The sequence below is a fragment of the Mesoplodon bidens genome (assembly GCF_964165515.1).
Source record: "Mesoplodon bidens genome assembly, chromosome: 3".
Taxonomy (NCBI): Eukaryota; Metazoa; Chordata; class Mammalia; order Artiodactyla; family Ziphiidae; genus Mesoplodon; species Mesoplodon bidens.
Window position 1 is genome coordinate 160,768,309 of NC_138178.1, and position 144,179 is coordinate 160,912,487.

Genomic DNA, 144,179 nt, shown 5'->3' on the forward strand with positions numbered 1-144,179 from the left:
AATATTATGGGATTCATATAAATGATTTGACTTATCCTGAGAAAGGAAACCCTCCTACTGTTCTTAATGGCGATGTGACTAGGACAAGCCATGTTTGTACTGTTTGAATACATATCCCCTTACTCCTGCCTGGTGGGATTCACAGTCACCCACTAGGCAGGGTTAACTAATGACTGAAACGAAATCCAGTCATTTGAGGAAATCTCAAAGGCTTCCTGGAGTTAGGTTGGAAAGATGTCACTAATGAAGGGCTGTGCTTTATACTTTTGCAATGTTTACAGAACCTATAACACAATGGAGCATGATTAATGAGGCTCTCCAAACTCCAGGCCAAGCATAAGACTTTGTACTTGTCACATCTAAAGATCAGCCCTTTATCCCCTTTATAACATAAAAAACGTAAGCCAGAAACTGACCATTTCCTAGAGGATTTACCCTGGCTTTCATCCTCAAGCAAACTAAGGGGGTAAAGAGGAAACATTCTCATTTTTAACAAGAATGACACCTTTGCTTAGGGAAAAGCTTTTCTCTTAGATACTCTTACATTTATCATTTGATTCTATGCTTACAAAATGATGTAAAGCAAGTTTGCCAAAAATTATTATCACCTATGAGATGAGACATCTGGGGCCTATGAAAACAGAGTGGCTTTCCTAAATACTCAGCTAGTTGGGAACTTATTTGATACCAGAACTCAGCCTGATTCTATTCCAAATAGACTGCAACCTGCTCTTATACTGAAACACCTCCTATAATGCATTGGCAAAGAACTTAGGCAATTAAGAAATTTTCTCAATACCTTCAAAACCTAGTCTTTTCCTAAAGCCTGAGAGTACCTAGTGTGAAAAATGAAAAAAAAATGTGATTTATATCTATGATTAAATCTTTTAAATATTTTTAATTGCATCAATTCAAGAAGTTGATCTCAAAACCTTCAGACTTGTGTTCTTCTGTCCCTTTAGAGCTCACACCTCATTAACCGTGATCATCCTCATCTCTCTTCCATCTGGGATACTGTTGTGAATAGGTGATGGATGACCTACACATCCTGCAAATCTAGTCACAGTTCTAACCTCCTTCACTCTATCAACAGTTATCCAAGGCCTGAAAAACAAGGTCTTCCTGGCTGTAAAAAGGCCATTAGAGAGCACACAAACTCGATTTCACCACATCTAGTGGACAAACTCCTGTCTGAGAAAAATGAATGTGGGATACCATTCAGGACCCATTTTAAACTGAGAGCCACTATGTCAGTTGTCCTGAAGCTCCTCATGTGAAGATTATAAATCTATTCTTTAGATCATTTTATATTATCGAGGATAGATTATTCTTCCTGAACACATTCATCAGCAGTACCCAGAAAAGCATGATGACAATTTATCCCAGTGTAACAGACATGCCGTGCCCTTAATCAATTTTCTTCTTTTTTCTTTGTGTGCTACAGCTAATTTTTTTTTCAGGTAATCCTCCTAGTAATATGACATGTTTATCTATTCCAGACATTTCAGTGGAAACCATGGAGAAACACCTTCAGTAGTTTTGCTTATTTATTTTCTTGTTGCTCACAGGTCTGGAGCTGTTATCATTTGAGAAAAGAAAGACTCTTGATCTGAGGTACTTAATGGACAAGATGCTGTCTTTATGTTTTTTTTTTTTTTCCTTTGGCAACTGATACTGTGTCTGACTTTCTTCTTAACCCATCTGTCTTATGCTTTCTTGTTTTGCCAGAAAAAAGAAAAAAATTGACATCCTCACAAAATGTTATTTATATTGCCATAACTGGACAGAGAGAAAGAAGGTTCCTGATTGATGAATATCTGAAGGAAGTAAACTGTTAAAGGGATATGTTATGATAATTGGTAATTCTACTATGAAAGATAGATTTTTATTACTAAAGCATCCTGTTTCCTTGAGCCATAGTAAACAAGTGTACTATAGGTTGTAAAAACAGAATAACCTTTTGACAGAGGAGTCAGGTAAGCAGAGAACTTAACACAAAAGTAGAAAATTTGTTTTCCCTTAGTGATTCATAGACATTTTTTTTTTTTTTAGTTTATTTATTTATTTTTGGCTGCATTGGATGTTCATTGCTGTGTACGGGCTTTCTCTAGTTGTGGCGAGGAGGGGCTACTCTTTATTGCGGTGTGCAGTTTTCTCATTGTCATGGCTTCTCTTGTTGTGGAGCACGGGCTTTAGGCACGCAGGCTTCAGTAGTTGCAGCACACGGGCTCAGTAGTTGTGGCTCGTGACCTCTAGAGCACAGGCTCAGTAATTTTGGCACACGGGCTTAGTAGCTCCATGCAATGTGGGATCTTCCTGAACCAGGGATGGAACCCATGTGCCCTGCATTAGCAGGCGGATTCTTAACCACTGTGCCACCAGGGAATTCCTACAGACATTTTTAAAATGTTACTTTTTTTTTTTTCAGAGAAGGAAGTGGAAAGGGTATATCACTCTGTATTTTGTTTATTTTACTTCTGAATTTTATGGATCACATTGGGTGGATTTACTCAGATTGCAAATGACTTGCTGTTTTGAAGAAGTAGGGAGAAAGAACTGTTGAAACTTGTATACTTGTTTACTATTTCTAATACTCTCATGTTCTTTATTTATCACTCGAGATAATTCAAGTCCTATTTATTGGTGATATATGAGGATCTAACAAGAATATTTACAAGATTAAATATTCATTGATGTTGACATCAACCCTCGTAGCTTTTAAAAAATAATTTTATTGAAACATATTTGCATACCACATAATTCACTCTTTTCAAGTGTATGATTCAATGATTATTTTTAGTAAATTTATCAAGTTATGTATCCTTTCACCATGAATCAGTTTTAGAACATTTTCATCATTACATTATGATATCTCATGTATATTTACTGTCAATCCCAATTTCTTCTTCTTTGTTTAAAAAATCTTAATTTAATTTAATTTACTTATTGGTCATGTTGTGTGGCATATGGGGTCTTAGTTCCCCAACCAGGGATTGAAACAATGCCCCCTGCAGTGGAAGTACAGAGTCTTAACCACTGGACCACCAGAGAAGTCCCCCATTTCTTCTTCCGTCCTCTAGTTCTTCGTCATCCTGGCAGCCACTAATCTGCTCTCTGTCTTCATAAACGTTTCCTTTTCTTCATATTTCTATAAATTAAATCATAGAATAAGAGGTATCTTGAGTCTGATTTATTTCACTGAGCAAAATGTTTTTGAGGTTCATCCAGGCCTTAGCAGGTATCCCTACTTTGTTCCTTTTTATTGTCAAATTGTGTTCCATTGCATGAATATGCCACAATTTTCCTATCCATTCACCAGTTGATAGACATTTAGGTTGTTTCCAATTTGGAGTTATTACAAATAATGCTGCTAAGGTCATTCATGTGAAAGTGTTTTGTGAATATATGTTTATATTTCTCTTAGGTAGATATAACTAAGAGTAGAATTTCTAGGTCATATGGTAAATTTATGTTTAGTTTTTAAGAAAAGTTCACACCAAACTGTTCTTCAAAGTGGTTGTTCTATTCTACATTCCCATCAGCAATGCATGAAGCTTCCAAATTATCTACTTTCTCACCAATGCTGGTTATTGTGGGGCTTTGAGGGGGGTTTTTGCTTTTTTTTGCCATTATAGTGGGAGTGAAGAGGTATCTCACTGTGGTTTTAATTTACATTTCCCTAATGATCTTGAGGCTTCTTTAGCTTTTATAAGCTTACTTCTGCAATTTTTAAGCCTGTCTGCTTCAGACAGACATGTGAGGAATACACTGTGTCTTTAAAGGAATCTTTACTTTTTAAAAAAATACTTTTAATTCATAGGCATTTAGGAAAAAAATTAAGTAAACTTTGGTTTTATCCAAAGTGACAAGAAAAAAATTCCCTGCTGATGAGAGAATAAAATGTACAGCGGGGCTGTGGGCTAAACTCTGTACAGTCTTCTCAAGACCTGACATGCAGTACTAGCTGCTTCACTGGTTCTGTGACCTGGGACATGTGTGTGAAGGCGGCAGCTCTCAGATAAAATAATTAGTTTAGAAATGCTGTGAGAGATAAAGGCTCAAGAAATGAAGGTATTCTTTATGTTGACTGCTTGACTTTCTACCAGTGTTGATCTATAATCCATATTCTTGTATCGGCTGCACTTAGTAATCTAATACTATACGATTTATAAAGCATTAAAGTGAAAAGGAGAGGAAACCCCACTATATAAACATGGAAATATAGCAGAATCCTTAAAAATAAAAATTAATACATAATCCAAGAACAGAACAATTTACTTCTTTCTGTGGTTTGACATTGTGTTTGGGATTCACTAGACATGTCTTTAAAATGCCAAGAAATGGGAAGACCTTTCAAACTCAAGGTCTTAATGACTTCTTTAGAGAAACGAGCCCCATTGCCATTGTTAATCTACAAAACAGACTGGTGAGCCGCAATGGCTCTTCAGTTTTTAGGAAGCAGAATTTAACTTCTGCCCCTGTATTATTGGTAAAGAGTGAAAACCAAATGCTAATTTCATGGCATATGATTTTTTTTAGCCTTATCTGTGAGGTAAAATTGTTAATTTTACCTTTCAAAAATGTTTCAAGTGGGAAAGGGGAAACATGAAATCTAAGTTGTTCCAGCTGAGTAAGCAAATGAGACGACTAAATCCAGATAACTCAAGCACTGAAATAACCCAACCGTAAGATGAATAAACAAAATAAAACAAAACGAAAAACAAACAAAAAAAACTAAACAAATAAAAGAATCAGTTGAAAAACTTTAGTTCACCTCTATTAGCTAAGTGGAGGAACTTTGGAAGAAAATTGGCCAACAGAATTTTATAGGAATTTTTTAATGATACAGTGAGAAGATAAACTAAGAACTCCCTAGGCTGAGAACATTTATTTCTTGAGTAGTTCAAAGCTTAGTAGCAAACAGTGGTACCAGAAAATATTGTTCAGAGACACTGCAGAAACTTAGCAGCTCTGTACATTGAAGCTCTGAGACAAGGTTACCAGAAAAGCAAAACCTACAACACAGGTAAAGCCCATGGCATAATGTTATACAGAGCAAAATATATCTCACATTAAATTAAATTATGTCCTAGAAAACACTATAATTATATAAATAATGAGAAGTTATTCTTACTGTGGAGCTTTGAAATAACTCACCTCATTTATTTTTTATATATCTACTCTGGAAGATAGTTTTGGTTATACTTATTTGATAGAAGAGAAACTGAGGTTTCATGCAGTTAAGTGATTTCCCTAATAACGTGGCAGTGGCTTAAAGTATAATATCATTTTCCAACTCCAAGTTCACTGCTCTTGAAACTACACACAACTTAACTGACAGTATATTTGTTCTCATAAAGAGAGTCAGTCTAGAAAACTGTCTCTGACCTTTTAAAGAATGCAATTTTATTTTTCTAATATATTAATAGACAGTGGGAAGTATACATATATGTGTGCGTGTATATGTATATATATATAGTGTATTGAGAAGTTATATACATATATATAAATGTAAATGTATACAAATATATATTCCAATTCAGAATCTTATAAACTCATTCAATTGACTTTGTTTTATCAGATTAAAATAGTACCTCTGTCTTCATCAGTACTACAGTCAGATATGGAAGGCTCAGAAACATTTTCTACAATGGTTTTGACCAGGTTTGAATAAATCTCTGGGTAGATCTTTCATCTCTTCTTAAAAAGGCTTAGATCTTTACATCACTCCTATACCCTTATTAAAAAGGTGTTTCCCTCACTTATTCTTTCCCAGTGCTGTTGGAGAGTGTTTGCTTCAGGTTTTTTACCAGCTTCCTTTTGGAACAGACAGCGACTGCTTAACAAATGGCAGGTTTATGTAAGGGGAAATCTCCATGGTTTAACATGCTTTTGTTTCCTGTCAGTATGTACCTTCTGTTTTTGTTCATGCATAATCATCTTGTAACTTTCATGGGAAGTCAAAGAAACCAAGGCTTGTAGAAATGGATATTCAAGAAATTACTTCCACACTGATTTCCCAATTCTGGGCCCAAAGAGCTTCCCATGAGATGGGGGACTCTAGCTGGTACATGGGGTTGCCACATGCACATGGCTGGATATAAAATAAAGCTGCAAAGTCCCCTCTAAAATCAATACCTTGTCAAAAGAGCCTCCTCATCACTTGGGTGAGGTCTTCCCTCTAGAGGGAATCTTTTTCAGGGCACTGAAGTATTTTTCATACACCTAAATTGTTATATTTACCTAATGAGTATATAATTATTTGTCTGTGTGTCTCCACTAGACTGAGAGTTTTGACAGGATTGGAACTGAGTCTGTTCAGCATATGCCTGCTACTTGTTTTGTGTTTTCTACAAATGTCTGTTGGATGAATGGATGAACCACATACTGTAGAATGGTGTTTCAAAATCAGAAGTGCGTTCATTTCAATGTCACCGAATCCCATGAACCAAGCTTCACTCACAAAAAGGGTGTCACACATTAGGAGTATTTTATACTCATGAGAAAAATGAAAAGCCACTTCTCCCCAGTATGTTAATCATGGATTTCCTTAGGATGGTTCTCATCGTAGGAGAAAGAATGCATTTCTCTCTACCTGCTGGAGGAGCTAACTCATGAAGTCAACACATGTATTTTGAGTATTACCAGCAGAGCAGAAAAGTAAGACCAACTCAATTCTTTGAGACACTTAGATCTAGTCAAAGACAAATATGAAGATAGCTACTGTGGCTTTGAGGGAGAATGAAATTAAAACCATACTATCAGAAAACCATGAAAAAAAGAGAGGAGTAAGAAGTCATGAATGTCATCTTTCCATGTGGAAGTTGGAATTCTGAATCAACCACATGTGGCATTGGTTTGGATTGGAAAGGAAAGGGACGTTAGAAAAAAGCAGGATTTGCAGAATGACTAGGTTTGGGGACAGTAAAGCATGGAGTAATTAAATATGGGTTAAAAATACATACCCAAGGGCTTCCCTGGTGGCGCAGTGGTTGAGAGTCCGCCTGCCGATGCAGGGGATACGGGTTCGTGCCCCTGTCCGGGAGGATCCCACGTGCCGCGGAGCGGCTGGGCCCGTGAGCCATGGCCGCTGAGCCTGTGCGTCCGGAGCCTGTGCTCCGCAACGGGAGAGGCCACAGCGGTGAAAGGCCCGCGTATCGCAAAAAAACAAAAAAACAAAAAAACAAAAAAAAAACATACCCAAGAGGAGACCGTTGAACACTTTTCTAAGGACATATAATACAGGAGGAATTTCCTGGGAGATTATTCCTGGATGAATTTGATATTTCGGGTGTTTATGAGCTACCCTAAAAACTTATCTTGCTCTTTTAAAAATTCTAAATTCATGAGTGTGGGCAGGAACTAGTAACTCATTTCCAAACAATAGAGTATGGAAATGGGCAAATACTTCTACTGTGGAGAAACCTTGCACACAATACCCTGAGTGATGACTTTTTCATAAGTGATGTCATGCTGATATCTTGTACCACCTGATATGATGTGATGAGAATGACATTCCACCTCCATGGTATTCTTTCCCAAACCCATAATTAAGAGTCTAATCTGGGGTCTAGTCATGAGAAAACATCAAACAAATCCAAACTGAGAGAAAAATACATGACCATTACTCATTCAAAACCCTCAGGGTCATGAAAAACAGCGAAAGACTCAGAAACTGTCACAGAGCACAGGAGATACGATGGCTAAGGGCAATGTGGTACCCTAGATGAGATCCTGAAACAGAAAAAGGACATTAATGGAAAAACTGACGAAATAGGAATGAAGTCTGGAGTTTAGTTAGCAGCAATATAACAGTGTTGGCTTCTTCCTTTTGATAAATGTGTCAAGGTAATGTAAGATGATAATGTTAGGGGAAACTATGTTTAGACTGATGTCATTTTCCTATGTTTTGAAGGCTGGGACTGTGTGATGTAATGATAATACTGTTAGCAGTAACAACAACTAAAATTTCTAAAGCACTTTCACACACACTGACTCACGATCTGACGGTATATAAGGCTGGTAGAACGAGTATTTTTATGTCCATTTCATATATGAGTAAACAGTGGCTTGAAGCTGACTTACTCGGGCTCAAAATTTTTAGTTCCTTGGGCTTAAACCATGATCTTGTGTATCCAAATCCTATGTTATTTTTACTTTCACCAAGTCAATGTTCATGTGCAAATGGGGAAGGGTACAAGACACATGAAGAGGGGGGCTAAGGGATTTGAGATGACAGTCAAAGTTCAATTGAAAACTCCACTGAAGATTGAAGTCCTAAGCATAACTAAGCTGACTTTCTGGTTTTTGAAGCTCACAGATTTGCTTTTTGTTTCTCTCCTTCTCTACCCTTATGCATTAGTGATAGTTTCCCTATAAAAATAAAGTAACCAAATTATCACAGTTTTGTGAGTCTGCAAAATTATTATATGCTGGAGCCCCTGAACCACATTCCTTTGCTTCCTCTGGCCCTGCCATCACACATTTCTAGAGCTGACTCCTGGGTCATATGCCTAAGAAATTTGTAATAGTGATTCTGTTCATACATTTGGTGTGATATTTTCCATACTTCATTTTCCTTGTCCTGATTAAATAACTGTACCAATCGTCTTTAATAGAGAATATATTCACATGACATTCTCTTCTTATACTTCAGAAACAACAATAATCTAACATATAAATTCTTTACATCTGCAGCCACCCCCTTTCCCTTTCTCAGTCCTATTCATTTTCCCGAAGCATAAATCAGAAAGCAAAAACTGAACAGTGTTCCGTTTGCCTTTAAACAAAAATGTATTCTTAAAGATGAAATAGTAATACCGTTATCTCACATCAAGGTTTCAAAGGAAGAACCTCATGTAGATACTTATGTACACTTACACACACGAAGTTGGATGTTTAAAAAGCAGGTAGATGAATATTTGTCCTAAAATGTGGTCACCCGTGTTGATTCTGCGGCTTGAGGAACTATCTCTATGCTTTGCTGCCACCTTGGCAAACTAGAAGGATTTACAACGGAATTCTGCACCCGGCTGGCTGGAAACAGCGTCCCCATTGACTGGGCGGGCTGGCCTGGTTCAGAGAGGCATTTGAAATGGCTATTATGTAGCAGAGAGAAATTAGAACATCCATCCGGTGGATTTTCTCTATTTAAACATTTCCCCTATTTAAAATAACTCAGTTTCTGCAAGATTCAAGTGTTACTCTCTGAATGATTTTTAAAGCCTCGGTCTTTCTTTAGTTCGAAACGCAGATGGAGAAAGAAGGAATCGGAAGACTTCTGAGTTTGCGCTCTGGGCGACGTTCTGGCTCTTTGGGATACGACGGTGACAGCAGGGGTGTTCTGCTGTCAGTTTTCTCTTGTCTAAGCTTCCATTCTGCATCCATGAGATGACTCGCCTCCAACTCCAGTTAACTTCTTGGGTGTCCAGAGCAAGTAGTCGAAGATGTTTACAAAATACAAAGCATCTGGGTGGCCAAGGCGGAGGCTCATATTCATATTTTCTCTCTCTTTCTCTCTCTCTCTCTCTCTCTCTCTCTCTCTCTCGCTCGCTCGCTCTTTCTCTCTCTCTCAGGAACTGGGGAAATAATGTTTATTAAAATCCAGGCTCTTAAAGTTAACCTGCTGCTTTCAAATTTGGGACTCAAGATATATTTTCTGCATCGTCATTCTTGTTTGTGTTTCCCGTTTTTTCCATTCGGAGGATTTCTCTCTCTCCCCCTTCCCCTAGCCCTCACCTATTTCCCCATTCACATCTCAAAAATCCCTCACCTCCCTCCCCCCCATCTTCCGGTCTCTTAATCTTATTTGAATATAAGGTTATTATATTTGGCTTTTGCAGACACTGGGTGGTGGGTGACTGGGAGGCAACTTTCCTTGCGGTTTCATTTAAATTTGGCGTGAGTGGGAGGGTGCCTTCAACAATTCGTCTCGCACACGCAAAACAGTTAAAAGCTAGAGTTAGAAGGAGCAGAGAGTCCCACAACTTCAAAAGCATCGTCTAGGAAAGGAAGTAATCCGGGGGTCCGGAGAGTGGTGGGGGGGAAGGAATAAAACCCAACTTCGCTGGCAACTCTAATAAATCTGGTAACTGTAGGCAAAAAATAGATTCCGAGGGCTGGGTCTGGTCCGGATGAAACGCTAGGGCTCCTTCCCATGCCGAAGTCTGGCGCTGGAAACCTGCCACTGGCGTCTTGCTACGCGAGTGCCCCCAGACAGCAACACACCCACTGGAATCGCACGTGAACAAAGCTCTCTCCCCGGGAACCGCCGCCTGCGGTTTCCTGGTCGATTACAGCTTCTCCGGGGAGTGTAGGGCGCACACAGGGTTAAGTTAGTTCCCTCCCTGGTAGGAGGGAGAAGCGGGGGAGGGGAAAAACAGCTTACAGTCTCAGGCTGGGTACCTTGTAGTTAGTTGTACGTTCGAAACCTGTGGCCGTCACTTGCGAGTTTGGCATCTTCCACTGTCACCGAAGAGGAACGGGGGCTCGGAGATAATACCAGTGGCCGCAGTTTGCGAGCCAGGCGCTGCGCGACTCCCGCCCTGGGTGCATCTCTGACCCTCGGTCCCGTGGATCAGGGAGCTGCGAGGCGGCAGCTCCGCGCCCGCCGCCGTGTCCACCCAGCCCGGGGAGCAGGTTGGCAGTTCTCAACGATGGGCAGGAGGGACCTTGGCGGCGACCCCTAAAAAAATACCATGCCCCGGGAGCCCCGCTGCTGCCGAGCCAGCTTCTTGCCTTTCCACCTCCCAGACCCTGTCGGATTCGGATGAGCCCACTGAGAGAAGCCGCGGCCTCCAGGTAAAGGGACAGAGGCGCCAGGTGGAGTTTCCAGTAACCAACCTGGCTGCCGCTAAGAGAGCACCACGAGGTTTCTTAAGGGGGATTATAAATCAGCTGGCGGTGGTCATTGGGGTGGAATGTTTTAGGCTTTATCTTTCATCCATAGAAAGAACAGACTGCCTAACTCGCCTCTGATTTTAGGGAAGGGAAGTCTAATTGCAGGTCGAATCTACCTCCTCTAAGGAGTTTCCTAACTGAGCTCTGGGTCAAAACGCAAATTAGCTAGCTAGCTGGAGCATGGATCCTAAATTGGGATTTCTAGATCCACTAAGCTTGCCTGAATCCAACCTCTCATTGCCCCCAGAATGAATGCTAACTTCCAAGAGTAACAATCCCCTAGTCCCCCACCCCTGCGCCCACTCCATCTGCTGTTAATGTCACCAGCGTTATTATCAAGCGGTTGCGTCTAAAACCACCAGCCCGCCCCCTGCCCGCAATCGGGGATCCATTAGTGGCTAAGAAGATGCGGAGGGTGCTGGTTCGTTTTCCTTCGAGTTGGGGAAGGGGTTACTTTTCCCCAAACAAAGTCTTTCTCCAGCCCTGCTGGTCTTCAGTGGCCTGGCACTGAGCTCCGGCCTGCGTGTCTTGCAGGCGCACCAGTGGTGACGGTGAAGGCGGGAGGAGCCCACCAGGCTGAACTGGGATTGCGTTCCCGGCTCCGCGTGCGTGGGACGCGGGGAGGGGGTGGATAACGCCTCCCAACCCTGGGTTTAGGGGCGAGGCGACAGCAAGGAGCGCGAGAGTGGAGCCCCGCCAGCTGCCACGGAGTACCAGGGAGGGGTGGGAGCCGCCTGGAAAGATCCCTCCGCCACGCAGACCAGTCCCGGGCTCGTCCTCGCGCTTTCAGCGCTGTCTCCGTCGCTTCTCATTTGTAATCAGGCCCAAGATCAAGGTTGCTAGTTGAGGTGCGGGCACTAACCAGGGGAAGGAAGTATCCGGAAAGAGGGTGACTGGGGCGGGCTGGACCCACACTTGATGCCCAGTAAACTCCTGGAGCGCTTGGGGCTCCGGAAGGCGTCAGCTGCTGGTGGAGGCAGAGGCCACCGCTGCTGTCGTCCCTGGAGCTTTACTCCTGGAACCTCCCAGCAAGATGGCACTCACTGTCAGTCCTGGTTCAATTAACTCCCTCAGCCTTTCCCCCCACCCGATATTTATTAGCCACATACTGAGTTTGGGGAGAAGAGCGGCTTTGCATCTGTAAGTCAAAGCATTTTCCTAGCCACCTTCTCAGGATGCAACAGGAGGAGCGACCCGCGGGCACGACCCGGGGGCGTGTGTGCGTGTGTGTGCGCGCGTGTGCCAGCGTGCGTCTTGGGCGTGCGTCTGGGTGGATCCGTGAGTGGTTTGTGTTTAAGAGGCAAATCAGGCGTTTCTCCAAGTCCGCTTAACATGATTTAGGCGCTCAAAAAACGTGGAGGCGGTAGTAGACACAACGGGGATGCGAAGGAAATAAAAACAATTAGGAAAGTGGTGCCAAGTGACTCAGACTTTGAACTGCGGACGGAGAACTCATCCCGAGCTGGTTGTGGCCACCGCCCCTGCCTAACACTTCTGCCGCGATAACCGAGAGGATCCCTAGGGAGTTGGTCCTAAGCCAGTTTCCAGCTCGCTGGTTGCTTCTCGCCTGGCCCCACCGACGGCGCGTCTCAGCGCAGTCCAGCGCTTGGCGCGAACTCGCTCTCCCTCTTCTGTTCAGATTTAGCCTCTCTCCAGACTTGTTAAAACATGACAGCAACTTACTGGAGGCAGGAGGAGCGGCAATGAAATGAGGGGAGAAAACCAGAAGCTTCTTTTTTTTTTTCTTTCCTTTTTCAAGAAAGAGACGTGCACTTGGTTCTCCTTACATTACTCTTTAACCTTTGCAAAAGATTGTGAAGTTGAGACGTAGCCTGTATGCAAATCAGGCGTTTTTTTTTTTTTTTTCGCTGTCAAACCTGTTTTCTAAATCTCTGAGGCTGAATTTGGTTGTTCGTTGTAATCTATGGGGCAAGTGAACAGCGCTCTTTCCAGGGGCTAGGGTGAAGGAAGAAAATGGGTGGCTTAAAATAATTATATGAAACTTCGAATTATTTTCCCTATTGAGTTATTTAAGAAGATCCGGGATCAGGGAACTAGTGATGGGGCGGGGGGCAAATCACCAAGGTTGCCTGCATTTGAAGTTACGCCATCTTGGTTGAGAGACTTGTTATATATTTTTACCCTCTAATGTCACGTTCCGATCATTTCTCGGTGTCTAAGTAATAGATCCTCTGGCTTAGAAGTACAACCCCGGGCGGGCAGGGGGAAATCAACTTTTGGCGCTCAGATGGTGGCACTATCCTTCAGAGCTGGGGGTGGGAGGGTGCAGGGTAGAGAGAGAGAGGGGAAGGCGTGCACGGTCTGGGTGGCATCCGCGTTGTTAGCCTCGGCGCTCGCGCTGCAACTCTTCAGGGAGGACAGGGTTAAAAGCCGAGGCTGACTTTGCCTCCTGGAAAGCTTTGAGTTGCAGCCGCGCCTCCCAAGCATTCTTTAAACCAGAAATGTGGGAGGGGCTCCGAGAGGGAGGGAGTAGGGGAGGGAGGGAGAGAAAGAGGACTCGAGGAGGGGAGCGCGCCAGAGCGCGAGGGACCGAGGCAGAGGAGGAGTGAGGGAGCGGCGGAGGCGATCCCGCGCCTTCATTACTGTAAACACCTCCCGGGGGTGTCAGACGGGGTGGGGGTGGGGGTGGGGGCCGCGGCGCCTACATTAGCCGGGCCGGGTTGGGTCGAGGCGGCAGTAAGGTCGGAGCAGCCTCCGCACCCACGCCGGGCCGGCGCAGCCCTCGGAGCGAGCCCCGCGGCCGCCCCCGCGCACCCCGCGCAGCGCCCCACGCCGGGCTCAGAGCGGTCGGCGCACAGGCGTCTGAGGCGCGCGCGCCCGCCCGGCTCTCCGGCTGCCCCCCGGGGTCCTCCGTGTCCGAGGAGCCCCGGTGCTGCGGGGCAGCTTTCCGCCGCCCTCCCGGCTCCCCCTCCTTCTTTCGGGACTCGTGGGCTCTGCCGAGGCAGAGGGTGGGGGGAGGCAGAGGAGAAGAGGAGGCGGGGGCCGCGGCGGCCGGAGCCGAGAGAAAGTGGCATGCTCGAGCCCTGGAGGCGGAGGTGTTGGAGGACGGGGGAAGACGATGCCGCGGCTCCGTAGGGGAGGAAGGCGAGAGCGAGAGAGGCGAGCGGGGCGCCCGGGCGCCGGCCGGCTGCGGGGAGGCGCGCGCCGCTCTGAGGCTCCGACCTCCGCATCCCGGCGCCCCGACGCTGCGGGCGACAGGGCCGGGCTCCGGCAGCCGCCTCCGTCGCCGCCGCCACCACCCGGAGGACCAAGCAAAAGTTTGGATCTGGGGGAGGACGCGACGCTGAGCGGGATTACTACCAGGGCTGGAAGGAGACCTCCAGAACCTTCGCAGGTAACGCACACCCCCAACCCTCTCCTTCCCTGCCTGCCCGCTGGGCTGCTGCTTCCTCCTAGCGCCTTTCCAGACGCTCGCCAGATCTGGCTGAAAGTAAGAGGGAGGCGAAGTTGAAGATCCCGGGAATGGGCAACTAGCACGGGGAGATCTACTGGAACGTTAGAGCGGGATCGAGGCGCTTCTCTGCGCAGAGTGGGCAGCTGTGCAGGGAGGCGAATCTCGCCCGGGAATGGATGGGAGCCCTCGGCCCCAGCTGGTGCCTCATCTTGTAGCTCGGAGGAAATTTAGAATGTTTATTCAGCGGCTTTTAGTATTCTTCAATCCAGAGAAATGATGCGTAGATTTCACTCACTCCACCTTCACCCTCCCACTCTCTCACTCTTATTTAGTATCTTTTTAAAAAATGATACGAACCCACTCTCATTAGCCTGCCCGGTTTAGCTGGTGCAGGAAAAAAAATGGAGGGGGGGTGTGGGAAAATTTCAAGCAAAGGGGAAAATTTATCCTTCCCCTTTTTAACATCCTAAGAACCCTCCCTCCCTCCTTCCATTCACCTCTGGCTTCATAAAATAGGAACTTTCGAAGTCACATTTTGATTGAAGGGTGAGACGAAACACGTTAACAATTGGTGGTGTGAATTTGCAGTGATCGTCAGCCTGTGTAACTGTGTTTAGGGGGTTAGTGGTGTTGCGGAGAGGCCGGTTTTCCTCGGTGGCCTGATGCACCGGGGCTTGGGGGGAGTGAGTGGTCGCGGAGGCAGCGGAGGGGGCAGCGGAGAGAAAACAGTCACGTTTCCTGGGCAGCAGCCTTTCTTTCGCTAATAAAATAGCTCCTGCGTTTCACTCCGAGAGCAAAAAGGTTTCAGCCTCAGCTCCCCGACGTCCCCTTTCCCCCAGCCGAGTTTGAGTTTCGAAGCAGCTCAACGTTTGCTGCTCTGTCTTCTTTATTATGATCATTATTTATTCACCTGGAAACTCATCGTGCCTTCTCTCGTAAATGGAAATCAGTTTCCAAGAGCTTTTGATTAATTTTAGTGGAGGAAATCTCTTGTAAAGCTTACAGTAAGCTAATCAAGTGCAAGGCACAAATCCGTGTAAATGCTCACGCAGGAGTGCAAGGTGCTGATTAGATTTCTTTACATGCTGCATTTGCTATGCAAAGCGTCTTCTAAATGGGAGCTATTGCTCCCCACTCAGCTGGGTGACTCTTTAATCACCCAGGGTCAGGGAGCTTTGGGGCATGTCCACTGGCTCACAGGCTTATTGCTAAATTTATTATGTCTAACTTCTCCCAGGCAAAAGGTAATATGAAGGCTACCTTCCATATCGAGACCGATATTGTCTATGGACTTAGCGGTATGACCTTATTACATCTCCAACGAAAGGATCCCCCAAATATTTTGAGGTAAATAGAATGCAGGTTGGCATTTGTCCAGGCATGCATTTGGTTGTTGCAGTATGAATCAGTATGAATGTAAAATTTTATGTCAGTATCTGAAGTGTTAGAACTGGACTTTTTTTTTTTTTTTTTTTTAATCACTGAGCAACATGCGCCAGATACATAAGATCGGCAGGCCACCATGTTAGATGAAAATCAGTCTCTGGGTAATCAATCTTTCACGCATAGCATGAAAAGTTGCTTATTTTCCCACAGTGTCACTAGTCCGCGAAATACAACTTTTCTTCCTCGCCTCGCCAGAAACCTCAAAACCATTTATGGATTTTTAATAATCACAGGTGACAGTGCAACACCATACTGTCATGTTGAGCTGCAAATATCTGTGACTGGAGGAGGCTGGAAGATGAAATTTCAAACATCAGTCCATGCCTCTGGCAGTAGGTACAAGAAATTGTAAAAAGACTTGAGCTAGCTGTACTGTAGCAGACCTATTACAAACCTAGCATGGAAGGAATGCTGGTTTAAAAAAAAAAAATACCAGTGTCTTAACACTTCAGTAGTTTCATTGCAGTTTTAGAAATTCCAGGGGATGCTTTTAACAGAAGAAGTAGATTCCCAAATGACACCATGCTGGGCTGCCTTGGGTTTCCCAAAGCAGGCATGGTTTTTCCTGTATGCTAGGTTTCAGATGATGTGCTCTTATCCGAGTTTGAGTTTGACTTCGACTGCCTGGATCTAATTTGAACTTCCTCTGATACCCGTTACATTTATATTCTGGCCTGCTGGAGAGCTTGATTTAGGATTTAGACATATCTCCCAAAAGCAATCCTATATGTTCCCAGTTTGAAGCTGTGGTTTCAAGAAAGGCTCAAGTATGTACAAGTGCAGAAGCCTTATTCTGTAGAGAACCAGTGTGAGCACCTGATCTGACTCTTCAGCTTTGTACTCTACAAGGAAGAATTGCCACTTCTGCAGTCCCTAGTGTCTGAAGGTAAAAAACAGCAAGGGTGCCGGGTGGCTCTCGGTTTTGCTCTACTTAGAAGATTCAAAAAAGGTCAAGGTGATGTAATTTTATTTCTATTCCGGTTAGACCTTTCTGGATAACCATCTTTTGGTATCTTTAATTTCAATTCAAGTTCATTTTTCACTAGATTACTTTACTAACCTTGTGGTTTCTGCCACAGTGATTCAAATTCAGGCCATTAGTGACCTCTGTCTGTGAGAAGTGAGCACTCATTGTTTTTCTTTCTTCTCATCAGAGTCGACAGATTATGGGTGTGTGTGCAGGGGAGAACCCAACAGCTCTGTAGTTCTTTCTGAGTATTTAGATTTTCGAACTTGATATTTCTAATACAGAGTTCAGAATGGATAATGATATTTAACAATGGTAATAAAAATGTTACAGGCTAATAGGCTACTAAATGGTTATTCCATACAACATTGACAATGTGATCAACATAAATAAAACACCAGTGCTGTCCACTGCCAATAAAAGGATAGTACAGACAGGTAGACTAATGTTTCGAGACTCACAATACTGCTGGATGTTAGTGAAATTTTATTGCCCTGAAGTGCTTATGTAACAAGGGAAACTTGAGACAAGCCCAGAACATACATGTGGGCTCTAGACTTCACAGTAGCAGTGCATGTATGTCTTTTTAAGTTCAGCTGTGCTTCTACTGTGAACTTATGGTCCAGATCAAGGGCGACGTGGGGTGTGAGAAGGGTGTCTATAAACAGCTGGTCTTTTAAGGAGATTTTTTAAAATCTGATTCCTAATCCAGCTTTGTCTTCTGAGTGTTTTCAAATCAAAATTTCCATTTGAGTTGATTATCCTAAATGGTAATTGAAGACAAAATTTACTGACTTTCTTAGGTGGGCGGATACCATTATCTGGCATTTTCCAGCTGGTTTTTGATCTCGTGGTATTTGGGAATATAGAATTTTTAGGAGACTTTCTCTTCCCTTGGGCAGGTTTTATGCCAGAGACATATAAAAAGACCAATTATTATTATTATTATTACTAAACTTAAGCAACTATTATAACACCCCAACTTTCTTACTTTTCTCTACCCTCCACAAATTGCTTTGCTTTTTTTTTAAGTTATATTTTTCTTCTAAAACTACAGGTTGGGACTAGGAGTAAGGCTATCGTATCTTTTTACTACTTTCAGCAATGTGACCTCCAATTACATATCTGTTTATAGTAAAACATACACAGGTAAACATCAAGGACCATTTTAGGACAGAGATTCTTTTCAAGGTTTGAAATATGTTTCTTTTTAAGGGACTATGACACAAATATTGTAATAAAAATATCCTGTGTTCCAATGAATACAGAGGCTTATTTCAGTCGCATGGAACAGTAAAACACTGTATTGGCAAAATAATCAGCAGTATTTTCAGTACATGGTCAAAATCTGTTAGAACCTTCATGGTTTTTTTTTTTCCCCCCTTGGTGAATTTCGCATCTACTGGTCTTTTTTGGTTTTCTTTGATTCTTTCTAATGTGGCTCTTTGAAGTGATTCAGAATTAAACAGTAGCTCCTTTTCTCGGGAAATTCATCATCTTATGTTCAGGATTCCAGAGGAGTTAATGATGCAGAAAAAGTCCTGTAAAACATCTTTCTAAAAGAAGTCCTTCTCTTGCAGGCTTCCCACTTACTGGCCTCCTGTACCATTTGCAGTGAATTGGAACTCTGTTATTTATTTATTTTTCAAATACCACCTCTAACTTAATTTAATGTGGGATGTGTTTCTGCAGAAGCGTACAGCACCATGTGCTGTCCGAACAAAGCAGTGTCATTTACAGATCTGTCATAGGGAAGGTCAAAGAAAATATCCTTGTATAATTTGGGAAGTCAAAAGGCCACATTCATGATTCTTAAATACCAATCAATTGTTCTGCGTATACTCAATAAGGGCACACATTTTTTCTGGCAGTTTAGTGGTTGAAGACCTCAGCCATTTTTGATGCATTCACAAAATAAATCTCAGATGCTCTTACCTGTTGAGCGCTCATTAGAACTGAGCAGTTTTTCTCACTTTCTTCCCAGGTTGCTTGTAAGGGAATGTGCAAGAAACTTGGCAAAAAGTCCTCTGTTCCCCTCAGTTCACAGGTCACGTGCTGTATTTCAGTTCCCTTTATTAGAGCTTTCAACACACAGATAAAAGAATCTTCCAGCTGAACCTTTTAAGAACCTAAGGGCTTTTGGATTTAAACCCATCGAAAAATATCAGGTCTCCAAGTTCATCGATACTATTAGGCCTCAGAACACTGAAACCTCCTTCCACAGGGAGTGAAAGAACAGTGGCTCCTAAAATTAGTTCACAAATATATGGTCCATTGAAGTCAACAGATGTCACAGGGCTGAATGGAAAACATTAGACTTATATCAGTCCCGAAATAGGCCCACGTGCTGGTGTCACTCTTAGCCCCAGCTGCCCGTGGGTGTCACTTTCATGAAAATCCAGTATCAGAATAACCTCTATGATAGTTTTCTCTCCCACTTTGCTCCAGAGCTTCGACTCGGATATTTTGAAGAAGGAAATCATGAAGGAACTTGTAATGTTCCTCATAGATATTAGATAAAGAGGTGCTAAAGGTTAAGGGAGTAGATTGGATAAACATTTGACATAGTGGTTCCAGAAAATTCTGTTTAGGCCCTGAGGGATGACATTGACTTTAAAACATATCCCTCTTGATCATTTACTCCCCTCCTCTGTTATGTTTTTCAGTTCTCACATACAGTATTCCATTTATTCCTCACAACTGCCTCTTCTGTGAGTTGGTCTGAGAAAGCCCCACTCTCCTGGCTTCTTATTGGGTTACAGGAGCCAGAAGGAAGTTGAAGGCTACCTAAGGCTGCATGCACAGAGCCCTCCTTTAAACCATTTGACTTTATACAAAATCATGAACATTACATTTAATTACATAGATGCTGAATTCTCTGATACAGTTCAGAAGTTTCCTTCTTTACGAACTCAACTAAAATGATCAGAGTTGGATTTCTTAAATTAAAACTGTAAAAAATCTTGCAATTTTGTACATATTTTGATTTAAAAATAACACTTCACTGTCTTTCCCTCATTATCCTAGAGGCATGTTTGCCTGTTAGGATGGGGGTAATTTTATGAGGTTGGCTTGGTGATTTGGGACTTTTATTGTGATGGGGAATGAGAAATAGGGAGGCTGTTTTGGAGGAAAGAGAAGATGTATTTATAGAAAGAAAACCTGCATTCTCATGTCAGCACACTCCTTTCTACACTGATGACCTTGGGCAAATTACTTCATCTTCTGGAGACTTAATTTCCTCTCTACAGAGTTCAACAGGGTTGTTATGGGGTCAGATAAGATTAATGTGTGTGAAAATACCTTGATAATAATTCAGTGTTATATTCCCATAAAGAGGCATTATTCAGATTGATGACATTTATCACTGTAGGACTGTCAGGTGCTAGGATAGTTCTAGGTTTTATGTAAATAGAAGGGTAACCAAGACAGAGTGCCCTGCTCTCCAGGAGCTTTTGTTTTTGTGAGTGTTCTGGACACCACCCAACCAGTAAAGTGTCTGGTGGTCCTCTACATCACTCCCTCCTTTCATTTAATGGTGCATGATCTTCTTCCGTGGTGAGTTGGGCACAAGGGTCAAACTTTCCTTCCTTGACAGCTTGGCTTGACATTGGAAACTGAATTTATCACAGATGGATTCCACTTGGGATCTTTTGGGAAGGAACTGTCAACATTCCCTGAAGTAAGGTTGTTTCTTTTTGGATGGCTTTATACTTTAGCTATCCAAATGAACCTTTTGCAAAAACACAGTCATTACTAGAATATATGATGATTTTTCAGACTTTTGTTTTGCAAAATAAGGCAGGCCAGTGCAAAAGACTGTCAGTAGTTTGGAAGCCTCCTGAGCCCATTACCAATAAATGGCCTCATTTATTAAGAAACAACACAGTCTCCAAAGCTTGGCCTTATTTTGACTTGTGAGTGTCACAAAACCCTTGTGGGACAGTTCTTCACAACTTATTTCTTCATATTTTGTTCAGTTGTACTTTTATAATTGTCAAATCGGAGACACTTTTAATTTTAAATGTTCCACGAGTTGAGCATGTTTATTTTACTTCCCTGATTTGTATACATGTAAGCCTTTGTAAAGGTTAAATTGTTTTAAAGTTACTTAATTGAAGCCTGCAGAAAACACACATATGCGAAGTGTGTACTTATAAAACGTATGATTAGGTCATGATTCTTGATCAGAAGATAATATTCCTATCAGTGATTTGAATGTATGACAGTCTGGATCTGTGTTCTGGATCTGGACAGTGTTCTTTTTAGTTCTGGATTTTCTATTTGCCAGAGTTCTGATGCTTGCTTTATTCTTTTTTAAGTTGATTAGCATTTTAGTAGTACCTTGTAAAGGACCTGGCCATGGAGCTATATTTTTACATGACAAATTATTTTCATAGTTTGAAAAAATTAGTCTGAATACCTTTTGTTCTGGCAGTGCCAAATGATATAATATTTGAAGAAAGAATGTTTGCTGCTACTCTGAAGAGTTCTGCTAACAACATGAGAAGAACTTGTGGGTACATATGGGGGAGGTAGTATATGTTTGTGTGCGTCTTTGAAATGCACAAACAAATCTAAGGCTTAGATACTATGGGATGGGGGTACAACTTTACCCTTATGCTAGGTGGTGTTAATTTAGCCCAGATGTCCGTAATATAATAGAACAATGAGATAACCCGACTTATTTTTGGTTGGAGATTTTCACTTCCAAATAGATCCTAGGGAAACTCTAAGTAGATAAACACACATGTAACAAGGGACTATACTTTTGTGTGAATGGTGTGGTACTTAGGAGGAGATATTATTCTTGTAGAGGCAGAAGGTATACATCCAACGATGAAGAAAGCTTTTTCATACATTCAGGAGATTATTTTTTCCACTTACCATGTACCAGGCATGGAGTAAGACTGGAGAGGCAAACACTGGTAATGCAGGATCCCTCCACAGGGGCAACCCAGGCTGGCGAGGAGAGAGGAAGACATAAAACCTATCTGCATGGCAGTTTCATCCATGATTGAAGACAGTGCCAGGAGCACAGAGTATTAATGAAAAGAGCTTTACATTTGGAGAGAGAGTCTTGGGTTCTAATGCTGCCTTTGTCCCTTGTTAATTATGTAAACTTAGGCACACCTTAAAAATATCTTTTAGTCTTTGTCTCCTCAAGTGGAAAAATGGAAGGAAATTCTTTCTAGTCACAGAGCTGTTCTTCTGAGGATTGAGATAATTATGTAAAATGTCTGCCAGTCTGGCACACAGTAGAGGCTTAATAAATGCTGACTGCAGATCCTTCTCTCTCTGAAATGATAATGATTCCAATATGTTACTCTTCCCCTCTACACATACCTCTGCATTCCCCTGGAATCCTGAAGAAGGCTTTTGACCCTTTGAACCTGTTCATTAACAAGATACAGCTTCTGCAAAAGACAATTTCGTTATTTATGCACATAACAGAGCATGAGGGGACAGCAAAGGAAAGCGGTCTCCACATAGTGGCAGAATGGGCTCATGGCTAGTGGGATACAGTGTGGGCTGATGGTGTGAGAGGACACAGAGGGAAGGGACGGAGGGCAGAAAAGAGGCCTCAGTTTGGGGAATCAGAAGGTGGTGTCAGCTGAGTCCTGCCTGACTTGCAATGTTTTTGGTCATTGAAAGCATAGCCTTTGGGACCCCGCCCCCCATTCACCCCCATGCGCCCTTCCAGGGTGACAGTACCTGCAGCTTCAACAAGCCCCATGTCTAGACTGTGACCCGGACACAGTGAGCCGAGGTTATGATGCCTCTGCCAGTCTACGGAGAATTTTTTTTATCAGAATGCATTTTAAACACTTGCTTCACACAATCCATCTCACACATGGCTCTTGGCAGAGTCAAGAAGATATTTCATTGTAGAAGATTAACATGTAAATCATTGCTCTGTTTATATAATGCTTATTCTGTGCTTACAGAATGATTATACCTTGCTTGTGTAATGGTAGATGTTCATATCAGAATGATGCTCTTGGGTTATCATTTCCATGTGGAAGGATTTCTTTCAGAAAGCCATTTTTAATTAATTTAAGTAAAGGAGCTTCTGACTGCTTCTGTGTGAGACACTCCTGAACAGCACTCAAAGGCACTGGTCAAATACACGATGCTGGGGTTATTTTCCATTTCATTATGATTACATGTATATATAGTATAATTTTTTTTTGCATTTTACTGAGCAGTTGAGACTTGGTTACTTTTTCTTAGCACTATGAATCTGTAAATTGTTGTGGGAAAGTTATATTTAAGAAGATGTTAGGAACCCCTAGCTTCCAGGTTTGGAAACACAGAAGGTTTTCCTGTTAAAATCACATCATATGTATGCAACACATATACATACAATCAATCACATTGGAGAAGAGAAGCAGGCACTAGAGTGTATTCTGCAAGCTCTTCACTTCTTAGTAAGTAGCTTTAGAACCAACATTCCACCCAACATAAAACAATAAGACCTTGTTTTGCTTCTTTAGAACATGTAAGAGAGATTAAAATTCTTTGGGAAATGGTTTAAAATATTTTTTTTTACCCAAATAGGTAAGGAACCAGTCAAATAGTGCTGACAGCAATGGAATTTAAAGCTCAATTCTCATAATCTCTGAGTCCCAAAGGAATGCAAGGCAGACATCCATTCAAGTCACAAGCTTGTAACTGGGGATTTGACAAAGGTTGATTTTTTACCACGTGCCAGGCACCATGCTAAGTTTTGTTCTGAGCATTTGGGATACTCTTTCAAAGAAGACCTCGTCCCTCCTCCCCAGGAAATCTAATGGATTGACCTAGAGTTGCCCTTTTCCAAATTAGACTCATCCAACTGAATGAACTGGTTAATAAACTGGAGGAGCTGGTTAAAAATCCATGTTTCTGGGCCTGAGTCCTGGAGACCCTGATATTTTAAGTCTGTGATGAAGCCTGGGAATGTGGATGTTCAGAAGTTCCTGGGATTGGAGATCACTCACTGATAATTTTTAGAATTTTTTCCAACCCAGAGACTCAGTGGTTTTATAGTTGTCTGGTTTAGAGTAACTTGTGAATTTCTGAAAGTATTTTCCCATATATTTTGCCACATAGGAAATATTGCTCCATTTAACCCAACTCTTCTAGGGGAACCTTCTGCGGGACCAGATGTCAGGGCTGTTTTCACTCTTGGTAGCCACAGTCTCCTGTGTGGTTTCTCTACCATCTGTCTGTACCAGTTTTGGTGTCCCCAGAGTTAATCCCCTAAGAAAGCAAATCACATTGCATTACCAGTCCTATGACTTGGATTTCCTGTCCCCCTGGATAAAGCCCATCCAAACTTGTTATCATGACACATGAGATCCATGACAGTCTGGGTCCCAAGCATCGCTCAGACCTCATTCTCCAGCACCCATCCCCAGCACCCATGCTCCAAAGATGGTAAGGCCTCTTGAGAGTTAGCCTTCCCCATGCTGTTTACCCTTTACATAGAATATTACCTGCTCACTCTCCATTTTGCAAACTCTTTTCCTTTAAGACACACAGGAATGACATTCCCTCCCAGTCAAAATTAGTCATTACTTTCTCTGGGCTTCTAGAGCATTTTGTTTGTCACTTTGTTAGTTCCCTGTTGGTGCTGTATTGTAACATGTCTGTTCACGTGTCTGTCTCTCCCAGTAGACCCCAAAACCATGGCTCATTCATCCCATCTCCCTGGTACTAATAATAGTGCTCAATGCCCCAGGTTCTGCATAAATGTAATTGAATGAATAAGTATATAATTGTGCTGGATAATTCTGGAAAACAAGAAGATTCATAATCTAGTGATAGGGGCTGCTTCCTCAGAAGTGCTTTCCATGCCTATAGATTGGTGGCTCAGTGGGGAAAAAATACAACCACCACCATTCTGCCTTACTGTAAGAAGGTTTGTCAGGCAAAAGCCTTTTGGTTAACCCAACCCTGATTAGCATCAAGCTCTCCAAACCTCACATGAGGCAATTTCAAAGGCCACACTTGAAGATCTGTTTAAAGAAGGAATAATTTTGCTTGATGAAGTATGTCTTTTGGCACCGAGTAAAACCATCAGTTAAGTAGATGTTCACGCAGATGTGGTTTCCATAAAATGAGAAATTTAACTTATAGTGTTAACTTTGTGTCTCTTTCCTGACAGAATTAAAGAAAGTAAAGCAAAGAACTTGTGACAGTGTTGTGCATTTGCCCTCTTTTTCATGTTGTTGCTCTTTGTTTTTGTTTTGTTTTGTTTATTTTACCTTAGGCACATTATTTCCTGATGGCGATATCTGAGGAATGAGGGTCCTCCAAAGAGGAGAAAAGAAGACTAGGAATCATAGATCCTTAGTCACTCTGTCTCCACAAAGCAGGATCCACCCTAGTCCTCATGATTTGCACATTGAATGCAGCAAAGCACATGCAAAGGTTGCAATAGATTCTAAACTTGCATGGTTTAATGTGATCACGGTAGTGACAGAAGTTGGACTTCAAGTCCTTCTTGTTGGCCAAGTGACAATTCTAACACCTTGCTGCTTTTATGGTAGACTATCGATTGATGGACAGAGAGGACTTGTTTGCAAGTGGGGCTGGTGTATGCACATATAAACACACTCTGGTCCCTCCTCCCCCCTTTTAAGCAAAATTGTCAGTGGCTAAGAGTAGAAGATACTGGAGCACATTTTGATATGCTCACACCTTAACCCTTGGTCCCCTCTGGGCTGTCTATATACTGGCAACACTTTCCATGCCAATAGACCTGAGATGGATGACCTGAGATGACTTTTGATAAAGCACTCTGCTTGAGTTCTAGGGGCTAATCACAACCCCCCCCCGCCAAGGATCTTACAGGGTTAATTTATGGGGCTGTTTAGAAACAATATGCTTTCCTGATTTTTGAATCATGCTGGGTATCAGTAAGGCCACATTCTCATCTGGGGGATTAATAATAATAATAATAATAATAGTAATAATAAGTAACAACGGTAATTGTATTGATTATACAATTCATTTAGGATGCTGCTTATGCAATTCATGTATATTATCATGTTTAAATATTCACAAAAATCCTGTATAAGAGGTTCTGTTTAGAAATACTGCTAATAACCCCAGTTTACACACAGGGAAACTGAAGTAGAGGAAATTATGTCAGATTACTTATCTTATTTTGTAACTGAAGTTAATTAGTTTTATAGGATAAGTGAGCACTAGGTAATTTCCAAAATCCACTCTAAATTTATTTTTCCATGCCTTAAAATCAAATTCTTGGATGATTGCTCACTGTCCACTAGGCAGCATGTGGTCCAGATTTCCATATTTGACTTTTTAATAGGTAACTAAGAAGTAGTTATTTGCTCTTTGCCATTTTTGAATGAAAGCAGTTCTTGGGTCTGTCCATGCACTTCTATAAAATGGGAAGAGAGAAGAGTCATTAATTAGAAAATAAAGTGTGACAACTTCTAGCATGTTTTCAGTACTAATGAAAGTCTGTGGTAAGTACCTAGTGATTAAGGAGTCTGTTTTCGGAGAGCAGACTCTCCGTTTCTTGTATTTACCCTTTTATCAGCACTACTAATAAATAGTTAGATGGACTGATTTGAGATGCACCTCTTTTTCCCTGTGGAGGTGATAATGGACAATGGAATGTCCAAAGGGCAGATAATAACATAGAGCGAGAGGTTTTCTGAGAGAGCCTGGAAATGACTGAGAATTGACTGTGCTATAAATAGATCAGATTCTCTCCTTTTCTAAATCTATGTGATTGCTCAGGTGGTAGACCCTGTTGGGTGAAAAAATGACCCAGAGATGGTCTGGAAAAGGCTGTTGCATGTTGGTAATTTGAACATAAGCCCAGTGCTTACAAGTCATCACCCAGTTGAATTTGATTTTTGACCATCCCTCTTTTTTCACCCTTTCTGCTGATGCCCTCTGCATGTATTCTCGTTGCATTTTATGAATTTGCAATTATTTGTTCTTCCTAGTTCTGTATAAATATTCTTAATTCTGTCTAAATTAAGTGATCCATTGCTTAATTCTTTCATTTCCCTGGAGGCAGCTAGACCATGACTGCTGTTACTTCTATGTTCTTTTGTCACCACATGCCCATGATCTGTCATGAGACTTCTGTGGATGGGGTGGCATAAGATGATTTCTGAGTTGGGTCAGTTTGGATGGGCTCGTGGATGGGGTGGTGTATGAAAGCACGCTCTGCCCACGTGTGGTAGCAGTTTGATTAGCGGCTCCCCATCTCCAGGGCCACACGCAAACACCAGCTCTGTTGACCCTCTGGTGAATTCTGTGTTATTTCTGTCTATGGCAGAAATTTTACCTAATGCTTTGTGTCCACTATCTGTGAGCTCACTTAAGGTGAAGGCCTTGCCCAACAAATGTTTGAGGAGCTAAATTGAACCAAAGCATTTGCTCTCTGCAGTTTGCAGCTGAGAAGTGATCAAGCCACATGGAAGAAACTGAAACATACCAGTGTCAGTCTTGCTGGAAATGGCTGCCTGGTCTCTTTGGACCATGCACAGACCTATAAGGGATCAGCCTGCGACCCAGAGTCACTCTTCCCTCTCCACTCGGAGTGGTGAACTCACTTGGATTTTGTTGGAATTCAATGTCGGTATGTCATTTTAAACAAAGTCTCACTCTGTTTAATTCATATGTCTTATTAAACAAGATCCACTGTCTAGAACCACTGCTTTGAGTCATCTTTGATTACTCCCTTTCACTCACTTTCAACTGTTCTGTCACTAGTTTTATGCATCTTTCAAAAATTCTATCCTTGCCCTTTCACTTTGGCTGCATTGCAGTTAAACCCAGGTATGTCTTTCCGCCCCTGACGTGCACACCACAGCTGCTCTTCCTCATTTTCAGGCGGATGCTACTGCTTTCCATTATTCACAGGGTCAAGGCTAAATTTTATTTTATTTTTTTTAATTATTATTATTATTTTTATTTGCGGTACGTGGGCCTCTCACTATTGTGGCCTCTCCCGTTGCGGAGCACAGGCTCCAGACGCACAGGTTCAGTGGCCATGGCTCACGGGCCCAGCCGCTCTGCGGCATGTGGGATCTTCCCGGACCGGGGCATGAACCCGCGTCCCCTGCATCGGCAGCATCAGCAAGTGGACTCTCAACCACTGCACCACCAGGGAAGCCCAAGTCTAAACTTTTAAGCTTGACACTTAAGGCCATTCTTTCCATGGCTTTCCTTTATCTTCCCAAAGAAAGTTAATCTTCTCTTCTGAACTAAATGTAGGGTGAGCCCTCATTTTTATCCTTATAGTAGTCTCATTGTGGTGTAAAATTTTACCTGGTGCTTTGTGTCCACTGTCTGTGAACTCCTTTAGGGAGAAGGCCATGCCCAGTAAATGTTTGAGGAGCTCCATTGAACTCAGGTATCTGACTCCAACCTACCTCTGAAACTTATAGCACAAGTCTCTATCTCCATCAACATATACTACTTCCCATCATTTTCAATACTGAGCAAATTAATATTAACAGAAGTTTGCAGAAATAACTCATGCATTTGAATTTCAAAGTTATCTAATAGAAGCTTCCCTTGTTCCCTCTGTGGAACACTTTGTCAAAGCAGTGCACTCTTGCTTGGAAAACAGGAAGGTAGAACATTCCAACAGCACCATGAACCCTGTTTATATTTGTAAACTCGATAGTCTTTCTAGACCTCTAAGCAAGAGCAAATAGAAATAATCAGAGGCATTAGACTTGATTATGTTGAGCTGGATTCTTATAACTGAGGCTGGACAGCCAAAATTGTGGTGTGATGGTTTATACTGAAAGAGATGCTTGCAGTATTGCAGAACCACAGACTGCAGCTCGCTGGAATCTTTGAAGACATCTGGATGTTTTGAAAAATGCAACAATCACATGCTTTTTATTATCTCCATAATTGTATTCTTTCAAAAAGGGAGCTGCCTAATGACAGAGGATGGGTGTAGTGGGAAGGCCATGGAGTTTGCATTCACATGGATGGCTTTGAATCTGGTTCTGCCACAACCAGCTAGGGTAACTTGAGCGTGTTTCTTCGTCTTGGGTCTACTTCCTCCATTTTTAAATGGAGGAAAAATAATATGCATCTCACAGGATCACTGTGACAAATAGATTAGGTGATGCCTGACACACATCAAGTACTAGTAAGCCTTAGCTCTCCTTCCTTTTGCACTCCAACTTGGAATAATATGAGTGCTGTTGTTTATAAATGGCTATTTTTTTCCTGCATAGATAAGGCAGTTCTGTAATACTACGTCACTGTTTCCCTAAAGGATCTCTCTGTGGGGCAACACTGCCTCTTGCCCAATTTCTCCATAACAGTATTTATGTCTGGGGTCCAGAAGAGGAAATGATATCTTAAGAAATAGTTATCACTCTGTCTCAATTAGGACACTCACTGTTGAAGAACTCTTAAAAACACTTTGCTTCTGGGAAAAAAAGAAATCTCTCCAGCAGTCTTATCGCCTCAAAAACAGTGGGTATCATGGATTATTAGAAAGGAGTTACTCAAAGAGAGTGCTCTTAAAAACAACTGCCCGCTGAGGAGTCTGGCTTATCAACAGGCAAAAAAGAATTTTTCTACGAAATTTTAGCTTGTCACTCTAAACATGAAAATGGCAATACTCATAATATATTCTGTGGGGACGATGCAGTGCGTGTTTCCACTAGGTGAAATTCTCTAGTAAGAGCTTCTAAAAATGAACATTAACTCTTCAAGAACACTAGGGAATGTCTATTAGGAAACAGGTAAACAGCAAAATGAAAGCTATTACAAAGAGAGAAGCAAAACAGGCAAATCTAGTAAATAATTTTATTGTGGACCACATTGTGGAAAATATGATGGGATGTGAGGCACGTTATATTTAGCATGAATGACCAATGTGATTATAGTTGAATATGTTTTCAATGAATATGTTTTCTTTTTCAGCATAATATTAGTGTCATCCAGAGTTATGGAGGTGTTTTTCATATCAAAACCCCACAGCCATGAGAAATTATATTCGTAGACTTATTTTCTGGTAAAAAGTCAATGTTGTTTCAACTTCACTTAGATTTCAGTTTAAAGGCTTGTCTGCAGTCTGAAAACACATGTTAGCAGATGAAGAAGGATCTATACAACATGACTTTTTTTTTTTTTTTACCCTTAAAAACCAATATTAGAGCTTATCCTTGATTGTATTTTTCTTTGTGTGGAAATCTTGATCTTCTTGTATAAAGTACTTTGGAAGTTTGGAAGGGATCTCATGGGAGAATTGTAGTAGTTCCTTCATTAGCGATTTTTTAGATAACATAAATAATTATCCTGATGGTTTAGCTTAAATTTGGTCTCTGATGACAGGTGTGCAAACAAGCTGGCTTGTCACTGCCCACTCTCGTTTCATGATTCTTTATTTCTAGATCATTAATGGGATTTCTATGAAAATATATAGCAAATAGATTCCTGAAGAAATGAGTATTCAGATGATTATTTGTCCTCAAGTGACAGAGACACTTGTAAATAATGGAGTGTCGAGAGAAATCTCTAATTTCATTTAATGGTAGCTTGGCGTGATTATGACTCCACCTTTTTACCAGAACTCCTAACAAGAAGATGAAAGGATTGAAACTTCAAGTCCCATATTTCTTTTGCTCTTCAAGATTTAGAGCACGTTGCTGATGGAGGAGTGCTAGTTGGTATCTGTGAAATGTGCTGAACAAGGACCATTAGGCCATAATTGAAGTGATATAAGGAATGGGATTGTTTGGAAAAATTAGGAAATGGAGGTAGACTGGAAGCTTAAGAGGAGCACGGACATGCCGCTGGTAGAGATAACCTTCTAGAATCTCCTTTTCTGCCTACAGTAGCTCTTAGCTTTCTCCAATGGAGAGTTATTGAGAATACATTAAAAAATGCAGTGTTTTTTTTTATATCAGTCTATGATTTAACTCTCTAGAGCCCAAGTGATAGCAATAGGTACTCCCATGTCACCTCTGCTTGTCCTGTTTAACAGGAGGGGTTGGGAGGGGTAGTACTTTGTGGTCATCGGCACATCCAAACATGACTCCAGGTAGAGGGAATGTCAAGGACAGCATCGTTGTTCGGTGTTAGAATTAGGTGGGCCTGAGTTTGAATACCAGCTCTATTACTACCTAACTGTGACACTTTGGGCAAATTATAAATTTTATCTCAACCTCTTGTATAAAATGAAGACATTAATATTTTATAGAGTTCTTATAAAGATTAAGTGAAATAAGATATGCAAAATATTATGCCTAGTAGGATCTTAGCATATTGTTAGTTTTTGGTGTGTTTGGCTAACTACCACTGTATCTTAAGTTCTTGAATGAATGGATGGATGCGTGCATGCATGGATGGATTTATATGTGTGTTCTGCCTTGAAATCCCTAAAAGATTCATTTTATTTAGGATTGCAGTGGACCCTAATGGAATAACTAAAGATTTAATTTAATTATTGCCAGAGAGAAAGCATGGCATGAAATGGAAACATGAAGATGGGAACTGTTTTCATAATCCTTTCCATTTTTGTAATTCCTATTTCTTTTATTTCTTAAAGCTTTCAGTTTGGTTATATCATTTTACTTTCCTATCTCCTGTAGTAGGTGGGGTGTGTACAATTATCAGTATCTCAAAGATTCCCAGAGAGGAAGATGAAATGGGGAAGGTCATGTCCATTTCTGTTTTGTATAGCTATGTACCAAATAGTCATCTTATCAACAATTGGTGCCATGAGCTGGACTGGACAAGCAGTGTGGGATCATGAAAAGATTGATAGGGTAGTGGGCAGATGTTCTGAATTCTAGTTTTTGTGCTGTCTCTAAAAAAAAAAAATCTTTGATTTCTGCCAAATTTCTCAACTGTCTTGAGCCTCAGTTTCTTCATTTGTTTAAGACTGGACAGTTCCAGTAATTCTTTAATACTCAGAATCTAGGGAGCCAGCATTAGTGGTTAAAAGCTAGGCTCTGGATCTTGTCTGCTTTGGCTTGCAGCTGCCTTCACTACTTCACAGCTCTGGCACCCTGGCAAGGTACTTAATCTCTATAAGCCTCACCTTTCTCATCTGTGCAGTGGGGACAGCAAAATTAAAACCTCCTTTAAAAAGTTGTCATGAGGATAAACAACACGGTCCTACTGTATAGCACAGGGAACAATATTCAATACCCCGTGATAAACCATAATGGAAAAGAATATGAAAAAGAATGTATGTATAACTGAATCACTTAGCTGCACAGCAGAAATTAACAGAACATTGTAAATCAACTATATTTCAATAAAATAAATTTTTAAAAAAGAAAAAAAAAACAAAACCCCAAAACCAAATATAAACCAAAGAAAAATCATGTTAATAAAAAAATGAAAATAAATACATAAGTAATCGAAATAAATGTGAGTAGATTTAATTCACACATTAGAGATTCTCAGATTTGATAAAGGAAATAAATGGGTGTTATGCTATTTATAAGAGACATCTCACCCCTATTAAAAAACTATACCTGAAGTTCTAAAATAAAAGAATGGAAGATTATACCACACAAAGCGAAATTAAACAAAGCAAACAAATAAACAACAAAAACTCCACCATCAACAACAACAGTAAACAGAAAGATGTCAAAAAAAAAAAAAGAAATTGATATAGCAGTGGCAACATCCAATAACTAGAAAACAAACTAAACACTTAAGAATTATAGAAAGGAAAATATAAATCATGTATAATGCCAAATACTGGTAATGATCATCACTATTATTATTTCCATATGTTTTTCCAAATTTGGAATTCTATTAAATACATTTTTATTTAAAAAAAAAAAAACAAGTTGCCATGAGGATTAAATGCATGCCGAGCATTTAGCATAGTATCTGGTGCAGTTATGTGCTCAATAAATATTAACAAGTCTTCTAACATGGCTTATTCAAAAAAAGGTAAGGCAAGCATCACTGACGTTTTGGAAAAGAAATAGACATTAATATGTCCCTGTATTACTGACCCAAAAACCCAAGTCATGTCCTTCGAAGCTACCAAGGGCAGATGATCACAGAAGAACATCCCACAGGTCTCTTCCGGGAGAGGTGTGGTCCCTCTCGTTCCCTCTAGGAGCTCAGCCAGTGTTTCATGAAGATACTCTTGATGATTCTGCCACAGCATGGAATTTCCTGGTGTAGACAGGTAAGACACGGAGACCTTTCAGTTTATGGAGTGATTTAGAAGGCTGATCGTGAAACCTTTGATGTGAAGAAATGATTCCAGAAATCCTTCCAAGAGACCTGCACTGCTGTAACTAATGAGTCTTGTTGCTCATGTATCTGATGCTTCTGCCACTGCATTAGTTCTCTGAAAATTTTACCAGCCTAACCTCTAGGTCTAGTTTTAGAAGACTGTGGAGGAATGGCATTTCTGGATGCAGTGCTCAGGCTAGGACTCTCACATTAAATTTTAACTAGGGGATTTTTTGTAAATTAAATACTTTCAGACACAATAGATAGTGAATAAGGCAGGGAACACTGAGAGAGCAGCCACCTTCCACCTGTTATCTCTTTTCTTTTGATTCAAGTAAGATTTTACAGGTATCGGCATTGGTCTTTTGTTCTAAAATGCACACCTGTTCTCCTTTGCAGCATTGAGACAGAGCAAAAGGATGCAGTGGATATTGCAGTGATAAAGGTTTATTGGCCACTAAACATAAAATCATGATGAGATGTGATGATACAATCTTCTTAAGGATGCAGACAGGGTATTTTGTAGTGGCCGACTTTTAAACACTTGCCCCAATGATCAACTTGCTTTCTCTTCCACTCCCTCAGTGGGCTCTGCCACTGGGACCATCTAAGGGTCCTTTCACCTTGTGGAACCCCTTGGGATGATGGCTGTCTGAATTACACTTTTATCCTCAGATTCCAGCACAGATCAGGGATATAGTAGGGTTTCAATGAATATTTGTGGTGGAAAGGAGTGAGAGAAGGGAGGGGGAAGGAAGGAAAGATTGAGGGAGAAGGTAAAAAGAAAGATGATTTCAAGACTTCCCTGGTGGTCCAGTGGTTAAGAATCCACATTCCAACAGAGGGGATGCAGGTTTGATCCCTGGTCCGGGAACTAAGGTCCCACATGCCGCGGGACAACTAAACCCGCATGCCACGACTACTGATCCCCTGCACTCTAGAGCCTGCGTGCCACAACTAGAGAGAAGCCCACGCCACAATGAAGAGCCCGTTCATCATAACAAAAGATCCCGCATGCCTCAACGAAGATCCCGCATGCTGCAACCAAGACCCGACGCATCCTAATTAATTAATTTAAAAAAAAGAAAGATGATCTCATGTTACCTCCGTAGATGAGTATAAGTTTTTTTCTTTTTTAAAGAAGATGTTGGGGGTAGTTCATTTATTTATTTATTTATTTTTTTTGCTGTGTTGGGTCTTCATTTCTGTGCGAGGGCTTTCTCTAGTTGTGGCAAGTGGGGGCCACTCTTTATCGCGGTGCGCGGGTCTTTCACTACTATCGCGGCCTCTCTTGTTGCGAAGCACAGGCTCCAGATGCGCAGGCTCAGTAGTTGTGGCTCACGGGCCTAGTTGCTCCATGGCATGTGGGATCCTCCCAGACCAGGGCTCGAACCCATGTCCCCTGCATTAGTAGGCGGATTCTCAACCACTGTGCCACCAGGGAAGCCCTGAGTATAAGTTTTGGTGTTGGTTCTGCATTTTAATTTTGGAAAAGGATAGAGCCTTTTTGTCCTACTGAAGACACGACATAACAGAGGACCTTTGGAGTGCATTAAAACACAGCTCTGCCTATGTGCTTGACACAGTTATCCAAAAAACAGCATAGATTCAGTTTTATATTCATCAGCTTATAAGGTAGGGCAGATATTTTCAAATGTGATTTTGAGTGTTTCAATTGAAAGGAAAATCTCATCAGTAACAGAAAGCCAAGCCTCCCTTCTTGTTTTCATTCTCATGTAGAAGAAAGGGGGAAACATTTTATTTTTTTCTTTTTCAAAGAGCTGAACTTATTAGAGGGCTTCATTACCCTCTGAAAGACACCACATATTTTTAGGTAAAAAAGGATTCATGATTGAGCCAGTGATTAACAATTAATTATTGAAGTCCCAAATACCAGAAAGTTCTAAGTGCTAGTTTAGTGTTCTTCCTGCAGGATTTAATAAACTGTCATCTTGCAAAAAAGACATTGTAGAAGATAAACATTTGTCAGTGAGCGACCACAGGGTGCAAACGCCTTTCCTGCAGAGTGGAAGTATTATGTGCTTCATTTCCTGATATATTAATGTACCTAAGAAATAGGAGGTACTACATTTTCATTTTTTTTCAAAGCTTGCCAGTGGCATACAGATGACTCTGAGGTTTTTTCAGACCATGTCTGTGTGGTTTGAATATCTATTTTGAATCCTCCAACCCTTTACCTTAACTGAATCGTGACGTTCTAGTTAGAGCTGACAATGAATTCAACTCACCTAATTGGGCCAAGACTCTTTCCCTCTTAAAATTGTGATATTTCTACTTGATCCATTATTTGTAAAATTTAATTCATTAACTTTGACCAAACAATTAGGATTGTGAATATGAGTGTGGTGTTTAACTTACCTGAGGAATGGTTATGTTTGCCATTCCTTTCTGAATTTAAAAATAGAGAGGTGCTGCTATGAATTTCAGTCGACTCGGCCCAGGTAAGAGAACAATTCTACATCACTACTGGATGGCTGCTAAGGTCTGATTCTGAGGTCCTTTTTCCCTGAAGGTGGTTTGCTGTCCTGCAGTCAGAGGTGGTGCTTGGTACCACATCAGCTTCCCATGCCCTCACCCACTGGGTATAGATCACACCTGCAGAACACACTGATGTGGATTAAAGACCTATAACATCATCTAATAATGCCTTTCTAATGGAGACAGGCATCATTCTGGTAATGCAATTGTGGACCTTAGAGACCACTTGGTATGCTAGTTTACTCTGTGTAAAAGCTATCATTATTGAAAGGGAAGGAGGGAAAATCTAAGAGTGACGAGGTACTGAAATCTTTTCACGTCAGATTTCACAGTAGATTCAGATCTTGAGCTAAGGGGCCAAAGGAGGTTAGCAGCTCTAATAATTTTGCTGTACCTTCAGAAATGAACTAGTTAGTATGTCAGAATATGCCTAAATTCCTGTGAGATGCTACATGTCAGCAACATAGCTATTTCTTCCCTATCTAAAATCTTAAAATGAATGTGGTAAGGAGAGAAGAAAATGGGAAGAACTCCAACTATTAAAAATTAGAAAAGTGATGACTAAAAACACTTTTAATAATTAGCAGGAGAAAGGGACTTCCCTAGTGGCGCAGTGGTTAAGAATCCACCTGCCAATGCAGGGAACATGGTTCAAGCCCTGGTCCAGGAAGATACCCATGCCACAGAGCAACTAAGCCCATGTGCCACAACTACTGAGCCTGTGCTCTAGAGCCCAATATCCACAACTACTGAGCCCATGTGCCGCAACTACTGAAACCTGTGCACCTAGAGCCTGTGCTCTGAAACAAAGAGAAGCCAGAGCAATGAGAAGACTGCACACCACAACGGAGAGTAGCCCCCTCTGGCCGCAACTAGAGAAAAGCCTGCATGCAGCAATGAAGACCAAACACGGCCAAAAATAAATGAATAAATAAATTAATTAATTAAAAAATAATTAGCAGAAGAAATAAGCATAAAGATGTATGCATGTTTCTATTTTCTAGCTGTGAGATGTTAATACAATATAGGTAGAAGGCATATAATAAGAAATTCACTATTAAGTTGATAAATTCAGTCTTGTGAATAGAGAAGATTTGTACTTTCGTAAGACTGTCTGGAATATACGGTGATTCTCTTAAAATTAAAGCAGTAATAAGCAGTGCTGTCTGGACGTTTATAATTTTTTTAAAGTTTCATATCCTAGAGACAACTATATGGATTTCATCTGCAGTATTCGCCATTCTAAAAGAATGCCCACTGGGTGGTTGAAAATTCGGTGTACATGGGTGTGTGCAGGGCACACTAATTTTATTGGTAAGAGCTTAATTTCAGATATTTAACTTACCTTTTGACAAGCTCTAGCCTACATCCCAAATACCCTGCGTTCTTTCCCTAAATTCACCTACAGGTAGTGCTCTGTTAATTTTTAAAAAGTTAGTGATAGGGCTTCCCTGGTGGTGCGGTGGTTGAGAGTCCACCTGCTGATGCAGGGGACACGGGTTTGTGCCCCGGTCCAGGAAGATCCCACATGCCGCAGAGCGGCTGGGCCCGTGAGCCATGGCCACTGAGTCTGTGCGTCTGGAGCCTGTGCTCCACAGCAGGAGAGGCCACACACAGTGAAGTTAGTGATAAAATTCTATTGATAAAAATATTGTAGCTTTAAAAATGGAATCATAGCCTGAGATTGGCCTGAGGACCACACATGTCCCTTGGAGAAAATCCATTTTCGACCTGGTAAGTTGCGTACGTTCTATACTGCAGGGGCGTGCCAAAGCTTAGAGGCAGTTGTAGGAAATGATTAAGCTAGCGCTGGAGGCGGGCTTTGTAGGGCTCAGATCCCTCCTCGTCATTGTACTTGGTTGCCTTAAGTAAGTTACTTGTCTCTCCGGGCCTTAGTTTTCTCAACTAGAGCATGGAGATAATGTCTACCATATAAAGGTGTTGGGAGGATTAAATGAATTAATACTGTGTGCTCGGAACAGTGCCTGGCACGTAGTACATGCATATTAAAGTAATAACTATGACTATTACTTATAAATAACTCCTTACTAGCACAATTTCTCTACCTTTTATAATTGATCTAGTAAAAGACTTTGTGAACTCTTCCTGTTTTCTAAGTGATAAACCCTTTCAAAAAACACAGACCCTCTTACTTGATGGGAGGCTTAAATTCATAACGAATTTAGAGTGTTCTTTTTTTTTTTTTTTTTTTTTTTTTTTTTTTTTTGCGGTAAGCGGGCCTCTCACTGTTGTGGCCTCTCCCGTTGCGGAGCACAGGCTCCGGATGCGCAGGCTCAGCAGCCATGGCTCATGGGCCCAGCCGCTCCGCGGCATATGGGATCCTCCCGGACCGGGGCACGAACCCGTGTCCCCTGCATCGGCAGGCGGACTCCCAACCACTGCGCCACCAGGGAGGCCCTAGAGTGTTCTTTTTTAAAGCATTTTTTTTTGTTTGTTTGTTTTTGTTTTTTTGTGGTACGCGGGCCTCTCACTGTTGTGGCCTCTCCCGCTGCGGAGCACAGCCTCCAGACGCGCAGGCTCAGCAGCCATGGCTCACGAGCCTAGCCGCTCCGCGGCATGTGGGATCTTCCCGGACCGGGGCACGAACCCGTGTCCCCTGCTTCGGCAGGCGGACTCTCAACCACTGCGCCACCAGGGAAGCCCTCTTTTTTAAAGCATTTTTATGAGGTAGCTCTGTTACTAGTTTGCTGATTCTTTGAGAGCAAGGTTCATATCATATTTATCTTGAAATACCTCCACAGCTCCTAACTGAGTATTGAATGAAGTGATGAATAAATTTGCTTAAATGATTTCTTCCTTAAGTTTACCGCATTATGACTATAAGGTATTATTAGTAGGGTACCTGGATTTTCAAAAAGGAGATGGGCTAGTTAACATCCCTACACAAACCCAGAAAGTATAAAAATAAAAGCAAAGCATAAAAGACACTTCTAGAGCTAACTTGTGTATAGCACAAGCTCATATTAGAAGGAAAATGATGATTATAGAAATAGTGAACCTGGAATCCTCCTTAGGAAATAAAGCACATGATGGAATTTTGTAGACAGTATCTCTTACTGTGTTCTAAGTACAGACCATACTAATGAAGCCTCCGTGTAGTCTGTTTTGCTCTTGGAACGTGTATGTCCTCTGCGCGTGTGTGTATATTTTCAACTGGGTTATGATTTTGTCATTTTGTAAGCAGAACAAGAGGCAAGGGGCTCTCCTTTGCCCCCAGAGTTATATTCAGATCTTTTAGGGAATTAGTGCGTTCGCCCTGAAACATATATCCTTGCTTCAAAACTTAATTTAAAAAATAAGTAAATGAGCACAAACAGAGAAAACAAGCTGGGTGGGTGGAGGGAGGGGATTGGAGTCATGGGAATGGGCAGGTGCTTAGCTGATTTAAAATGAGAAGTAAAGCAACGGCCGACGTTCCTGGATAAATGTCGATATGCATTATTAAATGAAACAGTAGTAAAATATAGACTGTCAGAAGCATTTGTCTTCTAGAGACATGGGGAGAATTGAAATGCACTTTGAAGGAGAAGTCTTTTTCAGTGCTTCTTCAATCATTTTCTGCTTGAAGCTTTAATTACAGTGCTTCTTGCTACCTAATGCTTTCAGTTTAAAATCACATCACAAAAGAGAGGGGAAGATGCAGTTGCTCAGATGAACAGCAGCTGTAGCATCAGTGACAAGGTATTTATTCACCGGGGAGTTCCCGCTACATGATTCCCTTCCAGATCAACATTTTGTTTTTCAAATCCTTTTGCATCATGCATATTGGATAGTGTTTCTTTAGAGTGATTGCGAGATGCTGTTATTGTCAGAAGAGTTAATAACCTTTAGGGAATAAGGTAATCTGAAGTAAAGGAACTAGTTATTCCCATCACTTTCTCTGGATCTGGTAATGTGGGTGGCTAGTGACTTCCTAACAGTTTAGTGTCCTCATCAAAGAAAACTGCGTTTAAAATATATTTATGAGGCCAGATAAATCCAAGTAAAAGCACATGCATACACATAGATATGTACACGTGAATATGCATCTGCATATATAGACATATATAACTGTCGCAGTTACTCCTGCTGAAGAATCTGTTATTCAGCTCAGCTGACATGTACTTTTTGAACACGTGCTCAGCCTAGCAGTACGGAGATGCAGGGACTCAGCCCCTGTCTCAAGCTGTTCATGGTCTGGTGGTAGATGGACAAGAGGGCAAGCTGGGGTGGGGGGATGTACACAGAGGTCTGGAGGCAGAGTAGAAGTGGGGCTCATTTCTCCTCTGGGAGTCTGGGAAGGCTCCACAAGGAAGTAACCTTTTAGCCGATCCTTGCTGAAGGAACAAGAATTAGCTAAGCAGATAAGCAGTGTGAGGTCTACCAGGCAAAGGAAGTAATCACTTTGGGGCTAAACTTACAGCAAAATGAATATGCGTTCTTTTGTTTCTAAATAGTTCAGCTGTCCTTTGAAAGGCACTACCTAGAAGAAAGGGAGCCCGGGAACTAAATCATAGTTGCATATGGTAAAGATTATATGCGCTATGTAATATATGTGTATACATACATGTATGTGTAATGTATGTACATATGAGTACATGTAATATAGATGTTGTTTATAAAGTCTTTTTACACTTTTTTTTTTTCTTTTTACCTCTTAGCAGCTCAACGAATTAGAGGAATAGGATCACTGTTTTTCAGGTAAGGAAAGGGAGCCTTACAGAAATGCTGTCACTTGCACAGGCTCATGTGGCTCGGTTTCCCTCCAGGGACGTTCTTGGGACTCACCACTCTTCCCCAGGTCTGTGCTGTCCATTACTATCCAGAGGTAAGATGTCAGGTTACCGGTTAGACTCCAGACCCTGGGCTTCCCCTGGCATCAGCAGCTTTTAGTGGCTTTCCTGTCTCCTTCACTCTTGCTTCATGTCGGATGGACAGGGCTTTTTATCTGTCTCAAGAAGCCCATAGGATTTGAGCAAAAATGTTTACTTTCTTTCATCTCTGCCAGAGTTGCTCCCTTCTCCCTGCAGAAATTTCAACAAATTTCTTCATGCTGCTTCCTCATTTCTGTTCTTCAAAGTGTTTCTGCCAGACAGACAGACCTTGTCTCTCCCAGCTCCAACTCTTCAGGGATGGGCAAGTTTATTTCTTTCTTTCTAAAGTTTTACTTGTCTACTGTATGTGGATCTGTACCCACCCGGGTGAAACAACTCTGTATTTCCTCATTTTTATAGGTGACACAGTGTGAACTTACAATTACTTGAAACTAAGTCCAGAATCAGGAAGCACGAAGGAGAAAAACATCTTAACCTATCAGATTTAGAAATGATATCACACACACCAGAAACTGACTCCTAATAAAGACAGTCTTCACACATAAAATCCATGTTATGTGACAAGTAATTTGTAACAGCTAAAAAAAAAGTGGTTCAAGGGAAGAAAATTGAAAGGTGCTAGGTGCAGTGTGATGAGCCTGCCTGCTCTTGGGTTCTGAAATAGATGCTTGTGAGAAATTTTAAAAAGTAAATGAAGAATGTTCTTTTCTCTCCTTCTTTTTTTATACAGTTAGATCTTTTTGACTACAAAAAAAAATGCAGAAGAGCAATTAGTCTGCTACTTTAATTACTCTCCTAATTATAACGATAACCTTGTCACATTATCGTAATTCCCAAAACAGAAAATGCAAGCTCCAAATTGCACCAATATTTGGTCATTTTACCCTGTTAATAGCTCAATGTCAGTGCGTGGAACACTAGATTTTTTTTCCTCATTACCTTTCTGTTGCACACTGGATATTTCTTTGCCTCCAAAGCTGATATTACATTCTAACATGCTTCTGCTCCACCACCCTAATTTCAGTGCAGCTGTTTAACATCTTCTCACTTGCAGAAGCCGTCTATTGAGCAGTGTGTCATTCTCCCCTGGCTGTTGGGTGGTATTGCGAGCTATATGTGTCTAGAGAGGGAAGCACACAGCCTGGGGTGAGAAAGTAGCTATTTATCAAGGTATCTCACAATCTCAGTTTATGTTGCTGTAAAACGTTACCGTGCATATGTTCTGCAAGATTATATCCACTAGAAATTTGTCAGCCATTGTCGACATACTGTAAGGAGTAAGGACCCGTTTTCTTCTAGTCAACGGAATTTTATTCTGCATTTCTTTGCCCTCATTTTCAAAGAGACTGACTTACCGGGGATACTTGCTTAATGGTGGTACATGATAGATTATGAATTGGGCAGAATGAGTGCTGGAAATACACTAGGACACTCACAGAACCCCGGCAGGTAGAAAACAAGGCATCCTAATACATGGCTTTTGCCTGCATGGAAATTCTCCTCCCAACAGCAGGTCATATTGTTGACACCAGTAAAATTGCAGAAAGGCTGCCTAGTATAAAGTGATAAAGTAGGAGTGAGATCACATAGAATCACGCCAGAAACCTGTCCAAATAGAATGGTAAATTTCCCTTATTTTAAAATGTATAATAACGGAGGCTTGAAAATCATTAATGTTTTTTTTTTTTTTTTTTTTGCGGTACACGGGCCTCTCACTGTTGTGGCCTCTCCCACTGCGGAGCACAGGCTCCGGACCCGCAGGCTCAGGGGCCATGGTTCACGGGCCCAGCCGCTCCGCGGCATGTGGGATCTTCCCGAACTGGGGCACGAACCCGTGTCCCCTGCATCGGCAGGCGGACTCAACCACTGCGCCACCAGGGAAGCCCGAAAATCATTAGTTCTTTAAGACAACCCCAAGCCTTGGGTAAAGGTACAAACTTGTTTCGGTTGTGGCTCTTGCTGTCTTTGTATTTTGTTTCTGTTGTTTGGCTTTAGTGCCCCTACCAGTTCCAGAGCTGCCCATCCTCCCTTCTGTGGGACACTTCTGTTACCCTGTTTCTTTTCTGTCCTCAAGCTCTCTTGCCAATACAACTGGTCTCAAGATAAGTTGGAACTCATTGCCACTACAGTGAATATGACTGACACCAATGCTCAATATTTGTTTTCTGAAAGTATTTACATTTTAAAACTATAAGTTAGGCCTTGGACTAAATGCAGATAGTTTCTGAAATGGAATGCTTAGAGCAGCTACTGAACAAATGGGGGAGAAAAGGCTTCATTTCCTTCTGAAAGTTACTGCGCACCTGGTCAGCTTCTCAAACCTGATTCAGGTTTCCAGAGGGACACTTCATTTCACGTAGACATGGATATTTCTGAAATTCAAACCCAAAGTAATCGGAATGTAATGTGAACAGTGTAAAGTTTTAATATTATTCCTGGATTCTCCATAGATGATGTATGGTGGTTGGCATCGAGAAGACCAAGTCTGAGTGCAGTCTCTACCCTTTTCTTGGCTGTGAGGCAGGTTATTTGACTTTCCGGAGATACAGTCTCCTCCTCTGTACACTGAGGTAATAATACCAACTCATGGCCTTGTTCTGAGAACCAAATGAGATGATATAAATATCAGAGAGGGGGAGAGAGTAGATGGGTATATAATGTCAGCTACTTGAGGCTAGTTACCAAGTCTCAACCCTACTCCACCTTTTTTTTTTCTTTAATCAAAATGCAAGATCTCTAATTTAACTCATAATTGTCTTAAAGATTGTGATGCTTATGGGTATCAATTATTTTCCTGTTCTTTAGGACATTCTTTAGGCAATGACAAATCAATCACAAGAAAGAATGCCATCACATGATTGCATCATGTTCTTCAAAATGAAATTATTGAAGGTTGAACAGTATAAACAACAAGGAACATAATCGGTCAGAGTGACCCAGGGGAAATGGTCCAATGAAATTAAACAAAGGAAATTTTATACTGTAAGGAAAAAATCAATGGTGTAACAGAACCTGGTAAGAAGAGACAAAGCTCTTGAGTCCCAGAGACCCAGAGGTGATTGAGAAGCTGTGTGAACTGGAACTTGGGCTTCTTGCTTTGCTTTTTGAAGGCTTTTTCCACTGTGTTAAATATAAAGATAAATAATAAGAAATGTATCTTTAACTTAGTTTCTTCTTAAGTAAAGTTAGATAGCTAGAAGCATCAATAGGACATCTAGTTCTTAAAAGAAACACATACCAGTTTTTGAGAATTATGGTCTTCTGGACACTGTTGCCTTACTCAGTGTAACCATTACAGAAGTCTTATGAAATAAGAATTATTTCATAATTAGAATTACACCCAAGTAATATCACAACAGTTACCTCTGTTACCAGGGCCACACAACCAGAAAATGATGAGATTGGAAAGGGACCAGCTCTATGTGACTCCAAAGTCTATGCTATTTAACAAATGCCAGATTCATTGGGTGCTTCCCAAGGGTACTTCTGTTGTGGCTGACGTCGTTCAGATTTTCTGTTACCTCCAAACCCCAGTACTTTATATGATCTTGGGAAAGATAAACAAAAACAGAGAGAGTTGGACTTCTCTCTCAAAAAAACAGGAAATATTACATACATTTCCTCCTGGGTAGAGGATGTGTCTGATATTTGTATATAACGTCATAGATGACGGTTTACTCTAAATCTCAATGAAGACATAGAGTGAAAAAGAAGACAGCGTTGACACAGGTAGAAGTCCAAGCATGAAAAGGCCCTTAAAAAAAAGTACTCCTACATTTGATGCTTGAATGGACAGCTGGACGCCAGGGCATTGATCCCTTTCCTTCAATTGATCATAAGATGATGTTATCAAGGGAGGTATAGGGCAGGCAGGGGGGTTCACACTTCAGTGCACTGTTTTCACTATTAACATGGTGGAAAACCAAAGTGACACTTGGCAACCTTTTCTTCTCTGCCTGTATATGGAGAATGTTATAGCCAAATAACCTTTTTTTCATGTCTCATGGATTGATTTGGCTGATGACTATGTATTGCTTGAGCTGGATGGATAGGTTTAGAAGATTTAGTGATTTTTTTTTTTTTTAACCCTTGGTGAGGACCAATTTGGGAGTGTTAAAAGGGACACTGGTTTCCCTCATTTTAGTATAAATTGATTATCTTAGAGGGATGCAGGATAATCAAAAATTCAACAAACAAAAACTAACAACTTAGTTAGGAATATATTTAGGTAATTAAGAGCCTAAATCATTACTTGTCCATTGTTCCAACCAAGACCATTCGAAATGTATTCATGGAAGATCTATGTGAAGACATTTTGACTTTGGCAAAAAGGGCTAGTTTTCTGAGTGTTCCATTAGACTCATAGATAGCATGAAAAAAATGTATTTGTATGTAAGGTCCTGAAATATGAACCATTTTCTATGTCTTTTGTAGGCATGGTTAACACTATTGCAGAAAAATAGTACTGTACCTATCGTGATTGAAACAAATGATATGTAATTTAATGTAATAGTTCTTAAACTGTGCAGCTCTGCAAAGCAACTTCTTCATCTATATGATGAGCATCATAATAGTGCTGATTTCAAAGGTTTTTGTGGTGATCAGTTGTGAGATCCTATCTAAAAATGATTTGCAAGTTGAAGACTATTATTCATGTGTAAGTCCTACTGGTGATTATTATTCTGATCTTATGGGGCAGTTCATACATTAAGACACACTTCATGTGGATTACCTTGTCCTGTCTTAAGATTGTACAGTAATACCCATTTAAATTTATCTCCTTTTGTATCACGAAATTGTTCTCCTCATATTTCCTGTATAGCCATGAATTAGTTCTCAGCTGCATCCCTGGTCTTACCAGAAAGCAAACAATTTAATTTTATGATTCAATCAAGTCTTTGGGATTTTAAAATATTGCTTCCTCAATATAAAAGAGAATTCAAACTCCTGAATTGTTGGGTTCCAATGAATTTATATGATATTGAAAGGGAAATTTTGAATGTACACTTGTTGTTTCATAGTAAGAAGGAGGTAGGATATTTATCATACGATCTCTGGTTTTATCTTGTTTCTTTCTCACCATTTCTATGACAGAAGGAAAAGAGTTGTAGACTTATGAACTATACCAGTCTTAGGAACAGAATTTATAAGATATATTATACAACGTTAAAGATGCAAAGCCACAGAAATCCTAAAGTCTTATTTTAAACTAGACCCATTTCTGTCATTTCCATTTCTTTCAGGGATCTTAAGAAAAAGGAAATGAAATACCCTACTTTTTTTTAATTAGTTTCTGCTTTATAACAAAGTGAATCAGTCATACATATACATGTGTTCCCACATCCCTTCCCTCTTGCGTCTCCCTCCCTCCCACCCTCCCTATCTCACCCCTCCAGGCGGTCACCAAGCACCGAGCTGATCTCCCTGTGCTATGCGGCTGCTTCCCACTATCTATCTACCTTATGTTTGGTACTGTATATATGTCCATGCCTCTCTCTCACTTTGTCACAGCTTACCCTTCCCCCTCCCCATATCCTCAAGTCCATTCTCAAGTAGGTCTGTGTTTTTATTCCTGTTTTACCCCTAGGTTCTTCATGACATTTTTTTTTCTTAAATTCCATATATATGTGTTAGCATACGGTATTTGTCTTTCTCTTTCTGACTTACTTCACTCTGTATGACAGACTCTAGGTCTATCCATCTCATTACAAATAGCTCAGTTTCATTTCTTTTTATGGCTGAGTAATATTCCATTGTATATATGTGCCACATCTTCTTTATCCATTCATCCGATGGTGGACACTTAGGTTGTTTCCATCTCCAGGCTATTGTGAATAGACTGCAATGAACATTTTGGTACATGTCTCTTATTGAATTATGGTTTTCTCAGGGTATATGCCTAGTAGTGGGATTACTGGGTCATATGGTAGTTCTATTTTTAGTTTTTTAAGGAACCTCCATACTGTTCTCCATAGTGGCTGTACCAATTCACATTCCCACCAGCAGTGCAAGAGTGTTCCCTTTTCTCCACACCCTCTCCAGCATTTATTGTTTGTAGATTTCTTGATGATGGCCACTCTGAAGGGTGTGAGATGATATCTCATTGTAGGTTTGATTTGCATTTCTCTAATGATTAATGATGTTGAGCATTCTTTCATGTGTTTGTTGGCAGTCTGTATATCTTCTTTGAGAAATGCCTATTGAAGTCTTCTGCCCATTTTTGGATTGGGTTGTTAGTTTTTTTGCTATTGAGCTGCATGAGCTGCTTATAAATTTTGGAGATTAATCCTTTGTTAGTTGCTTCATTTGCAAATATTTTCTCCCATTCTGAGGGTTGTCTTTTGGTCTTGTTTACGGTTTCCTTTGCTGTGCAAAAGCTTTGGAGTTTCATTAGGTCCCATTTGTTTATCTTTGTTTTTATTTCCATTTCTCTAGGAGGTGGGTCCAAAAGGATCTGGCTGTGATTTATGTCATAGAGTATTCTGTCTATGTTTTCCTCTAAGAGATTGAGAGTTTCTGGCTTTACATTTAGGTCTTTAATCCATTTTGAGCTTATTTTTGTGTATGGTGTTAGGGAATGATCTAATCTCATACTTTTACATGTCCCTGTCCAGTTTTCCCAGCACCACTTACTGAAGAGGCTGTCCTTTCTCCACTGCACATTCCTGCCTCCTTTATCAAAGATAAGTTGACCATATGTGTGTGGGTTTATCTCTGGGCTTTCTATCCTGTTCCATTGATGTATCTTTCTGATTGTGTGCCAGTACCACACTGTCTTGATTACTGTAGCTTTGTAGTATAGTCTGAAGTCAGGGAGCCTGATTCCTCCAGCTCCATTTTTCATTCTCAAGATTGCTTTGGCTATTCAGGGTCTTTTGTGTTTCCAAACAAATTTTGAAATTTTTTGTTCTAGTTCTGTGAAAAATGCCAGTGGTAGTTTGATAGAGATTGCATTGAAGCTGTAGATTGCTTTGGGTAGTAGAGTCATTTTCACAATGTTGATTCTTCCAATCCAGGAACACGGTATGTCTCTCCATCTATTTGTATCATCTTTAATTTCTTTCATCAGTGTCTTATAATTTTCTGTATACAGGTCTTTTGTCTCCTTAGGTAGGTTTATTCCTAGATATTTTATTCTTTTTGTTGCAATGGTAAATGAGAGTGTTTTCTTGATTTCACTTTCAGATATTTCATCATTAGTGCACAGGAATGCCAGAGATTTCTGTGCATTAATTTTGTATCCTGCTACTTTACCAAATTCATTGATTAGCTCTAGTAGTTTTCTGGCAGCATCTTTAAGATTCTCTATTTATAGTATCATGTCATCTGCAAACAGTGACAGCTTTACTTCTTCTTTTCCAATGTGGATTCCTTTTATTTCCTTTTCTTCTTTGATTGCTGTGGCTAAAACTTCCAAAACTAGGTTGAATAAGAGTGGTGAGAGTGGGCAGCCTTGTCTTGTTCCTGATCTTAGTGGAAATGGTTTCAGTTTTTCACCATTGAGGACGATGTTGGCTGTGAGTTTGTCATATATGGCCTTTATTATGTTGAGGAAAGTTCCCTCTATGCCTACTTTCTGCAGGGTTTTTATCATAAATGGGTGTTGAGTTTTCTCAAAAGCTTTCTCTGCATCTATTGAGATGATCATATGGTTTTTCTCCTTCAATTTGTTAATATGGTATACCACATGGATTGATTTGCATATATTGAAGAATCCTTGCATTCCTGGAATAAACCCCACGCAATCATGGTGTATGATCCTTTTAATGTGCTTTTGGATTCTGTTTGCTAGTATTTTGTTGAGGATTTTTGCATCTATCTTCATCAGAGATATTGGCCTGTTGTTTTCTTTCTTTGTGACATCCTTGCCTGGTTTTGGTATCAAGGTGATGGTGGCCTCGTAGAATGAGTTTGGGTGTGCTCCACCCTCTGCCATATTTTGGAAGAGTTTGAGAAGGATAGGTGTTAGCTCTTCTCTAAACGTTTGATAGAATTCGCCTGTGAAGCCATCTGGTCCTGGGCTTTTGTTTGATGGAAGATTTTTAATCACAGTTTCAATTTCAGTGCTTGTGATTGGTCTATTCATATTTTCTATTTCTTCCTGAGTCAGTCTTGGCAGGTTGTGCATTTCTAAGAATTTGTCCATTTCTTCCAGTTTGTCCATTTTATTGGCATAGAGTTGCTTGTAGTAATCTCTCATGATCTTTTGTATTTTTGCAGTGTTAGTTCTTACTTCTCCTTTTTCATTTTTAATTCTATTGATTTGAGTCTTCTCCCTTGTTTTCTTGATGAGTCTGGCTAATGGTTTATCAATTTTGTTTATCTTCTCAAAGAAGCAGCTTTTAGTTTTATTGATCTTTGCTATCGTTTCCTTCTTTTCTTTTTCATTCATTTCTGATCTGATCTTTTTGATTTCTTTCCTTCTGTTAACTTTGGGTTTTTTTTGTTCTTCTTTCTCTAATTGCTTTAGGTGCAGGGTCGGATTGTTTACTCGAGATGTTTCCTGTTTCTTTTTTTTTTTTTTTTTTTTTTTTTTTGCGCGATACCTAGGCCTCTCAGTGTGTGGCCTCTCCCATTGCGGAGCACAGGCTCCAGACGCGCAGGATGAGCAGCCATGGCTCATGAGCCCAGCTGCTCCGCGGCATGTGGGATCCTCCCGGACCAGGGCACGAACCCGTGTCCCCTGCATCGGCAGGCGGACTCTCCACCACTGCGCCACCAGGGAAGCCCCTCCTTTTTCTTAAGGTGGGATTGTATTGCTATAAACTTCCCTCTTAGAACTGCTTTTGCTGCGTCCCATAGGTTTTGGGTCGTCGTGTCTCCATTGTCATTTGTTTCTAGGTAATTTTTTATTTCCTCTTTGATTTCTTCAGTGATCACTTCGTTATTAAGTAGTGTATTGTTTAGCCTACATGTGTTTGTATTTTATACAGATCTTTTCCTGTAATTGATGTCTAGTCTCACAGCATTGTGGTCAGAAAAGATACTTGATACAATTTCAATTTTCTTAAATTTACCAAGGCTTGATTTGTGACCCAAGATATGATCTATCCTGGAGAATGTTCCATGAGCACTTGAGAAAAATGTGTATTCTGTTGTTTTTGGATGGAATGTCCTATAAATAACAATTAAGTCCATCTTGTTTAATGTATCATTTAAAGCTTGTGTTTCCTTATTTATTTTCATTTTGGAAGATCTGTCCATTGGTGAAAGTGGGGTGTTAAAGCCCCCTACTATGAGTGTGTTACTGTAGATTTCCCCTTTTATGGCTGTTAGTATTTCCTTATATATTGAGGTGCTCCTATGTTGGGTGCACAAATATTTACAATTGTTATATCTTCTTCTTGGATCGATCCCTTGATCATTATGTAGTGTCCTTCTTTGTTGCTTCTAATAGTTTTTATTTTAAAGTCTATTTTGTGTGATATGAGAATTGCTACTCCAGCTTTCTTTTGATTTCCATTTGCATGGAATATCTTTTTCCATCCCCTTACTTTCCATCTGTATGTGTCTCTAGGTCAGAAGTGGGTCTCTTGTAGACAGCACATATATGGGTCTTGTTTTTGTATCCATTCAGCCAATCTGTGTCTTTTGGTGGGAGCATTAATCCATTTACATTTAAGGTAATTATTGATATGTATATTCCTATTCCCATTTCCTTAATTGTTTTGGGTTTGTTGTTGTCGTTATTTTCCTTCTGTTGTGTTTCCTGCCTAGAGAAGTTCCTTTAGCATTTGTTGTAAAGCTGGCTTGGTGGTGCTGAACTCTCTCAGCTTTTGCTTGTCTGTAAATGTTTTAATTTCTCCATCAAATCTCAATGAGATCCTTGCTGGGTAGAGTAATCTTGGTTGCAGGTTTTTCTCCTTCATCACTTTAAATATGTCCTGCCAGTCCCTTCTAGCTTGTAGAGTTTCTGCTGAGATATCAGCTGTTAACCTGATGGGGATTCTCTTGTGTGTTATTTGTTGCTTTTCTCTTGCTGCTTTTAATATGATTTCTTTGTGTTTAATTTTTGACAGTTTGATTAATATGTGTCTTGGCGTATTTCTCCTTGGATTTATTCTGTATGGGACTCTCTGTGCCTCCTGGACTTGATTAACTATTTCCTTTCCCATATTAGGGAAGTTTTCAACTATAATCTCTTCAAATATTTTCTCAGTCCCTTTCTTTTTCTCTTCTTCTTCTGGAACCCCTATAATTCGAATGTTGGTGCGTTTAGTGTTGTCCCAGAGGTCTCTGAGACTGTCCTCTGTTCTTTTAATTCTTTTTTCTTTATTCTGCTCTGCAGCAGTTATTTCCACTATTTTATCTTCCATGTCACTTATCCGTTCTTCTTCCTCAGTTATTCTGCTATTGATCACATCTCGAGTATTTTTCATTTAATCTATCATGTTTCTAATCAATGTTTGATTCATCTTTAGTTCTTCTAGGTCCTTGTTAACTGTTTCTTGCATTTTGTCTATTCTATTTCCAAGATTTTGGATCTTGGAAATAGAATCTTGGATCCTCTTTACTATCATTATTCTGAATTCTTTTTCAGGTAGACTGCCTATTACCTCTTTATTTGTTAGGTCTGGTAGGTTTTTATCTTGCTCCTTCACCTGCTGTGTGTTTTTCTGTCTTCTCATTTTGCTTATCTTACTGTGTTTGGGGTCTCCTTTTTGCAGGCTGCATATTCGTAGTTCCCGTTGTTTTTCATGTCTGTCCTCAATGGCTAAGGTTGTTTCAGTTGGTTGTGTAGGCTTCCTGGTGGGGGGGGGGTGTAATGCCTGTGTTCTGGTGGTTGAGGCTCGATCTTGTCTTTCTGGTGGACAGGTCCACGTCTGATGGTGTGTTTTGGGGTTCCTGTGGCCTTATTATGTTTTTAGGCATCCTCTCTCCTAATGGGTGGGTTTGTGTTCCTGTCTTGCTAGTTGCTTGGCATAGGGTGACAAGCACTGTAGCTTGCTGGTCGTTAAGTGAAGCTGGGTGCTGGTGTTGAGATGGAGATCTTTGGGAGATTTTCACCATTTGATATTTTGTGGAGCTGGGAGGTCTCTTGTGGACCCATATCGTGAAGTTGGCTCTCCCACTTCAGAGGCACAGCACTGACTCCTGGCTGCAGCACCAAGATCCTTTCATCTACCCGGCTCAGAATAAAAGGGAGAAAAAGTAGAAAGAAAGAATTTGTAGAAGAAAGAAAGAAAAAGGAAAGGAAGGAAGGAAGGAAGGAAGGAAGGAAGGAAGGAAGGAAGAAAGAAAGAAAGAAAGAAAGAAAGAAAGAAAGGAGGGAGGAAGGAAGGAAGGAAAGAAAGAAAGAAACAAAAAAGAAAGAAACAAAGACAGGAGGGAGGGAGGGAGGAAAGAAAGAAAGAAAGAAAGAATAAAGACAGGAGGGAGGGAGGAAGGAGAGAAAGAAAAAAGAAAGAAAGAAAGGAGGGGCGGGGGGAGGGAGGGAGGAAAGGAAGGTAGGAAAAAAGTAAGAGAAGATAAAGTAAAACAGAATAAAGTATGATAAAATATAGTAGCATTATTAAAATTAAAAAAAGTAATTAATTAAAAAAAAACGGTCAGATAGAACCCTGGGACATATGGTGGAAGCAAAGCTATACAGAGAAAATCTCACACAGAAGCATACACATACACATCCACAGAAGGAGAACAGGGGAAAAATCTCAAATCTTGCTCTCAAAGTCCACCTCCTCAATTTGGGATAATTTGTTGTAAAAAGAGGAAAAGGGGAAAAAATCTTAAATCTTGTCCTCAAAGTCCACCTCCTCAATTTGGGATGATTCGTTGTCTATTCATGTATTCCACAGATGCAGGGTACATCAAATTGATTGTGGAGCTTTAATCCGCTGCTTCTGAGGCTGCACAGAGAGATTTCCCTCTCTCTTCTTTGTTCTCCCAGCTCCCGGGTCTCAGCTTTGGATTTGGCCCCGCCTCTGCGTGTGGGTCGCTGGAGGGTGTCTGTTCTTCCCTCAGACAGGACGGGTTTAAAGGAGCCGCTGATTCGGGGGCTCTGGCTCACTCAGGCCGGGCGGGGAGGGAGGGGCATGGAGTGCGGGGCGAGCCTGCGGTGGCAGCGGCCGGCGTGACGTTGCACCAGCCCGAGGCGCTCCGTGCGCTTTCCCGGGGAAGCTGTCCCTGGATCCCGGGACCCCGGCAGTGGCGAGCTGCACAGGCTCCCCGGAAGGGGGGCATGGACAGTGACTTGCGCTCGCATATAGGCCTCGTGGCGGTGGCAGCAGCAACGCCAGCGTCCCACGCCCGTCTCCGGGGTCCGCGCCTTTAGCCGCGGCTCGCTCCCGTCTCTGGAGCTCCTTTAAGCAGCGCTCTTAATCCCCTCTCCTGCGCTCGGACTGAAACAGGATACCCGAGCCGCAGCTCCCAGCTCCGCCCGCCCCGGCGGCCTAGCAGAGAAGCCTCTCGGGCTGGTGAGTGCCTAAGGGCACCTATCCTCTGTGCGGGAATCTCTCTCCTTTGCCCTCCGCACCCCTGTTGCTCCGCTCTCCTCCGCTACTCCGAAGCTTCCCCCCTCCGCCACCCGCAGTCTCCGCCCGCGAAGGGGCTTCCTAGTGTGTGGAAACCTTTCCACCTTCACGGCTCCCTCCCACTGGTGCAGGTCCCGTCCCTATCCTTTTGTCTCTGTTTATTCTTTTTTCTTTTGCCCTACCCAGGTATGTGGGGAGTTTCTTGCCTTTTGGGGGGTCTGAGGTCTTCTGTCAGCGTTCAGTAGGTATTCTGTAGGAGTTGTTCCACGTGTAGGTGAATTTCTGATGTATCTGTGGGGAGGAACGTGATCTCCGCGTCTTACTCTTCCGCCATCTTCCCCGGACTCTCGAAATACCCTACTTTAAAAACAGTTTTGTTTTTGTTTTTATCGGGACGAGGATAGCAAAATTCTTCCTGACCAAATTGGCATGCAGCCTGCAGTGTCATGTATTGTTTTTGCCTAAGAGAAGTGATATTAATATTACCGGGATGTATGGAGTCATAAAAATAGCTTTTGTCATAATGTCACTTGTGTGCTATTACTTTTCTCATAAGAAATCTGTCATATCCATTTTCAGTTAAAATGTGGATATGAGACAAGGGGATTTTGCAATTGGTTTAATGGGCTGGGTGTAAAAATAATGACTTTGCTGGAGCTATTCGGAGTGTTATTACAGCATCTGGAACCCCGATAGTTTCTTAATCTGATTAATAGGAATATCACCATTGCTCCAGTACATGCATGGCTAGTGACCAAATTTATTTACTTTTTAAATTTTCAAAAGATTTCAGAATACAGAGAATATATAAGATGTATATGCTTGAGGGTCCTTGTGCTCAGGTTATTGGTTTTAAAATACAGGTTGTTAGCTTTAAAAAAGGGTTTCTATTTTGGGTTGTCATGCTTAAAAGACACTTGGAAATAGCATAAAAAGACTCCTAGATTAAAAGAGCTGTTACAAGTCATGAGGGAAAATGTACTTGATGTGTAACACTGATGTACTCCTACCTATTGAATCCATGGGGTCTTGGGAAGGTTTAGAACCTGTAATGGAGTTTATTACAAAATGCCTACCGACAGGCTGTTATCTTAAGGGAGAAAAACCGTTGCTTTGTTAGTCCTCCAGACAGAGACTTCACTGCTTTCAATAGAGGCTGAATAAGCAAAACGAATCAACTTTTGTAAGATTCTCCCATACACCCAGTCATTACAATAAGAAAGATGGGTCTCTGCTTTCTGTCAGATCTAGGCCATGCTGACAGATAAACCAGTATAAGAAAATGACAAGTTTAGGGAAATTTGCAAATGCTACTGTGCCAGCAGTAGTTTTCTCAGGAATTATCCTGATGACTCATACAATGGAGATTAGATGACAAAGTTGGATGTACCTGGACAGAGATCCACTTTCCTGTTGGCACTTGCCCAATTCACTCTGGTTGAGGACCCTAAAGAGGGTACATGAGTCAACAAACAATAGTCTCTACATGTATTAAAGGGAAAAACATCAAAGTATTGTGGGCTTGAGTACGCTGATAAGCCACTCACTCATGGGTCAGGGAAGAAGGTATTCACTGAATTAATACCATACATTATTACTACATTCAAGACTGAAGTTGGGGCAGTTCTTCAAGAATGAAATGGCTTTGTAAAGGAATCCAGAGGATCATTTTGATTTTTCAACCCAGAAGATAACACTTGGTAAATTCTCAAGTCTAATCCTAAAAGAGCTATCCTCACCACTCCCATGATTGTGTGTGTATGTGTGTGTGTGTGTGTGTGTGTGTGTGTGCGTGTGTAAGATGAGGATTTCTGCTGCTATTTTGGTGAAAGCATTTGGGAAAATGCAATATTCTGTATTGTTCAGTAGCTGATCCAAATATGTGTGGTATACTCTTCAGGGTTTATATTCCTGGCCTAGTTGCAGGGAGAAAAAATGTCATCTGGTGGCTGAAAAACAGTTACAGTATTGCCTCCTATCAAATCTTTGGCATGACTGAAAAGGAACAGACCTCTTCAACGTATCAGCTTCCCAGAATGAAGCAAGCATAAATATTTTTCAGTTTGGTCGTTTGTGAATTAGTCATAATGAAAAAACAGTCCGTTTCTGCCAGATGAAGGGTAATACAGTGCAGAACTTTCAACAATATTAATATTTGTGGTGGGACTAGAAAGTAATGAAAATAGTTTCCACAGGTGACCAAAATTTCTCATGATTCAGCCAGTGTCGTTGAAAGTTAGAAGAAGGACACATCTATTGGAACCTATTTAAAATGAAAAACGTGTTGATGCCTGGCCCAGTGGTAATCTTTTTCAAAGAAGCTAGAGGAGGTGTGTGCAAACACATGCATCAGTTGGGAGCAGGATATTGGATTTGAGCTTTGCAGAAGTGCTCACAATCTGCCCAGGTCAGCCACCATGTTTGACACGTACCCTCAGACCCCCACGGACACCTGGGCAGTGTCTTGAACATCATGGTACTTCCATCATACCATGGTGCCTGCACATAATAGAAACTCCAAAAGTCATTTGGACCTCCTTCTACACACTTCCTCTGTTAGGCCAGAATGGAACTTTCTAGGAAGACATACACTGTGTATGTGTCATATGCATATTTGCCCTATTGCCATACTATATGGATTAAGAGCATGGATTCCAAAGCCAGACTCACCACCTGGGCTCATACCTTGGCTTTTTCTTATTTACCTAGGAGCTCAGACAAGGTCTTTATCACTCTGCCTCAGTATCTTTCTCTGTATAATGCAGACAATCACAGTACCTACTCACGGGGTTGTTGTGAGAATTGAATGACTTAATATCTGTAAAGAACTTAGAATGGGGTCTAGCATCGGGCAAAGGACTTATAAGTAAATTTTGTTTTCCTATAGAGATCAGGGGAACATCCAGCTCGGTTAAGTTCTACGACAGCATGGCTTACCCTCCTCCCAGCAGGTGGGTCGCCGAAGAATTGCACAGTTCGTCTGCAGAGCAAGGAGTATTACTACTTATTTGGAGATTAGCCATCTCTATCTTCCTCATGGTGGGTTCTTTGAGAATTTGCCCCTTATCCTGTTTCATCAGGGGACAAATAAAGACAAGGAAGTGAGAAGGCAGCAAACACTGTCTCTATTTGTAGAAACTCACTGACTTGGGGAAGGAGGGCGCTGGGGGAGGAACGTGGGTCTTTGAGGCAGAAAACATGGTTTTTGTTCCAAGTCTGCCCTAGGCTGGTCACTCAGGTTCCTGCTGAAAGTAAAGAGTTTCTTTGCCCTGCTTGGACAATGGAAAGGGTTATTGTAAGGAGGATGAGTGCTGAAATTAAAAGATGATTGGAAAACCTTAACAACCATGTGTGAGGGAGGCGTTAGGACCGAGACAGTGGTCATTGCTTGGTGTATTTCCAACTGAATTTAATTTTCCTTCTTTATATAAATATAGATGGGGATTTCCCTTAAAAATGTACTCATGTTCAGGAAGCTTGGAGCAACTCTGAATCAAATGGCACAAAAGATGGTGATTGAGTTTCACATTTCGTTTACCTGTCGTTTCTTTTGTCTTTTCTGTTTCCATGAACTTCCTCAGGGATCCAGTGTCCTGATCCTGCCCTCCCCTCCAATTAATGAGGACACTCACTGTGGAGCCCTACCTTGGATGTGCCCTCCTCCTATTCTTAGGCTCTTTACCTTTCTCCTCTTAGTTACTTGACCTTTTGAAATCCATTTTCATTGTCTGTAAAATGGAGAAGCCTAGAGGTTAATGGACATGGTATGTATGTCTAGCCCAGTGCCTGGTATATATTAACCATTTCTCTCTGCTTCTCATTCTTTCCACCCCCTCTCATCCCCTCTTATCCTAATGTCTTAAGGATTTGCAGGTCAGCCTTTATCTTAGAAATTCCAGCTCTGATACTAATTAATGAGTAACCCCTATCATGATAAGTAGTAACATTGTGACAGTAATTTCTTAGCAACCACAACCCTTCACAGAAAAAAAGGAATATATTCATGGTGGAACTTTTGGACATTGTGACAAACTACTGAGGGCTCTGTGGGACCAAAGGAAGGCACTTTAACCAGTAGAGGTGGTTATCATTTTGTTCTTGGGCACTGTTCTTGGTTTCCTCTAGAAAGAAAAGAGGAGCTGTGGCTACCCAAAGCAGCTCTATCATTACCCCACGTCCTTGACAGCTGATCAGCTGTTGTTAAGGAGACCTATGTCAATGCAGGTTTCTAGCCTAGGATGGAGAGAAGGGCAAAACTGAGCCCCTCTGGTTCCCTGAGCTGAACAGGAAATGGCACCAGGGGCAAGGAGGAGGGTGGAGCCTAGTCCTCTGTGCTGGGACTGTGGACCAGAGCAGTGCAAGAGCAGCAGGAGGAAGACATACATCATTTCCTACAGTGAACACTACCCTGGATGGGCACTTAACTTGGCCCTTAGAGATAAACCTTAGAAAAACGGAACCAGTAGGAACCAGGACAATTGTGAGTACACTACAGAGTTCTCATAAAACTCTGCAGGCAGTCACACTAAGGAGTATGTTTTAAGAATTTCAGATGAGGTTTATTTTGTCACTGGGCCCTTTGGTTACCAGTTTGTTATGTTTTTATCAGAGCTACTAAAAAATACATTTATCACACACCAGTGAGACAATGGCAGGATACCAATCCTGAAATAATGTTATTAAAGCTTTTTTTTTTTTTTTTTCTGTGCCTTTGGAAAGATTTTGCATTAGTGATAAAATCATCACAAGTGCTGCCATTACCAAGATGTTTTCTTACAAAAGTTTTGACCAGTTCAATTTTGGGATCATGCTAATTAAATGTGACAGAGAGTCAGTCTTAGTGGTATTGATAGGATGTTGGTATGTCCACTTCATCTTCTACCATATTCTTTAAACAGGCTTTCTCCAGATGGATATATCATTTTCAACCTTAGTAAAAAATCAGGAACAGAAAGTGACAAGCTTTCACACCACATAAGACTGTGTATCGCCACCATCACCATTCTCTAGCTTACAGTATTGACAGCCATCACCCAGGAGAGTAGAGTTGTCATTTTTGTCCCAAATTATACCTTGGCTCCTTCAAAGATGTTCTGTTGTTCCGATGCCAAGTTTGTGTTGAATATTGAAGATGAAAGCTCTTGGTTTTCATAGTTTGCAAATTCCAACTCCAGGTTAGAATCTACGTGAGGCTATTGTAAATAACTGAGTAGATACATACAAAATTGAATATGTAATAACTGAACTCTTTTGATTTTAGGCACTAGGATTCATAGTTGTACTTTTATTAGCTGAACCTGACCCACAGTATTGGAAGCAGCTAAATGAATTCACATTTAGAATGTTTTTGTTTTTGTTTTAAACATTGCATAGATGTGCTCTAATTTATACAGTTACTGAAAGAGCAAAGAGTGAAGTGCATGGTTTTAAGGAATTCTTTATGCTTGTGTTTTCCCTTAAATTTTCATTATTTCCTTGAAAACAGCTCTGGTGTCTTAATATGTTACATTATACTTATTTTCATAGTAGTCTGCCATGAATCAGGAGTTTAGATTTTAAAGCATTTGTTGCTTCAAGTGTTTGTAAGACTTCTCTCTTAAGAAAGTATCTGTTTGTGGTTCTCAGTGATACTGGCTTTGGGGGGTGTAAGGTGATTACAGTGTATCTTGGGCCCTGGTGACATCCTAAGGATTTGGAACCCAGGGCTTTTCTTCATCTGATTTGCTCAAGGCTGAAGTTGTTTAAAATGGATATACTTTTATTTTTATCACAGGATGCTATCTGCTAAGGTTTTTCTCAGAAGCATGCATGATTTTAAGAATCAACATGATGTTAGCTTAGGGTCTGCTATAATGTGTTTATATTTGGATCTGCTATAACATTTTTATATTCTAGGATTTCTTTTAAAATGGAAATTATCACCTTCTTATATATTAGTTTCAGAAATTTTAACAAACTATAAAGAACTTTGTGGGGTAATGAGTATATTGAAATATTAGATGGCCAAATAGTACCTATTATGACATTTTAATTCAGTGCTCCATAGTTAGCAGTTTAAAAAGTATAACCCAATGGATGGGGTGGTGGATGTGGCCATAAGAAAGGAGAAATGGTTTATCTAATCCCTGGGCTCTTCCCTTCCACTGACATGTGTAAAAGCTGTATCAAATATTGATTCCAAAAATGAAAATCAAAGGTAATCATTATTCATCTGGTGTTGAATATTTCCTTGACTTACTTCCCATGGCGGTGTGGGAGGAATTGTAACAAGGTGGGCTGGGGGAGGCCACTGGAGCAGAGCCATAGAGGGACTCTCCTTCTCTGACTCAGTGCACGTGATGTTTGAAGAACATGGAGAGCACCTTCTTTCCTTATCAAGTGTCTCTTGATTTGGCTTGCTAAAGCTCTTAGAGGCTCTTGTCCCAAGGCAGCCGTGTAAACCATGTGTCAAGAGACTACTGTTTTGCAGTCAGTGAAATTGTGTGTGTGTGTGTGTGTGTGTATGTTTGGAGTTCGGGGAAGGATGCTAGTGCCAGTTTACTAGGACATTATATAATCTACACTGTCTTATTTATGCAATCCCAAATACTTTTGAGTGGAGCCTTGAGAATCATCACTGTTATTATCTGATAGCTGTGTAGTGGTGAGATAAACAATAAAATGTTGAGAACCACCGGCCTAAATAGCAATTGTCCAACTTTTGTGCCTGGCATTCAGTGCTGCAAACAGCATGGCTAATGTACTGTGTATCTCTAAGTCATCACTTAGCCCTGTGTTTTCTCATTTCTGTGACTTTCTTGTATCATAAATCTAGGATTTCCTCTTCTCTGCTTATCTAAATCCTACTCTTCTTTCAAGTCCAGTCTCAAGTGGCTTATCTTCCATGAAGAATTCCCAGACTGCTTTAACTCATGGCAGTTCCCTGTTTCTCTGAGCTCATGGATGGTGTTATCAGTTATACCACTTGTCTGACTGCTCATCAGTGATTCATCCACTGCTCTTTGTACTTTTATGTTGTCCTTTTGTTGTTATTCAACCGTCATTTTCATTAACTTCTCCAGCAGGTGTGTGTTATTTCCTCAACCAAGAAATGGGGGCAGGGTAATGTGTCTTACAAAGTTTTGTATTATCAACGTCAGTTAATCAGGTCCCAGAATCATGGCAGGAGTTGCTATTAAGCATATTGGTACATGGATTATAAGACAGTTATGTGCAGACAATAAGTAGGCTTTGATATTCTTTTATTGCTCATTCTTCTTGTATGTAGCTAGGCACAGAGTCTGTGCCTAAGTACTGGCAAATACATGGTGATGGGCTGACCCACTGGCCCCACAGAAATGTGCATTCTTGCTTCTCATTATTCCCATTTAGTGAGCATGTACCATGCGCTGTGGTAGGTAGTTCACACACACTAATGTATTTAATCCTCACAGGAGCTCTTTGAGTTTGCTGCTGTTACTTACATTTTCCAGATGGCTAAGGGGCACAAAGAGTTTGAGTAACCTGCCCAACATCTCAGGGCCAGACAAGATGGAACTCGGATTTGAACACAAGTCTGAGTAACTCTCAAGAGAGAACTCTAATGCCTACTTCCCACTCTCCTGAATTCCTTCTGCATACAGATCCATGCTTCAGTTCTAGCTTTCCAGTTCTTGGCCATTCTAATTACTGATTAGCCACAGTTTCTGTGTTAACATCTTTCTTTGGCTGGGTCATCCTCTTGGTCATTTGTATCTCATAGTTAGCAACCCAGGATTGTCAAACATAGCCTCCCTGGGAGGGAAGTTTTTATCTATTGTAAATGCAAGGGTGTGTGTGGAGGTATTGTAAATGGCCATTATGCCCCAGAGAAGAAATTCTGCTGATGGTAAGAGAAGGAAACACTCCCTCCTCCATCATTCCTGTCCATTTATAGACAACACACACACACACACACACACACACACACAGAGCATGTCCTTGGAAGCAAAAAGTCATTGAGCTTTATTTCCCATGAGGAAAAATTCGATTTTTCTTTATTCACTTTTAATGCTATGTTTAGCATTTACTGATACAATGAAGACCCAGCTCACATCTGTTGAGATAATTCCTGATTCAAATGTGGATGTTGTTATGATATACTATGATTGGACAGTAACATTGTGGCAAAGGAGTTGGCACATTAGCTATGGGTAGAAGAATTTCTCAGCTCTGTTGGGTGTGCCAACTCTCTCAGCTGTTCAAGAAACAGGATGTGAGGAATTGTTTAGAAATGACAACATGGGGTGAATTCTGGCATCAGGTGTCAGAGATTCTATTCTTGGTAGTGCTTCTGTGTTGCTAATTTAGAGTGAATGGTTCTCTCTCAGTGTCCTCATGTGGGTAATGAAGAAGTAGTCCATTACAGTATTTTCTTAACCAGTATTTGAGTTGATGTTATCTCCTTTTGACATTCTCAAGTTAACACTACCTTAAGATTTAGGACATCTGAGTCACCTCTAAAAGCCTAATGGAGTGATTTGAGCCATCAAAGAAATCTGGCTTATTGTGTCTTCCACATTTATTTTTATTAGTCTGGGTTAAAACAGTCATTCTCAAATATGTGTGCATCAAGATTCACCTGGGAACTTGTAAGCACAGTGATGCTTGGCCCATAGGAGAACTAATCTCTAGGGGAAGGTCCCAGGAGTCTGCATTTTCAAAGAGCTTCCCAGGAAAACATGAAGCACAATAGTGGTTAAGGACCTCTGGTTGCACCATTAACCACCTCAAAAATAGTTCATTCAAAATTTGCTCATGACTGCTTGATTGTTCTATTAGAGGGTTAATAGATAAAATAAATAAAAATACAGGATGCCTGGTTAAATTTGATTTTCTGATAAACACTGAATATTTGTTTTCATGCATAGGTCCCATGCCTTATTTGTATTATGTTTTTTTCACCTGGCAACCTTTCATACTATAGAAAGCCAAGACAGTCTTGGTTCTTTTACAAATGTTAATACCAAGGGGTCAAAAATGATCTCTAGACAAAGAGAGGTTTGCAGAAGCTGTGGTATTGCCTGCTAACTTGTGTCGTGAACCTTTGGAAGATCATTGTATTAGAAAGAAATTTGAAGATACCTTTTTTAAATCTTTCACTCGTTTTCTTCCCTTTATGCTGCATTTTGCCAGAGCTGCATGCACTTTTATGCCTGAAATAAAGTAAAGGGTTTCTTTTTTTTTAGAGTGCAAAGGAATCTAGCCACACTTCTCCTATTAAGCCATCATTTCATGTGGAAAACTGTGCCAGTGTTTCTTATGTGGATACAACTACCATCTCCTAAATTTCAGAACTTTATTTTGATGAGACTTATGAGGAATCTAAGACCTCCCTGTTGACCAATGTGTTGTCTTCCCAAACAGTTTTTCTTCCAAATGGAATATTTTTCCACTGTTTGTGAATTGCATCTCTTTAGTCTACTTTGGAAAAAATTTACCCAAGACATGCTGGGTAAGGTAGGAAACAAAGGCCTTGGCCATTTTTTAAGAACAGACCAGGTCATGGCCAACACCACCAGGATTCATTTTCCCTGAAATTGATCTCTGGGTACCACCCACGCTTAGTGATACTTAGTCTTACTGACTCAATATCTCTGGGTACCACACATACTTTGTCTTACTGACTCAGCAGAAAAGATTTATGGTCATTAGGTTAGCAAATATTTTCACTTTGGCTTTTATTTAGTAGGTTTTCAGATACACTTACTGGGCATGCTTGTGAATATGGCCATACTGGCACAGAGCCTGTAATAGGTGGTTGTGATTGCCAAGGAAATAGTTCAGCAGCCTGGACCCAACCTTCTTCATCTGAAGGTTGTTTATTCCCAGGCTTTGCTCCTGGGCTTTTACCATCTCACTGAGATCTTGAAACCTGTACCCAGATGATCTTATACAGTCCTAATGCCTAAAACAGGCTGAAGGTACATTTTGAATATCTACCTCTGATACCTCTGGGTACCTCAGAGCAGAGTGTGTGTGGGTAGAACAAGAGACTCTGACCTACAACCCTGTTTCCCGTTTTCTGGAGCTGAAAACAATTTGTTCTTATTGAAATATTTCTTCAAGCTCAACAAATATCTACCGATACCTCTGGTTTCCCCTCAAAACATTATTTTAGAATGGATCAAGTGGTTCTGCGGCTCAAGAAAAGATAACACATCTTTTTCATAAGTATGTATAAGTTAAGTTGGAAATGGGGAAATGAAAGTTATCTGCTCTGGGATGGGCACATCGGGCCCCACAACGGGAATCCCCTGCCAAGCATAACTAAATGGAGTAAGGAGACACAAGCGGTTTGGACCCCTGCGTCTCTAAACAAAGTTGTTTACAGCAAGTAGTGAAAACCTTGCCCCAGACTGTGCTTCTTCCCATGGGGCAGATGGGCTAATGAATGAACAACCTGCAGCAGGAATTTCAAGCCTCTTTAAGAGATGCAGAGAGCGAGAGGGTGCAGGAGGGAAGGCAGAATGGGGGGCCCCCTTTTTTCCAGGAGAACCACCTTGCAGCCATAGTTCCACTGCTAAAGGCCTTCACGTCTGAGTGTCAAATTGTTCATCTGTAAATAAGTGATAATACTACCTCTTTGGCTGGGCTATCCAGAAGATTAAAGGGAGGAATATATGTTAAGTGCTTAGCACAGTGTCTGGGAGGGACGGGGCTTTTAAGGAGTTTGGTAAACCTTCATTCTCTCTTGCCTGTAAAATTCCATTTGTGAGGACATATTCTAGAATTGGGAAGGATGCTTATTGCACTAAGGCTTTAAGATAGCATTCACGACCTTGTATGTTTATATTCTGGGCTTCCTCTGATTAATAATCTGCCATTGAGTTCACCAGTGACCAATCTTGAGATAAAATGATCTTTCTTTACTTGCAATCTGTGCTATATTTGAAACTCTGTGAGAGGCAGCCTCAGAAACTCATGACCAAACCCTCAGTTATTCGGATTTCTTTCAGGTTTGCTGTTACTTTAATTATATGTGCTTTCTTATTTTCCTTTTGGGACAAGAGCTCTGTATTTTCATCACCATAGTTATCTTTTGATGCCTCAAAGTATTTGGCTGTTTTCCTCTATTTGGGCATAGAGACAGGGATGTTATAATTTGTCTAAAAGTATTTGCTCTCTCCAAACAGTAGAGAGAGTGTCTTACATTTATAAAGTGCCAAAACACTATCATTGTCTTGTGTTTGGTGCTTGCAAACTCAGAATTTTACGTGTTATTAAAAGCTTTCAACACCTTCTTTTCCTACTTTGAAAAAATAATCAGCATATTGCCTCTATCATTCTTTCAAAGAAAGCCAAAGACTGTGTTTTCCAACTTCTGAAAATCTAATTCCTAAAGCAACAGCAGTACAAACTGCTTGTGCCTTTTGCGAGGAGGCTAACAAGTCATCTGTCGATTTTGTTTTCAAATGCATTTCAGATTTGCAGTTCTACATATTAAAACTAATTGCTTGCTTGATGGTAGAAATATTCTATTGCATCAGAGAAAAGGCATTATAGACACCCCTCGAAAGTGCTCCAGATATCCTTCCAAGAGCACTGACATACTGCTCAGAGAGGAGCAGACATTCTGATGGCCAATTCAAATCCTCGCCATGAAGTTCATACAATGCCCACATGTTTTGTATTTCTGTTGAGAAAAAGTGAAAAACCAATTCTGTCCATGTGTGTTCCTGATCTTACATACAGTTATTCCTCTAACTATAGCTCAGAACATTTGTCAGCGAACTGTGAAGCTCTTGTTAAAGATAAAATAGGAATTCAAATCTCAAAATAAATAAGGAGCGATTTGTAATGCATTTTTCCTGTTTTTCATTTTGGGTTGGCGAATCTGAGGCCTGTGGAACGCCCTTGTGGGTGACCCCATTTAAATAATTATTCAGAGGCTATCGAATCTTATAATTCTGATGTCTCCTTTTGCTGTTGGTGTAGAAAACTACAAAGCCGAATCAATTTATTTAAATGTATTTTTGTATTTTGTCAATATGTATAAAAATGGAGGAGAGGAAGTGAAATGATTCATTTTCATTGACATATGAATCCATTTTCTCCTGCAGTGCTGTTACAGAACTCCCGTCCACACTAAGGGGAGGTGAGTGCATGCATGAAGAGGTGAATTCTAGTCACAGTCCACTGCTGCTGCCTTTAAAAAAAGATGTACGGATTTTGTATTAATTCCCTGCAGCCGTGCTCTCCTTCAAGATTCTGCTTTCTAGCCAGTATACTATTTTTCATTTTATTGGCCTCTGAGGACCATGCCCTGCCTTCTGTATGCCTGCTCTACTTCCCCTGCTGTCAACAGGACTTGAGTGAGATGGTCAAGGGCAGCAAATGGCAATCACTGCCCTTAGAGAGTTTGCCACAATGAGTTGAGAAGGAAAGGGCCACATATTTCTAACGTTGCATATGGTGTTACCTATTTGGTTGTCATCTATGCACAAAAGTACACCCAGTTTGTTGTTTAAAAAGTATGTATATTGGCACCTGTTTTTTTTTTTTTCCAGTTCTACATGTAACCGTTCAGAAAACTACTAAACATTCCATTGCAGCAGCTTTTTTGACTTGCGCCAGAACAAAAATCACAGGCATGCTATGTTAGCTAGACAGTGTAAAAGCATATTGCATATATTATTATCAGATGAGAACATCTTTATAAGTCCATAATCATTCTGAATAATAATGGCAGCAGTAACAATGGTAACTGATGGATGATAAACCAAGAATAGATGGCTAAGTGGCTGTCTCTAAGATGTCACCTTGTAAATTAGAGGCAGAGCAGAAGGGAAGGATGCACTGGCTTGACTTTCCAGGCAGGGCCTCCAACCCCTATCGTGGACAAAAAACAATAGATGCTGCAGCAAGCTGGGGGAAAATGGGGGCTGAGGAATGTTACAAACCATTTTAAGGAACTTTTTGGTTATTTCACATATTTAGTTTATATAGCTCAATTCAGAAGCATTCTTGTAAAAGAGTATTGCTTCAAATTATAGACATGCTGAGGGTCACAGACAGCTTTATGGGCAGGTGAAATACTGCTGCCTTGTCATGGTGGGGATAAACTGAGTCTACTTGACATCTGAATGGCCAGCTCTGCCCCTCAAATCCAGCCAGACACTCAGAAATCTGGGATCATCCTGCAAACCTGGGATCTGAGCCACAGAAACACATCCCTCCCAGTTGGAACCTCATACCTTCTGATCTGCCCTGGCAGTCCTGATAGAAATCAGCTTTTGGAAACACTTTGAATTCTTTTCTTTGAGCTGACCGACCTCTGTAGTGAATCTCCACCCTTCCCTAGGGAAATGGTCCCCCTTCCAGCTGGCCCTCATGGACCTCGTGCTTCTCTTCCCCCTGGAGCTGCCTTTGAAGTCAGAGGGGGCTGTGCAGTGGCCGATGGGAGTGGGGAGGTGGGTGGAGGGGGGGAGTGGGGGCCGGCTGAAATCCATGTTGTTTGATGGGATTACAGATTTCTCTTTTGCTTCCTTTTAAAAATATATATTTACTTTTTATTTTGAAATGTGTGTCTTCTCTTGGCTAAGGTAAAGACAGAATTATTCTGGTTTTAAAGAACACCACTAGAGCCAGCCTGTTTATGCAAAGTTGACTGTAACAAGCAGCTGCCACCAAAGCCACTAGTGCCAGGACTTGGAAATTGGACATACACCCATCCCATTTAGGCTTAGGCTATTTTAGGAGTGGAGAAAGGCTGGGAGGTGTCAGAAAATTTATAACTGAAGCCTGATGCTCTATCTTCTTTAGTGTCTCATTTTCTAGTTACCTGGAGAAACTTACCTCTCAGAACCTCAATTTTCCTTATTTGTAAAATGGAAATAAAACTCTTAGCTCATGGGGGTGTTCTGAAGATTAAAGGATGCAGTATTCTTAAGCACTTTATATAGTTGCTGGTTCATCTGAACTGCTTAAGAACCTTTGTCATTATCAGGGTCGTATTTATGGTACAACAAATTTCTATTGAATGTGTACAGGGTTCTAGTGGGCAGAAGTTGACAGAGTCCTCTTTGAAAGCAACACCCCTGGAGTCATAACAAATCTTTTTGTGGCTATATGCACCAGTAGTGATAGTCCAGATTCATAGAGGCTATTGGGATTTCTTAAAATCAGTAGTTATCAAAAGGGGAGGCCTGAGTCGCTTGTAGATTCGTTCTTGAGCATCTACCAGTCTGGTTTGAGTTGTCGCAGTTTTGTCACTCAGATTTGCATCTTGTCTTTCTTTCTGTTTTTAGCTGTTTGGATTTCTCCCAAAGTATTTGTGGCTAAAATTCCCTTTGGACTCTGAGTTGTCTTTTTTACATAAGCTTTGGATTGGACTCAATAGAATGTCAAGATGCCGGGCACATTCAGCCTAATAGCAGGTGGGTGTCTGCTGGACAGTGTGCCTGATTTGCCTGATAGTCACAAAGTTAGGCTAGAATTAATGATCCAGGGAAGATGCTGTTGATGTTGCAGGATTTTTGCAGAGTTATCACAAGTAGTTTTGTTTTCTCCTTCTAATGGGATTGTGTTTGCTCAAGAAATACATGTTCATATATGTATGTGTGTGTTTATTATGACATAGAGCCTATTTATTCTTGGTAACTAACATTCACACACACCTCAAAATCTGGCTCATAAACCTAAAAAAGTTTAGTTTAAGTTAACAGTTTTTCTCTGTCTGATTAATCTTCAAGGAGAAGAAAACATTCAAATGCTGAGTGAATCGCTGAAGTTTTTGTTTATACTTACTAGGATAGTTTTCTGTTGTATTTTGGGCTAATTTCAGAAAACAAGGGGTCAGCAGAAGGGAGGTGAATTGGGGTGACGGGTGAAGGAATGGGGTTACAGCCAGACACTACTACGTTTGAATCTTGCTTCTACTGTTTAGAGGATGTTTAACATTGAGAAAACCTCCTGCCTTTTGATTTTCTTTTTCCTCTGGACTTTCCTTGTATATCAGGGAGTAAAAAACGATTAAATGTGGAAATGCAAGTGAAGTACCTGGTGTCATCTTAGGCGCCCCTGAATGGTGACTTGCTAGCTAATCAGTAGAAATGCAAGACCTCAGCAATGGTTTCTGGTTTCTGCCATGTTTATACTGTAACTGGTCTTTTTGTTTTTTCATACTCTGTATCTTGCAGCAGGCTTTCTCTTGTTTCTGCTTTTAATTTCAAATATAAACCCAACTCTGGAACCCAGACCTTCTCATGGTTGACCACAAATGGCCTTAAATTCACAAGACCTCCCACAGCGGGGATGATATTAAACATTCTGATCTAGATTTGGGCAGGGGATGAATAAAATGCAAATGAGGTTTATGCAAATCAGCTTCCCATTTGTTTGGAGATGGTCCGGAGGCAGCAGCAGTCATGGGGTGTTCCAGGATTCTAGAACAGAGCAAGCAGTGCTCTGAATGACAAGCCGGTGGCTTCACATAGCTCATTACAGGATGCCACTGACCCCTAGAGAAGACCGGCCTCTATATTTTGTGGTCAAAGAAAAGAAAACAATAGTTTGACAGTACCACTGAGTCCTAGTTCAAACAGTTTAGAAAATCTACCACGTCTCCACTTCTTGGAACAAAATGGCGGTCATTCCGTTCCTTTGGTTCAAAGCCCCAGTCGGTCCTCATGGGCATTCATAGTCACGAGTCCAGTAACGTTAGCATTGAAGATTGACCCCAGAATGAAGACTTCCATTTTCTTCTGGAGTGAAAGGTTAAAAATTCTCCCTGTGCAGTGGTGACATTACATATATTTTATAAAGTTTGTTTTGTAGTATCCATTATTTTTAAATTTGTAGAACTAGATTTTAAATAATAACATTCTTTATTTTTATTCAGAAAAAAATGTGTATTTTTTTGCAGGGCCAGTTTGAGGGTGGTGTCCAAAAGGTCCTTTGCCACGTTTCACTTGAGTGAAAAAAGTCTAATATTTGGGGTCATTCTGCAGTGTTATTTCTCCATATTGTCTTGTCCACCTTTAGGATGTGTGACAAATATGACAGATATCTATCATTTCATTTCAACTTGGATGATAGCCTTTGATGGGATGAAGTCTTAGCTATGGATGACGACTATACCTGTGAACACAGTTGCAAGTTTGGCTTCAACTTTGGTGTTTCCATACAGTGAGGGTCGGGCTTTTCTTTTCATGGAGTGCATCATTTACACTAGCTGTTTTCTTCCTTGGGGATGGTGGCAAGTGGGGAGCATTACTAATACAGTATGTTAGTGGAAAGAGCACCAGCACTGGAGAAGGAGCTAGTCTTAAATACTTGTTTGATCATTATTTTTATGCATCTGAGTCATCCTGTCTTTAAATTGTACAAAAGGGGTCTTTCTGCCATGTTCTTATGAAGCTTAAGGAAGAAGCTATTTATAGGAAGCAGTAACTCTAACAATGGAAGATATTTACTTAATAACAGCTACCATCCCATTGTCTGTATGATTTGCCTGGTTTAAGGTGTACATAGGTCTTACTCTTAGGTCTACAGGCTGGTGGTAAGGCAAAACAAATGGAGTTTTGATATTCTATTCAACAGTAAGATGAGCATTATTTTGATACATAATGCCTTACGACTATGTGATGTGTGTGTGTTTGTGTGTGTGTGTGTGTGTGTGTGTAATGGGTAATCACAGTTTGTTTTGATTTAGGAAGCTCAATGAAAGTGGCAGAAATCTTGAGTTGGGTACCTAAGGAGGGGATAGAATCTATTTGCTCAAAGACTCATAGAGGTCTTCCTCAACCCCACTCACTGATTTTCATTGTACTTCGTGTTTGTTTGAGGCGGTAGAGCAAAGTGGTTAAGAAGTCAAGAATGAGTTCAGTCTGGGTTGAAATGCTGGCACTTATAAGTGTTGATCTTAGTTAGTTACTTAACCTCTGTGGGCTCCGTTTCTTCATTGGTACAATGGGAGAAACTAGAGAACCATGTTCATAATGCTAATGCACGGATTAAATGAAGATGACTAAAGTAAGGTGTATAGCACGTAGTTAGGCACTGAGTAGATAAATCATAGCTCTTGGTATTGTTATTATCATTACTATGATAGGTATAATGGGGGATAATGGATAGTCTTATATTAAGCAGTCACTGTGGAGATTACATGCAATAATTATGCATAAATTTGTCCTGCAAAGAAAGTGCTCAATAAAGTCTAGCTGTTTTTATTACTAACTTGGGATGAAAGCATCTAATTTTGAGAGATGTTAAATAGTAGCTATGAAAAAGAGCATCCTTTTGTAGGGCTCTGTGTATGTTAGATCAATTTTTTTTATTTTACTATATATTTCCATAATATTCTGCATATTTTTTTGAGAATAACAGTTGCACATTGTTTCACTGCACAACTTTGGAGGTTAAAGCTAAGCTTCCTCCCTACTCCCCTCTCCTGGCCCTTATCTAAAGTAGAAAACCATCTGAAAAAATAGTACCCAGAGAAAATTCCCATGTGAGGAATAAAATTGTCCTTGTGAAGGGTTAGGGCTCTAGGAACTGTGTGCAGAAAATCATTGAAAAATAATCTCTGTAAGATTCTGAAAGTTACTGGGACGGATCAGCTCTGAAAGTTAGAATGTCCCAATCCTTCCAGTAGTAAATACTTCAGGGACATTTATTTATTTTAAATTAATTTTGATTCATTTAATTTTTTATGCTATGTCATACTACCTAAAGAAGCAGAGGTAATGAGAAAGGATAGATAAGGTTCATCCATTTTGTTAGATCAAAACTTAAACACTTTTAACCCATTTGAGATCCTTGCTGCTGGTAAACTGGAGTGGGCAAAGTTCCCCAATAGAAACAATCAAGGAGTTAATCCAGGGAGCAACTGAGGGGCACTCTGTCCCATGAACAGAATTCAAATGTGGGTTAAAGCAGTGAATTTTGGGAGCAGAACACTCCCATTTTGGCAATAGTGGCTTGAAACCCTAGGTACACACAGAATCAGGCAGTAGATGTCATGGGGAGAGCCTCCAGTCACATCCCAGGGTCCCTACAGGATAAAGTCAAGATCAGAGGTCATGGCTCGCTTAAAGAATGTTTCCTCAAGGCGTTGTGCAAGGAAGAAAATATATCTTACTTTATATAATATGTGTGCTGCATGTTGGTTGTACTGATCTGTACCTCCTGAAAATCACTGAGAAGGAAGAGAAAAATGGGCCTTTCTTAAGCTAATCAGAATCTGACAATGGGTATATAGATGTTTTAAGAATAGGAGATGATTGGCACTAGTTTTTTGTTATTGATGGGCTCCTGTGGCTCCCTGGACTGTCTTTATCCCTGAGATAGGATTTATTTATTTTTCCCTCAGGGAATATGGGCTCCCCTTTATCTTACCTATAACCTTTCAGTCTTAGGAAGGCTCCACAATTAAACTGGTCTGTTGTCCTAACCTTTTTTTTTTTTTTTTTTTTTTTTTTTTTGCCGTACACGGGCCTCTCACTGTTGTGGCCTCTCCCATTGTGGAGCACAGGCTCCGGAGACGCAGGCTCAGCGGCCATGGCTCACGGGCCCAGCCACTCCATGGCATGTGGGATCTTCCCAGACCGGGGCACAAACCCGTGTCCCCTGCATTGGCAGGCGGACTCTTAACGACTGCGCCACCAGGGAAGCCCCCTAACCTCTCTATGTAAGCGCTGGTGAACTAGGGCTTCTTAGCTACTTGCCTCACAAAATGCAAGAGTCGATTAATATGTGCACAGGACTAGGAAATGCCTTTTAGGAATGGCATGAGCATATACCAGGCCTTATAGTATTGACTTAGGCTTTGCACTCATTTCCTTCTTTAAATAATTAGCAGGAGAAATTACATGAAAAATATATATGCTGAAAGGTATAAATGAAAAAAAAAATAGTGGGGACCAGTTAAAGCCATGAAAGGCATTTTTTAAATGATCTTAATTCTGTATTTCTGTCAAGCAGTAGAAATTCCATGCCTAGGTTGGGTGACTGGATACAGTCAGACTTGGAGGTTCTTCCTTAGACATTTCTGCAGCTCTTTCTCCCCTTCCTATCTTTTGGGACATGACAATATGCCCTCCAGAGCCACAGAGGACAGACATTCTTCCCTGGGGTCCCATGCAGTCCTGCCTGGGTTCAGTAGAGAGTCACTTACTCTGTGGGAGCTGGCCTCCACCGCAGATGCCTGCTGACACAGGGTTCTAAGTGGCACTGAAAGCTGCTTTATGAGCTTTGCAGAATCGGTGTGCATGCCTGCAGCTGCATGTCTGTGAGAATACTGGTGGGTTCAGGCACTGCTGTCTCTACCTTAGTCAGGCTTTCTGTGTGGGAGCTATATGAGGCTTTTGTACTCCTGCTGACTTTTCATTGCAAATGGGACCACATCCAAAAAGCAGGGAAGAGGGTGGGCTTGAACGGGGAGCATGGTAGGGGCAACAAATAAATATATGAGAGGGCTGAGGAAAAGCAAGAGGCAGACGAGGGCCTCTGTGGTATCATGAAAGGATATGTAACTTAGAACTGGGAAATGTGGTTGGTGTTCTTCCATGGCTGCTGACCTTGAACCCTGGTTTCCATATTTGTAAAATTGTGGTCCAAATATCTCTCTACAAGTTGGAGGTGAGATTGAGGGAGATAATGCTTGTCAAGTTATCTGTCATCAGGACTCAATAAGTGTCTCTAGCCCCTAAGCCTTTCCAAGCCACCACTCCTCAGGTTTGACTGAGGTGAGCATCTGTCCTCTGTGTTCAAAGAGCAAGATGTTACTCAAATGTTTTATTTCTCTTACTGTTCTTTGTCCCACTTGGTTCATTGCAGATGATCATTTTTCAGGGCAGTCTTTGTATTATCAGTCTGCTAGTCCTGCTTTTCCCACTCAAAGGGGGCTCAATCGTGTTCAGTTATAATGGGAATTCCAAAATTATCCCCACTTGAAAACTGCGAACCTTTTTATTTCTGATTACATATGTAAGGTGAGCTTATTTGTAGATAATTTGGAAAATCCAAAGTTAAAGAGGAAAATAACCAGCAATTATAATCTCAGCACACAGAAAGAATCATTGCATGTGTGGGTATGTGTTTTACAGAGACATGAGAGTATATATGATGAGTATTTTATTGAGTATCATATTAATATGTTATTTAGAGTTCTGGATTCTGCAACATAAGGTTTGTTGAGATCAAGGGTGGGTGAATTTTATTTTCTTCATTTTAGAATGAGAATATAAATGCATATACATTTTCTTTTCTTGTTGTTCTTCAGGAGTACCAATGCTTCAGCTTTGCTGATAGTCAGTGATAATGATTGTAAATATTTGTTTATGTTATTTATCTTCTTTGCATTGGTTCTACATGCCACACACATACATAGTTAATACACGTCTACCCATACATACATGTTATATGTGTTATATAACATATAACATATATATTATATATGTATTATTATGATTTATATATATTTTATATAACATATAAACATAACATATATATATAGATATATAGATATATAGATATAAAACATATAACACATATATATGATTTTTTAAATTCTTTTTGCAGAAGAGGAAAATGAGGCACAGGGAGGTTAAGTAACTTGCCCACATGTCACACAGCCTGTGACAATGGAGCCCAGCTTCAGTCCCAGGGTCTGTGGAGCATGAGCTTTTATCTATTCTGCCTACTGCATTGATAATGCTGGTGTAAGAAATAATGATCAATCAAGGAGCTTGAAATTTCAGTTATGCAAGATGAATAAGTTCCAACGATCTCTTATACAACATTGTGCCTATATTAACAATTCTGTATTATACACTTAAAAATTGAGGGTTTGTTGAGGGTAATCTTGCTAAGTGTTCCTACCACAATAAAATGAAAGTTTTAAAAAATAAATGAAAAAATACCCCAAATAGGAATTTTATAATCCTGGTAAAATTCACCAGGATTATGTGCCAATCCTTGCACAGTTTGGGAATTGAAAATATGGTATTTCATTATATATATATATATATATATATATATATATATATATATATATATATATATATCAAAGTAAAAAAGCGTCTTTGTTTAAGTTGTTTTTAAACAGTTGAAACCAGAACACTAGTCAGGCCAATTCTCATGGGCATAGTAGACATGGAATGAGTTTAGTAATGATCCCATCACTTGTACAATGGGGCCGTGATATTTCTCAAAGTCAGAAGAAAAATGTTCTAATCCAAAAGATCAACACAGGAAGGTAAGCTGATTCTCATGGAGTTTAGTTTAATCAAAGAAATTCCCAGGTAGCATGTGAATGTTAAAAATAGTAGAGGTTTTTGTTTTTGTTTTTGTTTCTGAGTTGGCTTCCCTTTATAGATCAGTATTCTCCAGTTTGACTCTATGGAAATCTACACTATTTTATATAAAGAATATCTTACTTGATATTTGGTCCTTGGTTGTGTGTTAGAAAAGGTGTATTTCCAGTTTTACCATCAAATGAGGAAGCTCAGTTTTACTTTGCTTTCAAAATGATATTCTAAAAAAAACACACTTTCTTTCAGCATTTCAAGGCATGGGCACAAGTAGATTTTAGCCTTGAAACTGCTCTGTCATCTAGTTTGTAGCCGGCTAAGGAATGAAAAAAAAAAAAAAAAGAAAAACAGAGCTTATATTGGTCACTCTAATTGCCACTGACAGCAGACACCAGTTTGCCCACAGTTCCAAATAATTCCCAAGGAAGAGCTACTCTGCTGTCCGAGATTTTCCAGATTTGTTTTGTTTGCTCATTTGATATATAATCCTGTGGTTTACACCACCTAAAGCAGAAAAATATATTCGATTCTTAGGTCATTTTAACTAGAACTTGCTCAGGTTCTAACTATTTCAACAAATTAAAGGACTTGACTGTGGAATTTTTTTTTTTTTTTTTGAAGTGAACACTTTGCTATTACTCAAGCTCTAACCACAGGTTCAGCAGACAAATGCAAACTGTCTCTAGATGTGGTCACAGTTGACAGCTCAAAAGAATGAAATCAGAACCCTTAAAATTGAAATAAAAAATCACTCTTGGAATAAAAACTCGTATTTCAAAGGTGATATTAAAATGATAATAATTTTAAACATCCCTTTTTAGCATAAACTTCTCCTGATTAAACACTACCCACAAAACTGTAAGGCTGTATTGTCTTAATCATCCATTTAGGGAAACCTCTGGAACTCTCACAGGGTAAATGATGAGGAATGTTCTGGAGGATTGCTTTTATTTTATTTTATTTTTTTTTGTTTGCTATTGTTGGTTATTTTTCTAATATTTAGAAAGTTATTTCTTCTGTTCTTGGAATTACTGTTACATTAAACTTTTACATAATGTCCTTAATTCCCTCTTTGCTTTAGACATTATATATTAGTTTCCTATTATAAGCAACAATTAGTTTATAAGCTCTTCCCTTTCCTTCACCACTTAATTTGAAGCAATACAATTGTTGCCTTTTACATTTGCCTTGTACTATACAATAAGCTAAAACATTTACTACCTGATTTGTCAGCCTCAGAGGATAATTTTTTTTTAATTTTTTTTTATTAGTTTCTGCTTTATAACAAAGTGATTCAGTCATACATATACATCTGTTCCCACATCCCTTCCCTCATGCATCTCCCTCCCTCCCACCCTCCCCATCCCACCCCTCCAGGCGGTCACAAAGCACCGAGCTCATCTCCCTGTACTCTGCGGCTGCTTCCCACTATCTATCTACCTTACGTTTGGTAGTGTATATATGTCCATGCCTCTCTTTCGCTTTGTCACAGCTTACCCTTCCCCCTCCCCATATCCACAAGTCCATTCTCAATTAGGTCTGTGTCTTTATTCCCGTTTTAACCCTAGGTTCTTCATGACATTTTTTTTTTTAATTCTGTATATATGTGTTAGCATACGGTATTTGTCTTTCTCTTTCTGACTTACTTCACTCTGTATGACAGACTCTAGGTCTATCCACCTCATTACAAATAGCTCAGTTTCGTTTCTTTTTATGGCTGAGTAATATTCCATTGTATATATGTGCCACATCTTCTTTATCCATTCATCCGATGATGGACACTTAGGTTGTTTCCAGCTCCGGGCTATTGTGAATAGAGCTGCAATGAACATTTTGGTACATGTCTCTTTTGGAATTATGGTTTTCTCAGGGTATATGCCTAGTAGTGGGATTGCTGGGTCATATGGTAGTTCTATTTGTAGATTTTAAGGAACCTCCATACTGTTCTCCATAGTGGCTGTACCAATTCACATTCCCACCAGCAGTGCAAGAGTGTTCCCTTTTCTCCACACCCTCTCCAGCATTTATTGTTTCTAGATTTCTTGATGATGGCCATTCTGACTGGTGTGAGATGATATCTCATTGTAGTTTTGATTTGCATTTCTCTAATGATTAATGACGTTGAGCATCCTTTCATGTGTTTGTTGGCAGTCTGTATATCTTCTTTGGAGAAATGCCTATTTAAGTCTGCTGCCCATTTTTGGATTGGGTTGTTTGTTTTTTTGCTATTGAGCTGCATGAGCTGTTTATAAATTTTGGAGATTAATCTTTTGTCAGTTGCTTCATTTGCAAATATTTTCTCCCATTCTGAGGGTTGTCTTTTGGTCTTGTTTATGGTTTCCTTTGCTGTGCAAAAGCTTTTAAGTTTCATTAGGTCCCATTTATTTATCTTTGTTTTTATTTCCATTTCTCTAGGAGGTGGGTCCAAAAGGATCTTGCTGTGATTTATGTCATAGAGTGTTCTACCTATGTTTTCCTCTAAGAGATTGAGAGTTTCTGGCTTTACATTTAGGTCTTTAATCCATTTTGAGCTTATTTTTGTGTATGGTGTTAGGGAATGATCTAATCTCAAACTTTTACATGTCCCTGTCCAGTTTTCCCAGCACCACTTATTGAAGAGGCTGTCCTTTCTCCACTGTACATTCCTGCCTCCTTCATCAAAGATAAGTTGGCCATATGTGCATGGGTTTATCTCTGGGCTTTCTATCCTGATCCACTAATCTATCTTTCTGATTTTATGCCAGTACCACACTGTCTTGATTACTGTAGCTTTGTAGTATAGTCTGAAGTCAGGGAGCCTGATTCCTCCAGCTCCGTTTTCCGTTCTCAAGATTGCTTTGGCTATTCGGGGTCTTTTGTTTTTCCAAATAAATTTTGAAATTTTTTGTTCTAGTTCTGTGAAAAATGCCAGTGGTAGTTTGATAGGGATTGCAATGAATCTGTAGATTGCTTTGGGTAGTAGAGTCATTTTCACAATATTGATTCTTCCAATCCAGGAGCATGGTATATCTCTCCATCAATTTGTATCATCTTTAATTTCTTTCATCAGTGTCTTATAATTTTCTGCATACAGGTCTTTTGTCTCCTTAGGTAGGTTTATTCCTAGATATTTTATTCTTTTTGTTGCAATGGTAAATGGGAGTGTTTTCTTGATTTCATTTTCAGATTTTTCATCATTAGTGTACAGGAATGCCAGAGATTTCTGTACATTAATTTTGTATCCTGCTACTTTACCAAATTCATTGATTAGTTCTAGAAGTTTTTCGGTAGCATCTTTAGGATTCTCTATGTATAGTATCATGTCATCTGCAAACAGTGACAGCTTTACTTCTTCTTTTCCAATTTGGATTCCTTTTATTTCCTTTTCTTCTCTGATTGCTGTGGCTAAAACTTCCAAAATTATGTTGAATAAGAGTGGTGAGAGTGGGCAGCCTTGTCTTGTTCCTGATCTTAGTGGAAATGGTTTCAGTTTTTCACCATTGAGGACAATGTTGGCTGTGGGTTTGTCATATATGGCCTTTATGATGTTGAGGAAAGTTCCCTCTATGCCTACTTTCTGCAGGGTTTTTATCATAAATGGGTGTTGAATTTTGTCAAAAGCTTTCTCTGCATCTATTGAGATGATCATATGGTTTTTCTCCTTCAACTTGTTAATATGGTGTATCACACTGAATGATTTGCGTATATTGAAGAATCCTTGCATTCCTGGAATAAACCCCACTTGATCATGGTGTATGATCCTTTTAATGTGCTGTTGGATTATGTTTGTTAGTATTTTGTTGAGGATTTTTGCATCTATGTTCATCAGTGATATTGGCCTGTAGTTTTCTTTCTTTGTGACATCCTTGCCTGGTTTTGGTATCAAGGTGATGGTGGCCTCGTAGAATGAGTTTGGGAGTGTTCCTTCCTCTGATATTGTTTGGAAGAGTTTGAGAAGGATGGGTGTTAGCTCTTCTCTAAATGTTTGATAGAATTCGCCTGTGAAGCCATCTGGTCCTGGGCTTTTGTTTGATGGAAGATTTTTAATCACAGTTTCAATTTCAGTGCTTGTGATTGGTCTATTCATATTTTCTATTTCTTCCTGAGTCAGTCTTGGCAGGTTGTGCATTTCTAAGAATTTGTCCATCTCTTCCAGGTTGTCCATTTTATGGGCATAGAGTTGCTTATAGTAATCTCTCATGATCTACTATATTACTGCCGTGTCAGTTGTTACTTCTCCTTTTTCATTTCTAATTCTATTGATTTGAGTCTTCTCCCTTCTTTTCTTGATGAGTCTGGCTAATGGTTTATCAATTTTGTTTATCTTCTCAAAGAACCAGCTTTTAGTTTTATTGATCTTTGCTATCGTTTCCTTCATTTCTTTTTCATTTATTTCTGATCTGATTTTTATTATTTCTTTCCTTCTGCTAACTTTGGGATGTTTTTGTTCTTCTTTCTCTAATTGCCTTAGGTGCAAGGTTAGGTTGTTTATTCGAGATGTTTCCTGTTCCTTAAGTTGGGATTGTATTGCTATAAACTTCCCTCTTAGAACTGCTGTTGCTGCATCCCATAGGTTTTGGGTCGTCGTGTCTCCATTGTCATTTGTTTCTAGGTATTTTTTTATTTCCTCTTTGATTTCTTCAGTGATCACTTCATTATTAAGTAGTGTATTGTTTAGCCTCCATGTGTTTGTATTTTTTACAGCTCTTTTCCTGTAATTGATATCTAGTCTCATAGCATTGTGGTCAGAAAAGATACTTGATACAATTTCAATTTTCTTAAATTTTCCAAGGCTTGATTTGTGACCCAAGATATGATCTATCCTGGAGAATGTTCCATGAGCACTTGAGAAAAATGTGTATTCTGTTGTTTTTGGATGGAATGTCCTATAAATATCAATTAAGTCCATCTTGTTTAATGTATCATTTAAAGCTTGTGTTTCCTTATTTATTTTCATTTTGGAAGATCTGTCCATTGATGAAAGTGGGGTGTTAAAGTCCCCTACTATGATTGTGTTACTGTCGATTTCTCCTTTTATGGCTGTTAGTATTTGCCTTATATATTGAGGTGCTCCTATGTTGGGTGCATAAATATTTACAATTGTTATATCTTCTTCTTGGATCGATCCCTTGATCATTATGTAGTGTCCTTCTTTGTCTCTTCTAGTAGTCTTTATTTTAAAGTCTATTTTGTCTGATATGAGAATGGCTACTCCAGCTTTCTTTTGGTTTCCATTTGCATGGAATATCTTTTTCCATCCCCTTACTTTCAGTCTGTATGTGTCTCTAGGTCTGAAGTGGGTCTCTTGTAGACAGCATATATATGGGTCTTGTTTTTGTATCCATTCAGCCAATCTGTGTCTTTTGGTGGGAGCATTTAGTCCATTTACATTTAAGGTAATTATCGATATGTATGTTCCTATTCCCATTTTCTTAATTGTTTTGGGTTCATTATTGTAGGTCTTTTCCTTCGTTGTGTTTCTTGCCTAGAGAAGTTCCTTTAGCATTTGTTTGTAAAGCTGGTTTGGTGGTGCTGAACTCTCTCAGCTTTTGCTTGTCTGTAAACGTTTTAATTTCTCCATCAAATCTGAATGAGATCCTTGCTGGGTAGAGTAATCTTGGTTGCAGGTTTTTCTCTTTCATGACTTTAATTATGTCCTGCCACTCCCTTCTGGCTTGTAGAGTTTCTGCTGAGAGATCAGCTGTTATCCTGATGGGGATTCCCTTGTGTGTTATTTGTTGTTTCTCCCTTGCTGCTTTTAATATGATTTCTTTGTGTTTAATTTTTGACAGTTTGATTAATATGTGTCTTGGCGTATTTCTCCTTGGATTTATTCTGTATGGGACTCTCTGTGCCTCCTGGACTTGATTAACTATTTCCTTTCCCATATTAGGGAAGTTTTCAACTATAATCTCTTCAAATATTTTCTCAGTCCCTTTCTTTTTCTCTTCTTCTTCTGGAACCCCTATAATTCGAATGTTGGTGCGTTTAGTGTTGTCCCAGAGGTCTCTGAGACTGTCCTCTGTTCTTTTCATTCTTTTTTCTTTATTTTGCTCTGCAGCAGTTATTTCCACTATTTTATCTTCCACCTCACTTATCCGTTCTTCTGCCTCAGTTATTCTGCTATTGATCCCATCTAGAGTATTTTTTATTTCATTTATTGTGTTTTTAATCGATGCTTGATTCATCTTTAGTTCTTCTAGGTCCTTGTTAACTGTTTCTTGCATTTTGTCTATTCTATTTCCAAGATTTTGGATCTGGGAAATAGAATCTTGGATCATCTTTACCACCATTATTCTGAATTCTTTTTCAGGTAGACTGCCTATTACCTCTTCATTTGTTAGGTCTGGTGGGTTTTTATCTTGCTCCTTCTCCTGCTGTGTGTTTTTCTGTCTTCTCATTTTGCTTATGTTACTGTGTTTGGGGTCTCCTTTTTGCAGGCTGCAGGTTCGTAGTTCCCGTTGTTTTTGGTGTCTGTCCCCAGTGGCTAAGGTTGGTTTAGTGGGTTGTGTAGGCTTCCTGGTGGAGGGGACTAGTGCCTGTGTTCTGGTGGATGAGGCTGGATCTTGTCTTTCTGGTGGGCAGTTCCACGACTGGTGGTGTGTTTTTGGGTGTCTGCGGACTTTTTATGATTTTAGGCCGCCTCTCTGCTAATGGGTGGCGTTGTGTTCCTGTCTTGCTAGTTGATTGGCATAGGGTGTCCAGCACTGTAGCTTGCTGGTCGTTGAGTGAAGCTGGGTGCTGCTGTTGAGATGGAGATCTCTGGAAGATTTTCGCCATTTGATATTATGTTCAGCTGGGAGGTCTCTTGTGGACCAGTGTCCTGAAGTTGACTCTCCCACCTCAGAGGCACAGCACTGACTCCTGGCTCCTCAATTTGGAATGATTTGTTGTCTATTCATGTATTCCACAAATGCAGGGTACATCAAGTTGATTATGGAGCTTTAATCTGCTGCTTCTGAGGCTGCTGGGAGAGGTTTCCCTTTCTCTTCTTTGTTCTCACAGCTCCTGGGTCTCAGCTTTGGATTTGGCCCCGCCTCTGCGTGTAGGTCGCCGGAGGGCGTCTGTTCTTCGCTCAGACAGGACAGGGTTAAAGGAGCAGCCTCTTCGGGGACTCTGGCTCACTCAGGCCGGGCGGGAGGGAGGGGCACGGAGTGCGGGGCGAGCCTGCAGCGGCAGAGGTCGGCGTGACGTTGTACCAGCCCGAGGCGCGCCGTGCGTTCTCCCAGGGAAGCCGCCCCTGGATCCCGGGACCCCGGCAGTGGCGGGCTGCACAGGCTCCCGGAAGGGCGGTGTGGACAGTGACCTGCGCTCGCACACAGGCTTCTTGGCGGCGGCAGCAGCAGCCCCAGCGTCCCACGCCCGTCACTGGGCTCCGCGCTTTCAGTCGTGACTCACGCCCGTCTGTGGAGCCCCTTTAAGCAGCGCTCTTAATCCCCTCTCCTCGCGCACCAGGAAACCAAGAGGGAAGAAAAAGTCTCTTGCCTCTTCGGCAGCTCCAGAGTTTTCCTGGACTCCCTGCCGGCTAGCTGTGGCACATTAGCCCCCTTCAGGCTGAGTTCTCGCCGCCAGCCCCAGTCCTCTCCCTGCGCTCTGACCGAAGCCCGAGCCTCAGCTTCCAGCGCCGCTCGCCCTGGTGGGCGAGCAGACAAGCCTCTCAGGCTGGTGAGTGCTGCTCGGCACCGATCCTCTGTGCGGGAATCTCTCCGCTTTGCCCTACCCAGGTATGTGGGGAGTTTCTTGCCTTTTGGGAGGTCTGGGGTCTTCTGCCAGCATTCAGTAGGTGTTCTGTAGGAGTTGTTCCACGTGTAGCTGTATTTCTGGTGTATCCGTGGGGAGGAAGGTGATCTCCGCGTCTTACTCTTCCGCCATCTTACCCGGAAGTCTCGAGGATTGCTTTTATTTTAGCTTTCCTTTTTATTGGTGGGGGTGGCCCTTAGATTAAATTAGATTAATTAGATTAAAATTAATTAAATTAATTAGATTAAAATATTCTAGGCTGAACAAAATGTGACTGTTTGATTCTGAATTTTATTTTTTAATACTATCCTAAGCTTAAAATGTGTCTTTATTCTGATGTTCTCTTATATATTTTCCTTTCTTCATGTGCTGTTCAATGAAAGGTATGGGCTTTATTATGAATAAAAGTAATAAAAATATTTCCAGTTTTATATGCATTCCAGTAACAGGATGAAGTACTTTGCTTGAATTATCTCTTTCAGTACCTCACCCATCCTTCAAGGTAGGGACTGCTGTATTATTAATAGTATTATACAGTTAAGGAGGCTTGCATTTCCAGAAGTTCAATAACTTTTCAGTGTTGTATCACTAATTCAGGGTTTCTCCACTACAGAACTATCAACAGTTTGAACTGATTAGCTCTTTGTTGTGGGGGTGGCATTCTGCCTTATAAGACATTGGGCGACACCCATGGTCTCATCTATGGTCTCTTCCCACTAAATGCCAACAGCATCCCCAGCCATGACTAATAAAAAGTCTCCAGTATTGCTAAATGTCCCTTGGGGACAGGGGTAAAATTGCCCCACTGAGAACCACTGTACTATATGTAGTGGAGCTTGGGAATGTCTTAGACTAATTCCCTTCCTCTTTACTCTTTGTTACTGTAATTCCGCTCCCTGTTCATATAGCACACAGCTACAGCTATCAGCTTTTCTTGTCTCTTTCTCTTCCCCTCTCTCTTTCTTTCTTCTGAACATAGAGATTTAGCCCTTAGTAAGTGATCATTAATGTCTGCTTGTCCATCTTGATGATGGGCTAAGTGCATTGACAAACACCTTTCTATTCTCTTTGTGGGTGTAGTCAGTTAAAAATGGTATGGGATCTATGCCTTGTGAAAGCAATATCATACGCACAGCAGCGTGTGTGAAGAACCACACAGCAGCTGTTTAATTGTTCATCCCTCTTCGCTTGCTTGCTGAATGCGTGTTTGAGATACACAGTCGTCATGTGTTCACTGAGTCAGACTTCTATCACTGTTTCCTCTGAATGGCTGGGTGGCCTTGAGCAAGTCACTGAATCATTTGTGTTTCTTCTTTTTTCTTTTTGAAAAAATGAGAACCATTCTTCTATCACGAGTCCTCTTACCTTTCACTTTGGAGAGTGGTGTGTTAACTGCGAAACACTTTGAAAGGAATTCTAAGACATCCAGTTCATTGAAAAGTATAATTTTTGAAAAATAGAAGTATCATTCACGGCGATAACTTTCAAGATGAAATAGTCTGTTGGTCAGCCATTAATGCATAAAATACTATCAGAAGAAAGCCACATATACCTTTTGCAAGCCATCGTTAGTTTTAGTTTTCTCAGGCTTTCTAGTAGCTGAGGGTTTGGGTTAATACAAAACCATTTTGGAAAAAGGTATGAAAAGCACATATCAGGGGTGTCTTGATGTTGTCATCTGTTCATTTCACAGAAACTGAGGACACATCTTGCCCTCTTCCAGTGTCAGTGCATTTGAAGTGCATTGTGCTGTGGGAATTTATTCTCTAGGTTAGAAAGCCTGCAATGGAAAAGTTCTTGGACTCTGAGCACCTAAAGATGTACAGGCAGGGAAGAGATATGGGAACATATGTATATGTATAACTGATTCACTTTGTTATAAAGCAGAAACTAACACACGATTGTAACGCAATTATACTCCAATAAAGATGTAAATAAATAAATAAATAAATAAAAATAAAGATGCACAGGCAGGGGACAGACCACAGCCCTGCCCCTTACTTGGGGGATGTATGGGGCAGGTTCCAATTGCTCCTAAAAGGTAACCTAGGTGAATGCTTAGGTGATTAGAAATCTTATCACCTCAGGCCTCCAAAATAGCCACCAAATCATTTTTGCCAGTTAGCACATAAAATAGCTGATAATAAAACAAATCTGTATAAATCTAGGTTAGCAGGTAACTAAATGCAATTGTTTTTAATTGCTTTTGATTTATTGAGTGACGGGTGTACAAGGGTACCTAATTTATAAATGAGGTGGAGTTTTGTTTGCTGAATATATAGCATTTTTATTGCTTAATAAATATTTCGTGAGCTAAGCCCTGACTCTTATGGATGTGGAAAATAAAGGGGCACTATACTTACATAGAATGCTATATAAATTTAATATGCATTTATCTTAGTGTTTTAAACACATGTAGCAGTCAAGAAATGAATGACTCACTCAAGTAAATTGAAATAACGAAGTAAATTGCAAATTGATTTACAAAGTGTCAAATTAAATATTTCTCTACGTAGTAGTTGATTTCACCCTGTCTGAGATGGGTCATTAAAAACAGATGTGACACGAAGAAAACAAAAATCTTTTATATGACTATTTTTTAACAGCAACAACAAAAAGTGATAGGATAAAGACGACTTTATTTCTTAGTGTTAATCAATATATTCTGTGATGATGGAAGACGAAATAGAAAAGAAAGGAGAGAACTCTAGATAAGGACAGAGGTAGTGCCTCCTTTTTTTCTGCTCTTTACATCCCTATAGTCACATCCCTGGTTTCTCACCCAATTAGATAGCAACTGGGCTGCAAATTGTGGGACACACAGTAAATGGAGACCTTCTCCTTCCCTTCCTTCTTTATCAGGTAAGAAGAACTGGTACATCCTTTTCCCTTGGTGATAAAAGTGCATCAACTCCAAAAATAAATGGAATCTGGTATGTACAAAGATGTATTGGCATTACTTGCTCAATCAAAAATTGTAACCACATTAATCTGCACCTGTTTGTCCAGGATTTTGTGCAGAGTGCTGTGGAGGATCCAGACATGCAGAACATGCTGCATCAGCTGTCCTGGGAGCACAAGGCTTTCTTTGTAGTCATTCCATACTCTTTTCAAATTACATAAATGTTTTACCTAATATTTTCAAATCAGTGGGCAGAAAATACACAAAATACATCTTCATCTACTCTACACTAAATCTCAATACACATCTGGATATGGGTAATATTTTCTTTTCATCTTATGCTACAGAATTGCCACTGGGTTATATACCGTGTTCCTTTAAGAACATTTAGAAGAAATGTTTCTTCAGAAGAAAGGAGAAAAAGAGTACTTGACCATATGTCTATATACTATCTGTAGATTAACTTTTCATTTCTTTGAGTGCAGCTTACAAATGCTTAATCAATGAGTTATTAGATTTTTCCTAAAATTTCTAGATTTTTCTGTGATGTCTGTGTGCCCCTATTCTGTGCTGCTTTTGTCATTACATGAAGCTCGTGGCTGTTTCTTCCTCATGATATTCAAGCTCTTTTTCTGTACCTCATCTCCTGGCTGCAGAGCCAGTAGGTTAATTTAAGGCTTGTCATACCTTTCATATAATTTCTCTTTAAGTACAATTGTGAAATCCTGTTGATTTGATAAGATTAAAAATGTGTTCAGTCAAAATCAGTAGGTGCCAGTAGGATTTTCAATACGTCATATACTTTCTGGGGATTGAAACCGAGGGATATTGTTGGGTCTCTATACTCTACCTGGGAACCAATTAATAATGTTTTATAGACTGTGAACTCTTTATGTCATTGCCGACCCTTAACTGTTTCTTTTGCTTGTTTAGCATTGTTTTCAGGGCTCTTAGTTACCTGTGTTTCTTGTTTTTGTTTTTGTTTTTCTTGAATTGAAATTATTTTATGCCTGGTTCTGAGCATTAAAAAGTCTCAGCATCTGATTTTTAAAAATAAGATTTAAAAATTTCTATTTGCCTTATATACTGTGGATCCTATCATTTGCCTGCTTATTTAGAACATTCCAGTCACAAGTATCTGTTAATAATTTTTCAAACTCCTCTAAAGATAATATTTAATATTAAATATATACTACTTAAATCTGATTATTTAAATAACATTAAGTAAACTAGTAATGAAACTTTTATCAGTAAGTGAATGACCACAATTGTTTTTTACCTAAAATAATTTATGTAAGCTAAATTTTAGATTTTCAACCATAATGAGGTTTTCAGTCCACTCCAACTGTGGTCTTCTGAATATTTTAATGAACCAACACTAGATTTAAGGTCTTCAATACAGCTTCTCTAGAAAATTCAAATTGCAGTTGGTAGACCTGGGTAATTCAGCAGCCACATGAAAAAGACCAGGCTCTGTGTCATGTGACCAACGTGAGCCTCTTTCTGTGGTTGAGACCATGAAGCATGAGCTGGTGTTAGTAGACACAGCAGGCTGGATGCCCTGCCCCAAACACCAGCCCCTCTGTTTCCCATCAGCATGGCTTCCTTCCTTTGGATCCCCAGGGCTTTTCTTCAGATAAGAAAGCATTTTACAATAAAAGTTTATCTTGATTGGAAGCGATCTCCTAATACTAATAAGCCCTACAAATGGGATGATATTGATTTCTAACTTAGAATAAGACCAGAGGAGGTATCTTTGGAAAGGAGAAGACAGAGGAAACAAATCATCTGACTGGAGGAGACAGCCAAGGAATAATAGAAAAAATTCCACAATCACACCCTATGTATGTCAAGAGGAGAGTACACGTCTGTACAAGGAAGTGACGCTTTTTGCAGGAGATTGGAAATACAGGTCATGGTGGAGTGACTATACATGGCTGCAAGGGTTTTGTTCAGGTTCTATGTGTATTTCAAGTTTGTCCTCAGCTGAGGGAGAGGAGCAATGGGGGCCACGATCGCTACTCTGGGGGGTATTGGGGATCTGTTGAGTATGGGATGGAATGTGTGTGGATGTGTGTCTTTGGAGTATGGCCATGTGTGCGTCAGCAGAGCTGCCCTGAATCTCTTCCTCCAGGTATCCACGTGCCCAGCTCCTTCCCTCCTGCAAGTCTCAGCTCAAATGCCATATTTAAAATTGCACTGCCGGTGGGAGGGAGGGGCAGGGCGAGTGGGGAAGCGCCGGGAAAGAGGCCGGTGGACCTCCGGGGGACTCCTGTCTTCTTGGAGGTAAAGTCTTCCTGTCCGAGGAGCCGGCGCCTAATCCCGCGCAGGCCCAGCACGTGGACGCCATAACTGAGTGCTTCGGCTTCGCTCCCGGACACGAGGAGCCCCTGGCCCTGGAGGGGGCCGGGCAGGTACACTCTCGGACCCTCGGTATCATCTCTGCCCAGACTGAGGGGGCACGGGGCCCCCAGGAGAGGGCGCCTGGCTTGGCCTGTCGAGTGCCCGGTAGGCTTCTTAGAGAAGAAACCTTCGAGCTAAGGCCTGAGTAGTAGTTCTAATGCCCCAGGGAGTGACATGGGGTGGGAGAACCTAAGTCTCGGACTTTAGGAGCTTTGGACGCCACCACACTGAGCTCAGAGGAGGTTACGTCCGCCCTATTGTTAATGGGCTGGGAGACTTTAAAGACGTTTAAAGTGTATCCAGGGTGCTGACAAGGCAATGAAGACACTTGGGTTTGAGAGGGCAGCGGCCACGCGTGTGTAACAGTCACCTTGACCGTGTGTGTAGGGGGCGGGATAGGGGGATGACCCTGTGGCCACTATCCTGGCAGGAAGGGCGAGGTCCTGGGGGGTGGGGTGTGCTGAGATATCTTGCCTGGCTGGAGAGGAATATCCTGGTAGGAAGCGAACCCCCAGAGTCTGAGATGGGGAGAGATAGGGCAGAGTCAAGGACAACGTTGTAGTGCCAAGATTAGGTGCCTGGGCTGTTGCTTGAGGGGTTCTATCAATGAGACTTAGCCTGAGACTACATTGGGTCTTTGTTTTCATATAATAGTTTTCCTTTTAATAAAGACTAGTAGAAGTTAAAGAAATAAAATAAAATAAAATAAAACTGCACTCACTCAGCCCTTCACCCCCTTCACCACACACCCAAATAAGTCCCTCTTACCTTATTAGGTGCTCAATAAACATTTGGGAATGTTCTCCCTGAGCTCTGAAAGAACTTGGACCTTAAGAGTTGTCCCCACAACTTCCCTGAGGGTCCAGGGGTTAAGACTCCATGCTTCTACTGCATGGGGGCGCAGGTTCAATCCCTGGTCAGTCAGGAAACCAGGATCCCACATGCCACGGGGCATGGCCAAATAAATAAATAAATAAATATAAAAAATAATTTGCTTCTGGTATAGGTATTGTACTGAATTTGTATCAATTAAAAAAACAAAAACAAAAACAAAGAGTTGTCCCCATCGAAGTCATTTTCAGTCAATAAACATACAGGAGGCTTTTATCTTTTGGTGCATTGGAGTCTAAGTCCTCCCATTCAGTTTTCATATAATCCTGACAAGAACTAAAGTTTTCTCCATAGTTCCACACACAGCCCCAGTCATTACTTAACAGGGGATACCTGTGATATGTCAGAATGACCCTGGGATGTGGTACTCACATCATCCTAGGTTCGAGAGCTGATGTTTATAATCTGTGTGAATTTGAGCAAATTATGTCACTTTAATTAAATTTAGATATTTTAAAATCTCAATAATGAGTTACAAATAATGGCCTGCATGGGTTTTGTGAGGATTAGTGATAAGATGTAAAGAAATGACAGAGAAAATGCTTGGCCTGGAGAACATGTCCATAGTTGGTTGATACATTTTGAATGTATATTCATGCTTGTTTATTTCTGTACGTGTATATGCACAGAGCTAGAAGAAGTCATGGATTCCTTTCAAAGATAAGGAAGAAATAATCTTTTGAAGTCTATATGAAAAGAGTTTAGGAGTTAATGTCCTGCTGTTATCCAAGATATAAGTGCCTACCATGTTCAAATAGCATCAATAGGATTAATATTCCGAATAATCTTTGAAGTCCTAATACAGAAAGGCCTGGAAGTGAAACCCATAGCTATTTCTATTGGGGGTAAGTTATCGATACCAAGTAACAGGCCCAGTGGGACAGCTAGGCCATATCTGTATTGTCCTGTCTTCACATATGTATTCTCTTGGTGCCTTAGAACGGTTCAGTTGACTGGCAAGAGGTGAGCATGTTCCTTGCTTGGTCTGTCGCTTGGAGTTAACTTCTGTAAGCCTCCTGGGGAGGATTTGGAGGGCTTGGAGATTTCTGCTGTCGGGACTGGGCTTTTTTTTCATTCATCTTTGGACAGGCTTGTGGCTGCCTCTCAGGAAATTACAGTTCATTTTTTGACTGTTCAGGAAGGGCCTTTTTAAATACTGGCATCCAACAAACAAACAGTCTTTCCCTGCACAGGTCAGCGAGGCCGCATCTCACCCAGGGGCCAGGAAACAGACTCCTCTGAACTTTCCCCATGGTTTGTTTTCACACGTTATCTTCTCTTCCAGACCTGGAGACTGACATAGAACCTGTCTTCACGGATTTAGGTGAGGTCAGTTAAATAACCACCAGCAGCCCTCATCTTCACAAGAATCCTCAAATGAATCAGACATTTCTGCAAATATTAAAGCAGTTGGACACACAGTTTTCATGTAGTTTTTTTTTTTCTTTTTTGAAACACCCCAGCACATTTGTTTGCTATGTCATATTTATGCCTTGTAGAACCATGGACCAAACTAGAGATTAGATAGGAACATAAGGCAGGGATTTTTTGAAGTAACTTTTTTTTCTAAGTGAAAAAGGACTTTAATGTGAGAATTTATTTTATGGATTTCTCCAATGCACAAGTAGATAAAAGAACTTCAGATTTAGAAATTCTAAAGTAACTGAGCCAGTCATCTTTTGGAAGATTTTTCTGTTTGTTTTTCTTTGAAACATTTTCACTGTTTAAGCTCTTTCTGCTTCTCACCATGGTACCTGCAAGAATTCGGATGTTTCACAGGTGAGCAGTTACCATGCAGCTACACAGATCAGAACATGTTAGCTGGGCCTTGTTATGTGATGTGTTGACTTTCAATTGATTTTAAGCACACTTTAAATGGTAGTGAGAATGCCAGGCTGGGAGATAGCATATGGCTTTAACGATTTGATTCTCAGAAAGCAAGCAAACGTTTTAAAATTATGATAGAGTTTTACTAGTGTGAAACTCAAGGTGAAATCAGTGTTTGAATGACAGAAACTATTTCTTCCCTCTTTATTATTATTAGCTATGCTTTATTATATTGTGTTGTGTGGATAGGAAAAAAAAGTAAAGAGGAAAACCAGAATTTGCTATCAAAATTTGGATCAAATTAAATATGACATAAGGCTTTGCTCAAAAGGTATGAGGCCTGGTGTTTTTGAACTCAAATCATCCTTTCCAGCAAAATTTAATATGAAAAGTCAATTAAAATATAATAAGGAAAAATGTAGTTCAAGGAGCTGGAAAATGAGAGAAAATGTGTCAGGGCATGAAAGAAAGATGAAAAGAAATATTAGCTATTTAGGCATGAACTACATTTATATATATATATATATATATATATATATATATATATATATATACATATAGTACTTAGTACATAGTCTCCTATTAACCAAGAGAAAATGTGAGTAAATGAGGTGAGTTATTTGGAGATATTTGATCTCTCTATGGGGAAAGACTTGGAGACGCTGTTGAATGTTTGTTTTCTTTATTTGTTCTATCAGATTTTGCCAGCTGCCATTCCCAGCTAAATGACAAACGTCTATGGGGTTATTTTTTCTTAAATTACACTGTTTTCATAGTTAAAATGGAATGCTGGAGATACCAAAATGCAGTCAACTTTAGGATATTTAGTGGTTTAAACAACTTGTGAGAAGTACGATCTGTTCACAAAGAAACCATGCTTCTCTATACCTCAGTCACTTCTGCAGAAATTTAAAGGCATTGGTGAATTACACAGTAAGATGTATGGTTTAAAATTATATACTGATAAGATGTCACCACTGAGTGACATTTTATCTCTACAGAGATAAAATGCTCTGGAGGCATTTTTTTTTTCTTATACCAGCAAAATGGATTTATTTACAGTCAAAAACATAATTGTCTACAGTTGGAAAATAAACCTTTGATCTCCTGAGTTTTAGACTCTCTTTAATGGCTTCTCTACACTTGTCACTCTTTCAGTTTAGTTGTTTCATTCAAAACTGTTAATTTAGTTACTTCATATAGACACAGTCTAAGTCGAATGATGAAAATAATGATTACCATTTACTGAGCACTTACCCCATTCGGCCATTTACTAAGTAAAAGCTTTGCATAAATGCTCTCATTTAATTTTACAATCATGTTGTAAGGAAATTTTGGATTAGAGAAGTTAAACGATTTACTGAATATTTGCCTACAGCTCATTAATGGCAGAGAACGTGTTCAGACACTCATGCACACTGGGGACAAGGAGACACAAAGAAAGTTCAGTTTAGCTTATTTATGAGGTTAGCAGTAAATATCTGAAGAGGTGGTTTTAAAGTAAGACTTGACCTTACCAGTGACTCATTTGGGTGGTAAGTTAGGAGGAAGTAGGAGGCAGTGGTGACCTCTTCACTGTAACAAAGAGGATGCTGATGCCATTGGTCAAAATGCAGAAGTCAGAAGAAGATCCTGAGAGAGTTGGTTTGAAGTTCCAGATAGATGTAATGCTGTTAACATCCATTTGTATGGAAATGTAGGACTGAATTTCGGATCAGGTGTTGGAACTGGGTTGAAGATTTGGGATCCAGCTTTATACGATTAAAGCAGTAACATTTCATCGTGCATCAAATAGAAGGTAAATAAGGACAGAACTGTAAGGACTGTCCACATGTAGGGGTTGGGAAGAAACAAATGGGGTCAGAAAAGTAAGAGGAAGACTGACGGGATATCAGAGAAACTGATGAAGGGGAGAGCTTAGGGAAAGGAAGAGTTGTCAGGAGTGTCATTCCTTGCAGAGAAGTCAGGGTGAAGGAAGATCAAAAGAGACTATTTGACTTTATATTATGAAATCCTAATGTGGATTTTTTAGAGAGCAGTTTCAAAAATATTTCAGGATAGTTTAAGCCAAATTATAAAGATCCAGAGGGTAAGAAATAGAGATAAGATAATTTACAAGAATGCAAGGAGAAAGATGGAGTGGGAGTTTGGTGGACTCCCAGTGCTGGGAATGAGTTTTTGAAATAGTGGAGACCTGATCATATTTGTCATCAGAAAAGACCTAGTTTGAGGTCAAGTCTCTGACTTATACATCATTCTGTACATTGCCTCATCCACGTAGGTGCTTAATAGATGTTTGTTGAATGACTGATTTAACCTTTTACCAAACCAGAAAGATAGATATTACCTTAATTTTATAAATTAAAAAAAAAACATGTTCTCAAATAAACAAATAGAAACTATGTCCTATGGTAGGCGGGAGGGTGGGGAGGAGGTTGGATGAAGGACACAGGTTAACATCAGAAAGGAGAAGGTCCAGCTGATGGTCAGGCAGGGCTAAGGCTCAGGAAGGCGGTGAAGATGCAGGAACAGAGGCAGAAGTGCTGGAGGGAGAATAGGATGAGATCGGAGGGAAGTAAAATACGCAGGAGACCCACTGACAGGATGTGGCACAGGGCAGGCAGTGAACTGGCAGCCCAGACCGATGAGGGCTGGGTTGAACTTGCATGAACTCATAGACCATTGCTGAGCCATTTTGTCAGCGTTGCTTACAAGCCCTATTGAACTTTAAATGACATGACGTGATCATAATAACGAGGTCCTGGAGCACAGCCAGGCTTCCAGGACTAAAGTTATGCCTCACATCACCAATTCCCCAGAGAGACTGCAGGTCTCTGGATAATAGAAAGCAGCAGGCTGCTCTAAGAGATGGGGAATGGCAGGCTGCAGTGGATTAATGGCCTGGGGAGAAAAGCCCTAAAGCTCTTCTCACCCCAAAGGAAAGAACACAACTCTGGAATCAGAACACTTGAACTCAAACTCCAGCCTTGCTTCCCACTACCTAGATAAGCTTGAGCAAATCTTTGAAACTATCTGAGCCTCAGTTCTGTCATCTACAAACTGAGACCAGTGACAGACTTGTCTTACAGAGATGTTGTGAAGATCAAATGAGATACATGGGAGAGTAGTATGTAAATTTTAACTTCTACACAAATATTAGTTTTTTGACCATTATCATTATTGTTGGTAAAGCCACAGCGATGTGAATGGCTAAGAAACAGTGCTAGCAGAAGGATTGCCATGTATCTGGCATACAGTACTCAGAAATGGGAGATGTGTCCTTGAGTCCATCATGGAGTGTTCTGAATACCAGGCTGTACAGATGGAAGTTCATTGTCTGTGACAAACAGTACTTCTTGGTCTGTATGAAGGAAGGCCCTTTCTGCAATAGACACTTTTTTGTAAACCATATCAGGAAGTTGTCATGAAATACTTATTTATAGTAAAGGATAGTGCAGTGTATTTTGTAGGTATAAATGCTTTTTGTGTATATATATATACATGCACTCATCCTGTAAATGCATATAAATATTCACATGTATGTTATATGAAAATACATACATAACTACCTTATTTTCTTAGCTCTCTCCTACATAGCTGTCTTTTCAAATAGTGATACATCTGGTCCAGTTTCTCAAGGTTAACCCTCTTGCTAAAACAACCTTGCAATAGTCTCTGGGCTCAGATTTGGAGTTACTATTGCAGAATCATTCCTGGTCTGCTCCTGGCTCTTCTTCCTTCCCACCTTCTCCACTGGAAGGGATATGGTGTTTCTGATTTCATTACCACGCCCTGTGGATCAGGGAGCAAATTGGAGACATCAGGCTTGATTATTTTCTGTGCTCTCTTTGTCTTCATCAGGGTTTGTTCAAAAGCCAAGTTAGAGTTTTCAGAGTGAGAGTAGCTTAATGGAGCTCTACCTTCAGTACAGAAAACTGTGATTTGGCAAAAGCTCCAATTATTACAGACAGTGAAATAAAAAGGATGGGCGTGATTGTGCTTTAGGAACCTTACCTTCACATCATGTTATTTGCCCTGTAGCTGAACGTATCTGGCAACGTTTTTATTAAGAAACAAGTTGCTAGAATGTCATATGTGGATGGCATATCCTTTGATGCATGTAAACTCTGTGTGTGCCTTTCATCACTGTTTAAAATAAAACTAATGACCATTTTAAAGATATATTGCAGAGAAAAATTGGTCATAACCCAAGATTGATGATTATTTCTGGGTTCAGGTTTATTTGGGGGGGGTGTTGGGGGTTGTGAGGTGCTTCTCTTGTTTACAACTCAATGGGCAGTTAGAAAAGGAGCTAATCTCAAATGCCACTTTTTTTTTCAAGTCTTTCAGATATTCCCAATCAAATATTCCCTTTCTTTTCTGCCTGGATATAGTTTTGGTGATAACCTCTAGTTATGGCATTTATGCCCTTCTGCCTTCAATTATTCATTTATCCATCTTCCTTGTCTTCCTGTGTGCTAAGTAACACACAGGCAAGGACTTGAACTGATTCCTTCTGAATTCCCTGAAGACACTTTGTATGGAGCCCTTCACCCAGTACATGCAGCTTGGTAACCACTCCTGTTGCTCCAGTGAGGTAGACTCCAGAGAAGAGCAGACGGAGGGCCCTTTGCTTGTATCAATAAGGAAGAGGAAAGTTGAGGTTCTGGGCATTGATTATTAAGGAGGAAAAAGAAGACGTGTCAGTTCTTTCTACAGTAATGACAGTGTCTGAATAACTGATAAGCTCAAAACCAGCATATTAAAAAATGTCCCTGTCTTATTGTTCCTTGATGAGTGATGTTCTCTGCTGAGGACAAGATAAGGACAGATAAATAACTTCTGATAGAAGATGAAGGGGTTCCCTCTTTATTTTTTCTTCTCTTTTCTTTTTTTGTCAAATCTTGGCAGGTAATTGGGACCTTAACAAAGAATGGAGAAGGGATCAGAGATTAAAACTGTACAGATTTCTGGGTAACAAAAAGTGACTTTTCACTGTGTCTTGATGGGACCATTTTAATAACATTAAAATGTACTGCTCTGGTTGAAATACACATCTATTGCTTTCTTTAATATATTTCTGTGAACTCAAGAACTTCAAAGCCTATCCTACCTAAATTAATCCTACCATGTCTTATTAGTTTTTAAAAACATTTTTGTGGAGTTTTTTGTTGATTTTGGGCAGGGGGGATGGGCTGGAAGAAAAGAGCTTAGATGTAATGAAGTCCATCCTCTTCCATAAAGATGCATGACAGGATGCCCAGGGAAGTTAAGTGGCATGCCTGTATTAGTGGACTGTTCAGGAGTAAAGTCATGATTTCCTAGCTCTTACCCATATCATCTTTCACTTATATCTTATTTCATGTATATTTCACATGTTTATCTGCTGCCTGATAATCTTCTCTAATGTGTGTATTTTCTTTATGCAACTATAGTGTACATCTTTCAAGGACTCAGATCATATCTTTGACTTCTTTTGACCTCTCACAACCAAGCCCAAGTCTTTGAACATTATTATTCACAGTAGGTCACCCTTTAAGGATTAATGATTGCTGTGGGCAGCATTTGTTTGTACAAATTACTGTGGATGAAGAAGTTGAGTGAGAGATGGAAAGTTCCACCAAAAAGAAAAAAAAAAAAAATCAGAAGCAAGTTAAATAAGCCTAAGGACTGTTTATAAAACTGAGAAGAATTTTTTTTGCTCTTACTGTTTTTGAAATTGGACTAATGGTAGAGGGGATAAAAGGATGCAGATAAACTAAATTGCTCTAAATAGCTGCAGTTCAGAGCAGTCCTAGAGAGGTACCTTCAAAGAGGGCTTAGAAAATGGGAAGAAATTAGTCATTCCTGCTGTGTCTGTGCAGAGGGGTGGGATGGGGGTGGTTAGGAAAGGAAATGGGAAGACCACAGTGGCCCTCGCAGCCTCCTCTGGCTGTCAGTGCCGGGTAGCGAAGACGTGACTCTGACACGGAAGGTTCAGAATCATCATAGGTCAGAAAGAAAACACCACTAAGAATTCATAGCCCTTTTGGGACCTAACTACAGTGCACCTGATAAATAATTCAGGTAGTCAGAAGTGCCTGCGTATGGAAGACTTTAACTGTTCTTTTTCATCTTTTCCTTTAATATTTTCCCTGGCCTCCTTTCCATCTGATGCGAATCTCAATCTCTCTGTCTCTGTCTCTCTGACTATCTCTCTGCCTGCTCCCCTTTCTTTTTCTCTCTGTCACATCTCTGTCTCTGTCTCTGTCACTATATGGCTGTGTCTGTCTCTAACTCTCTTTTGTCAAGAAGGATCATTTAGGAAGCCCCTTGTTTTCTCTCAGCTATGTTATTCTTTCAGTAACTTGAAAATATAGTTGGAAATAGGGAGCATCATTTATTTTGGTAACGGTAACTCTCTCCATTGGATGGAGCTCAACAATTTTGCTTACGTTTTTGCCTCAATAATAAGTCACAGATTTTCCAGGTTTTAGGGCTAATAGAACCATGTTATACATTTGAAAATGTATACAGTGTACAAGTTATCTATTATCAGACATAATTGGGACAGTAATTTCAGTTAAATTAAGAAGTCATAAAAATATTTAATAAGTGATACACATACACACAAAACCATCTAAACGGACACTAACTTGGCAATCTTTTGATGTAGGGTCCAAGTTATTGCCTGCATGTGGATCCACTGATTGAATTAATATTTTTTCCCTTCCCCACATGCATCAACTCTGATTTCCAGTTTGCTTTTTTATATTGGAATAAAAACATTTAGGCACTTGGAGAGTAATTTGAGTGTAGAATGATTCAAGGTTTTTAAGATTCTGCCCTCTCATTACCCACATGTCCCCTGATTTGCCAGAAACTTTAACTGACTTGTCTTTCATAAATGTTTCTAAGCCATTCAAGTAGATTTTCATACAATGAGTAACTCCTTTTTTGTTCCCCTATTTTATTGTATTATAAAATATTTATTCTTATATAATTACAATACAAAAGTATAGTTGGCATAATTGCTAATTATTAGAGAAATGCAAATCAAAATTACAATGAGGTATTATTACCTCACTCCAGTCAGAATAGTGATCATCAAAATGATTACAAATAATAAATGCTGGAGAAGGTGTGGAGAAAAAGGAACCCTCCTACACTGTTGGTGGGAATGTAAATTGGTGCAACCACTATGGAGAACAGTGTGGAGGGTTATTTAAAAAACTAAAAATAGAGCTACCATATGATTCAGCGATCCCACTCCTGGACATATATCTGAAAGAGACAAAGACTCTAATTTGAAAAGGTACATGCACCCCAATGTTCATGGCAGCACTATTTACAATAGCCAAGATGTGGAGGCAACCTAAATGTCCACCAACAGATGGATGGATAAAGAATATGTGGTATAAATATACAATGGAATATTACTCAGCCATAAAAATAATAAAATAATGCCATTTGCAGCAACATGGATGGACCTAGAGATTATCATACTAAGTGAAGTAAGTCAGACAGAGAAAGACAAATATCATATGATATTGCTTATATGTGGAATCTGAAAAAAAAAGAATACAAACAAACTTATTAACAAAACAGAAATAGACCCACGGACTTATCATTACCAAAGGGGAAGTGGGGGAGGGATAAATTAGGAGGTTGTGATTAACATATATGCACTACTATACATAAAATAGATAACCCACAAGGGAACTATACTCATTATTTTTTAATAACCTATAAGGGAAAAGAATGTGAAAAAATGTATATTTATAAAGAATATTTTTTTTTCAGTCATTTTTTTTTTAAGTATAGTTGCCATAATATGGTTTGGTAAGAGCTTGACAGTCAAGAGCACATGTGTGGAGGTGCCAGAAGATTACCTGAGCAGCCACTAATGCCCAGTATGTGCTGGGTGGTGGTCAGTGCATTTCATGAGGACATGAGACCATCGAACTTTCTGGTATATTGATTAAGTGGAATACTGGGCAGAAACTTTCTGCCACATATATCCCAGCTATCATATATTTCAGCTGTGTAATCTTGGGAAAATGATTTAAACACTTATGCCTCAGTTTCTATGTCATGTAAAATAGTAATATAATAATACTTGGGGCTTCCCTGGTGGTGCAGTGGTTGGGAGTCCACCTGCTGATGCAGGAGACTTGGGTTCGTGTCCTGGTCCGGGAGGATTCCACATGCCGCAGAACGGCTGGGCCCGTGAGCCATGGATGCTGGGCCTGCACATCCGGAGCCTGTGCTCCATGGCGGGAGAGGCCACAGCAGTGAGAGGCCCGCATACCACAAAAAAAAAAATAAATAAATAAATAATAAAATTAAAATTAAAAAAAAATAATAAAACATCTCACAGGCTTGCGAGAAAAATTTAATGAGCTGGCAAATCTCAAGCACTTGGCACTGTGCATTTCAGTTGCAGGTAGCACTCAGTACATCTTAGATATTACTATTCTTATGTCCTTGTTTGGTAGTCTATGACTGTGTCTCTCAAACTTTTTGTCCTTATTGCCCCCCTAAGGAGATTGCTTAGAGTTTTTTCCTAAAGATCTCGTTCCCTCATAACATTTTAATACCATAGATATGCAGTATATCTGCTTATGTTCTGTGGCCACGTGGAGGGTCATAAACTATCATAATATCTAAGGTTTTCTTCTCCTTTCCCTAAGAAAATTTTTCTTACCCTCTGGGGACAACATTGCCCTGGTTGAGAACACGTGGTCTACTGTATTTCAGATGACTGTGTTCTCCTCCAGCCCAAGGCATCAGGGTACTATGTTAGACTGGGGTTGACTCTTTATAATATGGGATTGAGCTAGTTTTGACCTGGGAGTGATGCTCCCTTATCCTGTGGATATTTCTCTCCTTAGATAGGTACTTTGTTAATGGATTGTCATTGAAGATATAGAGTATTATTTGTTGGCCTGAGAAGTGGGAGGTGGGTGGATTCTTGGAACTGCTGGGGGTATGACCAAGGCACCTGGGAGAAGAAAGTTTTCAGTTCCAAGAATGAGAAATCCTGATGGGGAGACCTGGAAGTTGAAATTAGGTTTAAAGTGGACTTCTAGGAGAAAATCCTTCCTTTGGTTTACAAACAAGCCTGCTTTCAGTCTTGCTCTGAGAGTTGGATGTAAGTGAGCTGTTCTTAATCACCTGGTCTTACGATTAGTTGTGACATGTCTTTCTTTTCCTCTGTATTATGAGTTATTGAACTGAGTGTATCTCTGTGTTAGCTTGCTCAGGCTGCCATAGCAAAGTACCACATACTGGGTGGCTTAAACCACGGAAATTTATTTTTTCATGGTTCTGGAGGTTACAAGTCCAAAATCAAGATGTCAGCAGGGTCAGTGGGGTTCTGAGACCTCCCTTCCCAGCTTATAGGTGGTGGTTTTCTCCTTGTGTCATCGGATGGTCTTCCTTCTGTGTGTGTCTGTGTCCTATAATCTCCTCTTCTTACAAGGATACCAGTCATATTGGATTAGGGCCCACCCTAATGACCTCATTTTACCTTAATACCTCCTTAAAGACTCTGTGTCCAAATATGGTCACATTCTGAGGTCCTGGGAATTAGGACTTCAACATGTGAGTTTTAAGGAGCACAATTCAGTTCATAACAATCCATTAACTATTGGGTAGTGGGTATTCAATAATAAGTGAATGAATGAATCGGTTTTTATTTATATTTTTGCTGTTTGCAGAATTAGCAATTCTAGCAATTCTTGTGAGTTATTAATAAGTTTCTCAAATTTTTTATATTTCTTTCACCCTAAAGATATGCTTAGGAGATAAAATTCCAATGTGATGTTCATATTTATTCAGCAACTATGCACCACTCTTCTCTTCATGAAGGAAGGTCCTCTCATCATGTTAAGAGCTTCTGCCATCAGCAGGTGTAACCCAAACATTAGCAGACCCCTGAGCAGCTGTTAGAGAGAGGCCAGCCACAGAACTAATCTTTCAAAAGTTATCCATCTTATTAACAGATTGTTTATAAAATGCGTACAATCCTCCTACCATGACTGATCTGCATTTCAGAATGTCCTGGAAGGCCAGGAAGGTTTGACTTTAGAAGTCTGACTCCACCAGTGCTGCATGGAAAGTAACAACACAAAGAGAGCTGATCCAAAGCCTCTTCTCTTCTCCACAGGGGTTCCATCCTGAACCACAAGGGGTTTGGCCCACACACACCAGCTCTGCACTCTTCTCCCCCAGATAAACAGGGGACACCTAGAGATGTCAGAACCTTGGGAGGACAGATGCAGCAGAGAAGCCCACCCAGACCCTGGGAGAAGGTTTGGGACAGGAAATTATGGACCTTGGCTACAAAGAACCTAGCTTAGAAGAGGCTGTACCGTCTTCAGAGAGTCATACTGTTTGGCCCTGTCCACCCCTTGCCCTGATGGGAGGGTGCGGGTCTTGGTCTGAGGGTGATGCTGCGGTCAGTTTCAACTCCTTCAGGACTTTGCACTAGTTTTGAGATTATCCTCATACTCTGACTTCCTTGAAGAGTGAGCAGGAGAGTCAGGGGGACAGAACCTTCTGAGAAAGCACAAGGGTCAGGGGTTAGCCACGTTCAAAGGGAGCCAATGGAGGTGGCTTTTTCACCTGGAAATTCATCTCCTTAAGTCCTGACACCAAATACCCCCAGTTTCTGCACCCGTGAGTCCCCAAAAAGACCAACTCACTCCCTCTGAGGAGATTCAGCTCTAGAAACATATGAACAGATTTCAGGTCAAAGCAGAAACTGCACAGGCTACCCTGGAGAGGTGCCCACCTCACCTGCAGGGAGCCAGGGCATTGATGCCACCCCTGCACTCAGGTGAGACAGCCCAGCAGCTCATGAATGATGCAGCCCTGCCAAACCCTGGACAGCACTGGCCACTTTTGTGTCACTAGGGTCAAGAATAGCCACTTTTTCAAAATTATCTATGGTGGTCTGCCAGGCTATGCTCATACCTTCAGGGAAAAAAAAAAAAAAAAACAGTGTTCTTCTTCACTACATAGAATCATTTACAGGTAGGGACCAATCTACTTGCTTGGGAACAGCAGGTGGTCTGTGCTTTTCCCAGTGGAGGGGACATTATGTTAAGCAGGGTGACAGTCTTCAGTGTTCACCATAGAAGCAGGGAGAGCTTTCTCATTAATTACATGGCTGTCTTTATGCAGTATTGGTACCTTACTTTGTCCTCAAGATTCTTGAGGCAAAGCCGTATTTCTTTTATTTATTTATTATTTATACAACATCTATTTTCAAAGAGAGTTTAAGACAGATGAGAAAATGGGAGTGGGGCCAGTATTTGGAAGGCTCTGTGAAACAGGACATTTGAAGAGACAATTCAGACAGAAGTTTGAAGGTGCTTGTCCTCTTCTTGATAAAATTTCCTGTTTTTACTTCATCCTTACTTCTGCTCTCCCCAGACCTCCTTCCACTCTATGCTGTACAGATTCAGGGTATCCCTTTTCATTGTTACCATCCCTCTCTATACCCTCCCTGCTCTAGTCCATTTAATTGCCGGCTCCCAGTTGTCCTTAGAATAAAATTCAAGTGGTTTACCAAAGCCTCAAGGCCTTGTGTATCCAGGCCATCGGAACCCTTGGTCTTTCCACTCACCCCATTCCTCACAAAACATCCCCAGCCACATTGATCTTTCAGTTCCCGGAAAAAAACAGACTCTTCTTCCCTACTAACTTTGTGCCTGCTCTGAGACCTTGACTGTTGTGTTAACCTCTCTCCTCCCATGCACTGCCCTCCTTTGTCCCAGCTCCCCCATGGGTATCAACTGCTCATCCTTTGGGAATCCCATTCTCCAAGATGTCATCCATGTCCGCCATATTTAAACTCACACTCACAGCCTCCCAATATTCTCTGTCATAATAATTTTATTATTTCCAGTCTCAAGTTTGTAGTTGTTATTTGATATTTCTTTTCTGTCTTGCTTTCAAAACAGATAACCTCCCCAACTGCAGGGACTTTATCTGTCTTGTTCATCTTTGTATCCCAAGGGCCTCACACTGTGTCTGGCACAGAGTAGCAACTCAACACTTGTTTGACAAATGAATGAAGGAATGAGAAATGCTAGCTTTAGGATAAATTCTGATACACTTCACTTGATTTAGAATGTCTGCCAAGGATATTTGGATTTCTAGAGAGGGTAACATTCTAGTCCAAAGAAATTGGTTTACAATTATGAAATTGTAAGTGTCAGGGAAGTGGTGTAAAAGGTTTTTGTGGAAACACAGGTCCATTGGGAAACCATGTTACATTAAGCAGCCGCCCACCCACGAGTCTTTATCCTTGATCTGTTTCTTGAGTGTTTTGTCTAAGAGAGCAGGCCTGCCATTTAGATGCGATACTTTAGAAGTTAAACCTTGTTAGACCCACCGTGGTACTCCCAAGGACCAGGGGGCCCTGCATTTCAGTCAAGTGTGAAAATGTAGCTAAGGAAGGAATGAGTAATCCAATCTGATTTCAAACATATGATGCTCCCCTCATTAATCTCAGTCTTTAAAATCTCCTTTATCATCCCAAACTTCACATTACTCTCTAATACTTGAGTTTTTAGTTTTATTTATAAGTGAAGATAGGAACTCTTTTCTGAACAACCATAAAGTAGCTGAGACAAAGATGAAAAAACAGTCAAAACTTTTTTTCATGTGATGTGTGTGTATGTGTGTGTGTGTGTGTGTGTGTGTGTGTGTATTACTGAGATCATCTTACAGCTGTGTTGCCTCCCTCTGGCTGCCAGCTATGTGCACATGGGCCTGGGTGACATGGACTAAGTCAGACTGTAATTTTTGGTGGAATCTCTTTTTTTTTTTTTTTTTTTTAACAAAGACTTAAGTGGTTGAAATTGATTGGCAGCATATATTCAATACTTAAGGGAATACAAGCTTTTTGCATGTGGGGTAAAGTTGGGAACCTGCAGTGTTCATAAATGAAAGCAGGGCTCTGACTGCATATAAACCTATAAAAGGATCTGCTCATATGTTTAAATTCCTCAGTATTGGGGGAACATATTTCAAAATTCATTCAAATGAGAAAGGCCACCAGTATAGATTTTTTAAAGGTAGCTTTTAAAATCTGTTGTGGGTGTGTGTTTTTATTATTTTCCTTTGAATTTTTCCTTATCTGAACTGTGTAGTTACACTGGATATGGTACTGATGGCTGTCATCTGAGATTTTATTTTATGTCTTAGAAATCACTTGATTTAATTTTAACCCATATCTAGACATGTTCCAGGGTCAGGGCAGGGGAGAATTTCCTTGAGAGAAGGAGAGGGTCAAGGATAAGGAATAATAATTTTTCTTCTGTTTCTTGTCCCTTCTCATCCTCCAGATCCAGAAATAGTCCCCTGAACATAGCCTGACACATCTGCGTGACAGGTGTTCTGAAGATGAGAAGGTGTACTGTAAAGCCTATTTATTCAGTGAGGAAATTTTATACCACTTACATTCAGAGCCATCACTATCATACTGAAATAGGTTTAAGCAATGATTTTTTTTGTTTTTTTAGACTCAAAACCAGATAACCCACATGGAAATACACACTATGTAATTTCATTTCACGCACCTAATCAATATCACTGCCTGAAATCTGTATTCTCCTTGTGAAGGAGACACAAGATTTTCTGTTTCATTATGTCTATTACATATAGGGTGCAGTATTTTAGTGGGAAAAAGTAGGCCATGTTTATATTTTTTGATTCAGTTTGGTTTTTTATAAGCGTTTTTATAACTCTCAAAGTTACTGGCCTATATTGTGTTGATTCTAACTATGTGGCATGGTAAAGTGATGTGCAATTAAAACGCAGTTGAACTGTCACACTGAATGTATGTAAATATTTATAAGCTGTTGGTATATATAAGTAGAACACATATTTGCTGTAAACCATAAAGACTTACCTGAATTCAGGTCATAACCATTTTAAAACTGAGGTGTTAGGTATCTAGCACGATCAGATGTGTCTTTCATCAAACAGAGTTTGTAGTAATAGATAGACTGATCTTATGTGAGTAGTACTCTTGCTAAGAAGACCACGGAATTTGATGTTATTTTGTAAAAGAAGTACAGTGCTGTAGTAATTACAGTTATTTTCCACTTACGTGTTCTGTGTCTTTTCCTAAAATCATCTAGTTCCTTTGTGTTTGGGAACTATTTATCCATCAATCTCTCCAGCTAGGTTAGTGTAGCATAAATCCCTTGAAGCCTGTTCTGAAATATTATCTCAGTGATTCCTTATGGGACCTCAAATTGAAGATGCTGAAGAGTTTTCACAGACTGCCTCTTCAAACAAAGTAATCATCTGAAAGTCGTTCTCTGATTCGTCCATTTATTCTACAAACACTTCTTGAATGCCTGCCATGTGCTGCTCCCGGCCCTGGGGAGGGACCAGCCTGTGAATGTGTGGAGTTTACAGAGAGTCAGAACACAGGATAGGAGCAAGGCCCTGCAGATCATGCCTGAGTTCAAGTCCATCTGTGTCACTTCTCTGCTCATCCACCTTGGAGAAGCTGCTTAACTTGGAGCCTCCATTCCCTCTGTGAGATAATAACAGTATAAAATGCATAGTTTTATTATGAGTCCATGTATGTAAGCTTCTTTTAAAGTATCTAAAACTGTAAATGCTATGTTGGAAGTGTTCTTGAAACACTGAAGTAAGTCAGGTGGGTGTTTGGGTGTACAGACAAGCAGCTGAGAGGACAGTCTGGGATGGAGATTGAAGTTTCTGATTGTAGATATGATCATTTCTTAAAACTTTTTTTGGAGTTTAGTTGATTTACAATGTTGTGTTAGTTTCAGGTGCAAGGTGATTCAGTTATACATACACATATATTCATTCTATTTTGGATTCTTTTCTCAAATGAGTTATAACGGAATATTGAGTGGAGTTCCCTGTGCTATACGGTAGTTGGTTATCTTCTTGTATATAGTAGTGTGTGTATGTTAATCCCATCCTCCTGATTCATCCCTCCCGCCCCCCGCTATGTTTCCCCTTTGGTAACCATAAGTTTGTTTTTGATATCTGTAAGTCTGTTTCTGTTTTGTAAATAAGTTCATTTGTATCATTTTTTTAAATTAGATTACACAGATTTTTAAATATCATATGATATTTGTTTTTCTCTGTTTGACTTACTTCACTTAGTATGATAATCTCTAGGTCCATCCATGTTGCTGTAAATGGCATTATTTTGTTCTTTTTATGGCTGAGTAATATTCCATTGTATATATGTACTACATCTTCTTTATCCATTCCTCTATTGATGGACATTTAGGTTGCTTCCATGTCCTAACTACTGTAAATAATGCTGCAAAGAACATTGGGGTGCATCTATCTTTTTGAATTATGGTTTTCTCAGGCTATATGTCCAGGAGTAGAATTGCTGTGTCATATGGTATTTCTATTTTTAGTTTTTCAAGGAACATCCATACTGTTCTCTATAGTGGCTGTACTAATTTACATTCCCACCAACAGTGTAGGAGGGTTCCCTTCCCTCCACACCCTCTCAAGCATCATTTGTATATATGATCATTTAAGCTTAAGGCTTGGATGCCATTTCTTACAAAGGGAAGAAGAGTGTCTGGACCCAAGCTTATTGGACTAACACTGAACGGCTACACTGAAGAAGGAGAACCTACAAAATAAGAAATAACAAGAGAAATAGGAAGAAAACCAGCAGCTGTCATAGCAACCAAGGAATGAGGATGTTTCAGTAAGGGCATGAACAAGTCTAAATGATGCTGTGAGATTAAGTGGGAGGAATACAGTCAAAAGAAAGCCCTTTGGATTTGCCAACCTGGGGCTGATTGTTAGCATCTCCTAATGTAAACATTAGGAGAGAAGCTTCTGGGAGAGTAGGGACGGGAACCAGCATGGAATGTGTTGGTGTGAGATGGATGGGAGGTGAGAAAACAGAGATATCATGATGGACTGTTCTTTCCAGGAATTTAGCTAAAAGGAGAGAAATGTGGGAATAGCTGGAGGGGAACTTGAGGATCAAGGGGATTTTTTTTTAGTGGAAAATAGTGGGGAATGTTTCAACATGGATCCAGTTTGAGAGGGAGAGATTGTGCACACAGGGAAGGAAGAGATAGTTATCTTCCAGAGAGGCCTGTAGGGCGAGGGCTCCAAGGAACAGATGACGTGATCAACCTTTAAGGAAAAGAAAGTGGGTGCACATAAAGGTAAACTCATATGTTTGGCAACAGAAAGAGGTGAGAGATCCTGTCTGATGCCTTCTGCTCTCTTCAGATTAAAGTCAGGTTGTCTACTGAGAGTGAGGGGAATGAGGTTTGGAGGGCTAAGGAGAGTGAAGTTTAACACCATCTTTGAGGAGAATGGGAGAGAGTGCTTTCCAGAGAAGTGCAGTAACATTGTTAGATGGGGTGAGGTCTCACTTTAGGTTGGGGATTTCTTATTTAAGGTAGAACTAGTCTGTGCTGTTAGGTGACTTTCTCTAGTGGGAATCTGAAACTCAGGTGGGCACAGGGGAGATTGGGCTTGTGATTGAGTGGGAAGCCTTTGCTTCATTGGTGTAATGAAAGAATAGAGGGCAAAGAGAACCTGGGGTGTTAGCAGAAGAATTTTTGAAATGAGAGCCTGTATACCCTAAACCGATAAGGAGAGAAATGTGGTGTAGTGGGAAGAGCACTGACTGGTTTTTAGCCAGGAAAATTGAGTTGCAGTTCTATTTCTAGGATATGCTACTGTTTCAACTGGTGGAAGTCACAGATTTCTCCAGGCTAGTTTCCTCATTTGTAAATTAGGAATAATAATGACTTATTTCTCATAGCTGTGTAGGCATTTCACAAGACTAGTAGTGACTAGCTCTCAATAGGTATTTGAATATTTAGCTGAATCTGAACTTCAGTTGGAAATGTACAAGAGCCTAGTGGTGAATAATTTGAGTATAGTTATTTGCTTATTCCTTCTCTTGAATTATCAAGAACTGTTTAAACATGTTTTGTTCTAGCCCTGCACAGCCTGCCTTTCGAAAAAGAAAGAAGGGGAAGGGGTGAGGAAAAGAGGACGAATTCTCATTTGGGACACACGTATTCAGAATGAGCACTGCATCCTTGAGTTATAGAGTGGAAGAGGGAAAAAAAAACTATTAAACTTCCTGATGTAACATGCTATTATAGGATTGCCTGAACAAAGTCTCTTGTAGAGAAAAAGCAGATGTAGAAAGATTTTCCCTAAAATTACTGTTTGGTAGCTTACTGAGCCCACTTTCTACAGATTTTTTTTTCACTTGGAATTCAAGGAACTCACAACACTTAGCAACATTTCATTTAATTAGTATACAGAAGGTGGCTGTATGTAGGGCAGTTAGCAGTTAGTTTTATCCCTTAAATGGCTTTTCCAACAGTTACTCCACATAAAGACCTTCCCAAGCTGTAGAACGTGGTGGCAGCAAACCTGGGACTCTTGGTTATGAAGGAGGCAAGGGGACTTTGTTGTCTTTCTTGCTACCAACTTATCAGTAGCCGTCTAGTCCTTTAGACGCCTGCAGTTCTTGGCATCTTGCTGCTGCCCATCGTCTGGGGAGCCCTTGATTTCCCATTCCTGCTGAGTCCTGGAGTCATGTGGGCAAAGCAGATAATTCGCCCACTGGTGTAATTACCTTTTACTTATGCACCAGTCCAGCTTGGAAGTGTTACCCACTTTAAATGCCAGGCTGCTGCTAGTTTTGAAAATTTGAGCAGTGGCGAGGGGCTTTATTTTTTTCAGGGAAGTAGATGTTGTTTTTTTTTTTTTTTTGGTTTTGGTTTGTTTGGTTTTGTTTTGTTTTTCGTGTTTTTGTTTTTGTTTTTGTTTTTTTGTGGTACGCGGGCCTGTCACTGTTGTGGCCTCTCCCGTTGTGGAGCACAGGCTCCGGAGACACAGGCTCAGTGGCCATGGCTTACGGGCCCAGCCGCTCCACGGCATGTGGGATCTTCCCGGACTGGGGCACGAACCCGCGTCCCCTGCATCGGCAGGCGGACTCTCAACCACTGCTCCACGAGGGAAGCCCGGATGTTGGTTTTAATACCACTGTAATTAACACCATTCATAAAATTATACCTGAAGCTTGCATTTTCATACAGAAGGTTTATAATACTATCCTCTGTCCATACCGTCCATGTGGCTTCAGGCAAATTATTTCATTTCTGTGGACTTCATTTGAGGTTGATATAAATACCTCCTGTGGGTTGTTGTAGGATTAGATGAAATGAAATATATTAAAAGTCTTTGGAATTATAAAGAGTTTTATACAAAAAGTTACTTGATATTAAATGAACCTTTACTCAATACCAAGGGCTATGTCATAGGTATCTTTCTAGTTACCAGCTCCATGCCTGGCAGGGCATGGGCATTCCCTGAGTATTTGCTGAGCACTACTTGGTGCTGGTAGACCTCATGAGTCTTATTTTCCATTCTGGGCAACATATATCAAGAAAGGCATTGCCAGTGAAGGCATCAGCATTGCTAAGATTCTGGAGCAAATGAAAGAAAAGGGACATTTACACAGGAAAGGAAGAGATCTCAGAGACCCAATAAATGTCTCCACATATTTGCAGGTTGATGGATGGAAAGGTGTGTGTGTGTATCTCCAGAGGAAAGAACTATGATAAAAATAGATAATGAAAGTCAGAGGAAAATAAAATTTGATGAATTAAACAGAATGACCTGTCTACTAAATTAGGGACAAAAGCTTCCTAGAATAGGGGGCTTTTTTGTTATTATTATTATTTTTTTAATGCTAATAATAGGAATGACACAATGAATGTATGTTCTCCATGTGTTAGATGATATTCTAAGTGATTAATAGTCCTACAACAACTATGAGAGATTAATACTATCATTTTCCCCATTTTGCATATGAGTTAACTGGGGCATAGGGAGATGAAGTAATGTGCCCAAATTAGCACAGCTAGTAAGTGGGAAAGCTGTCTAGGTCAACTGTCCCCAGACACAGCTTTTTCTCATTATACAATCTCTACCTCTCTTAAATCACAGTTTATTGAGTGCCTAGTTGGTGCTTTTTGCTACTTTACATGCATTATATCTAGTCTTCCCAACATGAGCATGGCTTATTATCCCCTCTTGAGATGAAAAAAGGTGATGTACAGAGAAGTTAAGTGTCCATTGTCATGCTGTTTGAGTGGCTGCACTGATGTTAAGCTAAATTCTGACTCCAAACCCTTTGCTCTTTCCATACCCCCACACACCTCAACCTCTCACTTGTTGATTTGATCCAGAAGCAAGAAGGACCAGTTGTCTCGATGCCCTGAAAGCAGTTCCTGATTAGTGAGTGGCTGGGTAGTAAGACCCTAAAGTGCCTGATCATCAAACCCATCTGGGGAAAGTTGACAAAATGTACCTACCCAGCCTTCTTTGAAGACCAGTCAAACCAGAATCTGCAGAGGTGGCACCCAGGAACTTTAATGTTTCATCATCTTCCCTAAGTGTTTCTGGTGACCCTTGGGGATGGGGAATCACTGGATCAGGTGATGAGAAAAATCTCTCTCAAATTTGAGTTTAAGAAATCAGCTATTTTCTATGCTCAAACCATGAGGTGCTCAGTATCTGAGCAAATGAATGAATGTATGAATGACTGCTGAACTACCTCCCTTTGAAATGGGTTGAAGAGTGTATAAATATGAGCTGTAGGGACTTCCATCCTTTATTGACCGTAGAGTTGTTTCTTTTTTTTTAATCCTGTTGGCGCTGTCTCAATAAAATTCTTCTCTAATAGTGTCTGTTCACCAGTGGGCTTTATTAAATACTGTGAAGACTCAGTCTTGCAGTCCTAGATTATACAGATTTATATGAACCCAGAGGATGGTCAGTGGGAGCTCCCTAGTGGATTGAGAGAAGCGTATGGCAGTAATGAAGGTGTCCTCAAAGTTTATGCAGTTGAGTTTTTAGCACTGTAACTTGTTCTAAACTTAGCCCTATTATTCAAACCAACTGGATTGGAAACCATGTGAGAACAACCCTTCAAATGTGTTAGAGAATTTTATGCTTGTCAGGAGAATAGTTTTTCTTCTTCTTTTTTTTTTTTTTTTTTGGTCCAATTTTAATGTTTTCCATTCTAGACTGACTGGAGCCAAAAAATTGTCAACTGTTTAAATAAAGTGTTTCCTTTCTTTCCTTCCCTCCTTCCCTCCTTTTCTCCCTCTTCCTTTCTTTCTCTCCCTTTGTTTTGGCAAAGAAAAATATTTGTCTAATGAGAAAAACTTCAAGGAGCTTGATTGAGCTTCAGTGAATGAGATGGAAAAATGGTTTCAAGTTAGGGGGTAGCTATTGTTATATTTTCCTCCACATTCCTCTGCTAATTCCCACATCTTGACCAGCTAACTACAGAACTCTCCTGATTGTTGTAGGAATGGTATTTATAACCTATCTTGAGGAATGTGGAAATGTGCACAAGATCTATAAATTGCTTTAGTGTTTCCAGATTATAACACAGACATTTGCAGTGTAGTTGGGACTATGGATTCTGAACCTGTGTGTGTCGATTTTAAGCACAAACTTAACTCCAGAAGCTCTAAGTCTGATGTATCCAGGGAAACTTTTCTAGGAGGATCCCTCATCAACGTAGTTTTTTCACTTGCATCGCTCCAGGCAGTGTGCTGTCTTGGCACAATCCAGCCAATGCCGAAACCATTAAGGTTTTTATTAGGTTTGTCCTCGTGTCATTATACTATGGAATTGGCAGTGCTTATAGATAATGCCTATTTTCTGTACTATGATTTTTATAGTCTGAGTTTATTAAGAGCCCCTGGAATTAATTTAAGAAACTTTTTAGGCAACATGAGGAGAGAAACACTTTGAAGAAAGCTCTTCCATGATTTATGTCTCTTGAGTCTCAGTTCCTATGAAAAGAGTTAAAAAGTAGCCTGGCATAACTGCTGCCGTTACTGTCATCTTTAACAGACAGGCAGGGTCAGGGTCTTGCTGTCTCCAAAGAGCCTTTGTTGCATGTTGTTTTACACTCAGGCTTTTGAAACTGTTTTCTGCTTTAAAGGTAAATTTCTGTTTTTACCTAGCACCTTCCATTAAGCCATTCTTCACATTCTCTCATTTCCTGGAGGGGAGACATACTCAGTGCACTACTCAAATAGGAAAGGAAGAAGAAAAACCCCACACCTTTTGCTCTCAATATTTGAAATCCATCTTGTAAAGCAAAATCTTTTTATTACCAACCTTTAGAGACTTATAAATGAAATGGCTAATGATTTTGAAACATGGGTTTGTTTATTAACTTCTAGAAACAGGACTATCTCTTTGGGAAGCAAAGAGTTGAGCGAAAATGCTGTGTAGTCAAAGTTTTGTTCCTTCTCTGAGCTGGGCTGGGGTTCATCTCTTGGTCCACATGACAACTGTCCATGTGCAGAACTTTTGGAATCTCTTCCCTGGCTTGCACCTTACTATCCTTCAGATCCTCATGTACACAGCCCTTCCTCTGCTGTGTTTTTCCTGATACCCCATGGACTAGATTAGAGCTTTTTACATGGTACCATAATTTCCTGATGCCCTGAGATTGGATATCTTTACACAGTACCACAATTCCCTGCTTATTCATTTCTCTCTCCTCATTATACTTTTAAGACTCACAAAGTCAAAAACCATATCAGCTCTGCATGATGGTATCGTTATTCCAGTGCCCAATAAATACTGGCTGAATAAATGAATGAAAAACATATTGCATTTTCATGCTTTTTTGGTGGCCATGGCATGAAGCATTTATGGGCTCTGTTTATTAGAAACGTATCTTCAACTTCCTCTATAAAATCAAGATAAAAATACTAACCCTTTAAGGTACTTGTAAGATGGGGTGGGTCAGTCGTTCTTAACTGGGGGCATTTTGCCTCACCAGGGGACATACCTAAGGCAATGTCTGGAGACATCTTTGTATGCTCACAGCAGCTCCACAAGAAAATAATTATCTGGCTCAAAATGTGAATAGTGCTGATGTTGAGAAATCCTGGAGGAGGTGTCAGTACAGAGAACTTGGTTGGTCAAAAGTGATTTTATTTTACTCTACATTTTGGAGTTCACCTTTTTGGATATCATTAATAATAACAAATATACAGAGAATAACAGTTTTATTTATTATGTTCTTGCCATGTGTCAGGCACCATATAACTTTGCACAAATATTATCCTATTTAATCCTCTCAACAGTGCTGTTGAGTTAGGAACTATTTTATCCCCATTTTTCAGATAGGGAGACTAAGACTTAAAAGGTTAACTAATTTATCTAGCTCCTAAGTGCCAGAGGTGGGATGAGAACTCAGAGGCTATGGTTTTGACCATTATACTATACTGCTTTCTCTATAAATACAGTCTCCATTTTAAGGTCTAAAAGAATTTCTCCCCTTAGTATTTAGTAGGAATTATAGTGGAGAATATGGAGATTTTAGCCTTACTTAAGTTTAAAAAATATCATCATTGCCTAGGTGGTTGCAGTTTTACACTTGCACTAATTTGAACAAAGGTACAGTCTACTAGCTGATATAATATGTAGGCAGTTGTTGATCCAGGAATTAGGACAAGTCTATTATGCACAGTTATTTTATGGAATTCCCAAAAGCACAAAGAAAACCTTGAGAGTTTGTTTTCTTTCAACACTGAACTTGCCATAGCTGATCAACACAGTGCGATCTAGATGGGACTTTTCTCCTGTTGAGGTGGATAAACAGTGACAGTTTGCCCCATGTAATCCCATTAGGAGCTTTCTTCAGGTCCACATCCTCTTCTTATGTAATTATACAAGAACCACTCATGAGTAAAGTCCACCTGCCAAGAGAGCAAGGCCTGGGGCAATGGGTTGGCTGATAGGGCTTTTTCTCTCCTTACAGAGGACACAGTTGAAGCAAGTGGAAGAGTTGCAATTTGGATGCACAGTGATGGTCTCCAGTGATCCCTGAGTACTTTGTTAGCTCGCAATCATTATTGCCTTGAGGCTCTTCACTGATAAAGTTTCTAAACAAATTCTACCATCTTCAGGCACTGGTTTGTTGTTTCTAGGGCCTTAAAACTTGGCTTGTAAATGCCAAGTTAAGAAGCATCTATCCTTTTTACATAGGAATTTAAAGACCCTGGGGCAGCTGTGTTTTCTCCCTTGGAAAATCCGTTCATTGTGTGCTATTATCACACTTTGAAGGTTCCCGTGGAATACTCAAAAATGTGTTAGATTCTATTCTTTTGGTCGCACTTTCCTACCTTTTTAGAAGAGTAAATGCTAATAGCACCAAACAGATTTTTGTTCTTAAATAAATCATGCTTTATGAAAGTAGGCCCCCTCTGATTACAAATAGCTCTTTAAGCTCCTACTGGATACTAGTGCTTGTCATTCAGACATACATTTTCAAGGGTCTGTTGAAGCCAAGTGATATATTTAGTCATTACATTACTCTACCTGTAAGATGCCCTTTACATATAAGATGCAATTTGAGACCATCTCCTGGGGACGAAAGTGATTCGTATGCCTTATGCTTTTACACTTCTCAAATGAATCATTTGACATGCTCTTGCATTTATTTTTCATTTAATAAATTAAAACATTTGAAAAATTAAATAAGACGGCACTGTGTTTAGGGCAGTGTTTCTCAAATTTTAACGTGTACGCCCCAGGCTCTTGCTAATGTGCAGATTCTGTTTCCAGCAACTTCCCAGGTGAGGTTCATGCTGTTGGACCAGAGATCACACTTGAGTAGCAGGTTATTAGGGAACATTGAGATGGTTTGAGAATTTGAAACCTGAGCTAGGGATGGCATCAAGCTGATGGCATTAAATTCACTTTTCCTGCACTAAGCTTAGTTGTAGTATAAATTATTCTTTAAGTGTATAGGGAAATTTTTGGCAGAGAGGATGACTCCTGTTCAATGTGATAAAACATATATTTGTAATTTTTAACAAATTAAATAATGCTTAATTTTTGATAAGGTATCACATCCATCTGTTTTGCCTGGAAAGATACTCCCTATACCCCCTCCTTTTTTTTTTTTTTTTAAGTTTTCTGAACAATAAAAAAATGGATATTACCGTTTCTGGTCATCAAAGGCATTTTTTAGATGGCTCACAATATTTCAAATTGTAGAACAAATTTACAAGAGTCTGGACACTTAAATAGTAGTTACAATGTTGTTTTTTTTTTTAATTACCTTTCTAAAGATAGCTAAGAGAACAATTTCAAATAGTTCCTCTGTGCTTTACATATAAGTTGTTTCAATTGTTGTGTATTGGTAAGAATTAAGAGACTTCCAGCTTGCCATGTCCTGTCACATTAGCTTCTTTTGTAGGGAAATCAAATCTGGCACCTTTCAATTAACTTCTTTACTTCTCTAATCTAAAAATAGACGGAACAGTTCTGGAGCAAGAAGGTCTGATTACTATCTGTAGATTGCCTTTACTTCCCCAACAGTGTCTTCTAACATTTCAAAGTTTACTGAAAGTCCTTTCTTAAAAGCAGGAAAACACACACAGATGGGGGGAAGGTTGAGTTGTTGGACAATAATTTTATTCCCAGTCATGAGCTTATCAACTCTCAAAGGAATCACAATGGTGTATCTCATCTGAACCTGAAGGTCGCAAAAGAGTGGATAAGTGGAAATGTGTCATGGGTAACTCAAGTGTGGGCTATTTGGGAGGCAGAGAGAGATGAGAGGAGACAGGGAGTGGGGAAGAAAAGAGCAGTCTTCTCTCTGACTTGACATCACCTCTGTTTCTGTGCATCACCTTTAAACTGATTCATCACAATGCCAGATCAAAAGGATGCATCTTTCTAAATAACTTTATCAGTCCCCATTTTGCATTTGTTTATAACTGGAAAAGGTTTCACAATTTTTTTCCCTTAAATTGTATTCGTTGCTCAGTCACTCATTTCATCTTGAAATATGACTGTGACCAGTTGCATTTGTAGACGGTCATCATTGATTCAGTGGATTCAGCCCTGGGCCTCTTGTGCCTGTCTGTTTGGATATGCAAATAGATCTCTGAGAGAAGATACTGACTGTGATGTAAAATTCACAATATGATCATTGATAGTGAGAGGTAACAACATGGTCTCCTTTTGATGTAAAGATAACTGAATCGTTTTCATTCCTTGAATACCTTTTCAACTGAATTATTATTATTTAGCATGTCACTTAATGCCAACTCTCTCCTCTGAGCATTTAGTCCCAATCACAGTGATTTTTTTTTTAACATCTTTGTTGGAGTATAATTGCTTTAAAATGTTGTATTAGTTTCTGCTGTGTAAGAAAGTGAATCAGCTATATGTATACATATATCCCCATATCCTCTCTCTCTTGAGTCTCCCTCCCACCCTCCCTATCCCACCCCTCTAGGTGGTCACAAAGCACCGAGCTGATCTTCCTGTGCTATGCAGCTGCTTCCCACTAGCTATCTCTTTTACATTTGGTAGTGTATATATGTCCATGCCACTCTCTCACTTCGTCCCAGCTTATCCTTCCCCCTCGCCGTGTCCTCAAGTCCATTCTCTACATCTGCATCTTTATTCCTGTCCTTCCCCTAGATTCTTCAGAACCATTTTTTTTTTTTTTTTTTTTTTTTTTTAGTTTCCATATATATGTGTTTTTCTCTTTCTGACCTACTTCACTCTGTATGACAGACTCTAGGTCTATCCACCTTACTACAAATAACTCAGTTTCATTTATTTTTATGGCTGAGTAATATTCCATTGTATAGATGTGTCACATTTTCTTTATCCATTCATCTGACAATGGACACTTAGGTTGCTTCATGTCCTGGCTATTGTAAATAGTGCTGCAATGAACATTGGATCACAGCATTCTTGAAAAGCCAGTCAGATCAGCACTTAATCCACTCACTACCCTTAACTGATTCTTTTCTCTCTACTTTCCTACAACAGATTGCAGACTGAACTTAACCAAGTTCATAGGCTGATCCACACTGACCTGACCGACCACAGAAGAAGGGATTCTGCCTACCCAACTGGGCCCCTTTTGACCGCTGATAACTTGGCTTCACTTGTTGCCTGGGTGGAAAGTTCTTCCTATTGAATTTTTTTTGCACATGGAGGACAATAGCAAAGAGGGCAACATAGGCTGATAAGACCAGAGACCACAGGAAGATTCTTTGACCTTAGCCTTCGGAACTTTTCCTCTAGCTGGAGTTCTGGACTTTAACAGAACTGCATTCAATAATTTTGGTTTTGCTATCTGTTTTTTTTTTTTTTTCTTTTCACTACCACATTGTATTTTATTTCTGTACTTCAGAAATGGGCCTACAGACTACACAGGGGCCCAGCCAGGGGGCTTGTTTCCTGAAATCTTGGCTTCTCATCTCCCTGGGGCTCTACTCACAAGTGTCAAAACTCCTGGCATGCCCCAGCGTGTGTCGCTGCGACAGGAACTTTGTCTACTGTAATGAGCGAAGCTTGACCTCAGTGCCTCTTGGGATCCCGGAGGGCGTCACTGTACTCTACCTCCACAACAACCAAATTAATAATGCTGGGTTTCCTGCAGAGCTGCACAACGTACAGTCTGTGCACACCGTGTACCTTTATGGGAACCAACTGGATGAATTCCCCATGAACCTTCCCAAGAACGTCCGAGTTCTCCATCTGCAGGAAAACAATATTCAGACCATTTCACGGGCCGCCCTGGCCCAGCTCTTGAAGCTTGAAGAGCTCCACCTGGATGACAACTCAATATCCACGGTGGGGGTGGAAGATGGGGCCTTCCGTGAGGCCGTTAGCCTCAAATTGTTGTTTCTGTCCAAGAATCACCTGAGCAGCGTGCCTGTGGGGCTTCCCGTGGAACTGCAAGAGCTGAGAGTGGATGAGAATCGAATTGCCGTCATATCAGACATGGCCTTTCAGAACCTCACGAGCTTGGAGCGTCTGATCATGGATGGAAACCTCCTGACCAACAAGGGCATTGCCGAGGGCACCTTCAGCCACCTCACCAAGCTCAAGGAATTTTCCATTGTCCGGAATTCGCTTTCCCATCCCCCTTCTGACCTCCCAGGTATGCACCTGATGAGGCTCTATCTGCAGGACAACCAGATCAACCACATCCCTTTGACAGCCTTCTCGAATCTCCGGAAGCTGGAACGGCTGGATATATCCAACAACCAGCTGCGTGTGTTGACTCAAGGGGTCTTCAATAACCTCTCCAACCTGAAGCAGCTCACTGCTCGGAATAATCCTTGGTTCTGTGACTGCAGTATTAAATGGGTCACGGAATGGCTCAAACACATACCCTCATCTCTCAACGTGCGAGGTTTCATGTGCCAAGGTCCTGAACAAGTCCGGGGGATGGCAGTCCGGGAGTTGAATATGAATCTGTTGTCCTGTCCCACCACGACCCCCGGCCTGCCTCTCTTCACCCCAGCCCCAAGTTCAGCTTCGCCCACGACTCAACCTCCCACACTCTCTGTCCCGACCCCTAGCAGAAGCTATGCGCCTCTAACTCCCATGGCATCGAAACTCCCCACGATTCCCGACTGGGATGGCAGAGAAAGAGTGACCCCGCCTCTTTCTGAACGGATCCAGCTCTCTATCCATTTTGTGAATGACACTTCCATTCAAGTCAGCTGGCTCTCTCTCTTTACTGTGATGGCATACAAACTCACATGGGTGAAAATGGGCCACAGTTTGGTGGGAGGCATCGTTCAGGAACGCATTGTCAGTGGTGAGAAGCAGCATCTGAGCCTGGTCAATTTAGAGCCCAGATCCACTTATCGGATTTGTTTAGTGCCACTGGATGCATTTAACTACCGAGCTGTAGAAGACACCATTTGTTCTGAGGCCACCACCCATGCCTCCTATGTGAACAATGGCAGCAACACGGCTTCCAGCCACGAGCAGACGACTTCCCATAGCATGGGCTCCCCTTTTCTGCTGGCGGGCCTGATTGGGGGTGCGGTGATATTTGTGCTTGTGGTCCTTCTCAGTGTCTTTTGCTGGCATATGCACAAAAAGGGGCGCTACACCTCCCAGAAGTGGAAATACAACCGAGGCCGGCGGAAAGATGACTATTGTGAGGCAGGCACCAAAAAGGACAATTCCATCCTGGAGATGACAGAAACCAGCTTTCAGATCGTCTCCTTAAATAACGATCAGCTCCTTAAAGGAGATTTCAGACTGCAGCCCATTTACACCCCAAATGGGGGCATTAATTACACAGACTGCCATATCCCCAACAACATGCGATACTGCAACAGCAGTGTGCCAGACTTGGAGCACTGCCATACGTGACAGCCAGAGGTCCAGTATTACAAAGGCGGACAGTAAGACTCTCGAGAACACACTCATGTGTGCACATAAAGACACGCCAATTACATTTGATAAATGTTACACAGATGCGTTTGTGCATTTGAATACTCTGTAATTTATACGGTGTACTATATAATGGGATTTAAAAAAAGTGCTATCTTTTCTATTCCAAGTTAATTACAAACAGTTTTGTAACTCTTTGCTTTTTAAATCTTAAAAAAAAAAATAGTTGCTGAAGTACTGTACAGGGTTGTACAATGAGAACCCAATGCTAAAGTAAAAGAACGAGTGATTCTTCCTCCTGATGCAATTCACCACTTTGCTGTTGAAGCTTCAGAACAAATTCCTTTCCTAGAATTGGTGGTCAGATGAAAGGACAGCTTAAAATGGACTCATCAGGGTAGGATAAATAATAGGCATAAAACCAGAAATGACCCCAGATTTCTTCACGCTATTTGTATACTTCCTGGTCTGGAAGAAAAGTGAAAACTTCTAGAATATAAGAAAGGAGGTAGTCACCCTGATTTGACCCAAAGGAGGAAATGCAGAAAACATCTCTTGAGGAAGTCAGTTCCTGTGAGATAAGTTAACCCATCCTGGCAGAATCAAGAAAATGAGATAAGATTTGAAAAGACAGTCAAACCCAGGGGTTGGCTATCTGACTGGGAACTTGAAAATCACTCTTCAGGCTTCCCTGGCCCTATGTGAAACAGTGAGAGACCTGAGTCTGATTTCAGTCATCTTTGGGGGCAGGTAGGATGTCCCAGAAAGAAAACTCCCTTTAAAAGTGTTACTGTTCAAGTCATATGTCAGGTTGAATCACATTCATCAGAGATATATTCTAGAATACTTTTTTAGAAGAGGCTAATAAAATAATGGGAAGAATTATATTGAATGGAATTATTTTTGATAATGATAACTATTTGGGTAGATTCACTGCAGCTATGTCAACATGATATTTAGACCAACAAGGGATCAATGTTTGGAATATACTAAACTTGTTATGTAAAAATTATTGATACCATTTAGGCAAAAGCAAGTGATCAGTGGTTCTGTTATACTATATCAACTAACTTTGTTAGTATCATGTTGAAATAGCTTGAATTAATACTTTTATCCCCTCGGAAATTCTTGTCTTCCAATCACCTCATGTATATTTTCGTAATTAGCTGTAGAGGCAACATTTGTCGTTCCCCCTCTCTTCAAAATTCAAAAGAAAATCATGGATGCCAGTCTTGGTTGCACAAAATATCCATATACACTTTAAAATGTATACTAATTCTCCTTGCTAATAATTCTGTAAGGACACGTCAAAGCTGGTGAAATAACATATTTGTTTAAAAAGCAATACCAAGTTTCCACCTTGAACTGACTTTGACCTTCCATTTTTAAAATTTCATTTATTCCTTTCAGTCGTGGATGTTCTTCTTCTTTGGGAATTGTGGAGGGATAATCAATCTTATATTAACAGCATAACAGATGAAAGAAATGATCAAGTCTGAGAGGGAAGACTTGTTCTCCTAATCATGGCAAAGCAGGGCATAGAACAGAAGGCATAGAGAAGAGAAGGATGTCCAGACTTAATTCTAGATATTTTTTGAAGCAACGTCCATCTTCAGAAAGCATGTATAATGTACTCCTTTCCATCCCTTAGTTGTAGAAGGGCTATTGATCACATACATACATTATCTAAAAAATACACCCTTGGAAAATTCTTTTTAAAATCAAATTTAGGCATTTCAGTCTGCGTTGCATGTTTCCTTGATCACCGGCCATTATTTTAGGAACCTATGAAGTTAATGTCACAATCATTTTGCTTTCTCTTTCTCTGCCCCTCTTACTTTTAACAAAATAGAACTGTGATGTGTCTACTTTGTAAGAGTTTAGGTATAAAATGCTATGCAAGTTTTTCTTTATAGTAAGGGCTTTATTTTCTTTAATAATATCTCCCCAACTCATATGTTTTAATCTCCTTTGTCCCTCAGAATAAGCAGAACATATAACTGAAGTTATAATGTTATAGACACAAGAATCAAAACTGTGCAGTCAGTTGAACTGAAATTAACTACTAATTAATTTGAGTTAATTCTAAAGTGACTTTTGTTTTCATTTTAGTTTATTAGCTAGCTCGTTTTGGCTGTTGCTTTTTAAAAGCTTGATCCACACAGTGAAGGGATAAGACAATCTGTGAAAGTGATCAGTGTAGCAGCAAGCCATCTGAAATGCAGGACCATGACATGGGGTTTTGTGTATTTAACTGGATAATTCCCTTCCACTGTCCCTTTCTCCTTGGCTGTATAGATAAAACTATGTGTTCAAATGATGGTACTTTGATTTTTGAGTTTTTTTTTTTCCCTTTTATCCACAAAATAATCATTCTCATTTATTTGTATTGTGTGTATAACCTCCAGCTGGATATTTCGCTGCTGAAACAAATGTTTTTGCTTTGAGCCAAGAAGACCAAGGTTAGAGAGGTTTCTATAATGTCTTATGGGATACACAGAATTATTTGGGGCTTAAGTCCTACCACGGAGACCTGGTCATGTGTAATGATTAAGATGATCTGAAATGGTTCCTTTGCTAGAACACATTTCTGAAGAGATAGAATCTAGTTATAGACTTAATTCTGAGCTTGTGCACAACATGACAGAGACTGTTAAGATTGAGATCAGTCTCCTATTTGTAATAGTGTACCTGGGGCTCTCACCTACACCAGGATAGAAAGCACATCATGGAATTTGTAACGACCATCAGTGGTGGATGATGCTTTGAATGGTGTTTTTGTTATGGGAATGTTTTACTGATACATCAACTCTGTATTTTGGACCTCTCTTGAGCTCATACATTATTTTGCATTTTGAGATTAGTCAAGAGTCACAGTTCAAGATGCAAGACAAGACCATGAGCAAAGCCATACATACCTGCTTTTAAAGAGCTCAATGCTGTCTGGCCAAATCTAATGATTTCAGATTCTATGTGTCCACTTTCAGAGCTAGGTAACTGTCACTGTGCCCAAGAAATTCCAAAAGGAAAAGGCATAGCCATGAGCACACAGGTACTACTGACCATTATTTATACCCAGGGTTGTCATGAATACCTACTTGTTTGGGGAGACGTATTTGAATAGGGAGAGGCCCTTAGCTTCCCTCAAACTGTCAAATGCATTAACAACCTATCGCATGGGACAATCAAAAGCAGAGACACAAAGGGTGTCCTCCTGCCTATTTTTCTGATGAGAGAAGTGGAAAACATTCTACCCTGTGAGAAATCATGCAATTTCTAGTTATCTGGATGTTTGTTGAAAATATGTTACATGTTTTCCCGGAGATTAAAAAAAAAAAAAAGTATAATGTGACCAGTCTGGTAAAAAGGATGAATGAAATAGCTGATGTTATGGCTCCATTTCCTACTAGATCATAATAGTCCTAGTCATTCCACAGGAGTTAGAACTTCCTTCCTCACTGAGGAGAACAAGCTCTCCATGTTGTGGACAGAGCATCCATTCCAGACACAAGATGATACAGTTGCTGTCCACAGGGAGAAGATAGCTTGGTCAGCTAACCTCACTTGCAGAATCCATTACAACTTGCAACAATGAAGTGATCAATTTCCATTCTTAGCTTCTAGCATTTTTCTCTACCCTATAACAAGGAGACATTGTTTCACTTTAGAATATGAGAATAATAGTTTTGCTCATGACTTACTTTTCCAACTTCATGGGAAAGAAGAGCAGATAATGGAGTCCCAAAGAGAAAGCGATAAATACATAAAACAAACCAAAAAACTCCTCTTCATGATTAGTTTTGTCCAACCTTGCCTGATGCTTATTTTTTTTAAGTCAAAATACTAATGTAGGAAGCATTAGTTTTCACCCCTCTCTAATTTCTTCAGTGGGGTCAAAAGACTATTGCTGACAATGGGGGATGCTTGTCCCTGATTGTGGGGAGAAAGTTTTGTACATGTTGTTATAACATGTACTGTTACACTGTTATTCTGGGGATACTGTTACAACAAAAAAATCACATTCTTTTCGCTATAGTTTAAGTTTTTTTCTTTTTCTAGCTGCACACCCACCAGAAGAGCACAAAGCAAGGCCATCACAGCAGACATTTTTTAACTAGTATAAAACACACACTTGTGTACACACACACACCACACACAGGGGTATTTGTAAAGACATCCATGGGATGTAAGATTTATAACCTTTCTGAGGCAAGGTGAAGGCGTCGCCACTGTGTGTCCCTCGTGGGAACAGTATATATTCACTGAAAGTTAATCCTGATGACTTGTTATTGTTTGAGCCGTATGTTGATTTGCTTCTGGTTTCTGTGTAGTGTGTTCTCGCTGACAAGGGACTGCAAGGGGCTGGAAGATTCTGCATCACACATCCCCTGAGACCTACTGTGTCACACACTTTGTTAACTACAAACTTCACTCTACACTATACAGTACCTTGTTGATATACTCAGTAAAGGCTTATTTTAAAAAGAAACCACATTGTGTTTATCTGAGTAAGTTCATTGGGATACTGCTCATCTTTGCTTGGTTCATGTCAAAGAGAAATGAGGGACACTTCCTGATGCAGGATCGTGGATGGAATGAAGGAGGTAGTGGGGTTTTTCATTTTCTCTTACCTTGAAGACAACTTCTGTGTTTTAAGGCCATTTGACTCTTTTTGTGTGAGGAGTTTATATGAAATCTTCACGTTCTTTTCTATTTCCTGACTAAATTGTGTGTTCCTATGGATATCTTTTGAATATACAAACATACATGGAGCATATTATTTTGTGTTTGTGAAATCTGTGTTGTTTAGAATATAGATAAATGCCAATGTAGTTATCTCATCAGAATAGTCTTTTTCCCTATTTCATAATATACACTGTCCATTTTAAATGTCACTTTTCCTTAAGAATCCTCATGGTACTTTCTCCTTCAGAATTGTTTATATAGCTCATCCACCCATACTTTCAATAAGCACTCATGAAAATGTATGTATTCATATGCTCAAGTTCAATTCGGGATTATCTCCTGATTTTCCAGAAGCCCTTTCTTTAACCCCTCTTGGCCGTTTTACTAATAGTGTATTTGACAGAGACTGAATCAGGAAATAAAATGATGACACTCAGTTACTACTATTAATGACTTGCAGAACCTCTTTTGGAGAATTAACTATGAAAGATGGTTGTAACAGGTGATTCATATTACATTTGGGAGATTTTATGCAAAATAATGTCTATGTGTTCTTGGTTACTTTTGCCAAGAGTTACAGACTTTACTCTGTGGAGACCAGACCCTTAGTCAAGGAATACTTTTCATTCAAAAGAGTTTAAGAAACAACTTTTACTATGTCCCAGGCACTGGTCTGTGTTCAGAGGTTTCATAGAAGAATGAAATACAGTCTTAGCTAAACCAAGTGTATTTCCGACACCACCATGTTCCTAAAATTTTGTTCATCCCATATATTTACTTTTCATCTACATTTTACAGAGTACTTTATTAGGTTCTACTGGGGATTCAGAGAAAAATATGACTCTGCTGCTAGGAAGCCCACAGATCATGTAATAAACTTGTTTTCTAACACATTCTAGTGTCTCAGAGCCCATGTAATAACTTTACATTCTCTCATTAAACTCAACAGAATATCTAAGATAATGAAAGAGACATATATACCTATTGGTAAATTTGATAATACATCAAATTTGTATATTAGATATCTAGAGAGAAAGAGGTTAGATGATCTTGGTGTTTAATAGATGAAACAAAGAGAGTGTTTTGATAAGATCAGAATTCAATTGAATTAAATTTTCAAATTTACAATTTGAAAATTGAAGATTTCAGAATTGTATTTGGTAATTACAAAGGCAACCTCTTAAACTCCCATTGAGCACAGAATGGAAATCAATCCAAAATAATAATCATAATAATGGTACCTGGCTCCATGGACTCTTCTTGTTTTCTTGCCTCTTAATCAATTGACTAGCCTTAAGACTGACTAGCCTTCAGGACAAATTCTTAGTGTTTAAGATTTTCAGTGATGGAGATACCACAACTTCACCCAGTGGATTCATCCATTGATTGTTTGTGACCAGTCAAGGGAATATTTTTACAAACCTCAAAATATCTATGTCTTTGAACTCCATTGGTCATCCATTCCTATAATTTTAATTTTTATATTCTTGTGAATATAATATTCTTGTGACTAATTTGTGATCGTTTGATACCTGCACATTGATTTGATTTGAAAGCTTCAGATGGAATCAAGCAAGCTCTGTGTATATCCATGGGGTAAGCTGAGAGAACTATTAAAAAAAAAACTTGAGTCAGGTTATTTTTAGTAATGAATTTGTTTCATACTTGAGAGGTTGCTCTAAATATTTTGTAAATCCTGCTGAAGATGCTGATATATCAGAATCTATTAGGGTGTTAGCAAACTGGCTTCTGGATTTATACCTTTATTTCATAGCACAAATATAGAATGTGTGCTTTAGAGGATATTATACAAGCTTTATCTCATTAGTTTACAGAAAGTTAAGGATAAAGATTTTTTAAACTCTAAACTGGATGTCACTGTAGGACACACACCAACTGATGATCCCGTCTGTCCACGTTCTTGGTATGAAGTCTAAAGCAGATGAACATTTCAATATACCCTTACGGGGATTCTTACCATTTGACATAATAAACCTCCATAATGGGTCCATCTTTTTCTAATCAAATATAAAAATGCGATGGATCAGAGGGTCTGTTAAACTCCCTGGTTTGGGTAATTTAGTTTTGTTTTCATTCAGCAAATATTTGCTAAGGCCTTATAAGTTTTGGCTCTGAGTAAGACAGTTTTCCAGGAGACTTAACTTTGCATCATCAAAAATCTTTCCTGGAAGCCGCAGGTATTCAACTCACAGCCTAGGCTATTCCCCACACTCTTTGACTTCTTGGAGAGCTCACGCACCTATATTTAAATAATCAGCTAACGATACTATTTCTGGCACTTACACACGCTCTCAAATGTGTTTTCTTCTCTCAGCTTCCTAACCCTGACATGGTTAAGACCTTTCCTTCAGTCTGTTCCCACTTCAGCCTCGTGTATACATGGCAGGACAAAGGATAATCTATAAAAAATGCTTGTTGTGATACTGTCTCAATTTCAAAATATACCATTATCATTACTTTAAGAGAGAAGTCAAACTCCTTGTGTGACATATACGCATCCTACTACCCGTTGCTGCCTGGTATTCCTTACCAGTATTTCCTCCTTATTCATTATGTGCTCTAGGTTAGATATATATTTTAAATTAAAAAAAACGAAAGAAAATCTTTCACTCTATCTCTAAGAGATCTCAAGTTCCTTGTCTGGTTGACTATTCAAGATACAATTCAAATGCACACCCACCCCCAACACTTGGAAAGCTTCTTGAATCATACCTGTTAATGATCTGACCTCTCTGTGCAGTTAATCTAGCTTTAAAATACTTTTATTTGTAGCACCTATGCATTGTAAATTTTCATGGGTCTGTTTCATGACTATACTCCAGGAGAGACAGAACACATATGCTGTCAATTGTATCTCATCCAGTGTTGAGTATGGTGTCCAGGCCCTGGCAGCTGCCCTCTATGTGCTTTTGGAGAAAGTGTGATTGGAGCACAGGGGGCCCCATGGTGACATCAGGCTCCCTGTGGAATCAGCTCTCCACACACAGCATCACCTCAAATAACAGCTACCCTGTCAATCTCTTGTGGCTGGATACTTTTTTTTCAAAGCCTCAGAAAGAGCTATAGAATTGTGAATCATGCACAATAAGCTTTGCTCAAAGCAAATCATATATTTTCTTTAACATCTCTTGGTTACCCATTACTATTTTTTACAGAAGTTTTGTTTTTATGATTATATGATAGCCACACATTTATCTGATTTGGAAGCCTGAGATGGACTCAGGATATGTTTACACCCACAGGGAAGAATAAGAGAACTGTTAAAATGATTTGAATAATATCCTTTTTTTCTATTTACACACAACCTCAAAACTGAGCCAGCTTGCAAAATGCATATAAAGAGCTATCTTAAAAAATCGTCTTGCAACAAAATGTCACCATCATGAAAAGTACACAAAGTATGAGGAGACACAAAGTCAAATTGAGGAAAACATTTTGACTGTTTGCTAGTCAAAATGAATTCTTCACATGTAAAAAGCAGAGGTAGATTTTTTGTTGTGTCCATCAGCAGTATCAAAAGGGACAGTCATTATTCACTGTGTTCTACCCTATATAAAAAATACGGCATATATCATTTAAACGTTCACATTGTATTATCTTGGTTATTACTATGAGAATAAATAGTCTCTCCTAGAAATGATATTCCCATAAAGAAGGATGCATAGAGAGTAGTGGTTACTGAAACTTGAATGAGGCTGACTTATTTTGGAAACCTGCCTTTGCCATTGACCTGCCAATTGGCCTTCTTAATAACTTACACTTTAGGGTCATCGGTTTCTTTTACCTTAAATGGAGACAGTGAAGACTAACACATATGATGGCTGTCAGAACTGAAAGCAGGTATGGAAGTTAACACATTATCTGGGGCTGAATAAATGACGTCAAGCACCATGTACTTTTCAGGCAAACCCAATTCACAAGCATAGAGTGACATATCGCCAAATTTATATGATGAAACCAAGCTTTATTTATTTATTTATTTATTTATTTATTTTGTGGTACGTAGACCTCTCACTGTTGTGGCCTCTCCCGTTGTGGAGCACAGGCTCCGGACGCACAGGGTCAACGGCCATGGCTCACGGGCCCAGCCGCTCCGCAGCATGTGGGATCTTCCCGGACCAGGTCATGAACCTGTGTCCCCTGCATCGGCAGGCAGACTCTCAACCACTGTGCCACCAAGGAAACCCCAAAACCAAGCTTCTTGAGGATTAAGATCAGAATTATATGCAGGAATCATTTATGTAAAGGAAGTTAGCATCCAAAATTCCACATCACCGTGTACAACCATTTCCAACACAAGTTTGACAGGGAGCTTTTCATTTTCCCTATTCTTTTTTTCTGGAACATTTGGGGAAAGTGAGACCCCACAGGGTAACACAAAACAATACCAGGTCCTTTGTCTCGTGGTAAGCAGGATCCCTTGAACAGCACAGTTGAAAGAGAATAGACTTCTTTGTAGTGTAGCTATTTCCTCTCTGATCTGCAGAGGACATGTAGGCATGGTTATTGCTGAAAATTAAATCAGGAAATGTATCAAATGGGTGAGTATCAGAAAGAGTGTTCAGAAGACACTGGGAAATTGAAACATTAAAAAGAACAAGGTAATAACTTTCTGTTTCAAAAATCTGTAATGTTAAATGACGTAGTTTTATTTCATTCTAGTATACCACAAACCGTGGCATCTGCATCCACAATTGATTGATAGTGGGGAAGGTAGCAACCAAATGGAAGAGTTCTTTAATGGCTCTGCAATGCAGATGTGATAGTCTACTAGCTGTCACATAGTTCCTTTTTGCAATCAATACCATTCTTGATTACATAATCTAGCTGTAATTAAGAAACATTTACCATTGCAACAAAAAGAATAAAATATCTAGGAATAAACCTCCCTAAGGAGACAAAAGACCTGTATGCAGAAAATTATAAGACCCTGATGAAAGAAATTAAAGATGATACAAATAGATGGAGAGATGTACCATGTTCTTGGATTGGAAGAATCAACATTGTGAAAATGACTCTACTACCCAAAGGAATCTACAGATTCAATGCAATCCCTATCAAACTACCACTGGCATTTTTCACAGAACTAGAACAAAAAATTTCACAATTTGTATGGAAACACAAAAGACCCCGAATAGCCAAAGCAATCTTGAGAACGAAAAATGGAGCTGGAGGAATCAGGCTCCCTGACTTCAGACTATACTACAAAGCTACAGTAATCAAGACAGTATGGTACTGGCACAAAAACAGAAAGATAGATCAATTGAACAGGATAGAAAGCCCAGAGGTAAACCCACACACATATGGTCACCTTATCTTTGATAAAGGAGGCAGGAATGTACAGTGGAGAAAGGACAGTCTCTTCAATAAGTGGTGCTGGGAAAACTGGATAGGGACATGTAAAAGTATGAGATTAGATCACTCCCTAACACCATACACAAAAATAAGCTCAAAATGGATTAAAGACCTAAATGTAAGGCCAGACACTATCAAACTCTTAGAGGAAAATATAGGCAGAACACTCTATGACATAAATCACAGCAAGATCCTTTTTGACCCACCTCCTAGAGAAATGGAAATAAAGACAAAAATAAACACATGGGACCTAATGAGACTTCAAAGCTTTTGCACAGCAAAGGAAACCATAAACAAGACCAAAAGACAACCCTCAGAATGGGAGAAAATATTTGCAAATGAAGCAACTGACAAAGGATTAATCTCCAAAATTTATAAGCAGCTCATGCAGCTCAATAACAAAAAAACAAACAACCCAATCCAAAAATGGGCAGAAGACCTAAATAGACATTTCTCCACAGAAGATATACAGACTGCCAACAAACACATGAAAGGATGCTCAACATCTTTACTCATTAGAGAAATGCAAATCAAAACTACAATGAGATATCATCTCACACCAGTCAGAATGGCCATCATCAAAAAATCTAGAAACAATAAATGCTGGAGAGGGTGTGGAAAAAAGGGAACCCTCTTGCACTGCTGGTGGGAATGTAAATTTATACAGCCACTATGGAGAACGGTATGGAGGTTCCTTAAAAAACTACAAATAGAACTACCATATGACCCAGCAATCCCACTACTGGGCATATACCCTGAGAAAACCATAATTCAAAAAGAGACATGTACCAAAATGTTCATAGCAGCCCTATTTACAATAGCCCGGAGATGGAAACAACCTAAGTGTCCATCGTCGGATGAATGGATAAAGATGTGGCACATATATACAATGGAATATTACTCAGCCATAAAAAGAAATGAAACTGAGCTATTTGTAAGGAGGTGGACAGACCTAGAGTCTGTCATACAGAGTGAAGTAAGTCAGAAAGAGAAAGACAAATACTGTATGCTAACACATATATATGGAATTTAAGAAAAAAAAATGTCATGAAGAACATAGGGGTAAGACAGGAATAAAGACACAGACCTACTAGAGAATGGACTTGAGGATATGGGGAGGGGGAAGGGTAAGCTGTGACAAAGTGAAAGAGCGGCATGGACATATATACACTACCAAACGTAAGGTAGATAGCTAGTGGGAAGCAGCCGCATAGCACAGGGAGATCAGCTCAATGCTTTGTGACCGCCTGGAGGGGTGGGATAGGGAGGGTGGGAGGGAGACGCAAAAGGGAGGGGATATGGAAAGATATGTATATGTATAACTGATTAAATTTGTTATAAAGCAAAAAATTTAAAAAGAAAGAAAGAAAGAAAGAAAGAAAGAAAGAAAGAAAGAAAGAAAGAAAGAAAGAAAGAAAGAAAGAAAGAAAGAAAGAAACATGCATCCTCTTCAGCTGGGTTGTGTTTTTTTTTTTTTTTTCCTTCTGTACACTTTCTGTTCATGGTAGTTAAAATAGTTTCAAAGCAGCTCACTCACTGTGGTCTATATTAGAATTATTTTCCTTTTAATCCTGTGTTTCCTTGATCAGTAAATACAGAAGATCAGATATTCAGATGTTAAGGGAAGAAAATACTTTATATTCCAGTCCTTGACTGCAGAGTTTAATTGGTCTCAGGGCAATTATTTGGTAGGTGTAAGTTAGTCCTACCAATCCCATGGTTTATAGCCAATTTCTATTCTGTTTGGGCCAGTATCTGTTTTGATAGATTGGCCCACAGCTCTTTCTATTGTTAAATATTTTGCATAGCGTCCCTGGTTAGTTGGAATACAGGATGCTCCTCGAGTATATCTGAAGTAAGGGAAAACCAGTTGCTTTGTAATGGAGGCCAATCACATCTAATAGAGACTAGCAGTTTCTGTACAGCCTATTGGGTGAGGAGCTAAATTACTGAATGGTGGTGAATCCCTTTCAGTCTGAGTTCAAAGCTATCTAGAGCTAGATTCATCCTTGTGACAACACATACTAATGTTGGGCCCTGGACATGTTTATGCTTCAATTACCTCATCTGTACAAAGGGTAATTACAAAACTTACCTCAGCAACAATAATACAGCGCCATGCTGTATAATTTACTAATACAGCACACATACCAAGTGCTCAATAAATGTCACTTACTTTCTGAAAATATATGGAATTCATGTCCAAAAGTTGGGCTACATAGCTCAGGTCTCTCTTGCATCTTGTGTAAGACCATTAATCTCTCTGGCTTGTTTCTTATATTTGAAAGCATCAGAGTTTGGTGGATTTCTTAAGATCTTTAAACTCTAAATTCAGTTTCATCCTTGTTAGTTTTCTGTGAAGTTTAGCTCTATTTAATTGGGCTGCTTTATGTCCTATGTTCTTATAAATTTTAGAAAGATGTGTATGGACTAGAAAACAGGGAGCGTTCACTCAGTTTCATTAATTTTATCACAAAGGCTGACATCCTCGTTAGCTATAGCGATAGTAAACTCAATATGTTTGGGAAACAGTGTGCACGATCATTAAAAGTAGGAGTTGTGGAATCATAGGAACTCCTACTTTGTATCTGTGTGATATTATTTAATGTCCCTGAGTCTCAGTTTCCTCATATGTGAAATGGGGTACTAAAACTTCTGAGGAGCCAATGAGATAATTTCTTTCCAGTGTTCAGTGCAGTGACAGGGATTCATTCATAACCATTATTGCTGAAAAATGACAAATGAATGGAAAGGGAAGAAAGTGGAACAAAACTCATTCTTATTAATTCAATGGCCCTTCCTTCAAAACAGAGGAATTCAAGCACTATTACTAAGTAGACACACTTATAAAATACGTAATTTCAATACAAAGTATCAAAGATAGATTTTCCTACAGTAACAACTGTATAAAGCAAGATTGTTTCTTAAAATATTGAGTGCATCTTATATCTTTACAGGCCTTTTATGTAATAGCTATTAAACTTTAAATATTCAACAGAAAGTTAATTATGAGAAGAACACCCAGGAAAACAATGATTGATAAAAGTAGTTTATTTTAGATGAAATAGAACAGATTCTAGTACTGACTCTGCCACTTCTTATCTTTAAACCTTGAAAAACTATACACTTCTGGTCTAAAAAAATTAAAGGACAAGGAATTTAGAATAATTAGGAATTACTTATTTTCAGGACCTTCAATATATTTATAAAACCACTGATTAACAGGTAATAATGGGATCTTAATTTCAAAATGTTTAGCCTTGACGTGGTTGCCTAAGAATCCCTGCCAGTAAACAATACCTTTATTTGATTACACCATACACCTGAATTGAATAATGATATATTGTTTTATTAAAGATGTTACATAATGCCGACTTTCCAATTTATAACACACTAATGATTGATATTTTAAATGAATGACTTTTAAAATTTTTATTGGAGTATAATTGATTTACAATATTGTGTTAATTTCAGGTGTACAGCAAAGTGAATCAGTTATATATATATATAAATATCCACTCTTTTTTTAGATTATTTTCCCATAAAGAAAAATATCTTGATGATATCACTTATATGTGGAATTTAAACAAATGACTTTTAAGTTTATAGTTGGAAAGTCATCCTTGGGGCTCAGATTGAGGTACCTCTATGTGTTTACCTTTTTTACAAGCTGTTATTTATGATTCTCATTCATCAGCTCTTTGTTATGAAATTTTAAAAGTCCATTAATTCTAGAAAGGGAATTTAATAAAATGAAACCAAATTAGTAAAATAATTATTTTTTGATGTTAGTTAAGTACTACTTTACTTTTATAAAGGACCAGAATAACATTTAAAAAAGGATTTATCAAAGTAAGTATTATAAAATTATACAATAATATTTTTTTCAAACATTAGAATTCTACTTAGCAGTTCAGAAACATCCCTAATACTGCTTAAATATAAATACATCAAAGATGAAGTCACCTCAAGGAAAAACACATTCTTATTAATCTTAACTAATTTTCCATAGTGGGTGAAATTCAAAACTTCAGAGACAAGTTTTTGAAATCATTTATTTTAATAAAGATAGATTTTACTAATGAAAGAATTACTATAAAGTGAGTCTGTTTTAAAAAGCTATTGTAACCTGAAAAGTAAAAAAAACAAACAAACAAAAAAAACAAACAAAAAAGAAAAAACAGCATAAGGAAGAGAGAAAGACATAAAATGTTTATGCAACATTACTAATATTTTAACAGGCAAAAACATACACACAAATCAAAAACATAAACATATTTTACAGAGAAGCGATCAAAGTACAGGCAAGGAAACTGTGATGTGACATACTTTTTTTGTTTGTTTTTAAGGAAAAAGAAGCAACATGTTTTATGGACATAGGAATAAACATTTAAACATATAAATCATTTGTGGCATGGGTACAAGTTAAAATAATCAGGGTTAGTTTAGAAAATATGAGAAAATTTACATCTCGACCATGAAGTTATTAAAAGCATTAACAAGTAGTTTAAAATATTATCCCTCCAAATACTAGAAAGTTGAACTGCTGTTATTAAAAGTTGTTCAGAATCCCCATAGCATATGAGTATGAGATGGTGGAAATAACACTGGCTTTGGAGTTCAAATGTTGGTTTATTCACTTACCAGCTGTGTTCCCTAGCCAAATAGCTAATTTCTTTAACATTTGGTTTCTTATCTTTAAAAACATCTACCATAGTGTTGGTATGAGAATTCATTTAAAGTTACCAGCAGAATGCCTAGTTCATAGTAGTCACTTAACAGCATTAACTACATCCAACATCTTCCTGTCATTTCTGGCCCCTTTCCTTTCCTTTGTGAGCACTTCTTGTAGAACTAAGTGCTTTCCTGTACTCCTGTAATGAGTACTTACAGTCTGCCCTCCCATGAGATCCTCAGATAGAGATGCTATTTCATGTGTCCAGGAGTCATGTAGCTTTGAGCAAGGATCCACCAATCCTGCCATACTTTGGGTATGCTCATCTATTGCTTGAATGAAATTAAGATTTAAAACATAGTCATTTTCTCTGGCATTTCCATGGGTGTCTCCGGGAGAGCTGGTGAGACACATTTGCAAATTTTTCATGATGTAATCTCCCAAAAGTATAACAGAAAGGTTAACTATATGCACCCCTACAGTTATCTCATTTTAAAGAAGTTTAAATTTCCTGTTGTTCTTAATCTTTTTTCTGTAATGCTTCACTCTGCTTGGAGTTGACACCAGTGTCTTAATTCCCTTGATTCCAGGCATCATTACCAAAATGAGTACATGTTACCAAGGTTTTCAAGAAGTGACACGTCTACTAGCCATTATGAAAGGGTGTTGGAAATATGTGTCTTATCCCAACATAACGATTAATGGTACACAATGGGATGAGACAATTGAATTGGAGAGAGGAGAAATGGAAGACTTTGGAGTAGAGGCCTCTAAGAAGGACAGCCACCAAGTGGGATCCCAAATTTGGGAGCAACGTTAAGGAGAGCAAGATATGCCTTTGTGGTTAGCACTCCAGGAAGTGCTCTAGTGCTATTGGTAGAAAGCTTGAGTCTGAAGAGAGAGTATTCACCTCTGTTCTCTTCTCCAGATCACACTTACCTGATGACTGGTAGTCACAGGGGTATGAAGGTCTGGGTATCTTACTGCAACTTGGATCAGCTCTGTAAGGTGTTGCTTACAAATGGGCTGCAGCCTCAGTTTAGGATTCATTTAAGATTTTATAATGGCTTCACTTCTGCCTCTATCCTGTCCTTCCTTCTTTTTCATCTGTTTCACTGTAAATTGCAAGACTCCTTGCAGATAAACCTCTTGCATGCTAGTCTTGCATGATTCTCTGGAAACCCTACCCTCCACAGCCTACTTCACATTTCTGCCCAAAGTTTAAATTCCACCGCAGATAGGACTATCATTTTAGGAAGGTGTGAGACTGAGCTTAAAGGTGTTCCTTACTTGTTGAACAACATGGAATAAAATTAACTTCATGTTATAACCTCTGACTGTTTAATTCTATGCATATAAATGATGTACATGAACATATACAAGGCCCAAATTTTGCTCCACGTTTATGGCAAACTTATCTTGATTAATCAGTATTTGACTTTTTCCCTTATGTGATGACTATCAAATTTCTCAGTAAATAGCCCTACTATACCCTAAAAGTGAAAATTTAAAAATTTAAAAACACAGAGTACAATAACCAAAAATATTTAATATTCAATTCTTTGAAGCCAAGTGAAACCAAGTTCATCAATTCTATATGAAAATAAAAATGTCTAAGAAAAAGACAATCAAAATGATCGTTGTGTTAAGCCAAGTGTCTCCTGTGGCTAGATAAAAACGGAAATGAAACCAAAAGAATTCCCAAAGTAGGCAGCCACTACTCTGTAACAAACTTCTCTTATGATGCAATTATTTTAAGCATCCCTGCAGTATCCCCCAGATTTTCTCAATCATTGGCTGGAACCTGGGAAATGGTGCTTCTCATTCTCTGCTGTGCTGTTTCCTTCTTCCAGTCCTAATACTCCTTGACAAATTCAGTTAACCAGATGGCAAGTTGTTTATGAGCATGCCTTCTCGTTAAGTTGACAAAACCTTGACAGGAGTAAGAGTGAATTCTCTTTCTGAAGTGATTTATAACTTTAAAATAAGCTGCTCTTCTTGAAAGTAGTTTACCTACATGGGCAAAAAGAAAATGAGTATTAAAGCCCATCAGGTATTCAAGATACCACATTTATTTTCTGTAACACAAGTAAGTAGAAGGGTCCCCACCAGTAATTCAGAGACTTGTGATTCATTTTTAGCTACTTACTTTTTAATGTGCCCAAAGAAATGTAGCAGTGAATGGTTTGTCTCAACCTTATTGGAGAGCTTCTGAGTTTTCTTACCATTGATTTTAGCTAGAATTAGCGTGTGTATTGAGAATTCATATTTATGGACTCTTGCTATCATCAAGTGCATCACTTATTTTAAAGATGAGAAAACTGAAGCCCATTGTAAGGGGCTTGTGGTGGACCATTCTGCAGATAAAGCCAAGGTAATCTAAAAATGACCAAACTGAGCATTTTATTTCCAAAACTATATATTTTAACAGGATAGCAAGGCACTCCATGGATTAATGGCCCAACCATCCTGCTGACTACATTTAGAATCATGCAATTATGAGTTTTTAATGCAGATCATGACCCAGATTCTCTTGGGAAGTAAAATGTAGTCACCAAAGTATTTATTGCAAGTATTAACTATCTTGAGATTTTGTTTTGTTTAATCCTCTGGAAAACCATGGAGAGCTTTCTCTCCAGAAGCAAATTAGAAGAGGCAGAATTAATTAATAATAATAAAAATAAAGACTAAGTACTCTCATTGAGGTCTTTGCCATTACAGAACCATTGGCTGCCATAAATTACATACTTTTTAAATAAATGTGCCTTGTGACTATTACTACATCTTTATATATGTTCTGGATTTTCATTGGTCAGTCTGTCTCTCCTATTAGAGTCTAGCATCTCTGCAAAGAAATTTAAACCCCTTGATTACAACATAGCAAACTACTTAAATGACCTGGCAAACACTTCATTAGAAGCTGCCACCTATTCTCTCTCACAAATAGCTTGAGAGAATGTGTGAACATTTCTAAAGTGTAGATCTCACCTTAGGCTTTTCTGAAGCACAGCTGACGTGCCTGTGTGGAAATCCTGACCTGGCTTCTTACTAATCATGTGACCTTGGGCAAGTTGTTTAAAATGTAACCAAAATTTCCTGGTAGATTTGGTGTAAGTGCTAAATGAGTTTAAATACACGTAAAGCACAGATGACATCTAGTGCAGTTCTCCGTAATGTGAGTCCCAATTGTACTCCTTCCCACCATGCATTTAGTCTATGAATTATTTCTGCTAAATCCCACTAAAGTGAAAACTAAAAATAGAAAGGGCTTTTAAAAGACATAAAAACCTCAAAGGAGAAAAGAAGGGAATACAGTACTTGATGCTGGGTGGCAAGCTGTGAGAATCAACTTTTTTAGCCAAACCTCTAAATATGGCTGATTGCTTTGGTGTTCATCATTCTTAATTTATTATATACTTTTCTGGAAGAGTCAACCACATTTATTGGACTCCTTTACATGTAGGGTTCTATATGTGAATTAGGCTCTGCCAGTTATGTGCATTTGTACAAAATTTTCAAGGCAGAAGTGAAGTTGAAACTATCTGCCTTTTGATGTTTGGGCTTCGGTACAAGTCAGGCAAGGTAGCCATAATCAGCGTTCCAGTGTCTGGTCACTAACTTCACTGAGGTCACGAGGCAGCAGCGGAGAGCCCTGCTTTCTGGATAAAGGCTACAGCAGAATGTCCTTGGATATAACAGTTTAAGAAATGGCCCTGGATTTCTTCTCCCACCCCCCCATCCCCAGGCTCTTTCACTGATTTTGTACACACCTAATATTTGTATTAAATCCTCTCTTGCTTAAAATAACTAGAATCATTTCCATTTCTTATATTTTATCCTATTGGCTGAAGTATTTGATTCCAAAACTGGTTACAGATCTACTTATTCAAGGATATAAATTTGGAATTGCCTAACCCGGTTGAGTATGAAAGAGGAGACAATCCTATTAGTGCATAATGATACATTGCTAATACTTGGCTTGTAATGATTACCTGAGGTCACCTGGAATGAAGTACCTATGAAAGCCAAGGTTTTGTGATTTTTTCAATAGAATTTTATGATGGGAATATAAATATAATAATTGTAAGGTAGGCTGGCTCTCTTTGACTGTCCTGATTATACAGAGAGGAAACAACAAACCCAGGGTTTTAAATACTTTTCTCAAGGCAAGTCAGGAGCCCAGGGAGCATCCATGTCTATCTCCCACAATCTTTTATATCTTGTAGCTGTAGGGCTGCTGATGGCAAAAAAACAAAAACACAAAAACAAACAAAAAAGTATCTCTTACACAGTGTCTAATCTTGTTTATTGCTAAATTGTAATGTGGGTTGAATCTCAGCCTCACCAGGCCTCCTCTGTGAAAGTTACAGGATTGGTTGAGAAAGACTGAGAGCTCAGAGGATTTGAATGGGAACATTAGATGGATTTAGATTATTGTAACTATACTGAATGTCCAAATCCACTGAAACTTCCTTGCCAGTAGAGGACTTCTCATCCCTATTTTATTAGGTTGATTCTTCCTTTCTTGGAGAGCTAACTCACCTGCAGTTAACTAATGTATAAGGAATGCCATTTCTCCTCACGGTCTGTCCTTACCACCTCACTGCCTCCAGACTTGTTAGAATTGGTTCCCAGGGTGTGAACAGAGGTTAAATACAAAGTGTGAACCAGGAGGAAAAGCCCAAAACATTAAAAAAATGGCAATAGTTTGTTCTTGTTTATCAACAGAAACCTGAGGAATGTGTGTGGAAATATATTTGAAGGGAGCTGTACCAGATAGGAAAAATTATAAACATACTGGGCCAAATTAACCAATATGGTTGCACATACCAGCATCTGCATCTAATGTGCTGGTCCAAGAAGCCAAGAGGGCTTATAAGAAGTGTTTGATGGATTGGTTGACTGAAACCTGGACTTAGAGATGATTCCCACCAAATGAAGTTAAGATGCAAGAAATTCCTCAGCATATCTGTAGAATCTGAGACTTGGGGGGATAAGAACATTGGAATGATTTATCATGTGACTCACTTTAACTTCTAATTATATCACCTAAGCAAGTTCAGAGGGTATTTCTTTCACCAAGGCATTTAGCAGTACACTGATGTCCTCTCTAGGACAGAGATAAAGGTGTAGATGCTGCCCTTGAAATGGGCTCTCTGTTTAGATAGGAGTGATGGACTCTTGGAGTGACAGATGTCAAATGACAATATTTGTTGCCAGGTATAGGGTGGACATGATTATAATAGACATCAAGAAGATAGTAGTAGAAAAATGGTTTAACCCATTTTCTAGGACTGGATAATTGCTCATCATAACTTTATGAATAAAATAGATGGTCAACTCGCTTAACTTGTATTAAGTTGTACAGCTGAAGAAATGACCCGGGTGTGACAAATGGAAGCCCGACTCTAATTATCACAGTGGAATGTCACAGACACTTACCCAATTCCCAGACTTGAGGTGTAAGGGTAGTGATTTCTATGATATCCCCATTTAACTTGCTTCTTTCAGCCATGAAGAAGTTGGCTATGTTTTGGAAAAGAGCAGGTCAATGCAAGCTTAATCAGGTGGTGACTTCAGTTGCTACTGTTGTGGAAGATGTGGTCTCTCCTAGAACAAAATCGACTGTGCTGTGATATCTTGTAGCTATTAATCTAGAATTTTCTTTATTTTTATCTGAATAAGCAAATAACGTAAAAAGGCTTGCTTTCACCTTAATTAATTTTTCTCATGGCAATGGCGTGAATTACCCCAGAGCCCTTGATTATCTGACTATGTCAGAAGATATCACAGAGGTTTATTATTTAATGACATAAAGTAACTTTTCAGTCACTTGGAGATCTGTGAGTAAATTTTTTTCTAGACAGCTCGGTAATTTGTATACATGCCAGAAAGTAGGAGAGACCCCCCTTCCCCATGAAAATTCAGGACCTGCCATCTTTTTCAAATTCCTGAGAGTTCAATGGGGCATGTCTTTATATCTCTTCCAAAGAAATAGGCCCAGTTTTTGTGGGCTTCTTGGATGTTTAAAAGCAACATACACTATTTTGGGATGTGCTTCTTTAATACTTTTACCAAGTAATCACTACGTCTGAGTCTTCAGTGTGTTGCAGAACAAGAATAGACTCTCCAGCTCATCCAGGCTGTGGTGCAAGCTGTTCTCTCTGCCACTTGGCCATAATGAGTCAGCAAATTCAGTAGTGCCTAAAGTGTTTGAGGCAGATGGCCATGAAGTTTGGAAAATCTTGCAAATCTGATAGGAGATTAATAATGTAGACCTTTGGGGTTTCAAAACAAAATTATGTCTCCTTCCTGATATTATTAATCTTCTTTTGAAGGAAATATCCTTCCTTGCTAATAGATCCTGGGAAAGGCTAAACACTTGACCATTGGACCCCCCAAGTGGTCATGCAATCATGATTATCATGTTTTTTGACCACCCCACCAGAAATTTGAGCTTGAGCAACAAGCCACCTACAGCAAACGGTAACAGAATATATAAGATTGGCTAAATGCTCAAATTTGTCACTCGAACAATTTTTTTACCCTTGAACAAGTTTTTTACCCTCTCAATGGACTTCATTTTGTTCCATTGCCACTTCAATCATCCTATTTCCCAGAAAAACTATAGAGAAGAGAAATCTTCCAAGTGCACAGATCTTTGAGTGGCACATCTGTTTGCTCACTTTGTTTGGAAAAAAAAGGCTGCCAGAAGTATGGATGAAATTTGGAGGACTGATAACAAGGAGTTATAGGGTAGAGGTATGTGGAAGGACCTTTCAGAACTGACAGAGCCTATGTGAATATTAATGTCCCAGGTGATTTCTCTTTAGAAGAGATTCCTAGATGAGGAATTTTTCAAAGATTACATGAATACAATGACCCATTATATGAAGGCCAAGGAGATTTTTGTTTGTTTTGTTTTTGTTTTTGTTTTTTGTTTTTTACCAGCCACCTTCCCTTGCTTGCTCAATGGAGTCAAAAATAAAGAGTTCAAAATAGCAAGGATGTAAGTTAAACACAGATTTAACAGCATGGCTTATTTGGTATGACCAATACTCAATACCTGCGCTGCCAGCCTCAGGGATAAATGCTGATACACACATTGCACCATTCACAGGGGGACCAGTAATTTGTCTGATGACAGATAATGACATGGGATTCTTTCCATTATGGAAATGGCAACTATTCATTTTAGGATAGACAGTTATTTTGCATATGGATTTGCCTTTCTTGTTACCATGTCTCTGCATCTGTTGATTTACTTAATGGTACATAATCATGGTGACACATACATTGTTTTTGAACAGTGGATTCATTTATAGGACACACATTTTTTTAAATGGGCTCATCAACAGGATTCACTTGTGTATCATGTGCCACAAGCTGCCTGAAGCAAATGGCTTTTTAAGACAGTATAATGAACCAATGAAAACTCATTTATAACACCACTTGGGAGAAGATTCACTTGGAGGTTGAAGGCACTGTCCTTCAATAATAGGATACATGATCAGAATTAGTGACCAATACATGACACTTTTTTCTATATTTGAATGTTATGTGGGGAGTTCCCTTAAGCTTCCCAGAGGTCATTGAACAATGTCATTGAACAGAGACTTACAGACCAAATTAAGATGCTCAAATCAGATGGCATATTCAATTTAAAACAAATGACGAGAAGTAAAGGGAAAGGGCTGAGTTCAGTTGATGTTCTTCTTAGAATAGATGCCAGTAGGCTGAATGGATCCTAGTGTTTAATCTTCACTTGAACATATTTGTAGCTTCTGCCTCTTGAATGGATTAGCCTTCAGCCTGCCCATCTGATGGCATGGTAATGAGGACCAGAGTTGAGGTTTAAGGGAGGGTCCCTAAGATATGGAAATTGTCCAGGGCCAACACACTCTATCTAGGATGCCAAGGGCCATGTGCATCTGGATAAAGCTGTAGCTTGTAAATTACTGGAGGAGCAGCTATGGATGTTTTTTTGCATTTATGGTCCACAGGAAACATGGGTTTTGGATGATTATCACTAATGTTTGGTTGATCCACAACCTTGTAAATTTTGAGTACCTCATATGCTTTATGTACATTTAGTGTGTCAAGAACACTTGGTGCCTCAGGTGCCTCATATATTTAGTATATTATGAATGTCAGGTGACTCTTGTTCTTCCCATCCCTTTATGTCTACGTTCAGAGCACACAAGATGTACTTGCTTTATCTATATTTAATATGTCTCATAGGTTAAAAACTTCCACATCTTATGAGTTTTTGTGTTTCTTACAGCAGAATTGAATATTGTCTAACAATATGACATATGCAAATCATACCAAAGTGTATATCTGGAAACCAAGAGATGGAACTGGGAGAGGAGATAATTATCTATCATCTAAAGAGCATTCACAATATTTAGCTCTCTGTCCACATGACTTTGGGCTAGGATGGTTTAAAGGTCTTAGTACTCAAAGGAGGAGTGCCTCCCCTCCAAAATGACACAACAGCGATTCCTTTGAACTCTAAGGTTACTGTTGGATAGTTTGGTGTTTCCGTGACACTGAAACAATAGGCAATGAGGAAGTTAACTTCATTGGCTGGCACAATTAATCCTGTATCAGGAAGAAATAGAACTGTTTCTACAAAGAAAAGGAGAGGTACATGTGGAACCCAGGGCATCCTCTAGGAGCACCTCTTACTACTTCCATACTTTTTTGTCAAATGTTAAATAGGGGACAATAACAATCTAATACAGGCAGAACCACCAAGAGTAAAGAACCCTCAAGGATGAGGATTTGGGTCCCCTACTGAGCAAAGATCCCTAGCTAGTCACAGTGCTGGTCAAAAGTCAATGGAATGGGAAGAGGATAAAAGGCATCATAAACAATTGTGATCTTGTGACCAGTTATAGAATAAGGAATTAATAACCACTCCTCTTTTCTTCCTTGCTCTGCTGTGTATGTCCTGCCTTTCCTTTTTACCTCTTTCCTTTCCCCCTACAATTTTATGTAAATTGTGATGTTTGTACTTTTGCCCTCAAATTACAGACTATCAGGTTAGAATTATGACTGGAGCTGAAGGATGATGATAACCCAGCTACAGATGCAATGACTAATAAAATTTGGGGAGAGGAAAACCTATGTTTATTTGTATAAGGGGTAATTGCTATATGATAGGCAGGTGCATGTTGAAATTGCTAACTTTTTTTTTTAAGTTTAAGATATGGTCTTGAGTAGCCAAAGTGTCTAATCAATTGGCACTCAGCATTCATTCCCATATTCTTCTGGGTGCCATGCTGTACTAAAGAAGCTGTAAGCCTAAAAATGCATTTCCATATCCCCTTGTTACTAGTCGTCTAGATGGAAATTTGGTTCCACCATCAGATACACTCATACAGTTTGAAAGACAAAAATGAGACAGAGGCCATCCTTATGTTGCCATTTCAGTTATAAAGTGCACTGAGACATGAGTGTTAAGGGCAGCTGTGATGGGGATAGTGCCTGGCAATACAAGAGTGTTTTTCTAATTCCCAGAGTGCAATCACTCAATGCTCTCTTGAACTTAATATTTCCATGGGCCATCCCCTTTCTCTGCTCCTTCAATTCTTCATACAGTTTTCTAAGTACCTAATTTCCCTTCTTGCCTAAATACTTACAGTGGGTTTTATTTCTTGAATTGGACCTCGAACTAGTTACAGATAAGAAGTTCTGTCTGCATCCTTAATTGTCCCCAGTGCTACAACAAGGATATCAACACTAAGTGGTCATCTATCTCTGCGATTATATGTTCAATGCCTATCTTCCATTAAAGGATAATATCCATGAAAGTAGGGACAACAGTTGTTGTTGTTGTTGTTGTTGTTTTTCGATACGCAGGCCTCTCACTGCTGCAGCCTCTCCCGTTGCGGAGCACAGGCTCCGGATGCGCAGGCTCAGCGGCCATGGCTCACCGGCCCAGCCACTCCGCGGCACGTGGGATCTTCCCGGACCGGGGCATGAAGCTGTGTCCCCTGCATCAGCAGGAGAACTCTCAACCACTGCGCCACCAGGGAAGCCCTACAACAGTTGTTCTGATCAGAACTTAGCACAATATTTAGCACTGTCGAAGAGAACCAGAGCCGGACAATAAAGTGGTAAAAATAGATTTTATTTGGAAACTATTGCATTAAGGGGAAAAGAGACCTCAGCATAGAACAGGGCTCAGTTGCAAATACAGCAAGGACAAGTGGGGACTTATAGCTAAGGAGCAGAGTGAGGGGTTATTGATGGAAAATTAGTACAAGGAAACATCCAGGGCAGGGAGATTCTTGCTCAATAGACCTAAAAGCATTCTTCTTGTACACAGGCCAGGGCTGTCAGATATCAAGGCTGGGAGATTCTCACTAAACAGACTAGCAGGATTCTTCCTACAACTAGGATAGGTAGGCTTTAGGACAAGACCCAAGGATGAGGCCTCTTCAAAAGTAGGGCTCAGAGGAGACAGTCTAAAGTTTAACCAAGGAGAGATGCTGTCATGAATAAGATCTAATTTTTTTAAAAAGAATTGATTAAAATTTTTTGAATGAAGAGATTTTTAAGCCATGTGTAAGCAGGTACAGAATTTGTATTTCTCTTTATAACTAACCCATTCCTTTGAACCCATAGCATCTTTGCAGTGTATTTTGCCCACAGACATTCCTCCATAACTGATGTGGACAGAAATCCCATATCTCTGGGGGAGAATTGTTACTGTCCCTGTCAACATACCCATTACCTCAATGTGACTTGATTGCCCTGAAGTCTGGTTGCAGAATCATAAATGCAAAAGTATACATTTTAGACATGATGTAAGAATCTGGAAATGCACTAATTATTAATTTTATATTCTACGGTTTCCTCCATAAAGTCCCAATGTATTTATTTTGGGTAACAATTTACTTGAGCAGAAATCACTTGACCCAAATTTTGATGATTTAATAGCTCATCGGAAGAACTAGCCTGAAGCAGATGACAAAATCTGTCGCAGATGCTGTAACTCCTATTTGCAGCCATTGATCCTTTGGTTTATGTGCTTTAATGGTTTGAAAAACAAGAAGATAATCAGGAACTAAGACAGATATGTGTGTCTCAAGTCAGAACTTAATTCAAAATTGTACAAAATGTTTTGTCAGATGAACTCCTTAACCACATTTGTTATCAGTGGCACAGAATATATTGGGTTAAGTGTTTGAATAACATGCATGAATCATGTCAGATTGATCTTGCCAAGCAAAAAGCTCAGCCTCAAAAACAGAACCTTGTCTCTATCAGACTAGTTTTACACAAAATACTTTAAGATAAATTCTTTCACAATGAAATTTCTCATATTGTCTATACTTTCCTTCATTATAAAATTTAATGAAACATATTATTGTTATGTGTCAACTTTGAGTTCTTCATTTAACTTTAT

The 144,179-nt window shown here is 39.9% G+C and overlaps 1 protein-coding gene across 1 annotated transcript; it reads left to right on the forward strand.

Annotated features, from left to right (window-relative positions):
• The first annotated feature begins 14,130 nt into the window (after positions 1 to 14,130).
• On the forward strand, positions 14,131 to 118,003 carry FLRT2 (fibronectin leucine rich transmembrane protein 2). Its single transcript, XM_081227876.1, has 2 exons — positions 14,131 to 14,254; positions 115,651 to 118,003. The coding sequence occupies exon 2, from the start codon at positions 116,020 to 116,022 to the stop codon at positions 118,000 to 118,002; it is 1,983 nt and encodes a 660-aa protein (XP_081084002.1). The 5' UTR covers positions 14,131 to 14,254; positions 115,651 to 116,019; the 3' UTR covers position 118,003.
• Positions 118,004 to 144,179: the final 26,176 nt, after the last annotated feature.

Excerpts from the sequence above, each read along its gene's own strand:
- FLRT2 (XM_081227876.1), top strand. The coding sequence starts at position 116,020 with ATGGGCCTACAGACTACACAGGGGCCCAGCCAGGGGGCTTGTTTCCTG.